Below are 123,790 nucleotides of genomic sequence, written 5' to 3'. Positions count from 1 at the left end.
GCTTTCCTATTAAACTACCCAACAGAAAATTTTTTGACAGAGATAAGCCAGTCAGAGTTAGTATTTTTTTTGGCAGGAAGAAAGCTCTTATTACCCAAGAGAGAAATTCTGATTTAAGGTGAGAGAGAAGCAGATTTTAGTCCTTTCTGCCTCAGAAAAGGGATTTAAACCTCAGTTGGCTCCATTCCAGGCAAGATGGACTCACTAAATGGTTAAGATGGAAGAGAGACTTTAAGCCTCTGGTCTGATGCTTTATAATCTATGAACTATTCTTTATTGAAAAAACAAGGGAAACGTAAATCTCTAGAGAAATATTATTTCAGTAAGATGCACCCCAACTTTGCATCTGAAGTAACTATCTTGACCAGACTTTTTTACTGTTTTCCCCCTTTTTTAAAATTACATTTTTAGACTTGCTCCCTCTGACCCTGGCAAAACACATCACATTAGTTAAGATTAGGTAAATTCAAGATGATTTCAACTTGGATGGGGCACACCTGAGTTTTTTAGTAGATCTCTTGTACATGATTTGACATTTTATATCTGAGCCCTTGACAGTTTACCAAGGACAATGAATTGCTAGAGAATAATAATTTTTAACTTGGTTCTGGTACAGTCCAGCAGTACATTGAATTGTAATTATCATTAGTCTGTTATTTAATTTTTCCCATTTTACATCACCAGGTTTTAGAACAAAATGATTCCTACATTCTGGTCATCAAGGCTACATCTGGTACTCAACAGAGAGATTTCATGTGTGGTTTTTTAACAGCCCATCCTCTTGTCCTATATGACTCCCTCTATATATATATGTCTATGCAACTGGAAAGTTTTCAGTCACATATACTGAATAAATTCAAAAACGTGGTAAACATTGTTAGTGTCCACTGTAATATGACCAGCTGCAAAGAATTTATTTAAACAAGTAAATGCAAATACAGGTGAGAGAAAGAAGTTAAGATTGTAATATTTGCTAGATTGTAATGTGTATAATGTGCAACTGATTAATAAAGGTTTTTCAGATTCCAGCAGATGAATGGCAAAACTCTACCATATTTCATACCTGTATCCCTCAAGGTGGCTGAAAAAACATACTGCAGAGATCTTCGTATCATTTTTAAAAGCTATGACTGCATGACATATTTCAATTTTCTCCTTGACTTGAAGACTACCCCATGTAGACAGTAAGGCTAGTTTATTGTTTCACCATCCTAAAATCCAGTGGGAGGAGATGAAATTCTTTGTTTCCTAATTTAACACATTTATCTTCGTAGCCAGTATCCATTTTCTACAAGTTTACCTGTAAGCTGACAGTAAAAAGTTGTGCAAAAGTAGAATTTTATAAAAATTTATTATTTCAAGCTTTAGATCTGGAAGACATCCAGGGCATAAAGACACCCAGATCATAAGTTTTAGGATGAAACACACTTGGCTTGTGACAGCTCAAGAGCCAAGGTATCTGAAGGCAGAAATATAGAACAACAATAAAAATCATATAAGGGTTTTTTTTTCTTTGAATAAATAGCACAAAATTATTATTAACCCAAAAAATTAAACCCTTGGGTCAAAACTGGAGTTGTATTTTAAAGTCTAAACACTCACAAATTGCATTTATCCTCCCAAAATAAGGCTTTTTCCTTATCAACATTATTTCTAAATTAAATGAAAAATAAACCATTTTTTCAGACTACAGTTTGATTTCCATATCTATTGAATCTCCAAGGTAAAACTGCTTAACAAAAAATTGATTTAGAAGTCCAAAGCTTTCTGAATGTATGAAACTGGGAAGATGACACAACATCAGTCTCACGCCTGAGGTTACCACATCAAGCACAGCCCAAAAGGAAGCTGGCTCCTTACGCCCTGGAATGCTGTAACAAGCAGTATGGAGCAGCAGCAGGACTCACACAAGGCACATACACAAGTCCAGGAAAGATTAATCCATGTCACATCCTTCAAGAATACTTTAATTTTTTCAGATCTCTCTTCTGAAATTTGTAGCAACTGGTGAGTAATCTCCACAGCAGAGCCACAAAACATTTTCAAGTGGAACAAAACTAAACCAAACTCCTCCTTTGTTGAGAATGTTGTGCTAGCTATTTGGTCAAGATTTAACACATTTTCTGTTTATGGTTTCATAAAGCATCCTGCTGTGCATTCCTGCGCACTGCCAGCCTGTGCCACCTTAGCAATCACACCTCACCACAATGCTGGAAATGACCAGGCTGCAGCTCCTATAAAAGCAGAGCCAGGGTAAAGGAACAACAGGACCACTCACTTCCTCTCCTAAAAACAGCAGGTGCTGTGCTAGAAACTGCACTGACACCAAGATGCAACTCTGCAGTTGCTCTGTCTGTATACTGAAGTGCTTGTTTTCTGAATCTGGCAAACAAGGAATTGCCCAGAACTATGCTAAACAGTGCAAGAAATTGAAAATTCTTTCTTTCAAAGGCAAAACATAGAAACACTTTGCCTTAGGACTAAGATGAGGACACTAAAAAACAGACATGCTACTTCCTAACCTAATGATTTCTTTCATGTTACAATCTAAGTTGCTCACATTTTTGGAAAAATTCCAATTACATTTTTTAAGGCAGTAAAATCACTGTGAATCCTCCACTGCCCTTCCCAATTTCCACAAAGAAAAACTGCTGGCAATCAAAAAACTAAAATGGAATTTGAAGCACACCCAAGAGAGAACACACAGCAACAAAGTAAAATAGGGCTAACAAGATACAAACCAACTATTTGTGTCTGGGTTTTTTGGTATGTGTGTGCATCTGCATGGTGTTGCACAAGACACGCTTATGCAGATAAAGAAGTATTTATAGCTAGCCCTGAACTAAATTCTGCAATTACACTGCACATACAGAACTATCACACAGATACTTGGACAGAGACCAATGAAGTTGAAAGGCACTGCTGTCACATTTTATATGCATAATGACAACAGCAACGTGGATCTCAGGATCACACCCCATTTCACAGCACATACCATGGCTGGATTTTGAACAGATCATGTACGATTTTATTAGAACTACCAAAATCAAGAAGAAACACTAGAACAGTCTTATTTAAATAATAAAAAAAAAAGGTCCTGTAAACTCACTTGGAGATTTTAAGAACTAAGTTTTTGTTTGTCACCAGCTAGCTATTAAAACAGATAATTTCAAGACAGAAAACATAGTATATGTACAGATCTGTGCTTCTATCTTTGTTGTAACTGTTGAAGTAATTCTCCAAACAGAACTATGAAGCTCTTGGAAGGATTCTGATCATATGGTCTGCAAGGCTGCGGCTTCTGTATCAAAATCCTTATTTTGATGGCCAAGAGATGGCAATTTATTTAAATGTTGTAATGTACTGGTATAGCAATGAACAGATCAGTGCAGTTGCTATTAGTTGTAAATGCCAAAGGCTTCCAAGTCAAGTCACTCAGGAGAAGCCAAAGCAGAAAGACGAGGTGGAGGTTGGGCACAGAAGTAGCTGCAATAGCACAAGGCCCCTTCTTGCGCGTGAACACACCCACTGGGGTTCACAGAGGTGGAAATAGACAACTTTTACCAGTAAACAAATCAGCAAATAGAACAACAGAGAAGACTGAAGGTTTAAATGAACACAGATGAGGGGGCAACATGACAGAAAATACAATTAAAAGATAAATAAAAAGCAAAGGGTTTCTAAATTGAAAGAATTTACAACTTGACATGGTTCTAAATTGTGCTCCCCTCAACTAAAAACCTGTAGATCTTTAGGGCCCGGTCTGCAGATCCTTCCACTCCATGTATCTACAAGCAGCTTAAAAAACAAACATTTCTTTCTCCCCACCCCACAGTCCAGCAGTAGAAACAGCACCAAGAGATGGGCTAGAGTTCACTTTACTTAAAACCAAATTCTCTCCTAAATTATGCAGCAAAATTTACACATTCTGAGAAAAACTGAAACATAATTAAGGATCTGGAAAAGTAGACATGAAAAAATAAGGGAACTGAGACTAGAACACAAAGGCACTGGCACACAGAACAGACAACATCCAACTTTTAACCACCCCTTTCCACACTCAAAGGAGATGCAGAACCCGAAACATGTCAAATACAAAAGATTTAATCAGATCTTTCTCAGGGAACAGTTAACTTGCAAGTTTGCTTCTACAAAGAATCAAAACCTCCTCAACTTCTCTCACTTTAGGATATGTCATTAAAGTCTATATTCAAAACAGAATTTTTTTTTAAGTAATATGGGCTATAACTCCTCATGCTTTTGATCAAACACTGAGCTTGTACTACTGGATATCAGAAATAAATATCCTTTACAGGGACACTCAGTTTTTTCTACCCTGCTCAGAGCATGCAACTCCAATCTAGAGAGGGCACCGTGAAAGGCCAACTACTCGACCAAGTTCAGTAGTTCTGAATGTTCTGAAATGCTGCATATTACATGCAAACACTAAATGAATCACTTCCTCTAGCCCAGGTATTTCACACCACTCTCCTTTTAATCTTCTTCTCTGAAACCTGCTAGGATTTATTATTGAGACTACCTATATAGCTAATTGCCAAGGCTTAGCTGAAGAGATTTTTTTCTTCCTCGAAGACCTCCACCATCCCCTGCAGTTTCTCCCAATGACACCAACATTAAAGTTTAGCAAGTGAACATTCTCTTTGCAAAAACCTCAGGTCTAATCTCTACTCTGTTCCAGAAGAATCAATTTATCATTTCAGAAGAAGACTGCAGGGTCTTGGAAATAATTTTGAGACCATAATTTTGAGGATAATGTCCATAATGTCTGTCTGTCGTTCCAAAACCAGAAGTTCTGCAACTGTTGAGTTTCTGACTATTTTACGTGTCTTAATGGCAAACACCTTGCAGATGTCTCAATAAAAGTATCTGTAATCCTTCTTTAAAGCCAGTGATTTTTTTGTTGTTTTTGTTGTTGTTCTTGGCTCTCCTACTTAAGAGCCACTTTTGGCCCCTTCTCAGTCTTACAGGTAAACCTGTAGTTCTTCAATCAGTTTAATACAACACTAGTTAGTACTGGCAGGCTTCTCCTAGTCTATATTCTCTCTCTGCCCTGTCCACTTCCCATCTCAAAAACTTTCTTGAAGTGACTGTGTCACTTGTGCTTGCAAATTGAGAGTGCATAATTTCTAGCTGTTCCTGACAGCCCTACTCTTCTGTCAAAACAAGAAATAAGTAAATTTGCTGAATTTCCAGCTCTAGTTATCAACCAAGTGAATGAAATGTCAGATATTCTGCAACTAAGAATAAGATTTAAAGGAATCAGGTGCACTAGTTGCAAAAATGAAGTTGCTAAAGTTAAACAATTAAACACAGTTCATTTTTTCTTATTTAATAAATTATATAAAAAAGTGAAACTTTTTTTTACACATTATTAAAAAACAGTTTCTTATCTAACTTCAGCAATAATACAAGCAAAAATGAAACCGATTTAGATTTTTGGGTGGACATTCCATATCCCATTTAAGTGGAGTCCGGTGTGCACAGCCTCACAAGTACTGATGACTTTTCACTCCCAGGGTTGGTCTTCTTATGTGCTGTTCTGGTTCCACAGATGACCTCACTGTTCATTTGGGGAAAACAAAACCAAAACAAACGAAACAAAAAACAAACCCATGTTGCTTGGTCAACATTGAAAAAAACCAACAAAATGTGGCAAGTTTCAACACCTGTTCAAACCGTTTAGTACTTTTGTATCATCATACAGATGTTCAATTATGTTTGTCACAGCAACAGTAACATGGCATTTTATCTTTAGCCTTGTAGGAAAAAATGAAATCCAACAGTTTATGCACATACACACACAGAGTACACTTGACAAGAACACTTTTATGTGGTTTACATTTCACTTTTATTTAATCCTCAAAACTGCCCATATTGCAGGGATTTTCTTGATGAAATATGGAACTGAGCAATTAATTCTACAAAATTATGGTAAAAACTTGCTCGTTTTTCTACCTTTATTGCTAAGAAACTTTACAGGTGCACAGTTTGTAAAAATAACCCTTTTAAGACTGAATGAATACACATGCTACAGGATTTTAAAAAATGACATTAGCATAGCACCTCCAGATGGGGCAAATGCAGTGCTGAACACAGACAGAATGTTTACGAAGTTAGAACTGCTCATTTATTTTACAGCTTCTAAAGGGAAGAAATTGTTCAGTCCTAAAAGGGTTAAGTAGAAACCCTAATATACTTCTTTTTCTAACAAAGCTGCCACTCAATCCCACAGTACAGTGCTTGAAAACAAAGTCAAAAGTCTGGCACAGGAAAGTATACACATTTGTTCAGTACTCATAAACACAGCTGCTTTTGAAAGAAAGTAAATAATATGGTTAATAATTGAAGAGCATCTTAGTTTCAAGATGGACATCTCTATGGAGTCATTTAATCTACAAGTGGGTAGCTTACTTCCAATAGATAATTTGATTCACTAAGCATTAATATTTTCTACATGGGGAATTCATCAATTTATGTCTTGAATTAAAGTCTTTTCAGGTAACCATTCTGATTTTTTTAAGTCTGTGCAATGAAAACAAGTACAGAATACCATTATTAACATAGTTGTGGGATGCCCTTGGGGCAAATAATTAGAAGAAACATCAGCAGCAGATTATTAAAGACTACGCTAGTGTTGAATTCTGAAACACAGTTCCAAGCAACAGAAAACAAGAAAAGGCATAGCTAAATTAGAGCACTCACTTTGCTTCTTCTTCCTATAGTTGGAACTATAACAACATTCTGAACACAGACTCAATTTCTATGTATACAGAATTAACAGCAGACTTAACAGCTAGACTTGAACAGTTATAAGAGTTTCATACTGAAACATTTTATAAGTAGTTTTATCAAAATCTTGAGATATTGTTAATATCATGAAAATTGTTAACAGCTCACAAGGCCAATACATGTAACAATATCACCCCACAGAAAAAAAGTTCAGGAAGATAATATGTCTGAACAACTGGATGTATTAACAACAGTAAGGACCTGGAAGACCATTTCTGTACTACAGAATAACTACTGGCAACAAGACAGCCACAAGCCAAATGAAAAAATGTGGTTTAAAATGATCTTGTAAGCAGAATAGGCTCTTTTTTCACCCACTTGGCTGTAGTGTGTAGAACAGCAGATATTAGGATAAATCTTTACAAGTCAAGGGATATTATATCTATTGGGCAAAATTACCGCATGTAAAGAAACTGAATATAAAAAGTATTGCATTTATATGTAAAAAAATTTAAAATAATGAGTATAAAAGCACGTGTCAAGTTCTGAAAAGCTATTTTAAATAGTCTTTGAAGATTAAAAGGCTTGTTCTGGTTTGCCTGCTGTGTGTCTATCATGGTTTCTTGAATACCCTCTAAATCTGATATATGTCTTGCTTATTTTAATTCTCAGTCTAATTAGTGATGAAAATCTGTGGCTCTTGAACTAAGCTGTACTGTAAGATATTTATGTGCTTCTAACAAAAACACTGTGAAACGACTCCTGTCACAACACAATAAACCAAAATTTTACAGCACATACAAAGGTAAACAGATTTGCAAGTAAATGCCAGTAAACAGTTTAAAACAGAGATAAGGCCACAAGGAATCCTGCCCTTGGTCACTGAAATGGAGATGAGGTGAGGCAGCATTCACTAGTGCTAGGAACCAGCATTGCGACTATGTCACGGGAACACATCTGCAGTACAGAGTAACGAGTATGAAGGCCTGTGGTAGAATACAAGCACATTTCAGGAGGACAGTGGCACTGATTTTACTATTTGCTAAATATGCTTTATAATCAATTTCTTCCTTTAAACACATTGTTTTCACACATACAACGGAGCACTAAAGCAAACAAGTAGAATGGAGCGTCGGAGTACACAAATACGGCGCAGAGACAATGCTTTACAATGGTGGTGGGTGTTGAAACCGGAATCAGTGGTCAGAAATAAAAACCCTATGAAAATGGTCAACAGGTAAGCTTGTAAGCAATGCACTGTAGGAAACCACAGGTTCACATTTACACAGCAGTTGTGACTTTTGCTTCAGGGTACACAAAAGGCTGAACACACCATGAAATTTTGGCTTTTAAAGAAGAAGATCACGCTGTCAGAACTTGTCCTACAAGTCTATGCCTAGCTCTGTGACTACAAATGAACTACTGGGGTATACGTTCAAATACAAATGAAACAGGCAGGTCTACAAGGAGGGACAAAACATGGTAAAGTCAAAATGAAAAACAAATGCAACAACCAACAAAGTCAAAGTGCAAATGAGCCTTGAATTTATGCTGGAGAGAAGACTTGAATGTTGCACAAGCTGTTGGCGGGGAAAGGGAAACCCACAGGAAACAAGGATGGGAGGAGTTGACATCTTCATAGTGCTTTTATGATTTTCTATTTGCCCATTTCTAAGTAATAAAATTTACTTCTAGTTATTACTGTATGATCACTTCACAATGAAAGCACGTTCTCAATACAAGTGTTACACAAAAGTCTGGCCTAATTTACTGAACAGTATGAAGAAAAACATGCTTGTTGTGATTCTCAAGTGATGAAGGGCATCACCTACCAATCCCATTTGTAGCACATACTTCTCATGGTACTTTAGTTTCATGCCAACAAGACAGAAGACATGCTGCCAAATGAAGTTATTGGAAACATTCCACTTTTGAAATAAAACATTTAACTTACACTTAATACAAATTATGTACAAGATTAGAAAAACCTGAACAGGTCCTGAAACATTTTCAGATGTAATATGACTGAGCAAGGAAGAGGGGGAGTAACCCAGTAACAACCCTTCAAAAACACCAACATATGCCTGTGACATGAACAATCATTAATATGACTGCTTGAGATGCCACTTTTAGGAAAAAAAACTCATGTAATGTTAGAACCTCATGAATTATCACTATAAATACATATTTAAAAAAGAAAAACAGAAATAACTATTAACAATGACTGAAAACAGAGCACTAAAGTTAACATACATTGCATGTATTGCAGGCAAGGCAGAGGCATTTTTTAAAGCTTTTGCACAGACTTCATATAATCTTAAAAAAAATATGCTGGCCTTTACAAGGTTCTACTTGCTGAAATAAAAACAATTTCAGTTCATAAAAAGTCACAAGACTTCAGTTTAAAAAAAGGAACAGTTCCAGCCACAGACCAAAAATATATTTTTTTTTTTTAAAACTGGAAGAGTATGGTAATTAGATTATACAAGCATGGTCAGGCTTGGAACCTGAATATACTTCAGAGCAAAAGCTCAGAGGAAAAAAAAATATAAACTATTTGGTAACAAAAGTGTACTATATGTTGTGATACAAAAAAGGTATGGTGAAAATGTACCTTTTATACTAAAGCTTATACAAGTTCCTTGGTCCATAAAAACTATGTTGTGTTCATGTTTTCTAGTTTGCTCAACATGTATCCCAGCCACATTTTTGTTTCTTGCCCACTAAAAAAACCACAGCTGAAAAATAGATTTTCAATAAAGTTCTTATGTTTCGGATGTTGGTTTTTTCTTTTTTTTATTGTGGCTTCTGTTTTTAAGATCAGCACTTGCAGGTAACAAGGTTGAAATCACATCACCTAAAATGGAAAAGTGTTTTCCCATGCAACCACAAAAATTGTTCAGTTCTCTTGAATGTAGCACGAAAAGTCAGTTAAAGTCCAGACAAACAACAGTAGTTAGGAAACTACAGTTGCCGTAGACGATGTGACATTGGTGGGGTTTGTGCTGACGCTTGTGTAACTTCCCTCACTGTTTGTGTTTGTTTCACTGGAGGCCATGAGGCTTGAGTTGGCTCTGAGGATTGCTCCAGCAGCACTGCAGTGTGGCCGTGGCCCTGGTTCCGGTGTGTATGTAAAGGTAAGGCTGGTGGAGTAAATTATGCCATCGTTACGGACCAAAGTTACTGGAACCTGGACTGGCTGTCGGACCCACCTCCAACCCTCTCGAAACGCAGAAATGTCTGGAACAACACAAAGCATGCTCTCTGCACATCTGAAAAACAGGAGAGTCAACTGAGTACGTGTCTTTAAGTTGAAAGAATTCAATAGAACAGTTCTGTTGGAAGGGGACCTACAAGATTTGACTAGTGCACACACCAACCACTTCAGGCCTGACCAAAAGTTACAATCATATTATTAAGGCCCAATGCCCTTTATTTGGTTAAACACCTTGGGGCATCAACTGCCTTTCTAGGAAGTCTGTTCTAGTGTCTGACTACTTTCTCAGTAAAGAAATGCTGCCCAATGTCCAGTCTAAATCTTCCCTGGTGCAGTTTTAAACCATTCCCATGTGTCCTGGCACATGATAGTAGGAAGCAGAGCTCAGCAGCTCTGTCACTACTTCCCCTCCTCAGGAAGCTGCAGAGAGCAATGAGGTCACCTCTCAGCCTCCTTTTCTCTAAACCAGACAAGCCCAAAGTCCTCAGCTGCAACTCCTTGGGCTTTCCAGCCCTTCACCATCTTTGCCATCCTCCTCTGGACATGTTCTGGTACCTGAACAACATTCTTAAAATGGGAGCCCCAAAGTGCACGCAGGACTTGTGGTGAGGCTGCACCAGTGCTGACTGCAGTGGGATAGACACATCTTTTGACCAGCTGGATGCAGTTTGGCCTCCAGGCTGCCAGGATGCATTGCTAACTCCTCCTGAGCCTCTGGCAACCAGCACTCCCAGACCCCTTTCTGCAGTGCAGAAAAGTGTACACTTAAGTACGTACACAAGTATACACTCTTCAAAGCACCCAGTAAAACAGAAACACCATAGAAGTAATAGAAAATATTGTACCTGTACATGGTTTCAGCTTCCACATCCCCAAACCAGACACGTAAATTTGGAGTGAAGTTCTGTCCTGTAAGTTCCAACATTGCTACATCCCCACCACCATTCAACTGGAAACGGAGCAAAGAGAAAAAGAACAAGAAAATCCCCCCCAAATATGTATTATTAAGAATAAACACTCTCCCCTCAGAAAAAACCCCGACAAACAAAAAAAGCCCCACCAACCAAAAAACTCACAAACAAAACCTTCACATGCAGATAAGAACTTTAAACAGTGCTGTTTTTATTAGCTGGACAAAACTGAAACACAAACAAATCTACACAACTGAAGTATAAAGAAGTAACACATGTAAAAGATACTGCCAATTAATTTGATACTATGAAGCAATTTCCAAGTTTTGATAATGGCTCTTAGAATAGATGTCAATAAGGCTCTGAAAACAGAGAACAAAATCTTTCAGAGAAGCTGTTAGGGGAACTTTAAGTTTTTCCTCTGACAAATGCTGGGGCTTTTTTTTAGTAAGGTTCTTTTTGATCTATACTTGGCAAGAGTCAAAACCAGTTTCTAAATAATCAAACAGAAGTCCTAAGGATATCACTACCATGGTAGTTTGAGAAATAAAATTCTAATTGTATACAACAATATTAGTATTATTCCTATGACAGATAGGCTCATGTATTCTGAAATGCAAGAAAGAAAAATTATCACAGCAAAGTAATTTTTTTATTCATAAAGCTACTAAGACTGTTTTCCTACAGTATTTCACAAGGATACCATGAAGGCATGAGTATGACAAAAATAACAATCTCACAAAAAACCAGTTTATTAAAACAAACTACTAACTTACTTGAAGACTTTCCACAACAGGCACAGGTGTCACTGGAGCATGGACTGGACCCATCCCCTCATAAAATGTGTATTCTGCTTTGTCTGTGCTAATGATTGTCCAAGAAGCTCCATCATTAATCATTTCTTTATTTGGTTCTTTTGGGCATGGAGTGGCCTTGGAGAGAAAGAAAAGTTTAAAATCTGATCTGTTCAGATGTTTGTCAAGTCACAGACCTAAAACAAACACAGCCAGTAACAATGCCTGTCATTTCAAAAACACATTTCCTTATGTTTTCCTCTAAAAATGACCTCGGGAAACCTTCTTCACATTTCAGAAAAACTACTAGAAAACTAGTATTTGTGAGAACACCATAACTCTCACCTAGAACACTGCCACCTCTCTAACCTTATGTTTGAGTTTTATTTTAGTTCAACTTTCAAAGTTTTAATGTTATTCAATAGGAATTAACAAATAAACTACAGCAACTGGAAGTAGCTGCTTTAAAACAGATCTCTTATTAAGGCAAAATATCTAAAAGCTACAGAGTGAAGTGGAATACTTTTCATTAGTTATGAGTTTTATCTGCTCAAGATTTTTTTTTCTTTTTAGAGTTCTTCACCCTCCATAAAATGATGGAAAACACAAGCTTGTATTTCAGCATTTCTGCAAAGACACAGGAAGAAGCTGAAGTGACAGCCTTACAAATTAGAATAATGGAATCACAGAATGGCTTACACTGGAAGGGACCTCAAAGGTCATCTAGTATCTCCCTCTAAATATTACTAAATTAGTATACATAGATAGGTAGATATATAAAAAATACACAGACAATTTTTTATGGCAACAGAAGCCTCTCTGAACAATTTCACCACCTAGCAACCTGTAAGAAAATTGTGTGTAGGTTAAACACAGGAAAAAATGGGAAAAAAAATCTAATAACTAGATCCTCTTTCCCTCCATTAAGCTTTAAGGATATATTGGTAGGTAACCATAACCTTCACTCTTCAAAGTGGCACATAAACTTCAATTAGCATGACTTGTCCACATTAAATGTTAAAAAACAAAGCTGCATTTTCATGTGGACTCTTCATTCTGGTATGATCATGTATAAAGCACTGAAAACAGCTGGCAAGAGAAGTGTGTGACATGGATAATAACTACAGATCTTTCCAAACTCAAGATTCCCAAATGAAACTTCCATCAGAAACATACACAGTTTCTGAACTACTAGCCCAACTTCAAAAGAGGAGTTCTATAGGAACTATTGTACACTATTGTGAAGCATGACACCATTCCTACAGGCTGATTGCAATTCTTGTTGGCATGGAATGATATACTTTGAACCATGACAAATAAAACCATGGATGTGAAAAAATGAACAACCCTCTAAAAGATCCTTCACTGACTTTTTTCACATTTCCTAAGTCCATGATGTGGAAGGCAAATGTCACAGAATTTGTTCTCAAAATCCTGTTACATCAAGAATCATTTCAGTAACATGTTACTCTGTCTGTTACAGTTTAAAAGGTTTCAATTCCTCTTTTAGAGAAGCATTCTTCCTTGTCACTTCCAAATAGGCCTCCAGGGACACTTCTCACCCTTTCTTTCATTTCCTTTTTTAACTAAATTTTCTCAACAGGTGGTACTGGAAGATTAAAATGCCTTAACATCATGCTTAGTACTGATGTACTGTCTGGCTTCAACTGGAGACAGAAATTACAACTTGGGATCCTAGGGTTGCTACTGACAGTTGTCTGAAACCACCTCCTTGATGTGCAGTGGCAGCTGTGAGTGACGTCACAGTGCTGGACACCATCAGAAAACAGGGCTGAGAACAACCTATCTGGTATTATTTTGCCAGTGTGAATCCCTTGTTCACCTAATTCCATAATACTGGGTGCAGTTCTGGTCTCCCCATCTAAAAAAGTCATGGAGAAAAAACATGAGAAGTGACAGAAAGGGCAACTAAAATCACCAAGGAGTGCTGAACTTATGAGAAGAAATGGAGAAGACCGTGCTTTTCCAGTTAGGAGAGAAGAAATTAAGATGTAGATGGCTAAGTGAATGCAGAACTGTTGCTCACTAAATACTGCAAAACTGGAAGTAGGAATCACTCACAAAAAATGTTACATCATTCAAAACAAATACAGCAAACTTTTACTACACAGGGAACAGGAAACCTCTTGAACTTTTTGCCACATATTACTGAAGAAAAAGAACATCTGCACATTCTGAGACTATCAAACCAATGAACACATCTACAAAATGACACTAGAAGACAAGAGTCAGGAATGCAGCCTTTAACACTTGGTACAAGTGTGGATGCTGGCAGAGTACAACCACACTGGACTGGGAAACACAACCAGTTCCACCTGCTTCCTGTAAGCACCAGCTCCTGCTGCTGCTGGCAGACTAGACACAGACATGGACTATGCTGTCATCCAGTAAGGCACAATTTACATCCTCTCTCCATGCTCCAAAACACATGCAAGTCTTCAAAGAGAGATCTGGCTGGTGCTTCAGCAACTGAATTTCAAGGTGCATGCTCACCCGCAGATTCTTTACAGCCTCTTTCCTTCAAGCTTCTGTGGTTTCTATATAAATTTCAGGATTTTGGGGGGTTGTTGCTGTTGTTTTGGTTATTTTGGGGTTGTTTTTTTTTGTTTGTTTGTTTTGTTTTTTGTTTGTTTGTTTTATTTTCTTTTCCCCCAAAGAGTGACCACAGTTTGTCTACATTCCTACTAAAGGATCAGTATACATTCTTTGTCTTCTGATCCAAAATAAAAAACCCAGATAAAACAGGATTTCTCTCCTGACATTGGCAGAAAGAGTTTATCTTCCACTGTGATTTCACCTACCTAAGTATGGTAGCAGTGTGGAATGCAAATTACCAGATTTTATTCAACAAGTATAAGCAGCAAGTATCTACTCCACTAAGTGAATTCAGGATAAGGAGTGTCCTTTTATCTAACTCCTACCCATGCAGAACATTCAGAGTTCTTATCAGACTGGGCTCCATGAGTGCTGCTGAAACTGAGTAGTCGTCCCTGACAGTCCCACAAGCAATTCCAGGATGCTGAACTAAAGCAGCTGTCAGAGAAGCAGGAGTTCTTTCTTCATTCAGCGCTTCCCATACAGTACTCTAAGAATGATTAAATACCAGGCTGATCCTGAGTTACTGTACTTCACATTTTACAGCTTACTCTTCTTAATGACAGTCCATTCTCCTTTACAAGAATATATATATCGACAGATATGTATTTCTGCTGTGAGTAGAAACAACAGTCCCTTCTGAACCACAGGTCATGAATGTTTACTGAAATAGGAACAAAGCTTCTCATGTTCTCTTTCCATTGTCCCAATTCAGGACAGAATTGAAATGACTCTTTACCAAGCCTTCTTGTCCCTTTCCTTAAGGGACATCTTAAACGTTAGCTTCTAATTTCCTGCCTCTACTTTTCTTACACAAGAAGGTACAGCTGTTCTAAGGAAATCCTGAATCTCTCCCAAGCATGGCCATCTTCCTGGAGCACAGCATTATCTCTCAACACCCTTTGTTATTTGAGCTGACCCCAAAATATTTAAAGAAAATTGCAATATTTAGGTACTGAACTGAACTAGGTACTGAACATGGTCCTAGTCTTCAGAGTCACAGAACATACTGAGCTGCAAGTGACCCACAAAGGTCATCAAGTCCAACTCAAGTAAAGACTAAGCATGTTCAGGGACTGAACCCATCACCTTGCTGTTTTCAGCACCATGCTCTGACCAGCTGAGCCCACCTCAGGGTCCTTGTTGGTCTGGCAGGAATTACCATATGGAAGTGTCACAAGCAAGCTAACAGACAAGAGACTAAAACCCAATGTTTTTCTCCACCTGCTGGAGAAAAAAATATTTCTGAGAAAGTTATATTCTTTACATACAAATCAAATTTCTGTGGCTTTTCAAGTTACTGTGGGCAACTGCCACAACAGCTGTCTATGTTTACAGTCCTAGCCAAGAGCAACACATGGCAGCTCTGCTGAGTGCACCAGGAAACAAGACTACTATCAACTGTATCATTTCCTATTTGCCATAACCTAGAAAGTGACACACAAATAAGTGGTGCAGCTCCACTGGCATACGTCAACATGTTAAGCCACAGTATCATGCACAAGTTTATACAGTGTTTCCTTTTTCTCTGTTGGAGAAGCCAGAATTCATTTTCCAGACAGACATGGAAGAAGATTATGAGGAAAGGAAAACAGATTTTGAAAGGCACAGATAACACTTTGTTGCTTTCCATCCTTTCTTTTCAAAACAAAGTATTAGACTCACATTCAAAACCCAGTGCAAAAATGGCATTCATACATATTTTGGGGATACTTGGCTTATCTATTGAAATAAGTTTTGAAAAACTTACTTGAAATTGGATTATTCTCTCCTGGGAAAGGCACAAATACATTCTCTCAGTGTCTTTAAGGTAAAATGCACATTTATGGAGCTGTGATACTGGATCATCTGCATCCAATAATGCCGTTTGTTTATCTACTTTTCGAATTATCTGTGAATGAAAATTGTAAATATATACTTAGAACAACTTCTATACTTTATTACATATATACAATCAGTAAAGGAAGTAAAAAGTATTTTTTTGTAACATTTCCATGCCTCTCATTTTGATATCAATATTAGATTTGTAATTCTTAATGATTTTGAAACAAGAACACAACATGGAAGTGATATTCAGTACTACTTCAGTGTGCTGCATGCATATATATTTTATCTACTTTTGCTGTAGGAGTGGGGGAAAAAATTGAAGTTTCAGGAAAATCTACTTTTGTTTCATTTTCTGGTGTAAAAGAACAGTTATATTGTTATCTTCAATTATTATTAATTACTATTTTTAGTAATAAATATGCTTCTACAGAAGCTTTCAGCCCTGACAGAACGTTTTCACCACAACATTCTGTGGCAAACTGGCTGCTGAAGGAGAAGAATTAAAAAAAGGATTAACTAAATGTATTGAGATGTCCTTAAACACAGTTTTGGAAACAACAATAATAACATTTCTTATCAGTAGTTGGTCATTAAATATTACTTAAAGACAACTGCAAAGAACAACTTACATTTGGCAGTTCAGTGAAAAAATATGTGCTGACTTAATTTAGATCTCTTTTGCCAATTTATTTCTAAAATCAAAAGCTATTCCCTTAGAGAGTGAAAATCTGTAGCTTGTAATTTTAACTCAACTCCTAGAAAGAAGTTTAATGCTTTATGCAACACTACCAGATGCAAAAGTCAAAGTGCCTGAATATTTCTAAGCTGACAAACAGAAACCCAATTGTCCTCTGCAATATCTAATTATAATAGAGAGTATGATTAGCAATATAAATTTAAAGGTGAATTTTTTTCTTCTAAATTCTTTGCATTTGCTTATAAAATACCTGCAAGTTATCTTTTAATTGCATCATCTTCCATCAGTACTGTAAGCAGTATGACAAATGTTCCCCATTGCCAACAAAACAGGAACTTTTAGCCTAATTTGTTTCCATCTGTTTCTACTTACAAATAATGTTTCTGGAATAATAAATGATGGCATCTCATTTTCATCAATAAAAAAGTATTAACATGAAGCCCATAAAAAAGTGACATCCTCTTACTGAGCTTCCTGTGCTTGAACCATATCTGTAGTGTAACCAGTGTAACTGCTTTTACTGTCAACAAAATTTTCATTTTGTACCATATACACTGAGCAGGCTATTATATTTTTCTTTTAGGTAAGTTTGGTATTGGGAGAGAAATTAACATTATAGTCCCAGCAAAATCAGTCTGGAAAGGGGAACAAAAGGTTGACTGCAGGAGGTCTGGTTTTATATTGGTGCATTCTAAAGATTGCTTCTACCTAAACTGGAATTAGCAGAGCCTTGTAATGAGCTCACAAACCACGATTTCACAGAAGATCCCATATGAAGGACTATTGATCATTCATCACATAAAATTCCACTTAGGCTGGCATTAAGTGCATAAAACAGGGAAAAAAATCTACAATTATACTTAACTTTATTTACAAAACCCAGTACTATGTATCCAGAAGTAATATTTTATTTGGTTCACAAAACTTAACCGGTTATTCCAAAGGCAATTCCCACGTTTCAGATTTAAAACAGATAGTATTAATAAATATGAAAAAATGTTTTTTGCAAGCTGCCACTGGTATCTGCAGGAGTACAGAAGTGCTTTTATATTCAAATCAGTCAAGCATTCTTAAAGCTGTGCTGGAACTTAACACACGGACAAGTCCTACTGGCTGAAAGTATTTTATTCATCTATTCAATATCAATATTTGAAGCATTTTGGAACACAGAAATCTACAGTACTGTTTTTAAAATAGACAGATTAACCTATTTTGGTAGTCTTAAATTCTGAAAAATTCCCTGTCTTATTTTACAAGTTGTTCTTTGTTTATAGAAATAATTTGCATTAATTGCAAATTAATATGCTTTAATTAAAATAAATGCCATTTTCCATAAAAAACATGTATTACCTGAAGGCAACACACAAGGCCAAAAACTGTAAACACTGCAAACCCAACTATGGAATTACATTAAGTTGCCATCTATAAATTAATTACAGCATTGGAGAAACGAAACTGTACCAGTCTTGGGAGTGCCATGCCAGTAACTGAACACACAAGTTTGACAGTCTGCCCATAATGAATGTAGCCATCTCTCACTGTGAATTCTTCTCCTTCTGATTCATCATCATCCACTGCATGAAACAGGAATTTTCAGAATTACTTGTTTTAATCACCATTTTTCTTGATACGAGAAACATTTAACACCACACTATTACGTCAAATATTCACTCAGTAACAAAACAAGTGTGCACATGGGCAATTAATACGGAGGAAAAAATGCAGGATGTTTTTTTTTGTGAGGATAAAGGAAAGAAAGTGAAGAAAATACACAGATTTGCTTTTACTTACACAGGTGAATGTAAAATGCTCCCCACTGTTGTGAACTGGCATGGAAATTACCACCTTCTACGTGCAAATATCTGGTGCTAACTGTTTGGGATCGAAGTCTATTAAATAGTGCCACTTTTGTCCCTGATGCAATACATACTGCAAGGAACACATACAGACTTGAGATTATAAAATTACTTCATTATTACATAGAAAAGTACCAAAAAGTCACAAGTAACGTAAAGTAAACTGAAGAACACTTGAAATCAAGACATAATTATCAAATATTGGTTGATTTAGAAAATATTTATATTTGTGACAGACCAAAAATAGGTGTAAAATTATGAGTGCAATAACATACATAGTGGCTGTTCTCCATGGCATGCTAGCTCACAGAATTCTGCCACTTAGCCAAATCAGCCAGTGTTTGCCAGCTGAAAACTGTTTCTGTTCATAATTCTCCAGCAACTAATTATTTAAGCAGAAGCTTTAGTAGCCCTTATGAAGTACTTAAGACCACTTTCAGCAATCATTTGAAGACTATTTGAAATACAAAGACACAGTGTTCTTAAAAATCACAAGCAATTGAAAGGAAGACAGATGTAACTATGTCGAATTATAACCATGCAACTTGTAACGTTCTCAGATCTGAACTTATTTATCATTCAAAAGAGCAAAATGTAAAGTTTGCTCCCCTAAAAAAAAAAAAAAAAGCAACTAAAATTCTGCCATCAGAACGGGCATGTTGTTCTACTTGGTTCATATTTACTATTGAAGAATGCTTGGTTCATATTCACTGTCCATCAAAGCTATCTGTCTGAACACAAATTCAACAGTGCATACTCTGAGCCCACGGGTGTGAACTGCACAGCAACAGATTGCCTTTAGTCATGTGCCAAGCTAGCAGCCCCGAGATCCACATTCCATAGGTGAATGGGTTCCAGCCCAACACAGATGGAAGAGCCTTTTAAAGCACTAGTGAAGAGAGAGAAAAACAAAAAAAAAAAAAGGGCATCTCTTGAGGTGCTCCAGTGGTATGCAGGCAAAAAAAAGGTGGAGGAAAAGCAAAAACCTTCCCAATTATACATTAGCACCAGAGATACTGTTAGTTGAAAAACATGGTAAGCAAATAAATCTGGGTGAAATATCACCATACAGATTTCTTAAATGGCTATTTAAAAGGAACCATGCAAACAAAAATAAGAACAACATGAAAATGGCATGAGACAGTAAGAAGGTGGCTGTGATGTGACAAAGTGCAGTTTGGATAACATGATGCTACTCATTTACCACAATCTGAAAGCAATCTCTTTGATACTGATCAAAACATTCCAAGCACCAGACCATGACAGTTAAAGAGATCCAAAAGCTTAGAAAGCTGAGGTAGAACATTCTTTATACATTTGTCTACATGAATTCATTCCACAATACATGGGGGTTTGGGTGGGCCTTTTATATTAACTAATGAATTAACCATGACAGCATAAAACTCAACACGCTAACCTATCTATATTGAAATATTTTAAAATATACTGATGTGTACAGTTCTGAAATACAGCAAAAAAAGTGAGTTGAAAATTTCAGTGTATTTTCCTTACAGTCAGATCTTAGAATACATAACAAAAAAGTAGTATGAAATAAAATTAATTGACAAATAAAGAAAAACCAGAGAAATACTTACAGTCTGCATTTTTCAGTGACTGTTTCTTTTTAGAGGGTTTGGAGATGACTTTGATCCGTTTACTGAGGAACACACCGATGTCATCACTATTGCCATAGAACATTTTTACTGATAACATGAAGTGCTTTCTCTTGTCGGAGTCTGATATGTATAATGTTTTGGCAGTGCAATAATTCTGTAGGTGAAAACATACTGTGGTTTATTCTTTGAAGCCAACCCAGTTCAAGAAACTATGCATATTTAACTATGAATAAAATAGGAAAATGGATGCAATAGTTTCTAAAACAGATGAGAACCTGTTTTCTCCATCTCTTCCCTATGCATTTCTTTTATGACTACTGCTTAGCTTTGTGAAGTGCTGCAACCAACCTCATTACTCTATGATCATTCCAAAGACCCTTACCAGGACTAGAAGAGATGACTGGAGACCATAACTGTGTCAAAGCCACCCATGAGGGGTCAAGAGCACTACTAAAAATTACATTTGATTAGGGCTGTACAGACCCTACACTGGGCATGCACAAGGGACCGCCTGTGCAGAAAATGTACTGAGCTAGACTTTTCTTGGAAGGATGGGAAATGATTGGGTTTTGAAACACAAGGAAGTTACTTTTGGCTAAGTGTTTATGCTAGGTGACAACAGAATTTTTAAAAAAAATCTCATCAAGAATTTCAATTATTCTTTATTCTTTTCCTATTTCGAATATATAAAGCATTTCTGGTAGACTGTGCTGGAAATACCAGGTAGCTATAAAATACTGCTTAATAAAACAACCAGATAAAATGAATGCTTTTGCTGCTAGTTCCATTCCAACTGTTTAAGTCATCACAAATACCTTAAAAAAATCTTGTAAGCAATTTACACCACTGTGAAAATAACCTACTAATTTTTGAAGATGCTACTTCAACTGTATTTTTAGGCAAAGGGACTTAATGACTACTTCTAGCAGCAGATGTTTTGATATTTCCTTGATAAGATTATCTGCTCATGCAAGCCAAGGAGCAGGACAGAGAATTCAGGCCAGAAACCATATTTTAGTTAGCCACTGATGCCTACCAAATAACATAACAGCATACTGAGTCTGCATCAACAACCTACAAATTAAATGTTATACCTTGCTACGACCCTAGGAGCCAAAATCATCTATTCAATTGTCCTAAATATTTTGAGGGATTTTTTTTCAAACCATTATGCAACACCTAGAAAGAAAATTATCCAAAAATAAGAAAGGGCATTCCTTGAAATATGCATCATGTAGCCATAATATCCTTTGCAGTTAGTTATCTTAGTGGTTTATTACAGTTTTTCTACCTTTCCTTCCAAGTTCAGCTGCTGCATTTCTTGGTCACTGTTTCCTATCCCAATAAAGGCGCAAGGTTGTGACTCCTGCTCAGTGCAACCATCCCGCTCCATTTGCTCTTTTTTTTTCTTCCATCCACTGCCCATGAGATACACACATGGAGGAGGACAAAAGAACCTGAAAACAAAGAACGCATGGAATTACACACAGTTTTCCAGATAAACAAACTGATGTGTACCCAATGCTTTCACATTCACACTTTGCACTTGAGTTTATACAGGCATGCCCTTCATTTCTCTAGAAGGTTTTGTAAAATGCAAATTTAAAAAAAAAAAAAGCAAGGAAAATCAGCAGTAGATGTACTGTCACTGCGAATCTTTCCCGTCCAATATATTTCAGGTAACAATCTGCATCTCTACAAAATACCTTACAAAGAGATTCTGAAAGAAAGGAAAAAAGGCCTCAAAAGTTATTATAGTCTTTTGCAGGTGCCTAACATGATGGAGCAACTAATACTCACACAACAGTTCTACAAACTAATGGACAACTGCTGACTGCAATTCCTAAATGTTGAGCTTTGTCATAAGCAAGAAGGGAGTTTATTCCATCCACACATAAATCCAAATATAGAGTTTTTAAATGGAATAGATAATTTTATATCTTCATCAGTATGTGTAAAAAACAAGGCCTAGTTTCCAGCAGAACTGACTCTAATCAGTCTAGATGCTACTTATAGCAGCAATATGCTCAAAATTAAATTCAGCATTATAATACAATGTATCGGTCTTAAAGTTTCTGCAAATTGTTAAAGCCCAAATCCTGCAAAGGTTTGGTTTTAGTTAGCAAATAAGCTGCTGTGTTTTTATCATCATTTCACTATGATCAAAGATAAAGTGGAATGAGTACATCCAGTTGTGAGGTAGCTAAGGAGGCATGTAAGGGAGGGGAACATGAAAAATTTTCTAATTATTTTATATACCTCATTTTGGAACGTAGTGTTATAACTTGGCACTTCTGCAACCTAACAATGACTCCTACCTTACAGGTGAGGGGTTTCTGGCTTTTTAAAATTTTTCTTCTTTTTTTAAATTTGGCTTGGGACATCTGAATTCCAGGCAGGGGGAGCAGGCTCCACGCTGGGGCAGCAGCCAGTTGTGCTGATGGGCAGGAGCTGTCAGGGGAGGGGAGTATACTGAACTGTGGGCTCCAAGTCATGGAAAATGATCAAAGGACAAAATTATTCTGTTTCTGAAGTGTCTGTGGGAGTCCTGGGCAAGAGAGGTCAGTGCCAGGTAACCGGCTGGACTTGATGATCTGAAAGGTCTTTTTTATCCTAAATGATTCTTATTTCTATTAAACACCATTAATGCTAGCTTTAGTATGAAAAACTAGTGTAAAACTCCTATTTATCTCACCTATTCAACATTGGTTTTTTTCAGCACGATCACATGTATCTACTTAACAGATATAAATTGTTTTTCTAAGTTACAGAATTCTTAATAGATGAAACCAAAGTCCTGTTAGTAATACCATAAAATTAAATACACATATTAAGAATACATATAAATAAATGCAAGTATTTGTAGTATTCCTAGTTGATGGATACAAATAATGTATATTCTCTGTCAGAGAAACAAATCACCAAATATTAAGTCTTACTGCTATTTAATATGTCTAAGTGGTTATGAAAATGAATAAAAATTTACTGTCTGCAGGCAAAAAACTCTTCAAACTTTCTTTCTTGATTTTAAATCTGCAGTCAAAATTTTTCACTTGCATTCATCCTATTTACAACTCAGCAAAGCAGGAGTTATACCTATAGGTATACAGCTGAAAGATTTATGAACCTTTTTCAAAAGTAGCATGGTCCTCATATATAAACTATTCCTGATGAAGAAGTTATACACAGATTAAAAATGAGTCAATCTTTATTAACAGAGCAATGCCTAGGTAAAAAAAAACCTCCACCAAACAAAACCAAAACAAAAATCCAACAAATCCCTTCTATTCCAAATAATATTACACCATAAAGAATATTACACATTTACCTTCTTTCCTTATGTACTCTTTTGTATTTATCTTACTGGTCAGAACACAAGAAAATAAAAACCTACTTTTTTTCACACCCTTTCTCATTTCAGCTTTATTCGAAACCAAGTCCTTTAAACGACTAGAGCCACTAGATGGCAATAAAGACCTGTAAGAAACAAGGTGTAACCCACTGATGAAGAGAAAACAAACCACAACAAAAAGCACTCTTGAAATTAGAATGCAGAGAAACATCTTTGAAAACTTACTGAACAAAGAAACTTTTATAGCCGATAAAATTTTAAGTTGGGTTAAAACTACAAACATGAAGAAAGAGTCTGGACACTCACAATTTTAATGGGTTTTCTTTCTTATGTATCTCCTTCTTTCTCAGCTTTCAGGCATAGACAGTCTTGGATCTTTTTAACTTCATATTTACCCATTCCACGAATTCATGTACAGAAGAAATTAGCTACGAATATTCTATCCAATACAGAAAACGTGAACCAGGTTTGAACTTCAAGAACACTGTATTGAATCAGGTAAACATCAAAGGAGAGAACAACATTCCTTCAATCAACTGAAGCCAATTAATACACAGAAAATGTGGTACTTCAAGTAGAGAAGCTACTCCAACTGAACTTGCTAGGAAGCAAGGGCTCAAAGGGAAATTAAGGTCCGCTCGTATTATTTCTACCTAGTTCTGATGCACTCAGAGCTCTCCTCAAACCACAGGCTTCTGTCCCAAAGGTCTGCTTTTTCAAATCATCCAAATCATCTCTGTGTTCATCTTATAGAAGTCTTTGCCTTCAGGAGAATTCAGATGCTTCTTACTAGCTAGTTATTTTATATCCAGAGTGACTTAAGAAGGGAAGTTTCTCCTTTGTATCTGTTGGTAAATTCCAAGTGTTTGTCAATTACCCACATTGTTCTGAGAATGAAAGTGCTAAGCAATCTTTCTTCATAGGAGATTAAAGAACTAACAACATTGACAAGAACTCAATTTTACAACAAACAAACGAAAAATAGTTAGGTACTACAGTGCTAAGGACAAAGCAGTGGTGCCACGGGGTAAGCCCTGGAAAAAGTTAAGCTCTCAATAAGGGATTTTATCCAGAGGACAGGCACACTCAGTTCAGAGAAAGGAAGCACTTTGTCAGAAATTACAGGAGATCCTGCACTAATAGCTGTAAAGCAAGATGCAGCTACAGCATTGTCAAGCTCATAAGCAGTGAGCATGTTTAACTCCAAACAGCAAAATCAAAATCCCTATCTGGCTCGAAGTCTTTAGATGAACTATGCCTCGGAATCCAAAACACTTCAGTCCTTTAAACTGCTGAATGTTCACATTGCTCAGACTTTGAAGAGAGACGTCTCAGTCAAGGGCAAATATGGAAAACAATACAAGAAGTGCAAGCCAAATACCCACACTCATCAGGACTAAACAGCACCTGAGTCTCTATCAGCTGAATGCCTTTTAAAGGTGACAGTAAACATCAGGCACAAAGTCTTAAATTGAACTAAAGCCCAACCTGAGCTTCTTACCTCCTGGCTTCCTTGTTAAGCTAAAAACCATGAACTTTGTGAAGTGCAAAGCTCGTATGAAGGATTGACTCAAAAAAGTCAACTCCTTTCATTCCTGTTACTTAGAAGTACCAAAATCGCTCAAATTAACCTAGAAAGTCTGCATCCATGTACATGGAATAGTGTTATTATGATGCCTATTTAAAACAGGCCAAGCTACATGAGATCTGCACCACCTACAGTAAGCTTTTAAAAGAGTATTTCACCATCTAGTAACCCTCATCAAAACACCAAAAGGTAGTTATTGCGTTAACCTTTTAATTACCATGTGCAAATAGTTTGCTAATGGCAAGCACTTTCTGTGACTTCCCAACAAGTAAGACTTAAATAAAGACTGGAACAGGAGGTGGAAGTTTGTCTAGGTTTAAATTCTATATTTACTTGAAAGAGATGTCAAATTTAAGAAATAATTCCTTTTGTAACTTGAATTCCTCATTACAAAAGTAATGCAAAGTAAGTTATTCTTTAAGGTCCAAAACTTAACCAGATGATATCTATGCCACAATGAAATCCCATGGAAAACAGGAAATTTGTTTACAAAAATGGGTATAAAATAAGTCTCTTTCTAAGATGTATGCAAACCAACTCTTTTCAGAAATGGTGAATGCAGAAATGATGAAAACTTGACTGTTGACTTGCATAAAGCAGCATTAAAACTTTACTCATTTTGCTTACTCAGAAATATGAAGAAACAAAGGCCACAGTTTGCCATAAAAAAAGCAGAAACAGTTTAAAAACTCAAGAGAAAAACAAAAGAAGAAACAGGAATATAATCATTCATCATTCAGTTTTACTAAGTACCTTAGCACATACATGGATCCAAGGATTTAATAACTGGCACTTTCCTTTATGCTGATAACCACAGGACACCATTACTGATGCTGACAGTCTGGGAACTAGCAGAACAATATTAGAGACAGTCTACACGTTACAGTTTAAGAAAAACTAAAATATTTAAACTGAAAAAATGAAACCTTAGTATGTATAGGACAAGAGGAAACAAGCAGAAACTGATGCACTGAAGTTCCACTTGAACACAAGGATGAACTTCTTTACTGTGCAGATGACTACACATGGAACAGGTTGACCAGAGAGGTTGTGGAGTCTCCCTCACTGCAGACATTCAAGAACCATCTGGATGCGATCCCGTGCCATGTGCTCTAGGTTGGAGCAGATGTCCTGCCATGGTCCCTTCCAACCTGATTGATTTGGTGACTGATTCCATGCCTTCTTTTCATACCCATACCACAACAGCAATCATTTCAGTGCCCTACTATTTGATAACCAACTATTTTCAACATTGATCTTTTATAAAGCTTTCAAGTTTTCTACACTCATTTGACATGCTTCCATTCTTAAACAGATGAATCAGAGATAATCTGCATGAACAAATACACTGTTAGGTCTAGAAACCCACATATGAAGGAGAATCCTATTTGCTTCTACTAGTCATGCAAACAAAAATATCACACAGTGAAGACTGCAAGAGAAGACTGCAGGAAAAGCACCTTTGCTAAAAAGCATTCATTCTCATGCATTCCTGCAGATTCTGTCCCTTAGAAAAGTACCTATAATTGTAACATGTACTGCATTGATTTTTGCAAGGAAATGTCTATCATAAATACAGTCATGACTGACCTATCATTCTTTTTAAACTTATTACAGATGTGATTCAGAAACTTATCTTACTGAGGCTAGCAATTTCCCTTTCATATTATTATGAAATTATTAAAAAAAAACTCGTCTACAAGTATTCGCTGTTGATCACCTCATTTACTCCAACATTAAAATGGAAGGTTTGAAACAAGAGCAATTGTAAGCAATGGAAGAAAAGCCTTGCCCATAGATAGGGAACCTCTTGGTAGAAAATGGCATCACTCCATTGCATGCTATAGGTTTGCAGTACTTGTTACGTAATTAAATCATTCAGAAGGAAGCATTTCATGTTTCTTGACTACAGTGCAATCTGAGGAATTCTGCAAAGGGCTGTGCACCCAACTACACAGTGTAGTTTCCTCAGCTCCCAGCTGTGGACAGACTTCCATACAGCATAAGAAGTTACCTTTTTTCGTTTCCATATGATTTCTGCGCAACTTTCGCATGGAGTATTAGCACTGTTTGGTCACCTCGCTCCTTCAGGTAATTTCGCATTGCTTCCCTAAGAATCAAAACATAATGTAAGCTTTGAAAGTTCTTTTGGTTTTGTTTACAACAAAACGAAGACAACTTTAGGGAAAAAAAACCCAGCACCTGAAATTCCAAAAAGGCCATCATTAACAGGGTCAAGATGTGTTTGCTCACTGTTTCAGACAATTACACAGGAAAAAGAAATAACTATCCTGCACAAAACTAGCAATATAGGGTCTTTGATCATTTACAATTACTACATTTTCCAGAAAAAAAACCCTCTTGTGATGTAAAATTGTACCAATGCCAGTAATTACATGATGTTTAAAGTCCTCTTTCTTTAAGCACCATGCCATACATTAGAACACATTTTATTAGTTAAATATTTTCCTCATGACCTATTTAGTATCTCGTGATAAGAACAAATTATCTAAGCTTTTCACCAACTCAGTGAAGTATTTCTATACACATTTTCTTTTGGTTTTGAAGATACTAAGAAAAAAATTCTTCAGCATATTGTTTCACCTAGTTTTCTGGAGAAAAGATCTACTTTCTGCATACAATCAGGTAAAAAAATACTTAAAAATGTTTTGTTGTTCATCACCACTCTAATTACAGATGTTATATAAATGCTGTAATTACCTCAAACACAGTAACAACAATTCCTTGAGAGAAGCGAAAGAACAATAACAGCCAGTCACTCTTCTGTATAATAATCTAACTGTTCATTAAGCAGCACGCCAAATTCAACACCCTAGGGATCAGCTGTGCCAGAGTGCTGGCAGGAACAACAGTTCCTGAAGGAGCCTTTGTGGGTTGAATGCCCACCAATGGACTCATCTTCAAAGTCGTCTACTAGAGAAATAAATTATTAATTTATCAGGAATTTATACGGAAAGATAAAACCCCACATAAGAAGGCTTTTTTATTTGGTTGTTTGGATTTTTGTCTTTTTTCTGTGAACTGCACCAACTATTGAATTCCCTTAGTACAGATCTGGAAAACCAAACATTTCTAGTGAAAAAAATAATGGAATACAGAATGCAGTATTTTATTGACCAGGCCTTTTCCAAAAGAAATCCCCACACAGTTTCATAGAGAAAAGCAAGTAGATTGAGCCAGGGCTGGGTTGGACAACAACAACTCAGCTTTGGTAATGATGTTTTGCAAATTCTTGTGCTTGTCACGCCTGCAGAAGACATGATTAACGTCTAGTGATTAGTGAGATGATTTTCTGTATAAATATCAGGATATAAGAACAGAGAATTTAATCGCTGTTTTAAATTTGGTCTAACTTGATCTATTTACATTTGACATTGGTAAAACTGATGTTTATCCATGAAAGTACAGCTGGAAGAACTGTTTCAAAGCCCACAGACTTACTAATTTACAGCCATTTTTTAAGAGTACATTTTAAACCCTAAAACATAATTCACTGTGAAATCATTATTATACATTTCATTATGATATATATTAGCTGCATTTAAGTTGTTTAAAAACTTTTAATCTGACAATTTGAAATACTCTATTAAGAGTACTATCATACTAAATTAAGAACATCTGTCGTATTAAAAACTTTTGACTTGACTACTATTAAACTTGACTACTATCAAGCCCAGCAACTCACAAAGAAAACTGCTCGGTGATATCTAATCTTTATTTAGCACTGTATGAGGAAGAAAGTTTGTGTTTTCTATTGGTCTGTTTCTACAGTGGATTTGTACAATCCAAGCTCCTGTGAGAATAACTGGTGTTCCCTCTCCAACCCCTCCCATGGATACCTTATGTAACATTTTTAATTATTCAATGCTAAAATTCTTCATGAAGGTAGTATTACTATAGATCATGTCTAAAACCAACGAGCATAGTATGAACAGAGTAGTGTTGTTCTGCTGGAGATTATTAGTCAAACCAGACAGCCTTTAAAAAAAAAACCCACAGCAATTTTCCAATAATTGAACTATATGCTTTTAAGGGTTTACAGACACATTTTCAACATTACATAAACAAATCAATCTTAAAAATCTGGCTGACAGTTGTTCTGTTTCAGCAGTTTATTCTTCAGAGGAAAGTTAGGTTGCTTGTTTCCAACCTCTATCATCACAGGAAAGGTTTTCAAACAGCTGCTTTGAAGGATGGCTGGCACTTCTCAAATACCCACCCTGTATTCAGGAAAGAGCAATGAGCATACCTAGTAGCTAAAATCCTGCACATGAAATTTACAGTAACTATAGTAAACTCATTTAAAAGTTCTCATTGCATAGTCATTTCTTTTTTTGTTGCTCTTTTTGAAACAGAAGATGCATTCTATTTTTGTTCCTTTTTTTTTAAATAAGATAAATTCTATTAATAACTTCAGGGTTATAGTATAGATGGTACTACTCAAGATGGAAAGCAGCTCATTACTTAAAACACAGTATCTTCAAATATCCCTGAAGACTGCCAGGCCAACAAGAAACCACCATGTTTGTTCAAATACTTGTAAGTCAGTAGGGGTCAATTTTGCATTGAAATGAAGTTTAATGATGACAAGCTAAATTAAAACTCATCCAGAAATGCAGTGAGACAGATATTCACAACACAAAATATAAATGTTCCACCCCCTCCATCATGTGCTTACCATGATAAGGTATCATTTCATTCAAAACAGAGGCTGTCAGGGTGACAAGAGGCTTCCTCTATCATCACACAAAACTATAAAAACAAATGGCACATCCTTTTTTGCTTTCAAGCAAATAGTGGATTTTAAAGCCAGGAGCTAATTATAATCAGCACAGTTTGTGGCACAGAATAATAAATATTTGCATAGACTGTGTTAAAGCAGTTCAAAAAAAGAAGGTGACTTCTTAACAGTTTCTGGTGTAAATATATCCCAGGCAGGCCAGGAGCAAATCAAGCACTGTACTCCAGTCACCCTAAACACTTTCCAGAATGGATTGACTTGACAGTTCTATTTGATACTCTGATTATTTGGGGTTCACCAAAAATTGGTTCAGATCTCTCGTTGACAACACCGTGTTCAATTGTGGCAGCAAAAAGGGTTACATGACCTCACATTTGCCCAAGAAACAAACCAGCTCATTCCTGAGGATTTAAAAATAAGCAGATCCATAACCTACAATAACTGATACATGAAGTCAACACCATTTCTAAAAATGCATTTTGAGTTTCATATTAAAAATAAGCCAGTCTGTTAAAAATTGTAATTCTGGCTGCTGATTGCATATATAATTGAAAAGCTCTGACATTTAAAATTCTAGGGTTAGCAACGCACAAATTTTTAACTTAATTTTTTTGAGAATGAAAAGGGTAACTTCAGAAAATTGTAAAATACTGAGTTTCTTTAATGCTTACCTTGTGAGCCGTTTCGGTTGAGGTCGCTCTCCAAATTTCCTGAAAAAAAGAAGTAGTTGCTAATTTAAAACAAAAGTCTTGAGACATCATTTTACAGTAAGATACTATCCCAATTTCGCAATTTTTGAAATTGTATTAGAATTTTACATATTTTCTTTGTAATTTCCTAGATAAGATCACTATTAAAGTATTAAACGCCTCCTTCATAACAGCTTTTCCCACAACAGCAGAGGCTCTTTTAAATTTGAACAGCAGGTAACTTTCTTTGTTGAAATCACATTTGCTGTCAGATTCACTTCTGGAAAGTTCAGACATCACAAGAATGTAAAGAAGCAGAAGATCTTTGCCATAGAATTGACCAGCAGTGCCATCAACAAGCAGTCACAGTAAACATACAGAAATTAACAGACATATCTGTGCTGACAAATAAGTGAATGCTTTCTACCAGACCAATTCCTCAAAAATCTGTTTTTCCTTCATGACTTCTTTCAAAAAGGATGACAACGTTTTCATACATGCCAGTACAGAATTACAGGAAAAATCTCTCCTATGGAACGCAGCCAAGCTTGATCCATAAATAGCCTGCAATACACGCAACGTTTTTTCGCCATAAAGTGTTTTGAGACAGCTGTACTTCTTTCAGTGCTTCAACACCGTCCTTCAGAGAAAGAATATTCTTTACACTAGGCTAAGACTTTCCACGAAAGTCTTTATTTACATAAGACACCAAATTAACACATGGCAGATACATTTTCATGACCAAAATCACCCTCAGATTAGAACTAAATGGTCAGGTAAAAGATCTGAAAAAAGGAAGGCTGCACCCAGCAATGTACATCTGCTAATCCTGGTGAGGAAGTGCAACCACAAACTAAAACGATGACAAAGACGGAGGAAAAAACCCCCAGGAAACCCACAATGCAAAACCAAAACATAGCAAAAAAAACAGGCTTAGCTTAACACCTTTCTGCCTAAAAATAGAGACATAAGAGACCATGCTTTTACTGCCACTGTTCATAAATATCTCTATGACTTGCCAAGTTCATTTTATAGGTGGGCATAGCTTTCCCTTTATGCTTCCTGGATAGGGAAAAGAACCCTTTCCTACTATTGTCCTACAAGAGTGTTGGAGGCTCCCTAGGACAAGAATTTGATCATTAAGTGATGTGACAAGAAATTCCTCTGTTCGTGCAATGGATCTATCCTGGACTCTACAGCCACTGACAGTGGAATGATTTCATTCATTCCAATTTAATTTCTGTAATCCTAGAAATGTACAAATATGTAACTATTATCATTTATACAGCTGAGCTAAATAGCACTCTCCTGACAGGGCAGTGACAACATTCAGCCAATTTTAAAGTTATTTTTCAAGACTTGAGAAATATGTCTTGTAAAATACTGGTAGTCTACATAGAGGAACTGAATAAATGACATGAAGCCAGATTTTCTTTTCAGCTTAAACAATAAAATAAAAATTTATTTTTCCAACCAGACATAAATTCCCTTCATGTTTTACTTGGTTGTTGTTAGTATACAGTTCACTCCTCTGGCTTGCTTTTAATTTTAAATGAAACAATGAAACCAGAATTCTTGCCGCGAGATTTGTTTTTATGCATTTTAAATTTTGCGGTCTACTGGACACAAACTTAATTTGTATTTTTCTCTGTGGTATGCATCACTGCACAGACATATCTGTAATGCAGAAAAGGTAACTAGAAAACCCAAACAGCTTTGCAGTTTGGCAGAGGAAAAGTTACATCCAAAGCCTTTCTGCTTCTAACACTTACCTTTTCAGGATCTGCCTAGCCATCTCCTGAGCACACCCTGTGCCTCTGATTTTCCCTGGATAATAGTGTGAGTAGGTGTATATCCCAACTCCCCCATACTATCTGTGTAGTTGCTGCTCTGCCCTGAAGACCCAGGATCATCCTATTTGACAGAAGGTCTGTGACTCTCTGACTAGAGAACAGATTACCTTTAAGGAATACTCTACAAACAACATCCCTATAGATTAGCTCCCTGCTTTTGAGCAGAACTACTGTCTTTGTTTCAATCCCTCTGCACATTTCAATTCACCACAAAAAAAAAATTAAGAGGTGCTTATCTTGGAGCAAAGAAGGCATTATGCACACCACACTTACTACTTGTACTGTGGCAAATAGATCCAATCCAAGACGAGGATCTCAGTACACCAGAAACTGCATTAACACAAAAAATCCCCTCATAGACAAAACCTCACACTGCCCTAAGGTAACACACACCCTTGCAGAACTCGAGTGCAGCAGATACATTCCCCTTGCACTTAATTACTAAAAAGAGTTCTATAAACATGACATCTACACTACACAGTTGCAATTACTGAAAGAAATAAATTTTATGTTTTCCTTTAGTCAAATCCTGAACGTACAACACAGGAGAAAAGTACCAAAATCCCCATTCTTCAGAATCAGAGCTAAAGCACTGAGTCACTCTGGAGACCTACAGGGCAAACTGTGATCTGCTGCTCAGTGCAGTTCCTCCCTAACTCATATACCCGCTTTCCACAGCCTCCTCCACACAAGCTGAAGTTATTTATGTCACTGTAATCAACTTGTGAACACATATAAATGCTACCCTTAGCAACATGAACCTTTCAAAGAGATGATGTAAATTGGGTAAACCTTTTATTATTCTTTCAATATACATTATAGAGGTAGAATAGGAGGAAATTGAATCTTGATATTTACTTTAAGCTGTTAACTGTTTCTAAATCAAATTCAGAGACTTTTCCTCAATAATGTTGTCTTGAAAGATGACTGATAGTTATGTACCATAGCCACAATGTCATAGAACAGCCTTTTTCTGCAGTTACAAAATAATTTCAAATATCCCATAAATATTCATTTCTCTAACTCAACATCAATAGTTAAAGAAGTTAGAATTCAAAAATGATCAAGAATGAAATAGGAAACAGAAACATCACCATGTCATCGCATTATTCTGCCACACCCTCACAACTCTGAAAACTTGCAGCAGAGGAAAAAAAGTTATCTCAGAGTAATAAAAGTTAGCATGAAAGTCAGTATGAATAATCAATAGTTTTTGTATCCAATTGGCTCAAACTCCAGCCTTCAGTAAGAGTATGAGAGAGAAGTGACAAACAGATGCAAAGATCTAAGAGACTGATAAAAGATATGCAAAATGTGGAAAGGATATAGTTATTTTCTCCTGTTTCACAAACACAGGAATTGGGAAGTACATCCAACAAAAATTTCAACTTTAGAAATTTTTTTCCTTGCTCTACAAACACAAAACCAAGTTGTAAAACATATTGCTACAGAATATTGTACAGGCTGAAAGCAGAAGTGAGCTCAAAAGACTAAAGAGAAGTCTGATACAGAATTCCATTAGATTCTATTAAGTATAATTACCCATTTTTCACAACCTTGTTCTCAGGAAAACCTAAAGTATGTTCTACCAGCAGCAAAGAAAATAGTATGGGTTTAAAAAAACCCAAACCAGTCTACATTTACCCTGTCTTTTATATTCTTTCCTTACTCATCCATTACTGATGATTAGCAGGCATGGATCAGTACATACACTCCTATGAACCAGATATATTCCAAAGCAGCAACTGCATCCAGGATGCCAGATTTTCAGTCACACTACAAAACTCAAATATACAAACAAGACATTAAAAAAAAAAAAAAAAAAAAAACGCAACACGTGTATTTTGCTTAATGGTTCATCTGGTTTACTTTTTCCATATGTTTGCAAACTGATGTAGAGATGTGTATTGACAATATAACCTGAGGGACAGAAACTATCAGCAACTTCTACACAAAAGACTAACAATCTTTTTAAGTTTTCTGATGTTAAGACAGATGAAAATGCAAGAAACACATTATATCTATGGGTTTGTACTAAATGACATCCACTGCACAAGCTGTGATTGTTGCTATTTCAAACTTTCATATTTGACTGGTACGTTGAAAAACAAGCCAGTTCAGACATTACAAGGTTACCTGTCAGACATGACAGAGACTGCAACACTTTTTTTTTGTATGTTTTCACTGGATTTCACTGTTCTAGAATTTCTTTATCTATTCAGTATTTTTATTTCTCCTTTTTTTTTCATCTTGAAAATATGCAGATTGATGAATAACAAAAATGTACAGGAAACTAAAAATGTATCATAATTCTATTATTGCAGAGGTTATTAGACAAGATAAATATATGCAATTTGAAGTCCTAATTACAGGTTATGTATCATTATATGTGAATGCTCACCAAGTTCCTTTCATTTGCTGGTTTTTATAAATTTTACTATCCAAGACTAAGTGCTCTTTCAGGTGTCCTGTATTGGGATTCTAGACATACAGACACAGAGTCAAGCTGCTTTTTCATTCACATCAGTTCAAGCTGTATTCTGTTAGTACATTCTAACACATTGTACTGGAAACATGAGTGAGAGCATTAGTCACACCATAATCACTTGCTATTGGAGCAACTTGTCCTAATAATTCTTTTCCCAGTCTGTTTTTTTTTTTCCAACCACCAGTTAGTATTCTCTTATTTCCTGTATTTTGTTTTCTGATGCTTTGCATAAATTAATTTCACTTCCATACTTTGCACTGTAGGCACAACTCTTTCTTCAATATCATGTCCCAAATAATTCTTTTCATTAAGCAAGTTGCAGTTTACCATTTAAAATGCTTTTCCCCATTCACAGAAATGTAAGTAAACACAGTCCTTCTCCTTTTCTATCTTTACTGCCCTTCAACTAAGAATGGAAGTTAAGAAGCAAAGTAACACTAATCTTATCAGTACAGTAGATAGTTTTATTCAAACTTTTAAAATTCTCAGGTTAGGTAAACACATGGCACAATATACAGGATAAGTTTCAAATGTCTTCAGATAATACAGAATGTGAAATCCTATTTGGAATTCCTAGCTCAGACACAATATGCACTACAATTTTCTATGGCTGCAGGAATATGAATTTTCACTGTTTTCAGCATCTATCAGTAGTTGTATGCCTTTACTAAACTTGCCAAAATTTTTTTCGCTATATAGTCTTATTTTCTGGACATAAATTATCTGGTTCATTTTTTTTTTTTTTAATTCAATGGTTCTATGTGTCAAATTAACTTTGGATGGAAAAATAAAAAAAAAAAAATTAAAATTACCAAAACAGTTCTGCCATTCGCAAGAAAAAGAATTATAAAAAAATATCTCTACAAAAATCACATGCTATCCTATCTTCAACTCTGACTGAAGATCTATGGTCACTGAACAGCTCTAGCATCCTCCTGCCTGGAATATGAACTGCACATTTTTCCGGTACTGGTCTTCAGCCAAGAACATCATTTTAACAGTCCCTGAGAAAGACCATTCACCTTTATGTGCTGAGCACAGAAGCCTTACAAAAATATTTCCACAACATACAAATAGAGACAAACTTCAGCAATTAGGTATTGTATCTTCACTTGGCCTATGGATTGACACAATTTTTGGCATCTAGTCAGAACAGCATAGATCTTTCTGTAAATGGTCTCCAGAGAAGCAAAATGCAAAAGGGAGTTGTCAAATTCAACTACAGCAGAAACAACAGCTGAGCAGAAAGCAAGCGTGGTGGAGAGGCCAACATGGGGGAGCAGCAGAAACCGTGTGGACTAGGAATGGGAAGACATGAGCTGCAAACTAAGACTTGTTAAATGAAAAACATGGACCTGAGACCACTATGAGAAATGGGGCACCATAAAAATGTGTGGCAAGGCAAAACATTTGTATATTCTGGAGGTAAATTCTAAGTGTAGTAAAAATACACTATAGTTACTGTTTTCTGTGACAATTTTTTTATGACAGAAGTTTCCCATGTATCTTAAAAATTTCAATACTGAAAATAAAAGTAAATACTTTCCTTACCCTGAAGAATCCAAAAGCATAGTATCCAAAACCAGGCTGCCCAGAAAGCTGGTAGATGCCCCATCCTTGGAAACATTCATTGGACAGGGTTCTGAGCAACCTGATCTAGCTGAAGACATCCCTGCTTGTTGCAGGGTATTTGGACTCCATGACCTTTAGAGGTTCCTTTCAAAACAAATATCCATGTGTTGAGATCTCTATTTCCTTTCTGCCACACAAGTATGAAGAGAACATGTGGTGCTTTGTTGCCCATAGGTCACTAAACGATTCAGGTGCGTATTTCCCCCTCACCATCAGATGGGTGAAGAGAAAAACATTAATAAAGAGCAAGAAAACGTAGATCTTGACATCATATAATCATTTAACACAGAAAGCAGAAGTGGAACTAGAGAAAAATAAAGTGAAACAGGCCACTCACCACCACCCATGATCGATACCAAGCCACTTCCTAAGCAAAAGCTGGGTAACCTCTCTAAATCCCACTCCCTGCCAATTTATTGCTGAGCATGACATTATATGGCACGGAATATCTCTTCAGTTTGTTTGGGGCATCTGCCTGGTTGTGTGCCTCCCAGTACCTTGTGCCCCCCTCAGTCATTGTGGGGAGACAGACACCAGGCAGAGTGAAAAAGAGAGAAGGCCTTGATGCTGTGCCAACACTGCTCAGAAAGAGCTGAAATATCGGTGTGTTATCAACACTGTTCTGGTCACCAAGAACATGGCACAGCTGCTAGGAAGAAAATTAACTCTGTCCCAGCCAGACCTAGTACAATGAGAAAAGAAAAGTGCATGCTTTCTGCATGGGAAACAAACGCCAGATTTTAAAAAGGCACAGAGTGCCTGTTCATTGGAAAAGTTTCACCCCCAAATACCTGACTGCAAGATCATCTCCAGCTAGACCTACTCACTTGATGGTGCTTTTGACTGACGTAGCAAAAGCCTAACAGTAAAACGAACAGTAAACTCAACTCTTTATTAGTCCTGTATTTGCTGTAGAACATGTCAGAAGAACTCTTTAATAGGCTACAAGAGATGACTATAATACCTCAGTGTGGACTTTGGAAAAAGTCCCCAGACAAATGTCACAAAGAAACTGGCCTGGATGGAACTTACCTCACACTGTTCAGCTCAATGGTTTCAGTTCCATCTCCCAGAGGACAAATGTCTCAAGATTGTGATAAGTAAGATATAGCAATCACTAATTTAAGGCAGTATAAGACCCAGAGTATTAAACACAGAAATTAAATACAGAATACAGTGATCAAGGAAAGTTTTTACTTCCTTAGAGGAGATCCAAGGGAAACAATGCTTTAAACAGGAGGAGTCTAATAAAAAACCTCCAGATTTTTATATAGTCTTTGGCAATGTCTCAGACTACATTATGAATTCAGAAATAAAGAAAGCAAGAAAATCCACCTTCTGCTCTCCAACGATATGAAGTGACAAAGTCTGGTGAGAGGCTCAAGTTAAGTCCCAACATATCTAATACCTATCAAACAGCTGGTATCCCACAAACCATTACATGTGAGAGGATTGGGGAAGAAGAAATGCATTTCAACTACTCTTAAGTGCATTTCAGCCAGGAGTGCAACAAAAGAAATTCCTGTGCTTCACTTAATTCCAGTTCTAAAAACAGTGTCAACAGTCAGATGCAACCTTTTCCTAGACCTCTTACAATGTTAACTTCTGAACAAACAACAAGTTTGTGGCTTAACAGTCAGACAAAAGCCTTTTAAGGAAAGAAATGAAAATAAGAGAAGTAATTTACAGGAATTTTTTAATCATTCTTCCTCAGCTTTAAAGTAACTGCTATATATCTGGAAAGCTAGAAAGTCTGTCAAGTGTTTGTTCAGCTCTTAGCACCAGATAACCAGACACTCATTGTAACAGGCTCTATTACTTTGTACCATGAGAAATGAAAATACTTCTCAAACAATTAATTTCTATTACTTTGTGATTTGTTACCACAAACTCACTACACGCTCACCAGTATGGGATCTCAAGGGTTTACCTGGCCTACTGAGGTTATCTAAGATCCAGGAAAGTGAAATACTCAGGTTTCCATTCAAAGTTTGAGGATCAATATAAAAGTATTCCTTTTCAGCCACTAACAGAGACATCATCTGAGAAAAGCTGAAAGATGGATTTAAGTACCATGCTAGGACTTTATTTTCTCTTTTTCTTTTATTTGTCTATCCTCTGCCTATTTCCAGCTTCAATTTGCTTACCACGGACAAATTAGTGAATAACTGAAGAAGCACTGAGGAAGGTTCATATTTATGGACTTTTAAAATGCTTGAAATTATCAAAGCTAACATATGCAACAGTGCCCATGTACAGGGCACACTCAGTAATTCTCAGGAGTAATCCCTTGATCTGGCATTTGCTAGAACACTTCCTTCGGATTGAACAGCATAGTACAACTCATATGGAAAGACTCAGCCACTCCACATCAGACTTGTTTTGGTTTTGCAGATTTCTGCATTTAGGATAATATGTTACATCAACTGCAAAAGCAGGTGCACATTTCAAAACACAGGATATTCTGTTAATACAGGTATATTTTTCTGTGCACAGATTTCGGTGAAGACAAAATGTAAATACTGAAAATATTTCTGTGCATTCACCTACACAGCCATAGTCTATTACAAACATTTTAGAACACAACTCAAGAGGGAAATGATCATCTGCAATCAGAAAACATCATCCCATCTGGTGGTTTCACAGACCCAAAGCGGAATTCCTATGTACTGGAAAAAAGAGCCATTTATGATCCAGCATGAGCTGGCATATAAAGACTACCACATTTCACATAGTTGGATCCATAGCACTTTAACATGTTTCCTGTTAGAGATAACTGCTGGATTTGATTTCTGTAAGTGCATCTTATTCCACACTGATATCCTTTTTTTTAAGTGACTCTGAAAATAGCGCACTATTATGATATGTCAATGCTAAAAATGCAGAGCTCAAAAATGTGATGATCTACAGGTTTTACACAAGATTAAAAAGCCAAAACACCTCAAGGACGTAATTTCTAAGAGATTAATGCAAAACACATATAATTGTATATAAGAATTCAGTTAACATGGAAGCAAACACAAGCAATTACCTGTGCTCCAACAGAACCTTTCACACTGACCTTCTCCATGAAGATATTAAATAATTGAACCATATCAATGGCTAAAAAAGCCATCAGAAGGAAAATTTTATCTTCTCCAAAACAAAATGGGTTCAATATACACAAGTCTGATTATGGGAAACAGAAACAGTTGTATTACCAGTAACATCCAGCACTAAACAACCTCCACACTGGAAATACAAACTAAAGAACCAAAATAAACTAGCTAATATTGTGAAAAGAAACAATAGATGATGATGAAATAATTCTTACCCACTCTACACTCCACAGCCTACAGTTCCACACAACCTTCATTCTTCACAACATTTCGCAGGCAACTCCCCCTCCATGTCCCACAAGCTTTTTGGGGTTTTGCCGTCCACTGATTTTTGTAGGTTGTTGTAAGTTAATGCCATACAGTCTGATGTGACCCAGCACACCCTGTATTCCCAACTACCTGCACAGCATCATAGGGTAAGGAGTCTTTAAATCCTTAGACTATTCACACCCTAAATACTCCATTGTCTTGTTCTTCTAAAATATCACACAGCTGAGGTACAGAAACTACTGAAGAAATTACACCTATCTTCCCCTGCTGCTCCCTCTAGACCCAACTATGTCCATAACTGTGATCCTCCCAAGACTGATGAAGTCAACAGACTGACTGACAGCTTCCAGCTCACCCATCCCAGGCTGGTTCATCCTTCAGGATGAACACACACACTAACAGAGTCACACGCAGTCATCAACTCACTCTCACTTTTGCCTGCCAGCAGCACTTTGGCCCTGATTCTCATTAGGGTGTCTACAGTAATAAATATTGCTATAAAGACTTTGTCCTGAAGGTCAGAGTTGAATTAAAAGCTAACTCATTTTAAAAAATATTAAATACAGTTTTCATATTCACATACAAAGAATCAACCTCAGCCAACTTGTTTTGAAACATTATTGACATAAGGTACCCTCTTTCTTATCCATCCTACATAAGGAGACAAAATTAATGAAAATCACACCAATCAAGAACGTCTAACAGACATGAACAATGGATTTCTACTACTCCTAAAGTCCTTTTCTCCTCTGTAAAGAGTCAGTGATGGGTGGTCCAAGTGCACTGTGACTCTTTGGAAGCAGGGGGCACAGCAGCCCCTAAAATCACAAAAAAAGAAAGGTTTTTTTATCAATATACAAAACATTCCCCCTTTTCAACAACAACAACAAAAAAGACCCACCTGCTCCAGGGTGAATGCCACCAACCAAGCACTATCACATCTTTGTACTGCATGATTCTGTACTTAAAGAATTTAACTCCCCCAACACAGGGAGCATGTTATGTGTTTGAAACAAGTCTTCCACTCTACAGCACTGTACACACTTTTGGCACTGTATCAAATAATTCTGACAAAAATACAACAGAAAAAGCTCTGCTTCACTTAGTCACGCCCTCTCACTGCAAGTCACTGGTTCAATTAGAAACTCCCTCTCCCTTTTCTGACCTGCTTTCATCCTCCCACACTGCTCTCATTATTGTCCTCTCTTTTCCAATCCCCATAAAAATCACAGAACCACAGCTGCAATTTAAATAAAAGCTTGCACTGTATCAGTAAGCAGGCTCACTTTTAAACAACTTAGAGAAAGTAAACAAATTCACTTCTTTATAGCAGTCTACCTAGATATGGAAAAAAGCTCTATGCAGTAATCACTACGCTTGTATATGACTCTAACAAAGGTCTTGCCCAAACAGGACATAATTTTAATCAAGACAGCATTCACACAACTTTGCCACACTAAGTGAGGTAAGGAAGTCAGTAATGATAGCTTGTTTAATGAGAAGTGCCAAAACATACACCTGGAGATGTGATTTCCCTGTTTTTGCCTTTAGCTGTAGGTACCTAGAGCAAGGAGCTAGTAATCCAATGACCTCAGGTATACTAAAGAACTTAGATACCATCATCTTAAAGGATAAAGCCACTAAAACGTTGGAGTGGTGTAGAATGTAAGAAACATAGTAAAACATTATATTTTATATTCACATGCTATTATTTCTTTTTTATTAATTGCCTAATAACATTGGCTCAAATGTTTAGTGGAAACTGTAGCTTGGACACACATAGCTTAGCAACTGACCGAGTTATTAGTTTGAAAAATCAGCATGACAACAGAATCCCAGTCCCTACAACACAGTATAATTTGGCTCAGCTACTGTAACTGTATAGGGAACGTGCTGATTAGTTTTATCTTCATCCATTCAAACCAAAAGAGAGTGGACACTTGGAAAAGGGAAAACACCTGTACATTCAGCTCACAAAACTGACTATTAAAGTAATGGTGACACATGAAATCAGTCTGGAGCTTGATTCTCCACAAAACATCCCACAGTCACACTTTCATTGACAATGACTTTGCTCACCTTATGATTACTAGAACTCTTCTTGTCCATCTGATGCAGTAAATTTTCCTTGGGATCTAACTTTGCACATCACCTTTGAATACATACTTCACAAGCAATCTTGACTCTTATTTCCTAAGAAAGTGATTATATACACCTTACTAAACCATAATTTAAGTATCAGCAAGTCCTTAAAAACAAGCAGTTACCTTTTAAAAAATTAAATTTCTAAATATGGCAAGAACAGAGCAATTGAGTACCAAAGTAGTGCTTTTTAGAGTTACTACTGGCCCATAACTGCAAGTAAGATTTAGTCTGAAGAAATTTTTTTAGAAGCATGAGGGAAAAACTACTAAGTATACTGATTATTATCTCTGTTGCCTGATTACTTGGAAAGAAGTCATGAATTAGAAATAAGAGACTTTTTCAACCACTTTCCTGCCAATACAGGAACCCAGCACTATAGTATAGTATATAGGATTTGTTCAACCTTCATTTCAAAGAACAGTTTTTCCTCTGTAAATATAATTTCCATCCTTAACTGGAAGATAAACAGATATTCTGTGCAGAAGATAACTTTTAAAAAAAGTGAATAAAAAGAAGGACAAAAAGTTAAGGTTCATGGTTTTCTCTGAACCACCACCATTCACTGTAATACCAAAAATATATAACAGGAGAAACTGTGAATTATTTTATAAGGAAGTGGTAAGGAACCATATTAAATTTACAAAGGTGAAAGATTCTCAGAAAGCCAGACTAACCTCACTAACCATAAAGGCAAATAGGTATTTCTTTGGAACACCTCTTTAAGAGATAACAGGCTCTTGATGGGTACAGTCATTGGTCAGCTTCAAAATCTCTAACCACCACTCTAACAAAGTAATAGGATAATCACTCTTCCATGTCCTTTTCCTTACCCTATACCCTCATAAACAAAGGAGCTTTATTGCTACAGCAACTGCTTCCTATGATCAGAAAAACAAGGAGAATGGCCTAATCTGTCTCTAAGGGGCTTACTGTCCCTGCTCCAAGCTCCTCAACTCACTTGCCCCGTACCACCTGCAGTGCTCAGACCTTCAAAAGGAGCTAACGCAGTCCATCCATCTGGCACACCACTAATACATGGGGAAGCAGGAGACAGGGAAACCAGTCATGTTGGATGCAGAAAGCTGTTTGGTCACCTCAGCAAACTCAATTTCAGTAGAAACCAAAACAGATTACAGGAGGAGCTAAGCAAGCCTGTAACTCTCATGGGAAAGAACTATAATGCAAGAAAACATGCAGAGGAATCCATTATGGAAAATGACTTGCAAAATGCAAGTCTTAAGCAAAATTAAAAGATCTTACCAAGAGACTAACATCCTCAGTCAAAGTTTAGCTTAGGATACCTATAAGACTCTCACCCCAAGTGCAGTCAGAACTTAATGCAAAATGACAGCTAAGTAAATTGACATCTCTAAGGTTTAAGCAGAGCAACTCTGACAAGTCTTGCTGTGACAGTTTAAGTCACCACTGTCTCAAGTGCCTTTCCCACCTCTCTGCTAGGTCAGGGCAAGCAAACGTGCCTGTATCCCAGCTGCTCCAGTTCACAGTTGGACTGTGGCTTCAGAGGCAGCTGAGCTGATCTGTCATTGCCAAACAGGTCTTGCCTGCCAGCTTCCCCCATCTGCACTGACCTACCCTCAAACATCAGATTCCAGCACTTGTCAGACCTTTCCACAGATAATTCAAATCGGTAATCCAGAAAAAAACCTATCTTTTTGGAGAGGCCAGAGAGGGGAAAGGGGGAAAAGCAGAAAGGGGGAAAGGCTTCCTTGATTCCATCACAAACCCAGCGAATGCCAGCACCACCTCATTGCAATCAACAGGCACATCCAGGAGAATGTGACCACCTACTTTGATAGCAGGGCACTGCTAGAAACATGGTGCACCCCTACCTTCAATTTAGACACTTTTAATTTTATTGTAAATACTGCAAATAATGTTAATAACAACAATAATAGCAAAAAGCCAACAAAAACCAATTCATACACTCCCTCAACTGGTCTTGTTTTAGGAACTGTAAGCTCTGACAGCAGTGCCTAGCCCTCCAAAGCAAGAGCCATTTTTAAATACCTTTACTCACACTTTTCACACTTCTAAAACGCATCTCTGAGAAATGGGGACAATTCCCTATCATCTCCCTCCTCCAGCAACTCAGTCACTTTCAGTCAACTTTTTTTATGCAATGTAATTTTTTTTCTTTTTTTTTTTAAACACAGTGTTATTACAGTATGTACCCTCTCCTTTCATTCCCTTTCTTCCTCCAACTTCTATACAGTGAGCCTTCAAAATGCAATATGGAAGCAGCTCCTTATAGTCAACAAAAGTAAACTGCTACAATTATATAAGCTTATTTCTCTGAACTATGCCTCACCCACTGATCCTAGACTTGTAAAACAATTCAAAAATTGTATCAGCATGCAAGCAGAAAATAGACTATCAGCACCTAAGCAGGCTGCCATGCCAACAGTAACTTCCAAATTGTAAATAAAATTTATTTCCTCAGTAGATTACAATGACACAAAACATGTGCATACATATACCTTTTAACAAAGCTGTATCTGGCACCAACCTGTGTTACAAAATTATAGGCTTTCCTAGATATCAGATGTTTCCTTGCATCACCCAGGAATTACGTGGTTACACTAACATTAACTGGGCGCAGTTGTAAATGAGCTGTCAGTATCCTAGAATTAATCAATCTCAAGTGTATTGTTTCGTAATTAAGCTTATGAATACATCATCCCATGAATATAAAAACAGCAGCAATAAACACATCCCAGAAAAGAATGAGAATTAGAAGGCTCTTTTCTAACTTTCTAGGACAACTAAATCAGTTGGAGGCCTTCTCCACTGTTGGGCTTTTTCCCTGTGATTGTGCTGAAGGTCTCTAACTGGGAAGCATTTAATAAAAGCAAATTAAAGTCACATAACTTGCACAGACAGCAAAATTAAGTAATATTCCATCTACAGTTTACAAACCTGTGTTTTAAGAAAAACAGCTGTTTTGAAGGCTTTGAAAGGCTTTATTTTGAAGGATTTGAAAGCTTTGGATTTTTTGTCACTGTTGTTGAATTAATTTACAGTTAAATTCTAATTTTCTACGATATTAAATTATATTGCAGCTACAGCCCCAGCAATAATTAATACAGCATTCCAACACAGGAAAGACAGAAATTCATATTGCCATTTAAAAAAATGCTTGACTTGAAGGAGAAAGATGAAAATAGGTAAGTACAACGAAAGTTATATTTCTGTTTAAATTTTATAAGCTAGAGACTCCTTCTAATTCTAGCTAGTTCTGACTGTAAAAGTAAAATATTTAGAAACAAATTGCTAGAGAAATATAATCTCCACAATGCCTACCATCAAACATGATAATACTTTTAACAACTGTTATGGTAACTGGGTCAATGATCCCTGTACAAGATAATTAAACAGACACTCCAATAATAAACTTTTACTCCTCCTTATCACAGTACATTTACAATAACCATATGAAAAGATTAGATTACATGGCTGGAATGTCAGCAAGCTAACACCTTATCATCCTTTTTTCTGGTATTACAGTATTACCGGTCTCTTACATAGTCACACATGCTCCTATTGTGCCCTAACAGCTTTTATGCAGCATTTTTCATAAGAAAAAAAATCTGAAGCACACAAATGCAAAGCAATTATTATTGTCCATTTTTTAAAATGGAAATTGTGTGAATCATACTTAATTCAAGGAGGCTTGCTTTTCGGGTTTGTCAAGTTTAAACTCCACACAGATGCAAATTACTGGTAAAACTTCTCCCTGCACCTTAATGGGTACACTATAAACCATGAAGCCAATTTGAAAACAAGAATGTTTTTTTGAGACAAACTTTACTTAATGTAGGTATTCTAAATATTTAAGGAACCAGTAGTTTTTTAAAGAAATGTACCCAACAGCATTTAACTTCTGCATGATCTTGAACCTGTGACTGCCGCTACACGAGTTTCCCAGAATAACGCCTGTGCCGGCACAATTTTTTTGCAAGGATTTTACAGCAAGAAAAGTGTGCCTAAGCACTCTTGTGAAGGCTCCCAATTGCTGAGCTCTGAACCCAACCTCTTTTCAAAACATTGTCTCATCCTTCCAAGAACATTCAGGCCAGAAGGGAATGCAAATTGTCAGAAGTTTCTTGAAGCACCAAACAACCAAATCTGTCGTTTCAGTTAGCAGCTACCAACCCTGTCAAATGTATCTTGACCAGCTAAAAATGATTACCAACACAGGACTACCAAGTATGCAGTATGTGGAACATGCCAGTCTATAGTGAGATCTCCTTCCTGAAATTTCTGCCAACTGCTGCCTCAAATAGGGCAGTCTTAACTCTCCAAAGCAGAAGAAAAAATTTACAAATGCAATCATTAATATTCAACAACCAGAGAGATAACCAGAACTATAGAATCAAAATATGCAGATGGCCACACAGCCAAGATAAATGAAGAAAAGAATCTCATCTGAAAAAAATCAAGGAATAACCTATATTAGACGTTACCACTTAGAATTTACCATTTTAGAGAAACGGTATCTTTTCTTCAAGGCATTAAAGCATTCTGGAAAATATGGCACATTCTGTCCACAGAGCAGACTTAGTGCTGTATTAGTACAATTAATAAATTGATTAGCCACCTTTGCAATAACTTAGGAGCCCATAGATCTGTTTTAACTGAGTTTAAAAAGAAGAAACAAGCTTTTAAAGAAAATTAAGTTGCTATGAGTTTTATAAAAACTGGAAGCTGGATAGACATTGCCAATGTGATCAAAAAAGACAAAGCAGAATTTGGAAATGACTGTTTCACAGCTGATCACTTTGCATATGCTATTTTGCTAGACAGTAAGCTTACACCTTAGAACTACTAGCACTACACTTTGTCCATCAGGGATGAAGGAATTCATGGTATTGTTCCATAAACCTTCCTCACCATACAAGGCACAAGTGTACAGGATACAGAAGTTCTTTAGTCCTACCATTTATAGAACAACTTAAGAGGCCAAAAACCCACAAACCTGTCCCATGACAAGAGAACATACACAAAATGCAGCCTAAACAAATGAAGGAAATTCAGAATACAAGTTTTAAGGTGCTTAAGTTATCTTATATGGTTGTAGGAAAGATTAAATACTGTGAAGACAGCATTCATATTGAATACAGTATGTTATCTACATACTGCTCACTTAGGCATAAGAAATAGAGAAACCATTTGCTCTGTAGTCAGATTGTAAACGAAGTGTCTCCAGAACTTCTAGTGACAGCAACACATTTATGAAACGCAACTTAACTGTCGAGTTATGCACAATTTTAGGGCCTCCGCCTTAAGTGGACTTTTAAACAAAAAAAGCCCATGAGTTGCATACTGAATTTATTTATAACTATAAACCTCTTGGAACAGGTATCAAAGTTATGTTATATTTACTAGCCTGAAAAAAGCCTAATAAAACATTCTGGCAAGTTAAAGATAAACACCAAAGAAGTGTAGCACCATTTTTTTTTTTATTTCCCCAGTGGTTCACAGGTTGTTGTAATAATTTGGTGTGCCAAGTTAGCTATCATATTTGCTACGACAGTTTCTAGCTCTTCAGATAGATGGCATTGCTGTGGGTAGGGGAAGGACTGCTGGACTACTTGTATGACAAGAAAGGTACTGGGAGAAGTGAAACGTGAGCCACAGGTTTGGAAGCCTGAGGTATTTTTCACTTCTGTTTTTTATTTTTCCATACACACAGGAAACTCCCCTTGTGGGGGGAGAAAGAACAACTTCCCTACAGCTAAATAAAAGAACGTGTGTAAAACAGAGAAACCACTCAATGTTTCTGTACCCCAATAAATGAAAACATAGAGGATCAGATAAAAACTTTGACACAGAGATAGCAACTCTGAAATCTCTTCAATGTCTCTGCAGCAGTAGAAAATTCAAGACATTACTGCCTCCACACACATATACATACATCATTATCTACCCTCAGAGAGTTCATTCTGTTGCCCAGCCATCCATCCACTCCTCTCCATTCTCTTTTACTATTACAAAGTGAGGCAAAGATGAGGAAGAAGGACAGAGTGAAGACAATCCACTGAGGCGTGTAAGGCCTTCTGCTCCCACTGCTAGTGGATGCACAGGTTATTCTTATTCAGGCCAAGGCTGCAGCAATCCATTTCTCTATTTCCAGCAGCAGGATTAATGGACAGCTGAAGAAGAGTAAGAACCATACAAGCCTAAATGGTACCTTCCCCTCAACCTTCTCCAGTCTGTGACTATTTTCAGTTCAGTGCAAGGAAATCCCAAGGTAACTTCACATCATCAATATGATCAGCATCAAAGAGTCATCCCACCCCAGAATCAAAATTTAGTTTTAACAGATCAGTAAATCCAGGTTCATGCTGGAGTGACACTGGAAAAGTCTGCAAATCACCCAGCCCAGGAGCAACAGATGCTCACCGCTGACCAAAGTGCTGTGACAGAATGGCACTGCTATCTGAAGGTACACACAGAAACCAGCTGTCAAGTGCGGCATGATAGTACAAATGCTTATTAATAAAATCAGCCACAAACTTTAGGGGAAAGCATAATAAATAAATCTCTACTGGTAATTTTTTTGGGGGGAGGGGAGGACAGCAAAGGAATGGTACTGTGGAGTTTTCTGGATCAAGTTAGTTTTTTGGATTTTTTTAAAAATGAAAGGATTTTCCAGTTTTCCCCAAGAGACTGGCAACCGCAAAGCACAACACCCTTTAGGAAATAAATCTTCATTAACTAAATGAACAGTGCCATGACAGGCACTGTTTTTCAACACAACAGTTTTTCAACTATGATCCCTTTCACTAGTTATAAGACCTGGTTGGCCATGCCAGCACTCCTTAGGACGAACCTGAAGTATACTCAACATTCAGAACACCATTCTTCCCAAAACACAAGGAGTATAGAGAGCTCCAGCTGTCCTGGCTGGTTGTATAACGAAAACCAGAGCTCACCCTTTAAGGTATACTAGAGCCCTGTTAAAAGGGCTCCCTGGACCTCCATGCCACCCAACAGCTTGCAAGCAGCTGGAGTGACAGGTGAATACAGGTTACTTGCAGGAAGGACACTCTGCCAAGACCTAGGGTACTTTGAACTTAGAGTCCTCAAGACGTTTCTAACAGCCACAATTAACTACAACACTGCAGAAAACAGACAGAATAAGCAATCAAAAGGACTGAGATAGCAAGTCAAAAGCAAGTGGACAATGTAATAAACAGCCTCAGGCAGAAAAAATGTAGTGGATTCCATTACAGATTATTTGGCAAAGGAGAAGCTGATAAATGACTCAACTCTTAGGAAAACTGCATGAAGCCACTTTTGGCTTCCAAGAAAGAAATTAAGAAAGCAGCTGAAAAAAAGGAGGACGCCACAGACTGAAAGAGCAATGGTGATCTGGAACAATGCTAAGTGTTTGCTTCCTGTTTCTCCAACTATGGACCAGTCTGAGTTTCAAGATTCCTTTTACCACATGAAAAAATCTTTAACCAAAGCAGCAAGGTTGCATACATTAGCCTTGCTGGCTGGAACAATTATTCAAGTCTGATATCCAAAGGACATGCCTGTTTGACTTTCTAAATTTTGTTCCAAAATGAAGGGGGGAAAATGATTTAGACAAAGGCCTACATTTGTTCAATGAGCAAAAGTAAACTGAGGCTCACTGTTGGAAGAAAAAGTGCATCATTGTTACTATACAGATATTCTGGAAGTAGATGTGTAATCTTTCAAATAATTTTTTTTTTTAAGCAAGAACAGACAAGATCAGGATGTGTATCACTAATAAAAATGCCTTCCATAATAAGAACAACAAGTGTAAGAAAACTTTCCTGATCAAACTGGTAATTTTTAACCTGTGTTAAGACACCCTGGTATGATACCATTTCTGTAGGGTTCTGAAAAGGTATTAAGAAAAGCAAAATCAAATGCTTGCATTCAACCACTGAACCAGGCAGAAAGAACAGTCACTATTTTATGCAGAATGTCACACACGCTCTTTTAACCCATCTTATGTTAGAAGAAGCTGTCTGTATAGCAAATATAAATCCGAGTTGTATAACAAACACTTCTAAGTGTATCTATATACACAGACACACACCCACCACTTTTTGGGCAATGCTTACTTACAGAATTTAACCTGGTCTCAGCTTCACTTTGTTTGCTTTCATGACTTCAAAAACAACCCCTTCTCCCTGTTCTGTTGCTTTAGAAATATACCATGTTAATAAGAACAAAGTGTCCTGCTTCTTCACAGCATTCAACATACACCCTACAAAGCCACTAGCAACACACTGCAGTCTGTATTCAAAGTTCCAGTTTATCCATTCTCTTTGGAGTAGCAAAAGAATAAAAAAATAGTAGTAGCTTCCCATACATGAAGAGGATTGAAACATTTCAACCAATTTCAAAATTCAATTTCAATTCCAAAACAAGCGTGATAAAAGCAAAAAACAAAACTTCTCCAAAATAATCCTTCACTATGTCTTCTTTTCCCTCCCAAAATATATTTCCTGCCTTCACAAAAGTAACACTGGATCCTTCTCTGGCTTTACCAGTATAACTTAAATTTTACGCTTCTCCCTCTGTATCAGTGTTTTGTCTTTTGTTACATGAGACATCTCAGGTTCTTGAATTCTTTAGATTTTATTTTCTCTCCAATCCTCATCAGCTCTTAAGGGGGGAGACAAGTCACAAGTGCTTATTAGACATCCCCTCTCATGATCCAAGACACAAAGCAAAGTTTCAAGTTCTCAAAAGTAAGGAACAGGGTTTGGATTTGATTTAAATCATATATCTGTTAGATTATCACGCTAGGTGAGTAGCAACAGTGACTTCTCTGCTCTGTTAGTGGTGATGCTCTGAGTATACCACAATCCTTAGGGCTAGTAACAGCAAAGTTTAGGGGAAAAAAGGAACAACACTATTGGGAAGCAGTCTGAAAGTACTGCTCTGGACAAACCTAAGTGAACATGGATTCCCCAGGAACAAAGAGAATGGGGCTTACACAGAAACTTCACAAAAACAAACAAACAAAAACAAACAAAAAAAAAAAAAAAACAACAGGGAAAGTATTGTGGTGTGCTACTCCATTAAAAATAATTTAAGAGAGAGAAAAAAAAGGAAATCCAGAAGCAAAACTAATTGAGGGCTGCTCACAAAATCCAGGAGAGGACACAACTGAAAATGAGTAAGCAAAATACAATACCCACTGTTATTTCAGTATGTTTTATATATGTAACAAGAGGAAGCAGAACTGACCAGGTATAAACACGAATCAGAGAAAAGAAATGTCAAGCTGTGGCTATATATGTTTTTCAACTAATGTCGAACCAAAAAAAATACAATATTAGCTAGGAATGCAATTTGTGCAACGGCAGAATAGTATTTTTCTTCTTAAAAATCTAATTTCATTACTGAAAAACTATTCTACAGTCAGGGCCATTAAGTAGGAGAATACGGAACACAACAAAGAAAATACCTGAAGTGTCACCAGCAAAATCTGCTGAGTACTTTCAACACAATATCCACAATTTGAATCCTAATGACAAGAGGAAAACTTTGAGTAAGTGAAGAAGTCTCTTATCTTTACAGATATAATATTCACCACTGCCTAATACCTTCTGGCAAACATAGGTCAGTTCTTTTCAGTTTCATGGTTCAGTTTTTTTCAGAGAACTAGTCAAACTGAAAAAGATAAACTTTTAAATTTAACCTGATGCAATACTACTTTCACAACTATGAAACTGACAAGTGTAACCAGTCTACTGCTAACTCAAAGTGCCGTCCAGCAATATGGTGAGACATTAAGGCAGGAAGGCCAGTTTAGTTTTTCTGATTATTCACTAAGTATTTAACAATCAAAAAAAAGTTAATATTTTTTCCAGAAAAAACAGGAACCCAGAAACATTAGAAAAACAAGGGATATACCTAGAGCTTTTCTTCTTCTATATTTTATTTCCATATGGAAATTCAGGCTATTCAAGGAACGTTCACATAAGGACTGGCTTCATACTCTGTCTTGAGAGGTACTTTGAGCCTATCTTCTGAGGTTACCTTCTGTTTACTGCAGTCTCAAAAGCCACAGGCAGATGCAGCAAGTCAAAAAGAATGACTACTACCCTTACAGCACAAGGGACCCAGTAACAAGAGTTGCCCTATACTTTCTAGGAGTCTTTAACAACCACAATTGACTGTAAAGGCCTGGTCTACTTTTCCTCTGCTACCATCTGAAGTATGATTTATCCACAAGCTAACTGGTAGTAAAACTCAGTAAAACCTTTTTTAAATGTTTCATAACAACTCTTTTGTTTTGCCTGCTAACTGTTGTGAAATACAGGTATTTTACCCATTGCAAAAAAAAAAAAAAAAAAAAAAAAAAAAAAAAGGCAAAAAAAGCAGAAAGTTCTGATGTTTGTTTTGGCATAGTTCTCACATTTGTTTTAACACAGTTCTTGGTATTTTGAGAGTGCTGCTATCTAAACGTAAGCACTGCGAACACTAATCTTATTTATTGTATTATCAAAACTGAACATGAGCCTGGCCAACATCTATATTATTAATTAAAACAGATTATCAGAATAGGTTTTCATGCCTTTCCTGCTTTAGGTGACTCTTGAAGCAAGAAATTTGCTTTAGCTCTAGAGAACTGCCTGGTTTTTTCTCTCTATTTAACACATTCTTCTATCACTCTTACAGACAAAGTAAGAGACACGTTACCTCCATAATCAGCAGCAAAACAATTAACAGAGGAAGGCACTCTTGTAACTTTAGTACTCATACAAAGATCCCTTGAGCTTTTATACTGTGATCAGAATTCCACCTCAGTATCATCTGTGCTGACTAAAACAATTTGTCACAACACATCAGGAGTGCTACAAGCCTCTTTCAAAGAGGAAGCCTTATCCCAAATACTTATTTTGATTAACTGCTCTCTGTGACTTATTAATGAGAAAACTGTAATGCACACATAAACAAACCAAAACCAACATCAACCATACAATAGTAAATTAAAAAAAAACCAACAAACTGAAATGCGAAAGGAAAATTTTAAAAACAAACAAAAACCCCACACACAAACAAAAAAAAAACCAAACAACAAAAAAAAAAAAAAAAAAAAAAAAAAAAAAAAAACAAAAAAAAAAAACACAAGCAAAACCCCAACCAACCACCAAACCAAACCAAACAAACCCCCCAAACCCCCAACAAACTACAACAAACCAACAACATCCCAGAACACAAATGCTGACAGAGAAGTACTGAACAGCAGAAGAAAAGAATTTGGCCAAAAAAATACTTGGACAAAAAGACGTGTCCAAAATAGTTTTGATGTATCCCCATAACTTCTGGAAGATATTATGTCATTGAGGATTTTACTAGTCGTCACTGTGTATCTACTACAAAACTAAGCATGAAAAGAAGCACACACATGCAGAATAATTGCCGTCTCTCACCAAGCCTCTTCTTCTCTGTATTCTGACACTCATCACTGAAACCAGAGCTGGGTGGCAGATTTGGAAAGTAGTAAAATATTTTCAATTTTGAAAATAAGTACCTATACAGAATAATTTCTCCTGCAGTATAAGGACATGGCAACAGCACACTGCAGCACTACCTCATGTTATTACATGGCACATTTATCTACTGGTCGTGCCCTAACCACGGCACCTGTCTCAATTATGTAAGAGCAGCATCTCTAGTGCCCACTCTAATGTCACCCACTATAACCAGAACACATTAATGAATACAGTCACTCAAGTCTTATTTACCATACCTTTCTGTTATGCAGATGAAAAACCTAAGGAAGTCTGATTTCTCCTGACCAGCTTTCATGGCCGCAGTTGGGAGAGACAACATGATGTCACCTGTCAAAACCCAGCAAACAGCCCATAACTACACCAAGTACAGGAACAGAGGCACGAGATAGTAATTCTATTTCTACCTCTCCACAGAATCTGTTTGACCTTGGCAAGTCACTGGGGTTTTGTGCTTGTTTTTTCACGTTCAGGACGTGAGGAGCTTTTACGCAGACGGCTGGAACAACAATAACTGAGTAAGGCTAATTATTATTTCTTCTGCCTAGCCTTAGAACTCTTCCACAATGGCATAAACTCAAGAGTGTGCACAAGCACCTCCAAGACTCTAGCCTTAAATTTGAAGTTCCCTTTATGTAAGATCACCACTGAAAGCAGTAACACGCCTTACCAAGACAATCTCCCCTGTAATCCATAACTAATAAAAGCTTAGTTTCACAAATTCTTCCGCTAAACAAACAAATTTAACCTTATTTTCTACACTGGTAGCTCCCAATCCATAATTTGCAATTTGCAAACACTGCCTGCAAGATCCTTTGCCACTGCTTCCAGACAAAATTACATTACAGAGTAAAAATAAGAGCTGCCAGGAAAAGGAAGTAGGATATTTTCTGGAGAGTATCTTTTATTCTGTGCAGTTTCTATGGTTCGGCAAAAATTAGGGACCAGTATTTTGCATAATTCAATTCCCTCTTCAGGCTTGGAAAATCCTGAATTTCACAGCAGCCTGATCAAGTTTCATTTCAATACCAACTTTTCCTGGTAATCTCCCAAAACACCACACACTAAAAATATGCCACAAGTATGGCTTTGAAAAAAACAAAGTGCAGATGAAATGTTCTACAGACCAAGCAATGTTACCAAGAATAAAAGTAGAAAGACATTTTTTTCTGACACATTCACAAAAATGTCTATATTTGTCTGTACTCATAAAGGAAAAAAAATTTGGTATTCATTCCTCCACTCAAATAACTGTAAGAAATTAGATTAATAACCAAAATACCAACTAGGATCCATTGTAGTATATACCATTTAATCTAACCTACGAGAAGTAGAAAAATTAAATGAAGAACCAGATATGATCTCATGCAGAGCCGTTAAAAATTATTAGTTGCTAATAGAGCTTGTTGCCTGTTTGAGAAAGTGTTCTTGATTTTCAATGCACTGATGAAATACCACTGCATACAAACTAGTCATGCAGTACAACAAAATGGAGATAAACTCTTGCTCCTGAAAAAGAAACAAATGAAGAGAAGTTATACCATAACCACAACCCCTGTAAGGTCTTCATGTTTGCCAAGTGAAGCATGTAAACAATTTTAGAATCATAGACACATAGAACACTCTGAGCTGGAAGGGATCCACCAGGATCATCAAGCTCAATTCCTGGCCCTGTGCAGGACAACCCCAGATACACACCATGTGCCTTGAAAGCATTGTCCAGATGCTTCTTGAACTCTGTCAGGCTTGGTGCTGTGACCACTCCCCTGGGGAACCTTTTCCTCATATCCAATCTAAACCTCTCCTGACATAAATAAAGGCCATTTCTTTGTGTTCTGTCGCTGGTCACCAGAGAAGAGATCAGTGCCTGCCCCTTTGCTTCCCCCTGCGAGAAAACCCCAGGCTGTGATGAGGTCTTCTCCTGGTCTCCTCCAGACTGAATAAGACACTGATCTCAGTCATTCCTCATATGACTTCCCTTCCAGACCCTTCACCGTCCTCACAGAACTCCTCTGGATGCTAAGAGCTTTCCATCCCTCTTACACTGTGGTACCCAGAATCGCCCCCAGCACTCGAGGTGAGGCTGCCCCAGCTCAGAGCAGAGCAGGACAATCCCCTCCCTTGCCATGCTGTGCCTGATGCCCCCCAGGACATGCTCAGCCCTCCTGGCTGCCAGGGCACTGCTGGCTCATGTGCAACTTTCTGCCAACCAGGACCCCCAGGTCCCTTTCCAGCCCCCACTCCCCAGCCTACGCACATCCACAGCTGCCCCATCCCTGGCACTCACCCCCGTTAAATTTCACATCTGGTGACTGCCCAGCCCTCTAACTAGCCAAGATCACTCTGCAGGACCTCTCTTAGTTTAAATAACAATGGAAATACGTACGTCAATTCAACACGAATGTTTCAAGCCTTATCTACATAAAAAGACATCCTCAAAAAAGAGCCTCGCACGCTTCCTGAAGACACGTGCTGTTGAATGAAGTGTTCAGGCTGCTTTAGAGAGAACAAATCATGTCCCAGCAGCATGTCATTCACTAAAAAAATCTTATTAATCAAACAGTAAAACATGATAACAATTATATATTATAATAAAATTTTACAGATCAGTCAAGCTTTTAAAAAAACTAAAAAAATCAGTGTTTATCTTAATTTCTCTTTATTTTATATATAATTTTAATAAATATGTAATATTGGAATATATCATATATATATATATATAATAATCATTTGTCTGTTGTAAGGATTTCAATCTGCAAGCTTAATCAAGAGACTTCTCACACTGTACATACTGAAACTCTAACATTCTTTTCTTTCTTGGTAAAAAATTTACCACCACAAATATGTAGTTTATACATTTACAAGCATAAGAGCAAGAAGATACATGGCCATATGTCACCATCTGGATAACTGAAGTGCAGTTGAAGAGCATGAAGTATTTTTTAGAAAATGAAATTATTTTTAACAGTACAAATAGGCTCTGAAAAATGGCTGTGATGTGACATAGCAAAGGTGACAAGAGTTTCCTCAGATGGTGAAGGTTACTTAATTTTTTTTGGAAAAGGCAGCAACCACAAAATACATACACAAAATATGAGTAAAGAACACCACATAAGTAGAACCCCAGGAAATGAGAAACTAAGTTCAGCCCCTACTTTTCCAAGACTCAGTAAGAATATAGGGATATGGAAACTGCTTCTCTTAATAATTTCTTCTTCAATGAAATGTATTGGCCATTTCCTTTTCTGAATTTTTACATTAAAAAAGATAAACATAATTCTATATGATTTCCTTACTACATATCATCTTAATTGTTAATTAATGCAATTACATTCAAGGTAAGGATGAAGTGTATGACATTATAATGCTATAAGCATTTCCACATAAAAATAATGGAAGTTCACTGAGATCAAGAATATAATTTATAATTATAAAATTCCCTTGAAATACTATACACTTAAAAGGCATATCCACTTCTGTCAACAGAATTAAGATTTCATCTGACAATACAGCTAGTGACATTTACTTTTTTCTCTTTTTCACCTAAACATAAGAAAATAAGTAATTCTATAAAATAAGTAATTCTATAAAAGCCAGCATACGCAATTGCTCAATTTTTAGAAACATTGAAATAACAAATTAAAAAAAAAACCCCAACACTTAAAATACACCTTCCCTGTGAAATGCTCTTGGGAGGCAGTATTTCAGCACATTAGTGCCATATAGTTCAGTTAATAATGTGCTTGCAATTAACATCCAAATAATTTGGGTTTGCAAGTACTACGAACACAGAAAACTGATGTCCTGAAACTGTGCATAAACTACATTCTTCATGCCAAGAGAGATTCTAACAAACTGCATAAGAGAATACTTGTTTGTATTAAATATGTATTTTAAAAACTCAAATGACGACCTATCTTTTCAAGTTTATCTAAAACCAAACATAGCACAGAACAGGTATGCATTGCACCATAACTGTAAACTTCACCAACAATGAATTAGCAACTATAAAACATTTCCTCAAAATCTTTACCTGTGAAGACATCACAAGTCTTTTAAAAAGACTTTATACACACCTACAGGTTACTTGCTCTGCTTTTCACAGTTTTTTTAAACATAGAAATTGGAGTTCAAAACAATGAAAAATAGTCCTAAAATAAATTACTACTGCAAAATAGAAATTTGCAAGTCAGAGAAAAGAAACTCACTCTCATTCACAAACCCATGATCATTATGCAGTTCATAGTATGGAACAATACTTAAAAGAGAACTATTTTAGCAAAGAGATATCAGCAAAGGATATTGCCTTTTAATTGGCTGTAGCAAGCACACACATACTATGCCAAATACAATAGTCTACAGATTATTTCTGGAGAAATCAAGCTATAGAAAGATTATTTTCAAACTTTCTTTGTGCTCTCTATCAACCAGAATAAGTCAAACAACAAAGAGCTACTTAACACAGTGAATAAACAGCAAAAGCAAATAAAATCCAAATTAAGACCTTAACTCCATAAAACTGCTTCTACTGAAAGCAGAAGGTTAAAAGGTTAAAAGGAGTATTTGCCAGCATTTCAGAAGACTCCTTCAAGAATACAGTGCTCACAAGGATTTCCCAATAGTCTGACTTGACAGCTCTTGCTCCTTGATAACGATTTAAATGTTAGTCACACAAAACCATCTACTCATTTGATTGTGAACAAGTTTTTCCCAATCTTTAACACTCATCAGGTGCATATATACAATACAATAGCTGTAGTTATACTACTACTCAAATCTTAATAAGCACTGTTTAAACCTTCAGTGACAGTAAAACTGTAGCCTGAAGAAACTCATCCATGAATTCTAGTCCTATAGTCTACATCATCCTGTTTCCACTCCTTAAGCTTCACTGAAACCATGCTAACATCTCTTGCAGCCTAACCCTATGATGAGGCTCAGAATCAATATGTATTTGTTATCTTCCTTGACCTGTCAAATCACCCAAGACTACCAGCAATGCTTCTTTTCCAGAAATAACTCTCCCTCATTCCCTTGGCGTTGCTGCTCTCATGACTCATCCCTTATCACTGTTCTTTCAGTGTATCCTCCTGAAGGAGCCTCCTCATCCACCTGTATTATTTTATGAATCACTTCCTAGGCTTTGGTCTTGCATCCCTTCCCATCTGTCTTCATTCTATCCAGAACCAGGATTCAAATTCAACCATGAACTACCTGCCATCTATCAGAAATATTTTTTCTACTCCCTATCTCCTGTGCTTGTCCAAGTCAACACCCCAGCCTGAGTCTCTCTTTCCCCACACTGATGCCTCACTATCAGCTCAGCCTCAGCACAGACAGCACGCAGGTCTTATTCACTCCCCCATTCCTTCAGTCTCCTTTCCACCACTGCAAGTCCTCAACTAAGCATTAGCTCTCAAATCTAGGTTCTCTATGGGTTCCAGAAATAACCTGCTGTTGAGATCCTAGCAATGCCCATCACGTCACTAAGATACCCCTCTAGTAGCTGAAATTTTATCATGTGACCACAGAAGTTCACACCTGAAATAGTGAAGCAGTCTTCTTCATTTTTCAAGATGCAGAATTGATCCTTATGAACATTCCTCTCCCGATAGCTTTTTACAGCCAGATCACACAAGTCCTTCCCCATCTCACTTCTTCAGCAGCATCCACTTCACTCTCTACTTCAAGACCCTCATTAGTCAAGGTCCTCATTCTAAAACTACTAATCAGGATGTAGATGAGGTTAAAGTTCTGGTGAACTGTTACATTTTCACCTCTGAACTTCTTTCCTCTTGCCCTTGTGGTTGGGAGAGCTCCATAAAGCAGCACCCTCTTTCAAAAACCTCCTACAAGTTTTTTTCGCATTTCTCATTGAAAACAAAGAAATAAAATGACCAGATGGCTGTCACATCTACACTACTACACTGAAATTCACAGCACTGATGCCAAACATTCTCCTGTACCATCACAGATCTCAGGAGTCTTCCCTCACCCTTAAATCATTAAGCATTCTGGGTCAGGAAACCCTCATAACCACTGAACTCCAGGATGACTAATTCAGACATGGAACTTGAATAGCTTGTTACTTAGAAATGTGACTAAAACAATTTTCTACTGTACAGTGCCTATGGAAAACCAGCATCATACCAGCAATAAGCCTACTCAAAATATTTTTGTCTTTTCCAAGGCTTCTCAACCTGTTTAAAAATAATGCTACATGTATACTGCTATTACAAAGGTTTTAACTGGCAATTGAGTACTTAAGACAATGCCTATTATTTATGATTTCTATCTCTTATATCTGAGGTGGCTTCTACTATCTTAAAGATTGGGTTGTCCCAGGCTAAGAAGACACCATTGCATACTTTTATGTCACTGTAAAATTACAAAATTAAGTTCATGGTGCTAGAGATTTTCTCTGTCATATAGCTTTATTAGACCTAGCAGAGCAGTTTTCAAACTAATAGATGCCTACAGGCATTTCTGCAGTATAACAATTATTTAAAAACAAGTGGTTTGCACTCAAAATATAATTAAAGAAGCATTTTCATTAATTTTGTCATCTTAAAATGATATTTCCCTAAATTGTTCACAACCAAAACCAAAAATACTCCACAAAACCCCAAAAATACTATCCTATAATCCCAGCCATAAATTATCCACTTCTTTTAAACAGTAGTTGTGAATAGTAATTCCTTTTAAGTCACTTGTCTGATGTTTCTGTTTACTTTCTCACTGTATCTGGTTCTGACACTGTGCAGTTTAGCTTGTCACACTGTACATATGCACAAGTTCAATCAAAACCCTCCTTGTGAGGCAGCAGCACGAGTGTGCCACATGCTGCAAACAACAAAGCAGGAACAAACTCTGACTGCCCCCCAAAACTGCTGCAGGAAATTCCTACTATTCCATCCCAAAAATGCATAAACCTATGTACCAAAACTTGAACCAAAGCATATAGCTTTTACAGGAAAAAGAAACAACCTGTTTCATTCGGGTAACACTGACTGCAGAAGAGCCAAAAGCTTTACCTCAAACTTGAGCACTCATGTGATGCCCATTCAAACATAATGCAGGATTTGCAGATCACATTCTTCAGCTATTGCTTTTTAATTTCAAACACCTTTTCTCCCCTGTCCAACTAAGTTTTTACAGAACAGTCCAGAAAGAAAACTCCTTATACTAACTATTTTGAAAAAGAAAAAAAAATCAGCTACTGGAGTATCATCAATTTTTAATCCTAATACACACAGACAACTCAGCATCAGAGCCATTCTCCAAAACCAAGTCATTTAATAAAAAAAAAAAAAATTTAAAAAATCAGGCTCCTTCATGCAATATATCTACAACATTAACAAAAGTCAGCATATTTCATTTTACCTACACTGGAAGTATTTAATAAGAAGAAAACAAAATTATTTTTCCAGAGAATTATTTGACTTATAGGCTCAAACAATAAATGCAGCATAAAATCCTAAACTACAAACAACTATTTCACTCTTGTTAAAAAGGTATTTTTTTCTACTGCTCTGATTATTTGATCACTGTTTCTAAAATAATCCACAGTTGTTCTGTCAACATTTTAACAGACATCTGAAAAGGATAAAACTAATGTCACAAACATGACAACACTTCTGACAATCCTGTAATAACCAATAAACAAAAGGAAATGGAACCCAAATATTCAGATGAGTAAACTAATAGAAACATGGAAAAACTTAATTGCTAACTGGAGCACAGGCTAATAGTTATAGCAAACTTTAAAAGCATTTATTCCCTTCTTTCCAACCTCTAAACTAGTCCAACCTCAAACCAGTACACTCCAGGAATCATAACAAACAAGATTAGCTTCCCTAAAGAACATTTAATTGGGAAATTGCGTATCAGCCACAAGATACCTTCATCAGGAGAGAAATCAACCAAAAGGTTCTATTTATTTTTTGACAAACTAGAGTGAGGAATTGGAAACACTATTGCAGCTAATCAAAACAACAAAATACCATAATGCTACCTTCTTCACGAGAACAAAAGCATCAACCAACAACTCCACCCCACCCCCAAGCAGGCTGTTGCTCTCTAACCACAGAGCCAATGCTGTAGACAATGTAATCCCACAGGGAAGACAGAAGGTCACAGACACACTGTGAAATCTCAAAATAAGATCCACGTTTTAGAAAGACCTAGAAGTACTTTAACAAGACAAAATTTCATTTGGAACAAACAGGTGGAGTACAGAAACAGCCTGTTCTTGTCCTGACTGTCTCTTCCCTCAACACAGAGAGGGAGGTCACACTTGCTCCACGGAGTCCAAAATTAAGGATACGGCACTTGAAATAAGCAGCAGCAATCAAGATGTGGCAAGGATGGCAACGTGCAATGTGACACTGCAGGTGTGATTGCGTACTGTATACCAGCAGTGGGTCTGTTATTATTCATCAGCTGTAGGTGGCTAAGACGGTGTCACTTATTACAGTGACACATGCTGCAGCTGGCTAGCCATGATTAAGTATTACCCAGTGTGGCTGAAAGGGATGGAGACTACCATTCATTATGATCCAGCGTGGCTCAGTGGCGTAGGGAGGCTTCTACCCTTCCCTGCACCGCAGCATTTGAAGGAAGGCAGCTAAAACTCAACAAAGCCCCGGGAATGATGTGCAGAAAGGAGAGAAAGGGAACCTCGGTGGCCCAGGCTGACGGAACGGGTGTCCTGCTAGCAGGGGCGGAGAGCCCGCCCGCGCTCGGCGCGATCGGGAGCGCTCCGCCGCCAAGTGACAGCGCCGGGCCGGGCCCCGGCCGGCCCCGCCGTGCGAGGGGCGCTGGGGCCCCGCGCTCAACTTCCAACCACAGCAGCAAAAGCCTTTGTCCGAGCGCTCCCCGTCCGTGGCCGGGGGAGCCTGGAGGACCCCCGCCTACGGCGGGACGAGCCAGGGCGACCGAGAAGGGAGAACAGCCCGTGCCAGCCCCAGGTCCCCTCCCAGCTGGGCTCCGCCGCTCCCCTGGGAGCCCTCAGAGCGGGACCCGCTCCGAAGCAGCCGGGATGAGCACTGACCCTGCACGGAGTCCCGACCGGCGTGTTCGTGCCGGAGAGAAGGAAAGCAAAGTGAGCGCCCAGACCCGCCGGGACTCCCGCGCCGCGGGGCGGCCGGAGAGCGCGGCCGCTGCCGGGCCGGCACCCGGGGCGCCTCCTCCGTGCGCCCACCCGGCGGGACCCCAGCCCCACGAGGTTTGCGCCGCAGGGCCCGCCCGCGGGCCGTCGGGAGGGCAGTCCCCCGTGCCCTCGAGCGGCGGCCGAGGAGCGAGCGGGCGGGCGCGGCGCGGCCTCGCCCAGGCAGCCCCGGGCGGCGGCGGCTCCGGCGGGCGCCGCGAACGCCCCGCACTCACCCTGTCACAACAGGCGCCATCTTCCACAAACTCTCGCCAAAACTCCTACTCTCGCGAGAGCGCCCCCCTCCCCGCGGCCCAGAGCGCGCGTGCGCGGGCCCGCGAGACACGCGCGGGGCGGGGGGGGGTGGTGGTGCGCACCGCCCACTCAGCGCCCGGGCTTCTCCCCTCAGACACAACAGCCCGGGCGTGGGAACCGCGCCGCTCTCGCGAGAGCCTGGCGCCAGCCGGCATGCGGAGAGCGGCGCAAGTCTCGCGAGAGCGGAGCGCGCTCTGGGGAAACCGAGGGATTCCCTCTGCCCGCTCGCGCGTCCCGCCCCCGCCGGCGCGAGGAGGGGCGGAGGGGGAGGAACCATTCGGGACGCGGAGGGAGGGGCAGGGCGGGGCGGCCTCTAGCGCGCGGGGCTCGCCCACGGCCGCCACTGCCTCCACCCCCCACCCCCGCGGGAAGTGCGCGTGGGGCCGCCCGCCTCGTGCTGCCCGCGGGCCCGGCACGTGCGCGGCCCGGAGACACCCGCGGCGGTGCCGGGGCTGAGGGGCCATTGGCGCGGAGCGGGGCGGCGGGACAGGGCGGAGAGAGCTCTTTGTCTAACGATCCGTAAAAAGAACAGGACGCTGCGATTTGGAGGCAGAACCCTTAGGAAGACCTCTTAGGTTCCTTACGTGGAATTGTTAACATCATTTTGTTTTTAGAAGTCGGTTTTACATTAAAAGCCCTGTTTCATAATTTTGTTTTCATCTGCAGCTGAAGTGCGTAAGATGCGTTTGTTTAGCAAACAGAAGCAGTGGCGTCTGGCAGAGTCCCAGCCAGCGGAGCGAGCCCTGTGGGGCCAGGCGGCTGTGTGGGCACAGGGACAGGCGGTGTCTCACACGGAGCTGCCGGGCCGCGCTCCGACGTCTTGATACGGCAAAAAAAAAAAAAAATTAAAAAAAAAATTCCACAATTTTGCATTCATTTAAGAGCATTATCCCTTCAGGGTGCGGGTCTGGTTGTTCATTAGGAGACCAAGTTTGAAAAACAATCCTTTTACACCAAGATTTCTGTCTGTTTCAACTTCCTCTATGTTTAGTATAACATGTCAGTCTAACTTCAGGACAAATGCTACGTTGATTAAAGATTGCTGAGATTCCAAAACCCACATCTTTTTTATTACGTTAGCTCTGTACCTCTGCTGTCTTCCAAGTTAGGGGAAAAAATAACATTTCAGTAATCCCATGAATAAGATTTCAGATTTCTCGCCCACATATGCGCTTCACTGTTTATGCTAATTCAGTGAATAATGTCTCAGATAAGTAAAATCATGTTTCAAGAGATTCCTTGGTGACAGAGTTTTGTGTACGTGTCACTGTACAAACAGCTATTGTCTCCTGTCATTAAGGGACTTTCCCCATCATGATTTCCCCCTCCTCATTAGATGCAAGAGGACTTTGATTGGCTCCCTTGTACGCACAGTTCTCGGCAAAGGCACAATGCGTACTGGAAATCCTCTGTATTGTTTGCAAAGAGTAACTTATAATCCCTTTGGAAATCTCTTCCTAAAAACATCTCTCTCTTCTCCTAAGGCTAAAAAATGATCTCGGCTCATGCTAACTCCATTTCATTAAGAATAGTTTCTGGATGTTTGCCATGGACTGTCTCTTGATGGTTATTTCATGGGGCCCCTCTTTTAGTGTGTTTTGAATCAAACTGGAAAATCTAAAAATACAGCACACAACAATCTGCAGTATCTGGCCTCTTTTAATAATTTGCAATGAAAGCACTTTGATTAATAACCAGATTAATTGGATACTGGAGCAGGTATATTTTGAAGAATTAATAATCATAGAAACCATTGTAGTCCTTTCCATCACTGACAGCAGTGCATTATAAAACAAATAACCATTGATTTTATTTTCTTAAATTATAAATGATCTGCAGTTCAAAAGGCCAGGAATACTATTGAAATCAAAAACAATAGCTTGAACTTGATGTGAGTAGCTGGTGGAAGAAAAGATAATAAGCACAAAGGTTTTTTTAGTATTGTTTATGCATTGAATTTTCTTCTTGCTGCTAAAAGTTTGTGTTTCACATCGAGTGTGAACAATTCCTGTTGACTTTATTAGAAACTGAAAGCATCCACTACCTCAGGGAACTAGACCTCACCTTCTGGCCTGTAACGAATATAAGCACTTCCAGAGCTGAGGTAGAAAAATTTAAATAGCCAGTTTACACCATTAAAATTTTTATGTTTGCTATGCAAATCAGTAGTTTGACTTTTTGATTTAAGCTCAGCTGAGGTTGTCAAAAGGGTTCTGAATCAGTCCTGTCACTTCAGAGACAATTTGGAGAATCACAGCTTGGAGGCATCTCTGAAGGATGTGATTTCCACAAGTGTTGGGCCTCACCCCTGTTCCAAGCAGATGCCCTGCCAGGTGACTCCAGCTGTGTGCTCAGAATCATTAGTTACCTTTGGAAATGGAAGGCTGTCCATGCAGGAAATCCAGTTTACTCTCTCTTGTGGACTGGGGGACAGGACCACCTGGAACTTGGATTCACCAACATGAGCGTATATGGACAGAGCCACTTAGCCGTGCTTAGTGAATCTCAGAGCTTCATCTTGGGAATCCATATGGTTTCCCTGTCCTCTCAGTCTTGCTTTGTGTGGAAAGAGGAGGAAAGACAAGGAGCCTAGCACCAGCCCACGGAATCGTTAGGGCTCGGGCCCTCTGTGTGGGCAGAGAGGAGGTCTTTTGGCCTGGAGTGTTGTCCCACCATGGTACTGCAGGACAGAAGCAGTGCTCAAGCAGCCCAGCTTTGGAGGAGAAGGACAGGCATGAGCAGGGAGCACGAGATGCAAGCTGTGATAACCAGGCCAAAGCTTTCAACAGCTTGTTTGACCAGTCCAGAGCAAACTTTCTCCAGCTTAGCCTTGGCTCTGGGTTTCCCTTAAGCTCATTCCTTTGGGCACAGCACTAGCTAATTATTATGCTTCTCATTTGGCAACTGCTTCCCACCTTGCTGGTTTGGAGAAAGATGAGAAAACAAAAGACCTGCACACTTTCGTGTAGAAGCAATCCCAAGTTTCTTATGTGCTTAGCACAAGCATATGAGAGAGGGGCAAGGGGACAAGAGACTCCGTCTCAGATCAGCCTGTCTTACAAAAAAACATCTCGCAGTGTGTCCTGTAAAATCCCAGCTATTTGAAAACTCAGTAACCTTAAAAAGCATTGTAGGTAGTGAGACCCGCAGTTATCTGGATCTTCATTATAAGGAGCAGGTTTATCTTGAGATGTTGCAGTTTGTAGGTGGTGTAAATCACACATTCTAGTGGTAGGTACTGTGATACAACCCTGCTGGGATTTCATAAGCACAGGATGTACAGTGTGGTTCAATCGCGTGTCTAGGAAAGCAAATAAACAGACACTTGCCCACAGAACATCCCTTAGATCTGAGCTGCGGTGCGTATGCCAACAAAAGTTATTGCTTAAGCTGTTAGCCAGCCAGCTCAATGTCAGAAGTGTCTGCTCTCTGAAATGGACGCTGATGTTTAACACAGCTCAGAGAATTTGCAACATTGTCTTAAGGATGACAAGGAGAAAGAATAGGCTAGTTAGCAGTCTGCAGCAGGAGCATTGTTAAATAGTTTTTGCTTGTGTGTCATAGTCTCAAAGAGGATGGTAGAGCAAAGAAAAAATCTGAATCTGTGTCGTAATGCGGGTTCAGGTACAAGTATACCTTGGTGTGGGAGTCCCCAGAGGCTACAGTCAGGCTTGGGCCTCACTATGGTGTTGCCTTGAAATCAAGTACAGTCCCTTCCCAGAGTGTTCTTTTAGTGTAAAGACAAGAAGCAAGCAGTATAGGAAACATTAGGAAGGAAGAGGGGGAGGGAAGATGAGCTAACAGTAATAACATGATATGGTTATATAGGTTAACAGTGTGAACAGCTTGATGACTGACTTCTATAACCTCTTATTTTTAAATACTCTTCTAGAATAGCCTGCTAAGACACTTTGCATTGTATTAAATTTTGCTCCTCCTCCTGCCCCAGAATAGTATCTTCACTTATTTTCCATTGGGTGCAATGTTTTCTCAGTTTGCATGTAAACTACCCTGTATCCCTCCTTAGTTTTACCGGGCTCTTCAGAGAGCGCACCTCTGAGCCTCCCTTACACAGCATTCCTCCACTCGTGCACGATGCCTGTCCACCAGTTAAATGTGGCACCAGTCATTCCCTTAGCCCTGCCTCCCATACACAGCCCTCTGCAGTGGTGGCTGGTGCCATCTCTCATCCTCAGGTACCACCAGACATCAGTGAATCATCCGAGGCTGAAGTGCCCTGGGGGCTGGCAGAGCCTGCCCCCACACACCGGGTAGTGCCAGCCCCTGCACCCCAGCATTCGCAGGCAGCAGCAGAGCAGGGGCTCCCCGGCACTGCCTTGGTGCTGCCGGCAGCGGGGCTGCAGTGCTGCCCTGACCTTCTGCCATGGCTAACGTGTGCACGCACCAAAGCAGTTCTAAGATTAAACCACAGGATGCAGATTACAAAGTCATTCATTACAAGGAGTACAGCAGGATAAAGTGTAAGAATCTCCGTGTTTCCAAAATGTACAGGAGAAGATGCAGCTTCTTTTCAGTTTGTCTGATCTCTGTAGGATTGACTGTGAGCTGAAGACACCTAAGGAAGTTATTTGCATCCTATTGAAATCAAGAAAATGGGGAGGATTGAACTAGTTGATTAGGCTGTGAATTATCACAAATAATTAACAAAACAAAAGGAAGAGTTAAAGATTATGTTACTCCAGATGTTTTATTGATTTTATTCATATATAAATACAAATTGATTTTGTAATGCTACAGTTCTGTATTGGTGTGAATCCAGAAGTTTTTTGCAGGAAAACATTTTAACCAGAGATGCTGTTGCAGTTCTGTTGTTTCACTGATGTGTATAAATTCACATCTACACTCAACCCCAAGCCTGTAATTTAGTGACTGAATTAGAGATGATTTTTTCAGCTAGTCTGGTCTCTCATTTCTCTTTGAGAAAATATATGCTGACAGACTTCACCTCTATCTGTAAGTAAAATGTGGTTTTTTGAAAACAAAGAATGAAAACTCATTTGATTCTGCAAAACACAAAAGAAATACACACTCTTAATTATACACATTTTTCTTACTTACAGGGAATATGTAACAGAACAATGCTTAAGGAAATTTCAGACTAACTATAACAAGGTACCAAAAAAAGTTCATCAGCCTACTATAAAAGAAAACCACACGCTGCACATGACCTCTTGATAAAACTATCACTAAAAACCCATTTGCTATTGCAAACCATCCCATTTTACTGTGTATTAGGAAAGTCCTTCCCCAGTGATAACCACACTCTGTGTCAAAGGAAGAAATATGGATAGATATCCTTAACCTATAATTCTACATACAAATACGTGCACACAGGAATTCTGTCTATAGAGAGAGGAGTTACAAACTTAATTGATTCACAGGTGTAAAGCTGGATACCACATAAATGCTCTTTGGAGAATTTAGTGAGAGGTAAACCTCATTCTTGTCCTATATAGAGAAGTTAAACTAATTTTGTGTGTTTAGTGGCTTACAGACTGTCTGTGGCCATGGTCTATAAAGATAATACTTGTTGTGGGGCTGTTTATTTAAATCACTTAGTAAGTTATACAGTCTGGAAACAGAAGATAGTCTAAAGGCATCACCAAAGAACATGTAATCCTAAAAAATATTTAACTTGTAATACTGCCATGTTGATATCTGTTTGGGTTACAAAAGTTCTAGTTGTTGTGGACTTAGTCTAGCTTTCATACTACTGTAATTTTGCTGTTCCATAGACCATTTTCCATAATCCTCCTCCTGTAAATAGACTATTTCTGACTGGAATTATTGAAAATAAATTCCATGAAAATTGCCTGAGAAGATTGCTCAGATCCAGAGTGGCTGACACCTTTTGAATTTTTTCCTCTTAGGGAATTACACATGACCTTTTAATGCTCAAGTTCATTAGTGCTTGGATATCCTATTGATGACCTTCATATAAATGAATGGATGAACAGATAAGTCACAACTGAGGTAATGGTCTTACAGCTGTTATGGAGGTAACTGAAGACATGTCATAGATGATAATTACTTAAAGAATTTCTCTATAATTTTATTTACTGTCATTCTTGGTTCAGGATTCACGCTCTCTTCTTTAATCTTAACAAGTAATGTTTCATTTTTAATGTTCTAGACAGCCATATCTTTTTCTAGAAATGCAGATATCCAGACTTTCTTATTACTCACGGTTTCATTATCAGTTTGTTTTTCTCCTCATTACTGGCACTGACCTTGCCAAGAGCTAAGCACATGCATAATTTTACTAGTGAGATTAGACTCATTAAAGCTAATGGGATTAGTCAAGAAAGTAAACATACTTCTGTTTAAGTGTTTGTTGTTTGAGGTACTGTTGCTAGAATCAAGATGAGGAAAGTCTGGAAGGAATTCAGACTGAACAATAATTTTCATTAAATGTCATACAAAGAGAAATTCAAAGATGTTTCTCTTGACCCAACCCTGATGTGTGATTACTCAGGGTGGTTTTACGCTGGAGGTGAGCAGGGATTTCCTAACATTGCTTTTTCTTCAAAAAGGGGCTTGTCAAGAATTAAGCTGGTCTCAGCAAACTTTACAAGGTCATTTCTCAAGTGTAGGATGAAATATTGAAATTAAAGATAATGAGACATCTCAGCCACCAGCCCAGCAACAGAGGCTGAATGTAACCTGATAGCAGCGTTGTGATGCTGTGCCCTGGGAGACTCTGGTTTCCCCCAGGAATATTTCATTAATCTGGGGATATTGAGAGAGGAAAGCCCAGAAGAGGTTTCCTCTTTCTGCACAGAAATAGGGAGATAACACTGCATTAAACAACCTTTCCTCTTGCAGAAGAATGGTCTCACAGTTAGAACATGGGCTTATAGCTTGGGGGTCTTGTGTGCAAAATCCTCAAGAGGTGTCTATGCCAGTATAAAGTGGGGGAAAAGTCTAAAGGATTTCCTTGCTATTACTGCTATCCTACCTTTGTTCCTCATTTTAAGTGCTGCAAGTCTGCTGTTTTTTGACCTGCCAGCTGAAAGCCTCCCAGAAGCATTATAGCAGCCAGAAATACATTGTTTAGAGTGCCCCTGGTTTTCAGCCCCTTTCTTTGAGAGCCATCTCAGCTAGGGCTGAGAGGGGAGGAGCATGGAGCAGTTGCTCCATCCATCCCAGGGATCTTCCCTTCTGGACCATCAGGACAATTTTATGGAGACTGGTAACACAGGTCAGACATAAAGTGAGTGATTATTAACTCCATCATGCTATAATTTGTCATTTCTGACCTCTGATGAGCTGCCTCATATACAGTGAGTTATAAAAAATTTGGCCTCTCACAGAATCAAATGCAAACTGCTCCGCTGTCATTTCAAAGCTGTAAATCTCCCATGGCCTTGGAGAAAACATCACTTGTGGGCTTTCACCCACTTTTTACCTTCCTTTCAGAACAAACACCTATTCTGGTCTCTGATAAATACAAATTACAAGTAAAATTTATTTAAGCTGCAGACAGGCTATTTGTAGTCTAAAAGTTAAAATTCTCAGTTAATACTGACTCCTGTACCATCTCTTTTTCCGTGCAGAGGTAAAAAAACAGCAAGTCCATCACTGCAAAATCTAATATCAGGGGTGGTAGATATATTTAACTATTATTCACTTTTCTCTAGGAAAGCAATTGATCTATGCCCCAATGTTCACAATTTTATTAACATTGGAAAGAGCCATGTGGGGTTCATGTAGTGTTTAAGCTCCACGAAGTATCAGAGCCCAAGGTTTTCTGATTGCTGGCGGAGGAGGAGGGCTGGAGTGACAGTTAGGGGTGCGCCGGTCCCTACTGTATATACAGCTGTTGCTGCGCAGGGGAGGGAAACGCAGGGTCTGGCTGTCTGTTCCAAACAAAAAGAAATGGCACATGCTATTACTTCCAGATCATTGCAGTCCCTGCACCACCATCTGCTGGGGGTCAGAGCAGTTGTCCGGGTCGGCGTCAGTCATGCACAAACTCAATGCCTTCCACCGAGCTGCGCCCAGCAGTACATATTTACAAGAACAATAAAGCGAACCTGCTCCCTGGACACAGGCACCACAATGCTCCATCACATCGGGAACAAAGGGGCACAACGAAAGTTGATATGCATTACAAAGGAGGTTCTTGGGATCACAGCTTTGTGATTTCAGGCCGTAACACAAATTGAAGGGAAGAAAAACTGTCACCAATAAGCCCAGACCTAGTGATCATTGTATTAGTAATTGACGCAACATTGCTGAAAGGGTGCCTGGGTCTCTGTGTTTCCCCTTTTCCTATTGTTAAAGTCTTCTGTAGAAAACAGTTAAATGGGAAAAGCTTTGATGGTAAATATTGAAAACTTGGATATGTTATTCTGTAACAGCAGCAAGATAATCTCTGCCACTTATCCCAGCTTGTCCATGCAGATCTCTTTCTGGGGCTTATGCCATGTGCTGGAGCGAGATGTGGAGAGCCCTGACTGACGCAAACTGAACAGTTCCTGGAAACTGGATGAGTACAACTGTGTCACTGTGATGTTGAAACCAAATGAGCAGTTTTAGCATCGCTTCAGCCTAACAACAGCTACTGAGTAATTCATTTCTCCTGCTAAAAACGGCTGCTTCACCACCACTGGAGTGACACATCAGGCATTACTGTCAGGCGCTGGAAACCTTTCACTTAGTGCTGCCCTGCACCCTTGGCTGAACATACACATACAGGCCCTGGGGCCTAGAGCTCGACGTACGTTAGCTGGCAGTATGTTAAGGCATAGAGATAAAAAGTACAAGCCTCCTTTTAGGTCTGGGCTAGCTTGCTGCAGAGCTACATCCCGTGTTTTGGTGCTGCATCAAAATGGAATACTCGGTGCATAGGCGTCTGCACTTAGTGAGTTTATTAGTTTGGTCTCAGCATCAGCACTGTTAAATCAGGCAGCAGTGCCAGCATGGGGTGAGAGAAACAGGCAGCAGTTCTGGAAAGCTATGAAAAGGGCAGGTGGAGCTGCACCCAGAACATTTTTCAAGTGAGGCTCATTGCCAAATAACTAGAAACTATGCTGTGCTAGCAAAAACACACGAAGGACTGCTGTAGTTCCTGCCTCACATAGCTACAGTGTCTGTCACAGCCCTACCACATACATAATCTTTGACATTTCATCTGATAATTGGTGGTTTTGGCACAAGTAAACACACTTTTGTTAGGTTCTATCCTCAGTTGCTTTTTTACTAAGCATCACTCGTCATTTTTGCATAAAACCTCTCCAGTCCATGTAATGTTTGACAGCCTTCTTGGATGATTTGCCTGAAACATGATATGGAAGAGGAGACCTCCAGGTAGCTGCACACACATGTCTTCCAGACTCCACCTTCCTGGCCTCACTGGCACCAGGACACCCCAGCTGCCGGAGCCGCAGAGCTGGTTCTGGAGCCTGCGAGGGCATGCAGAGCAGCCTTTGCTTGTTTCCTTGGAGAACCTCACCAGCTCAGTTACATATCTGTACTTGGAGGACACTTTCCCTGAGCCATTCCATACAGAGCTGAACTCCACAAGTTTATACTGCAGTTAGGAAGGCTTTCAGCAGTGGGTCAGAACGAAAGAAATATTTTTTTTTTTACCATCTGGTCCTGTGGAGCTGCATTTGAAGTAAAAGTTGCAGAAGAGTTGTCAATGTATAGCTTAGATTCATTTACATAATAAAATGTATGTTAAGTGTAAATAATTTTGTATCTCCGGTTTTGGGGAGGAAAAGGCAGGGGATGGGAAGCTGGCAGAGTGGGTCTGTGAGGATAATAGTAATAAAATGAAAGGACAGAAAGCCTTCAACCTGTAGGTAATTGATATGTGTGTAATTAGTGTGTGGGCACTGAAAGTCATTTAGTAGTCGAATGGAAGTGATTGTCATGTATGTCTAGTTCACCACAGAGAGGTGCTACATTGTGGAAATCATCTTGTTTCCATGCCTGCTTGCACCCTTCCTGGAGGCTTTATTTGACCAGCCAGTGACTAGATTAGCGTAGGGAATAGTCTGGGTTTCCCAGTCATCCTTCTGGATGCAGTTCAGACTTTGAGGAACTTGTTGTAGCAAAAGGTGCCCCTGCCCATAACAACTAGATGGTCTTTAAGGTCCCTTCTAACCCAAACCATTCTAGGATACTGTAATATTCTTCACATAATGACAGGGAAATTTAGAACTGGTCTCATGTATTCTGCAGGTAGATAAGGGACTTCATTATTCAGGAGGGACTTTACAGGTCTTGGGGTGACTAGCAAATGTAAACCACAAGAATAGATATATTCTGACTAATAAAATAAGTTTTCTGATAAAAGTAAAGTTTTTACTGAATGAGCAATCAAACAACTGTGTTGGTAGTCTTGTCCTATGATTTTTTACCTGTAAACCATGCTCTTGTTTGTGGAATATTGCATTTTCCTCAATCATATGTGGCACACTTAAATGCTGCCCTGGACAAACCGTAGTCCTAATTTCTATGTTGTAAGTCTATCATTGCAGGAAAAAAAGACTTCAGTTTATTTTTCTTAATTGCCCAGATGAAATGAGTCTATACTGTGTCCAGCCTAGTGGGTATCCAGTTATGCATACACCTTAGGAGTCTAATGTTGAAACCCTGCAGCATCCAGGGGCTGAGTGCGAGCTTTTATGTTGGGGTACTTAAGTGGGAGATGAGCTGTTGGGAAAATCTAGTCCAGAATAATAGTTTAACTTTTTATATTGACTCTTTTATTTCATTAACATTACCCTTTATCTCCAAAGTTGTAGATATGTTCTTGTAAAGAGTAATTCTGCAAGTTACTACATCTCTGGGCAACATAAATTGAGCCCACATCAGGCACAACGTGTTGAGTCACACAGCACACAGGGTATGTACACATCATGGCTGTTCATGCCAGCTTTATTCTTTATGCCTCATCACTGACAACTATTGGAGAAAAAGTGATGTTTGGTCAAACTCAAATGGCACAGAGGGAAGGTTTGGCCTTTTTGAACAAATTTAATCTTTCACCTTCAGTTGTGCCAGTTGAATACATTGCATCAAGAGACAGTGATGTTTTTGATCTGGGATTAACTGTTGTAACTTTGGATTTACTGCCTGGTGGAGCCTTGGCCTGATTTTTACCCCCAGCCCACTTATATGCTGACATATAAGTTTAACATATCTTCCTTGAACTAATTTTCAAATCTACTCACCTCTCTTCTTCCTATCTGTTCTCTGAATTCTGTCTGCAGTAATGTCTGCAATTTCTAATGCCTGATGGCCAGGTAAATGACCATTAGGAAATAACCAATTAATAATATACAATCATCTATTTTTATGAAAGCAATGTTTTGGTGATTTACAGGTGGCCTAGGGCATATATATGGTTAATATGGACTTTTGTTGCTTTTGTACTGCATCCCTTCTCACTGCTTACTCTGCCCACTTACAGATTGCATTTTAGCCCCTTGAATTTGCCTAATTGAAGTCTTTGCAGTGGTATTTCCTAAGCATCATATAGGAAGCTCCTCAGACATATTGGAGATGCTTAAAACTTCATGAGGGAGAAAAAGATTTTAATATTTAAATATGTTCCTATTGTTTGTGGTGGGGTTTTTTTGTTTGTTTGTTTGCTTGGGGGTTTTCTGTTGTTATAGAAATCTTCTAAAAGGAATATTCAAAGGGTTGTCTTGCCTTAATAAACTTAGGAAACTTTTGACTTGTCCCTTATGTTGATTACAAATGCAGCTGTTATTACTCTGTTTTTACTTGCACATTTTAAGCCATTGCACTGTGTTAGTGATTGAGTAGCAACAGAACTGTGTTTGCTCAGCTTAAATACTGCTGCAAAAGAAGCGCAAGAGAAAAGTGTCTTTAAGGTTCTACAGAAACTCTGGCTAAGCTGCAGTAGTGAACTGGAAAGAGATGAGGCAGAGAGGGAAATCGCAGAAGTTAAGAAAAAATTGGTAGAAAGGCAAATGGGACGCTGTTGCTTTGGTAAATAGAGAGAGGGGTGGCTGAGCAGACAGCGTCAAATCGCTCCCCATCTCTGTTCTGGCACTTGCAGATCTATTGAAAACAGGCCAGAAGGACATGCTGAATTTGTTACTCCCATGTGCCAGCCTTTTCTGCAGCAGCAAGAGAAACCAATCAGTGCTGCTTCAAAAGCAGCTGGAAACTGAGAAATCCCTGGTCCCCCGCTGCCTGGCAAGCAGCAGTACAGGGTCTTCTCAGTTTCCAGCCACTACAGAGGCTCCATTGACAAAATGTGTGCAGCATTTGAAGGAGCACAATGTGACAATGAAAGAACCTGAGGGAAACAAAACAAGGAAGGGGGAGAAACGAAGAAAGGGGGGAGAAATAAATGGGAATGAGGGAGCAACTGAAGACAGGAGAACAAAAATCAAAAGAAAAATATGCTAATTACTGCAAAAGGGGCAATAAAAATAAATCATCCTTGTCATATTTGACACCTCTCCACTGCTTTGTCAAAGAGTATAGTTGTGACAGGAAGACTAGAGAAAAAGAAGTAAACTTTACTAATGTTTGCTTTCATTGCCTCTCTGAGATACAGACACGCTTAATTTAGTCCCCTACTTTCACAAATACTGTTGTGAAGTACAGAGTGACTGGAAGATGCCAGATACCACACAGGGGTCCACATGGCACTGTGAATGGGACAGCTCCTACCCTCATCCTCTGTTTCTGAGAGAAGCAGAAAGATTTAAAGAGCCCTGTAAGTCAGGAGAATGGTGCCTTACTGTTGCTCAAAACAACCTGGAGAGAAAACAAATGCTGCCCAAAAGAAAGCAAGGCAGCTGGCTCATTTTCTCCTTTCCCTTGTACTTCATTGTGTCGGCTATAAGAATGTGTAGTGGAGTGGAAACCAGAGTATCACCAAGAGCTCAGAGCAAAGCAGCATGGCTGGGTTTTCTTTTATCTGTATCTGCTTGGTCATAAGGTAGGAATCCAAGAGGGGTAGCAAGAGCTCAGGGGATATACCTGTGGTACATTAATCTCCCAGATGTTCCCACTTATGCTGCTTGTTCAGGATGAAGGGAGATCTGGGAGTGCCAGAACCAAAGTTAGTTACAAAGTAATTAAACTGTAAGGGGCTTCCCAAATGTCCTCACATGACTCGTGAAGTTTTTAGTTCATGGGTCCAGCTTGAGCTCCTTCAAATTAAAATCCCCTGAAACATATGCTGGGTAAACAGTGTCTTCAGCGCTAACTTTTTCACTCCAGATAGCTGCTCTTACTTGGAATAACTTGGTACAGTAACATGCAAATATGAATAGTACTTGGGAGAGAGCACTGGCATCTACAGATTTTCTGGGAATTCTTCATACTTTCTGAAAGGTCAGAGAAGTGCACCATAAAAACTGAGACTGAAGAAAAGAACTGTTGCTGTTAGTTTCAAGAGGGAATATCAGCCAGGAACCGAGAAGGGGGTAGATTTTGTATTGCCCAAGTTGAAAGTGAGTAAACTCAATTTATGTGCATTTGCCTTTGAGCGCTGCACTGTCATCATCTTAAATGAGCTTATCTTTTTAAGCAAAGGAAAGATTCTGTCCTGGTGACAAGAGTTTTGCAATTAATAAAGCCTTCTTAAAAAATTCTCATTTACCATTCAGGTTTAAAATAAAATACTTCCATTTGCTCTCTTAGCTCATATTTTCAGTCATGAGTAATAATTCTTGTAAAGTAGTTACTGCTTAGGTTAAAAAAAAAAATCTGTTTCTCCAAAGCAAACTTAATTTGAACATGAACCATGGCCTTTACACAATCCCCAGTACTTAGATCAGTGATGAATTTTTCTTTCTCTGTAGGAGTAGTAGACAGTGTAGAACTGATTTTTTGTGATATTTTTATTAATGAGTTCCTGGGTGTCATAATTTTGAAAGAATCTACAGCTGCTTTAGCAGTTGTAAAATGAGACCACCATCATGTCTGTCTGATCAGGAATCACCCACTGTGTAGTAGGTTAAAGATGAGATGTTTTCTTTTTTTATTTCATTTGTTCAGTTCATGTATAGTAGATCAGAATTGGTACCATATTTTCAAATTTACCATTTCAGATTTTTTCATCTAAGTTAATTTAAAGCAAAGGTATCTTGCTTCATCTCTAAAATCTTAGCTGTATTTTTTATGTCATAGGAGGGGATGATAGCAAGGGCTGTAGAGGAACTACCAGCATGCTAAATAAACACATAGATATGCCTCTCAAAATACTGGGCAAAAACCTATCTAATGCTTTTTGAACTTTTTTCCCTTTTATGTTTGTCTCATGAACTAGCTCTGATTACATTAATGAGTAATTCGTCATAACAGAAACAGATCACCATATTGAAGTAGTTAGTGCTGAGAATCAGTACGTTTGTTATAAATATTGCAAGGATTTGAACTTCAGGCTGCCTTTAACTTGATCCCTTGGACTGGCTCTTCTCGCCATGCAGGCTGTCCAAAAGCTGCCCAAAGGCTCACTGGTTGGTTTGGACTCATAACATCCTTGATGGAGTGCATTTCATGTGCACTGAGCAGAGGGTGAGTTCCCTGCAAAGGGAATTCAGTCCTTCTGTGCAGCAAAACTACTCTGGGAGCTGAGCCAGTGTGCAGTAAATGGGAACAGTCAGCGGGTGGGATTTGTTGCAAAACTGCATTGCTGCTCTCAACCAAAATGGTAAATATAGAGGCAATTGTTTGTATTTTTGTGCTTTTGGGAAGGCACTGCATATTTTTCTCTAGTGTGAAAACCAAGCAATTTTGCATGATAAAATTCAAATGTGTATTTGTATACTTTTTCTGACCAGCACCCTCTGGTAAGTTCTGTGTGTTTGATGATGCAAAGAGAAAGCAAGCTCCACTAAATCATTATGTAAGCAGAGAAATCCTTACATGTGTGCTTTACACGCGACTCAGAAGAGTAGATTTTATTTTATCAAGTGATAAAAATTGTGGCTTTCACATAAAAATTATGAAAAACTGGTCTCCTAGCTTCATTCTCAAAAAAGAGAAAGTGATGGGTTTGCCAAATCAGGAAAACAGACTATGATCAAAGAAGACCCTGCACTACATAGGGTTTCATGAGAATGCATAAAGAGTGAAGAAAAAAAGTCCAAAATCATGTAGTCTTCATTTAAAGCAATGTGCTTGATATCATATAGTACATTGAGGTATTGATCATGAGATCAGAAGTCAGAACTTCTGCATGCTAATTTTGACTTTGTCAGTGAATTCAGCTTTTGTCAATTCATTACTATGCAGTTTCCCACCTGAGAAAGGGAATGTTAATGTTTCAAAGAGCAGAAGAAAAGTTCAATACTCAACAGTTCACCTTTCTGATTTCCAGTTTGTTTATTTGAGTGAATCATTATTTTGCTCTTAAAAGGCTGCTGAATTTCATTTACTATTGCTGGCTAACTTTTTTGCACTAAATGTTTTAATTTTGATTATTCACATTCATCTTTGTAATTTCAGTTCCTTGGCTGGATTGCTAGAGCTCAGACAAGGTTCTTCTGCAGCTGCTGGTATAAGTACAAAATCTAATTTCAGTTAATTCTTGTGTATGTTTTTTGCATTTGTTCTCAAATCAGGCACATTTTGAGTGGATGCATATTTCCAGAATCCACTAGAAAGGAATGTAAAGTGCGTGGTAAAAAGCATTTGACTGTGAAAAAAGGAAAATTCCTCTAGTAGTGTACTCCATTGGCTTTGTGCTAATGCTCTTGAATTTCTTCCACTGGGGTCTGATCCATAAACGGATTTGCTTACTTAAAATAGCAGTTATGTCCTAAAGTTCTTAGTATGTGCTATTAGAACTTCATCTCAGCTTCTGTTTAAGATTAATAGAGTACACCCTTGTTCTCACCACAGATTATACCCACAATCTGCCTTTGAGGCTGCTTTGCTACCTGCCCAAGGGAATGGTGGCACCTGAAATGATAGACACTGCAGCAAATTCAAGCAAATGTGCTGTACTGCCACCAATATGCCTGAGCTCACCAAGAGCCTCCTTATTCTGACCTGGGGGCTCTTTTGCCACCTGTGATTGTGCATTTGCACATATTCAGAGGTATGTCTGTCAATTTGCAGGTTACTGCTGTAAAGACCTGACAGACAGACCAGCTCTGATGCTACAGTTCTGGGGCTCTCCAAAGGGCTTTGTTTGATGTGAGCTCAGGAGCAGGAAAGATTTCTCCTTGTAAAAGGCTGCCATCCTCTTTTGTGCAATATGCAGTTTGATCCATATTCTTCCCAATTATATTTTGAGGATAGTGTCCCAAACTGTACTTTTCCTATCCCCAGATGAGAGGCTAAGTTTGCCCAGAGAGTTGGAAGATGCTGCTTCCCGGGGAGCTGCCAGTCAGCTGTGACTCCAAAGTCCTGGTATGTCACTGCCTAATTAAAACCAGCTTCTAGAATGTCTTTTTCACTCCTGCCTTGAAATATCATTCTAGTTTAGGAAACTTTCAGACACAGCCATGCTCAACTCCTTTCTGAGTGTGGGAGAACGCAAACCTATATTCAGCTTCTGGACATTCTCTGCCTCTGGCTACATTGTCTCCCTTTGTAGTCCTGGTCCTAGAACAACACAAGTGTATTTGTCTTCTCATAAGGAGATACTTTTGTAAAGTTTTCCACTTCAGTTTTGCAAAACCAAAAGTTTCCTGATGGTCTACAGGTAGCTTCAGATCTAGTTTTTAATCTGAACTGGAGGCTCTCTACAAGAATGTTTAGAGATAAGGTCTCAGTTCAGGAGTTTCATCTTCAAGGTGTTTCTGATTTTCTTCTTTTAATGAAACACAAAAGTGTAAAGTATCTCCCCTTCCACCCCAGGTTTACAGCAAGAGCTGTAGGAATTATCACAACTGCATCTCTCAAACCAAGGTTTCTTTAAAACTTTTAAAATTTCATTTTGATTATCCTTTTAAATTTTGATCCCCAAAAGAAAGCTTGCAGAAATCCCTAGTAATTATTAATGGGTCACCTGGTGTATCATGTGACAATACTTCTTACCCTCAACCATTAACCATTACATCCCTATTACAAGTGAGAACACAGAGACAGACAGCTCAGGCTTTAACTTTGGCACAATCCATACAGATTAATTAAAAAACAGGCCCAGTACAAATTATACCAAAACAAAAAAAAGTCCAAAGCATGAAAATAAGCCAAAAAAAGAATTACATCATTTCCTTGTATCTTCCCTAAGGATAAGGAATTGGGGAGTATGAGTCAGTCTCAATAAATGAAATAAAAACAGCCCAGCTTTTAGTGACTTTTTCTTATTCTTACCTTCTGGAGCAGAGCAGGCCATCAAGTACAAGCAGCAGAAATCTGACTGCCTGACAGGTTTTAAAATAGGAGTGAAGGTACACTTGTGAGTAGCTTGGCTTTCTGGTTTGTGACAAGATACAGTGACCAAGATGAGTGGACCTGAATGTGGGGCAGCACAGCGTTGTGGATATCCCATCTCCTGCTGCTTACAGTCAACCACAAAGTCGGTGTGCTCTGCAGCTATTGTGGGTGAGGTCTTTTCAAAGCTCTCTGTAGTGAGGAGAACACACATTACATGTCCTTTTGGATGCTCAAGCCTTTTTTTTATCCCTCTCCTTTCCAGTCTGCAATACAGACCTGCTGTGAGGAGGAAGCAATGCATGACTTATAACTACTTTCTTGGTACAGGAACAGCACATTTTGTCTGTGAATTATCACTTTGGCATATCATTTTGCCATGTACTTGCCTTGCTCTCTGTCCAACATCACAGTTTCAAATATTCTGGCAAATTACTTTTAATAATGAAACATATTTTCCTGCTTAATAGTTCAGTGAGAATTATCTGGAATATTAATAAGCTTTCTGCTGTGCCTAATGGTGTTGTTCACTTCTGCTTAAATAAAGCTCAGGATAACAAAGGATCAACTGTTTGAGCCAGGGGTTCATTTAACATCATCATTCACATTTCCTTTAAAATCAAAGGTATTCACAAAGTCAGTGTCTCTAAGGATTCTTTCACAGACATAATTCTGTGTTGTTTACATTGGTGAAGAAAACAAAAAAAGGCAACACAATAAATTTTTTGGTCACACTCTCCAATGCCTCTGAAGTATTTCAGTGATCAAACCTGATAAGTTTCAGAACTATCCTGGAGTGTCCCAGGTCTGAGTTTACAAGGCAGAAAGTTTGGTTACCCAGCTCAAGTTTCATCGTCCCCCTGATCCTGAAATTTCATTTCAGAGGGAGATTTGAGGTGCACTTTTGCCCATATTTTTAACTTATTTTGTTTGTTTTGGTTTTCATCAGTAATTTCTGATTTCTTCTGTCTTTTTATGTCATGTTCTGTCCCTGCTCCAAATAGGTAGTTTGGTGAGCACAAAGACATTTAAAGGGCTTCAACCAAGTTTAAAATGTGTGTAGAATTGATGGAAGACTTAATATGGGAAAGTGGGAAAGGCTTACCTGGAAGTATACAAATCCTTTTTTTTAAATATTTTTTTTAATCCCCCCCAGATTCATTTGACTGTATCACAATCCTAGTTTTCATGTAAAAATAACTCCCTCTGAAAAGATACTGATGCCCCTACTGGTGCCTGCAGGTACAGTGTGAAACAATACCTGTGAGCAATGCTGATGTGCATCATGAAGTCCAGCAGTGTTCAGTAGCTTCAGGGCTCCCTGACAACTTTATCAAATGACCCCATGTACTAGGATGAGAAAAATATAAAGACCTTATTAAACCCTCCAAAACCTTGGCTTTTGCAGTAATGATCTCTTTGCCTCTGTCAGCCTACGAGGGGCAAATGGGAATGAACCATGGGATGGGTGTGAGAAGCCAAGACCATGCAATGTTCATGTCACGCTGTGCCTTGGGCAGAAGCTTCCAGTCATCTGACCCTGTCCTCAGCATCTGTTTCCCCGAATTGCAAATAGTTCCATTACCATCATGCTGTTTTATGTCCTGCAAATGCAAATTTGCCCTATGACAGAATGAGTCCTATGCCTGATGGAGATTTCGCCATCCCATATTGTGTGTATGCAGGTCCTACGTAAGCCTAAGAGAAACCTTCTGATGTGTACTACTGATTGTTTACATATGTTATCAGAGGGAAGGAAAAAACAGGAAAGGAAAGCTGGCAGCTTATACTGCCAAGAGACCTGGCAGTGGCTATAATCACATTTAGATCATTTCCAGTCAATAGATTTTGTTTTCATTTTTAAAAAACCCTTCCTAGAAAGTTGCTGCACTGTTCTTTTTACTGTGCTACAGTCAGTCCAGAGGAATACCTGCAATGGCTCCTGTCCTTACAACCAGAGCAGGCAACATCAGGAGATGTTTCCACAGAGAAGGTGGAAAATGTGGTAAGAGAATGTGCTTTATACCAGTTCAAAATATGTAGCACTTCTTGGAGCTGTGATTATGGTTCAGTATGACAAAGGTCTTTTAATGATAGTGAAGTCAGGGACTTGTAATGCAAATAGACATCGATGCCAAAAGAAGATAAAGTTTGGAACCTGGGCATATTTCTCATCTTCAGGTCAAGCTCCATAATGGGACTCAAAAATATGAGCAATGGAGGACTGGGACTCCAGTGTCTAGGAATTGCCTGTAGCAGAGGGAATGGTTCCCTTAGACCGCTAAGCCAGAAGAGCTCACTGCTTCTCTGAAACGAAATACTAGAGGGAAGAGACACCAAAGCAAGTTTAATTAATGTCTAACTAAGTTAATGTGTCCTCTTTCAACTATTCTGCACCCATTCACATGTACGTGTGATAATGGAGACTTTTTTAGGGTGAAATAGAGGTCACAACTTACATCAGCATCTTAACTACTACAGTTCCAGCTAGTCCAGGCCCAAGCCTTGGGAGTCCTATAACTATTAATATGAAACTTTTCTCATAGGGTTAAGCATTTGGGGACTGAAGACTGCAGTTTTTGAAAATGCTGACTCGTTTTGCAATAATAGGCTTAATATTGTTACTGCCCGAAGACATACAACATGAGCAAAAATAAAACGTAATCAGCATAAATATTAGCCATTCATATTAGTATCATCCAGAGAGAAAAAAAAAAAAAAAGACGTTCAAAATGCAAGCAGTCACAGAGATAGAGGAGCTCTGGTATGAGTCCATGTGAGAAGATGCAGTGTTATTGGCATCAACATTTCTTCTGACATCTTAGTCATCAGAAGTGCAAAGATGGCAATGAATGCTCCAGAGGAAGTAAGGCAGTGACACAGTCACTTCACATCCAGCATCCGATTCCAGGTGTAAAACCAAAACAGAAGGATTATTGTTGTACACATGTAGAAAAGTGACAAAATCTATCAGCTTTTGACATCTAAGTGAGACACACTGAAGACTAAAGTTAGTACCTTAGTTTCACTAGGTGTTACTTTCCCTTCCCTAGAGAAGGGAAGACCAAACAGCACCTATCAGATGTAGCTTACAGGTTACACCATACACTCCTTCCCTCTGCCCTCCACTTGGAAATCATATGTCATAGGATCATGTCAGAGGTTCTAGCTGTTAGGTTACATATTCCAGTACAAAAATGCAAGGCATAAGAAGTGGTCAATGACACAAAGAAAAACAAAGTAATACTTGTCAGTTGAGATATCAAAGGAAAACCACAGCTGAAAAGGAAAACCAAAGATGCTGTGCAGTCAGAACTTGGTGGAAGCTATCATCTTCTGCTGTGTTTTCCTTGTGAGAGGGAGAAAGATGCTGTCTCCTAAAGGCTGGCAAAGGTAGGGCATTGGTGTGCAAAACTTTTGTACTCCAGACCAACAGAAGTGGAAAAGAAAACAAGCTTGAAATAAATAGACTTTCATGTCCAAATCTCCATCCAAAAGACCTAATCCTAGTCTGAGCTACTTCAGATAGCAGCAGTAATTGGTGCCAGAATTCCCAAACCTGCCCCTGTCTGTGAACTTTGTACAGTTTTGGGAGTAGGGTAAAAGTCTGGATGAGTTAATCCTGGTTGAGGTTGCCCTGGTCCCCCAAGGCAGTCCGACTTGGAACATTTTTGAGTTTAGCTCTTTTGAAGGAGCTGTCTGACTTCTTTCCAGGAGAAGAGTGAAAGTGGACCAACACTGTATTTGCAGAAAAACCTTCATCCACCTTGATTTCACACTCATGACTCCTGCAAATATCAGATAGACTGTGGCTCAGAGCCAGCACATGGTAGTGGCAGCAACAACTTCTTTCCACTGGTTTCTTTAATTGACCATTTCCCTTACAGATTTGAAAAGAGATGAATCAAAACTAATTGCTTGCTTAAGAAGTAATACTGACTTATTCGTTGTGGCACTGGGCACAGGCACTTGAATGGTCTGGAAAATATGAAAAGAATTGGCTGGGGAACAAAAACAGCTGATACGTGGTAATGGCAGAAACAGAAGTAGAAGCTACATAATAAAGGTAAATTCCTATTGAATGCCTCTCTGTCTTGCTTTAAAGAAATACAGAGAAGCACTCAAGATGTGCAGATAACTAGGCAGTGTTTCTCACTGCAGTGTTTAAGAAAGAAGGAAGTGCTTCAAGGGTTAGTTCCTGACTATATGGAATATTGCTGGACTGAAGGCAGTCGGCTGGACTTCATCCTGATAGTCCCCCAACCACTTTATTGCAAAAATGTACTGTAATCAGTAAGAAGCAGTCACAGTATTTCCCCACCACTTTAATGCTTTATAGGCAGATAAAGCGGAAGAGGGGGAGGTTCATGATGCATGTAAATGATGAACTTAGTCCATATTTTAAAGAAAGTATCTTGTGGAAAGAGAGAAAAAAACAAACTATGGTTGCATGTGAACTTCAGCTTTCCTCCTGCCTATTGATTATTTGTTCTATTTGTTAGGGCAAGGTTGCTTGCACAGTTCTTCATATGTTGCACCAAAGGAATAGATGAGTCACTAAACAGTGGGTGCTACATTCTGTAATGTCTTTGCATCTGCTTCCACTGCTACATAACCAGCTGGAGAGAGACTTTAGAAGCACCAATCCTTCTTCACAGGCTGATCACTAGATTGATGAAGACAGAATTTACAGAGGTAGGAAATTAGAAGCAGTGGAGTATTATACCTTCAGAGAAACTTACACTGGCTACTTTCAGAGACAAAGAATATTATTGCCTTGGCCTTCAAGCAATATCCACAAGAATGCAGTTTTAATGTCTGCTTTCTTTTTCTGCCAGTCTGGGTCTTAAATTGAATCACTGTGTTTCAGTGTGATGTTTTGTAATGTTTTTGATGCACATATTTTATTGTGACAGTGTACAGATATAACTGTATCATCTTAAAAAAACTAGACACTTTGTGCTTCAACTTACTTTGCAGTTTAGTTTCAGGAGTACAAGCATTCTCAGTTTGTGTTCAGTTCCCACGATGGACTGCTTTACTTGGGTCCTTTGAACAGTGACATGGAAAAAGAATTAAATATAGTTGTAGAAAAGTCAAAGGCAAAATGACCCATTAAGGTTTCTGGTTAAGGCAAGTTCTTACACTGTTGTCCTTCTATTAGTTCACTTCCAGCTGACACATGATATATAAATAGTTGTTAGTGTGTGATTAGAAAGAAAATCTCAGTCTTGGCCATAGCAAGATAATTAATATGAGTAGGGAGAGTTTTTATTTTATTTTTTAGCATTAAAAGTCATAGGATTGATGGCATCACAGCAAATTACTTTTCTGGAATTTTAGAGAAATTTACTAACTCTGTGAAATTATGATACAGTCTGAAGCATTTATATTTTCCTCTTACATAATGCATCCCTATGGCCAGGATGGAAGAATTCATTCAGAGGTCAGCTAGTAAGTTTTTTTAAACAAGAAAGATAGAAAACTTTTCTATAAACTTTTTCTACTCTGCTCTTGTGAAACCTGGTCTGGAGTATCCAGCTGGAGCATCCAGCTCTGGGACTCTAACACAAAGACATTGTCCTGTTGAAGCAAGCCCAGAGGAGGCCATGAAGATGATCAGAGGTGTGGAGCACCTTTCCTAAGAAAACAGACTGAGAGAGCTGCGGTTGTTCAGCCTGAAGAGAAGGCTCTGGAGACACCACATAGCACCTTCCAGTAACTGAAGAGGGCTTACAAAAAATCTGGAGAAGGACTCCCTGCAAGGGCATGTAGTGGTAGGTCAAGGGGTAATGCCTTTCTATACTGAAAGAGGTAGGTTTGGATTAGATATCAGGAAGAAATTTGATACTGTGAGAGTGGTGAGTGAGCACTAGACCAGGCTGCCCAGAGAAGCTGTGGATGCCCCATCCCTGGAAGTGTTCAAGGCCAGGTTGGTTGGGGCTTTGAGCAGCTCTGGTGTAGGGGAAGTTGTCCATGCCAATGGCAGAGGGGTTGGAATTTGATTATCTTTAAGGTCCCTTCCAATTCAAATTATTCTGTGATTCTGTGAAATCTGTCAGACCTGAAGTGCTCTTTCCTGGTCTTGGTGGGCTGCAGAGGCATGGTTTTGAAGTTTCTATCAAGGAGCCAGTGGCCCTAGAGCCCACAGTTCCAAAACAGCTCACTGCCCAAGCTGTCCCTGGGGCCAGGGGGTATTTGGGATCCTGCTCCAGCAAAGAGGAAGGAACCCTTTAAAGCTCTGACTTTTAACTTTGTTTTGGCCTCCATCTTTATAGCAGTCAGCTTGCAGCCCCAGCTGAAGCCAAAATTTGCCTGCCTGCCAGGCATCCTACCAAAGAAGGGGCTGCACTGCTAATTCAGGTTGACCTGGGCTGAGGGTGCCAGGGTTTCCAGTCCATGGGGCTTTAAGGATTACACCACCATTTAAAGATACACCTCAATCCAGTTTTAGAAGGCTCCAAAGTTGACATGTGCCTGAGCATCTAGCATCGCCTTGGTTTCAGTGCTGGTTTGTCTACCTCCTGCAGTTAGCAGTGTATAGGTTTGGATGGTTCTGTGGTGCTATGGTTACCAAACAAGGAAGTCCTTGCAACCATTGTGCTGGTCATATGAGTAGGAAAGATAGAGTACAGCATCACTCTACCATATCTCTCTGCAGGGCTTCTGAAAAGAATTAAAAATAGCTTCCTGCTTTACCAGGAAACTTCCTGTTATTTATATAGTCCTCTCTGCCACCTAAGGCAAGGTGTGAAATGAAATGTATTTAAATGAAAAAAATGTGTCAAGTATTATACTCCTGTGAAGTTGAACAAATTCTCATTTCTATTGCTTTGTTCTCATGGGTACTAAGAGTGGCATGAACAGAAAAGCAAAATGAGCAGGACTTTGGATTACTGTTCTCTGCTAGAAATTCTTGTTCCTATATTAAAATAAATTTTGGAGCGGAGGAAGAGGAAGAGTCTCTTATGGAGTGTACCTTCATCACACTGCATGTGCTTTCAGCTGTCTATTTTGCCTCCAGCCAAGTGCTCAGTAATAGGGCCTTTAACCTTGCAGCTAAACAAGAAGTGTTAGACTATTATTATATTATTGCTTCTGATTGTTAAGGTAGAAAGAGCAGTGTGGTATGGCAGAATGGTATTTGGCACTGTGAGACAGTGGGCCTGAAAATTAGGAGACTGTGTTATTCTTTACTATTTTAGTTTTCTTGGCAAGTGTGTCCATCCCTGTATGGTTAGTAGGATAAAGGCTATTAGAGAATGTTTGGAGTAGCAGGACAGAAACTTTAGTGTAGGTTCTACTGCTGCAAACAATTTTTCTTGGTACCAACTGCATCTGAATGTACAAAGGTACAAGCATGGGAATAGGAAATCTGGCTCCACAGTCAAACTGTTATTTTACTGGTGCAGATCCAAGGAATCCAGAACTCCAGAAAACAGCAATTAGCAGGTATCTGTCCTGTGGCTTTTATTTGGGGAGTAAAGATATGAACACAAACCAAGATATTTTTCTTGGTCTGTATTACCACCATAAGAGTTTTGTTCATTGCAAACAGCTGTGTACAAGTCCTTATCAATTTAAGTGATAAACAAGAAGAGTACCAAAGTCTTGCACAAGTGTGTGTTTCCTGATAAACTGTGTCCTGTCTTCTCTTCCTTGGCAACAATTGATGGAACAGATCTTTCCAACTTACCAAGGTGCAGTAGGCTTTTCTGCTGAACATTTTTATTGTCCCTCCCTAACTGTTTTGGCTTTTGAGGTAAAAGTGGTTTAATTTTTCAGATCTGCTAGGATTTGGCCTGCATGTTTTGTTTTCCTTTTCCTGTGTTATTCCAGAGTGTTCCCTTCTTGCTTACTTATTGATTGGTAGCCAGATAGTGACACTCAATATGACTTTTTTGCTGTGTTTTTTTTAGGAATGTTTTTTCCATGGTAGAAAAACCAAAGGCAGTGAAATTGAGTTTAAAAGTTTAGTATTCACAAGCATTGGTTTTGCTCAGAATAACTTTCAATTTTCTTTCTTCAAAATACAAACAGCCAGAACTATTTTAACAACAATGGTGTCATAACCAGTACCAGATTTTTTAATTGATGTCCAGCCTGCTTTTAATTGTCTGAGTGTTATAAAAGTGAATTCAAAAGTTTTGAATTAACAGTGTTTAAAAATCTGTGCAAATCTGGAACTCATAAGACTTGTACTGAATGTTTGTTCTAGAAAGTTAAGGCCATGTCAAAATACATTCATTTGTGGCCATTGCAGCCTTGATTTTGGCCTGAATTGACTTTGTACAGAACTGAAGAAATCATGTATGATGGTAAGAGACAAACCAAGCCCAGAACTCAAGAGGATGGACATCAATGCTAGATGTGATGCGGGAAATAGAGATGCCTGATAATGTAAGAGCAGTGAGGAAACTGTAACCATATTGCTATAAAACAACACATAAACAAAGGCACCAAATGGATGGGGTTGGTGCACTTTTGAGAATTGTGCATGAATAAAGTATTGCTCATTTGGCTTGCACAAGGGCTGGAAAAAAACCCGTATGAATTTGTGCAGCCACCTGCCTAAAGTCAAGTGAAAGTTATTGTGCAGCTAGGCAGACAGAAAGGAAGATTACTGAAAGTATTAAAATTAAGCAATTCAGCTTTCCTATTCAGCTACAGATATAAGGCATAAAGTGAAAGAATAATCAGGGAGAATTTGAACCTAGTAATCATTAGATCAATAAAAAGGAATTTGTTTAGGACAACTGGGAACTTAAGAATGTTAAAGCAAGCACAAAAGTGATGTTTTGGCCAGGAATGTCTGGAAAGGGAAAATAATTTTTTTTCTAGTGTCAGCAGAAAACTTTGTCTAAATGTCAGCAGCAAGAAGAAAATGTGAAATCATCAGCAAAAAGAAACATTTATCATTCCTGAACTTCCATGTCACCTATGGCAATTTCTGGGAACAAATTTTTCTGCAGGAAATAGTATGAATATTTACTGGTAATTAATTAATTTCAAATATTTTTAAACATCCCCCTCAAAACAAAATACGTCCTTGGATGTCCACTCCAGAATGGTCTCCTGTATCTGAGAGAAGAAGAAGTGTGAACAATAACACCTACTTTTAAGCAAGATCCAGAAAGATTTTCAAAAAAAAACCACCAATGATGAGAGGAGGGTGGGGTTTTCTGGTTTTGCTGTTTGGACATAGCTGAACCTAAAATGCTCAAAAAATGAACCCAATGTAGTCTTGTAAGTCACAGTGACAATCCTTCCTGTGAAACATTTATGTAGGGTTCAGTTAAAAAAAGTGAATCAAGAAGAGGTAAACAAACTCCTAGCAGGCTATTAGCAGATAAACATGAAATTCCTCCCCTGTGAGTGTAGCAGTGCTCTGGTATGTACCCAGTCCAGCCCTGCTTCCCAGTGCTCCCAGTGGCTCATAGCACCTTGCATCTGTAAGGACTGGAAAAAGACAGCAGCAGCTCCTCTCCTTCAAGCATCCAAAACTTTCAGACGAACCCGCACAGTGCAAACCACGGAGTGTGCAAGGCAGCTGAAGCAGCCACAGCAGAGGCTGAGTGCCCCTGCCAGAGGCTGAGTGCCACTACCAGAGGCTGAGTGCCACTACCAGAGGCTGAGTGCCACTACCAGCCCATCTGGCTGCAGGAGCCCCTCCTGCTGTGGAATGCCCCTTCTGACCAGTCCAGAGTGGGAGCCTGTGCTCCCCTCTGCCCCTTCCCTCTGAAAGTTTGGTGCTGCTGCTGTATCCAAGGTGCTGCTGGGGGCTCTTCAGGGTACTACACCCTCATCCTCACTGGTAGGATCAGGCAGAGCTCTGGGCTGAGGTTGATGGAAAGCTCATATGATGTTGGGCAGAGCTCTGGCTCTGCTGGCAGGATGGAGGAAGGGGTCTTACGTTTGCTTGCTCTAAACCCAAGACAAGTTACTCCTAATAAAGAAAAGATGATTGGCCTGCAGGTAAAGACTAGGGGTAGGTAGGTATTTTTCTGCTTACCAGGGTCTGAGTGGAATGCTCATTTTGGAGATACAAAAATAGTTAGGTTGACAAAGGTGTTTCTTTGAGAAAATGTTTGAGGTATTTTGTAAATCGTGACATTAACTGCCTGAAATATATATCCTGCCACAGAGTCTGTGCTGGAATTGTGATGAAACCCAAAACCATGACCACAAGAAGGCACGTCTGGAAGAACTAAGACCTATCTTTCTCAGAGTGTTCATCAATAAATAGCATGAATTCATATTTTTTTCTGCATAGAAGAAGACCTGAAGGACTCTCAGAATACCTAAAAAAGACAATAACCTTTTTGCATTTTTGTACCAAATTCACACTCTCTAATAAGCTGAGTTTTTAATTTACAGCCTGATTACCAGATACTGGATTACATCCACCATGATCTTTTTTAGGGAGACCACTTAAAAAAACCTAAGTGAAACTAATGCAATTTGCATCAGTTTTGTCATGACCAGAGCCATGCCTGTTTACAAAACCAGGAGTTTTAAGTAAGAAAATAGCACAAAAGGGGATTTAAGCCACCGCTCTCGGTTGTGCCACAAGATAAAGTAGGTGGAGGCACAAAGAGGAGCTGCTAGAGTGCTTTAGAGACTGGGTTGGGCCACTGAAATAGTAGAAGTGGGGAGATGGCAGCACTAGCTCCACCCAGTGCAATGAACAACTGGAATTCTTAGCAAATAGCCACATGTGGTGTTTTTTAGGAGTTACCACTGGAAATTATAATCAGCTTCAACCACTTCACCCTCAAGCTAGGAAACCAAAAATCCTAAAGGAAAAAGCAAAGCAGCAGCCTCAGAATATCATATAAGCCTGTTAAAAATCAGCCTACACTATGTCTCCAAGAATTTAAAGACCATGAAAATCAACAAATTTCACTATTCAATATCTAAGCAAGAGGCTTCACCATTACCTAATGGCTGGCCAAAGCTAGATAGTAGTATGCAGTAATATCTAAATAACACCTTGACAGTGCTATTAGAACACAGATTATTACTGAAAACTTTGAAATATGAAGGCCTCATTTGCTGAGGTTACTGAAGTTTAGTTGAAGACTTGGCTTTTTACCCTATGGTGTACCTGTCTATTATCTAAAGATCTTACAGGGTGTCTCACAAAATGAAGCCCAGATTCTGGAATATAACCCTTTACTGGAATTGTTAAAATCTTTTCTTAAGAGAAATAAACATTTGCATTTCCTGTTCTGGGTTTATGTAGTTCTGGACATATTATTACCATGGAAAATTTGGGAATATTTGACAGGTTTTGTTAAAGAAATATCTTAAGGAAAAGGTTAAATAAATCCCATGCCTATGCAATATTTCAATGTATTTATAATTATAAAACCTACATTCATGGTGTTCTGAGCCCAGCACAATTTTTATTTTGAAGGACTGGAAGACCAGACATTTTATCAACAAACCGGAGAACCTCCAAATTTCCGTTAATCATACTGCATAATTATTTTTCCTTAGTCTCAAACTAAATTTCAGGGATGCAGAAAAATTCAAAGTACCATTTTTTAGTATAATATTTCTAAAATACCTTTTTGTGTATATATATCTCACACATATGCACATGTGCATATACTCACGTTCTCTTTGCTGTCATTTCACCATTAGGTCCTATATAAAAACTGCAGAGGTTCTTTGGATAGTTTCTGATGGCTCAGAATACCCACTGAGACTGAAAACAAGCCAGAGTTTCTGGAAACCTAAATCCTTTCATTTTAATAGTTTTGCAAATCCTTGGCATTTTGCTTTGAACTTTAACCAAGAAAAGTTATATCTTATAAACAATGGCATTTGTTGATTGGATGAAGGACTAGATCAATATTGATTTTGGCAACTTGTTTTGGCTGGGTTTGCATGAAGAAATATGCTGGTTGTGGTGTTAAAAAGTTATGTCAGTTCCTCAACATGTGCCTCTTTTTCTTGGAGCATTGCCTGAAAAATAGTTTCCAAAGTTACTTCCAGAAGTTAACCTAGAGGCTATCTATTATTGTGAGCTAACAACAGCCTTCTGCTGAGCTATCAGCATGTATGAAATAAAACCATTCAAGAAGGCAGATTAAAGACAGATTAAAAAATTGTATTTCTGTTTCACAGAAGTGCTAAAGCATAGAAACCCCATTTTTATTTCCAATGAATCTGATCTACATTATTCTTGCAATTTAAAAGGAGCTCTAAAGTAAAAACCTAGAGTAATAGCAACAGGATTTTAGGCACTCTGAGAATTACCTAGTTGACACACAGCAAAATAAGAGCCATAGGATGCACATGAATCAGTTCTGATTCAAGGGTAGCACCAGGAATGAACAAAAACGTATCTGAGAAAATGTGCCATTTTAATTTCAAAGTTTCCACTGAGACAGAATCCACTGCTAACTGATCAATTATCACCACAGCTAAAATTTTCGTCTGGTTTTGAATTCAGTTTTTCTAGTTTCAGCTTCCAACTCTTTGAGCCTCTGATACGAATGCTACAGCAAAGAGTCACCTTGAAAGTGTCTATCTATTTATACATCTATCCATCTACCTACCCATCTTCCATTTCCTGTAGATGCTGTTAGTTCACATATCTTTCTCCTCTCGTGGTGCTCAGCCCTCTGATGTATTTCCAAAAAGCAATCACATCACATCCCAGGCTTTTTTTTTGCTATGATAAACAAGACAAGCTCCTTCATGCCTGCTCTACCAGAGCAATTTTCTTTCATCCAGGTGCCTGCTTTACTCATGCACAAGTTTGAATTCTCAAACGTGAGTGAACAAATTTTCCAGATGGTATCTTACTAATACTCTTGACAAATAGCACTAATATTTTCCCAATTTTAAGAAAAACCTTTCCTCACCTGATTCATTGTCTCTTTTTGCATTCAGGTTGCCTTGTTCCTCTGACTGCATCCTGTGGCTGACCAGCCTTTTCATTTGTGGGGTTTTTTACTGTGCCCTCATGAGGAATGCCACTTTACATCAGGAATTTATGTTCTTTGACCCAGAGGATGGAGTTCATCTCCTCTGTCTTTTGGGACTTTTGGAATATAATCTAGTCTGTCCTGAGAGGAGTCCAAGACAGGTGGGATAAAGGAACAGTAAAAAAGCTCCTATTTCTATGTGTTGAATACAAATGCTTTGAGAACTGCTATACTGTGTAGTATTTAATTAGCAGGTTATGTGAATACAGTGTTGCATTCCCCATGCCCTAGAAAAGAACAAAACCACTTACTGGACATTTCTATATTTTCTGAATTATTTCCTTATTTCTCATTTTCATTTAATAAAGACTAAATACATTGTCTGTTGTTCTCTCTGGTCATTACTTTTGGTCCTTCATTTTATATATATTTAAAATTATAATTAATGTATCTGTATTGTCTGTATTGCCTCCCCAGAACCAAGGATTTTCTCTTAATTTTTAACATCCAAATGAATTGTTTCTTAAGGTAATACAAAAGAGACAAAACTTTACTCTGCATTGACATACATTCAGATAAGCAGAGTAAAATAATGCATCACTAGAGCTGCTGTTATCAAGTTCCTTTAAGGATTTTGTGATAGCATTTTCCTGTAAGTTCCTTCATTATTCCAGAATCCTTTATAGTGTACACTCAGTTAAATGTATCTTATGCACTGCCAAACCTAATAATTTCAAGAAAAGGAGAGAAAATATTCTACAAGTAAGTGACTGGTTTTTTTCACTTTACAGGAAAAATGTCAGTCATTTCAGACTTTTTTTAAGTCCAGCTGTTGCTGAAGTCATTCAGAGTCTGCTGTCTGAAGTTCGATCAATGCTAGTTTTGATGGCAGGATCTGTTATCAGTTTGAAGTGGCATATGATAGAAGGTTCTTTAGCATTTTATTCTAAGTTTGGCCAGAGAGATGAACTTGTCTGACCATTTTTACCTGAAACAGTGCTTCTAAATTATGATGAGAACAGAAATAATCTCCTTATTGCTCCAGAATTTGTCAGACACCTGTAGGAACAAGCCATACCATGGGATTTTTGTGTCTCTGACTCGATGTTACCAAATTCAACTATCAGAGCACCCAAAAGTGGAAAGAAAAAACAAGTTCTTTCTCCAAGGGCAAAAATTAAATGTTTCCCTTTTTAGACCTTACTTCTTTAGCTGCTGTTTGCTCAATCCTGATGCATGTTTAAAAAAAAAATATTTTCCAGGTCCAGTCCATGATACTAAAATCAATCCAGACTTCTTAACCCCCAGGAATTCACAGGTGACTTGTCAGCTATGTAGAATTTTGTCTGGCCTCTTCTCTAATGCACAGTGCATTTGATGCACTCCTTGCCACTGAGGCCAGAGCAGGGCTTTGGCCAGAGCCCATCTTGCTGGAGGCAGTGCCTGAACTGCACTCAGCAGAAGCAACAGTTCCTTCCACAGTCTCAGCTGGACCAGAGTGGTGGGAAAAGCTTTCTTTTCTGTTGGACTGTTAGGGGAGGCCTCAGATCATATCTAGGTCTTGTACTTGTGTCTATTGGGTCAGAAAGCCCTTTATCATCAAATTCTTCTTCAATAAGCACAACTTGCAGACTCTCTCCTAACTATTGCATGCCTAATACATAGGTTGAGCTCCTTTGAGTCTTTGTATATCCTCCAGGTCTTCAACCATTGCTTTGGATGCTCTTTGAGTTCCCTCCAAATTTTTTGAGATCAGTCTTGAAAGGTAAAAACAACAACTGCCAGGTTGTAGAAGCTGTTGAAGCAATGCCAGCTACAGAAACTCCCAGCCAGCTCAATTATTTGTCTTCTCAGGTTGGTGTTTTACATACTGAATTCTACCACTTAGCTCCATCCTCCTGCTAAAAGGCCAAAATAATCAATGAGATTATCATTCAACCTAAAGACCTTCATCAAAGGCTCACAAATATGAGACATTGTTTTCCCAGCCATGCTGAAGACCTGTTGACCAGCACACACACGTGCCAGGTCACAGTTCAGAGATGTTCACGTGCTCCCTGTCTCCCCACCCAGCTCCTTGGAGAGACTCATGGGCAGGTGGGAGCCAACACACACTTCAGCCACATGCTTGAAGTGAAGAACTAGAAAACAGCTATGTTGAAGTGCTTCACAGCAGGTACCTCCTGTACAATGTAAACATATCCACAGAGACATTCAGACTCTCTTTAGAGGCCCAAAACTGTACCATAAGTCTCACAGAGCAAAAAAAAAAAAAGCTAGAAATAGAGAGTAAATACATAGTCTTTTCACCTTTCAACTGGAGATTTCTCAAAACTAGGCATGAAGGGCAGGGAAAATGTAAAATTACATAGTTTTGCTTTTTAAAAGCACTAGGCTGGAGTTGTTAAATTAACAATTGTTATATAAAGACCTCTTTAGAAAATGTATTGCTAAAAGAGCTATTACAAAGTGGATCAGAAGCAGAGAAAGTGCAAAGCTGTTAAAGAGTATGTTTAAATAGTATGATAAGCACTTGCAAGACTTTTGTTGGATCTGGTTTGCAGTATCAGCTTGCAATGATCTTGCAGTGCTTTGACCTCCTGAGAACAGAACTGACAGTCTCCTGCTTCATCCCCATTCCTCTGTACCCCTCTGGCTTTTGGGCTGAACTTTGTTTTTTTAGCTTGAAGTTGAAAAAGGAACTTATTCAGCTCTTTCATCTGAAATTCAGCAGCTACCTAAAGAGCAGACTTCCTGATTCATGTATGGAGCAGGTCATATTCCTCTTTCACTATGACTGTCAGGTCTGTCATATAACCTCCACAAACCCACTGCAGGAGAAATTCAGACACATTTTAGAGAAGTAGTTTGCTTTAGCTAAATATAAAAGGGCAAGGACTTGCTTTCAAAGACTGAAATTTTGCTTTAAAAGTGATCTTACTAAGAGAAGGAAAATGAGTCAGCGGCATGTGGAACATATATTATGTGTGAGACATCTTACCCAAGCAAGGGGAGAGAGGATACAGACAGAGGTTTTGCCTGCACTTGCAACAATCTTCAGAAGCTTTTTCCCCCCTTGATTTGCAGGACTGCATATTGCTTTGTTCATATACAGAACCAGTCATTATGTGTATCCAACCTCCTGAATTAGCAAGCAACTCAATTACATCCTCCTGTCTGGTGTCACTACTTTGAGTGGCACTGCCAGTACAATCTAGCAGTAGAAACATATTAAATGGTCCAGTTCATCTGAGCTTCAAGATAGGTCCTAACATATCCTACCTTAGACCATGCTGTGGTAGCAGCAGAAAAAGGAAGTGGCTGGAAAGCTTCTGACCAGTCAGCTTTCCACTGCATTTGAGGCGTTCTGTAACTCCCAGAGCCCCGGGACCAGCTCTGTGATAACCTGTCTCTCCCATTCCTCATCATCCCTCTGAACTGTTGTGCTTTCCAAGCAAGGATGTGACTAATAGGAGGGAAACAGGATAAAAGCAGGACTGGGGATAAAATTATGATATCACATGGCCATTTGGCACTGATCAGGTTCAAAAATCACGAAGTTGTCAGAAAGAGATCTGAGATACTAGACAGGTCTAGTAACCTTTACAAGAAACACCCACATGCTCTTCCATCTTCTAACATTTTCTCCTTTACGTGTGTGCATGACAGGAGGAAGCTATTACTGCTTTCGTTTTTCACATGCAGAACTGGGACTCACTGCTTTTAACTAAGCAGCCCAGTGCAGGGACACACAAATCAACCCAGCTCAATCATGTGGCAGCAAAACAGGCACTGCGAAAAGAAAAGCCATGCTTGCTTAGCTAGTCAGCCCTGCTGGAAAGCAACCTATGCCTTGCTAATGAGATTATCCTGGTTCCAGAAACCAGGATTTCTCATTAAGGGACTCTCAGTATCTGAAATTTGGCTTTAGAAATTGTCTTGGTATGCAAAGGTTTAGAGCTGGCTTGGTCATCGCTGCATGGAAAGGTACCCAGAGGAACTGAAAGGATCATCCAAAAAAGCAGTGAAGACTTTCAGAGGAAGCTGGGGCAGAGAAAGCAAGTGTGGCCACAAGTGTTTGCCAAACTAACCCCCAAACCAATGAAATGTCTGCTGCTCTGCCAGTGGCTATGGAGACTCTCACTCACTTGAAAAAGCTTTGACTTGGGCTCCTGGGTATGTCAATGGCTCCACTGAAATTATACTACTGTTTTCATAAGCTATTTATTTCCTGTTAATACCTTGGAAAATTTTTTAGAAGAGACATAAATGAAGACAGTATTGCAACTTGGCAAGTTCACTTCAAAATTCATTAGTGCTTTTTTTCTACTTTCCTTTGCAGAGCTGTGGTGCCTGTCATCAATAGTCAAGGGGAGAGCTGAGGGCTCTTTTGTTTGATTCTGATTCTACAGAGGAAAATCCTACTGGCTTCAGTGCTTTGACCCTTGAAAATTATTGAATTTCCCCTAGGAAACTGCAACTTTAAAATATTCTGTTCTGATACATTTTTAAGTCTGCCCAGATGTAAAATGTTTACATGAACTAAAACATGTAAAGTTGAGTACCTGAGACAGAAAAATTTCCTAATTAAAGAAGATATATTCTGTATTAGTCTTTCCTATCTATTGTGATTCAATCCATATGATCAATCTATTTTCCTTCTGTCATGGATTGCAGAGATCATTAGGCTGTGGTGATTTAACATAATGCTGTGCTGTGTTTGTACAGAAACACTGCACAAGGGAGATTCCAAAGGGATTTTAGCAACTCTCTTCTAACACAGGATTTTTGAATAACACTACTTGGCCTTAGGCAAAAGAATTTCCTTTTGGCATTTTCTTTTCTCCAATGAAAACACAAAAAGTGGAAGTTAGATAGTACTGTTGTTAGAGCTTTGTTGCAATGAGAGAAAAAGTTGTGCTCACAACAGCATGGATACAGCAGCTGAGAGACAGCTCCTCTGCTAGACCTTCATTTGATCAGCTTCTTTCCTAGATTTAGGTCTCCATGGAGCTGATCCATCTCTTGGACCATACCTAGCACATTCCACTTCCTTTTCTTAGAATCCTCTGCATCACTGGGAGTTTGAGAGGACAGAGAGCAAGTAATGAGTTTGGTGTTGAGATTCTTTGTGTTTTAAATGTCAGTTACTCAAGAAATGCTTGGAAATTTTAACGTTTGCTCTGTGTGGATTTCTAATGGAAATAAAAAGATGAAGACAGAATCTGTCAAAAAATCCATAAGCAGGAAAAGCTGCCTATACTTGTCCTTGGCTGCAAGCTGAATGGAGTAGGAAGCACCAGAACACAGCATGTCTGTTTCGTGCACTCACTAGAGCCAGTGAAAAGTGTTAATATTTTCATAGAAAACATTTCAAAATAATCTCCCTTCTGCAACAGCTTTTGGATTCTCAAGTTTTTTCTGGTATGTGTTTTTTTCTCTTGCTGTCCTTCCATTTCACCTTTACTGGTGCAAGAGAAGAGAAGAGAAAAGGTGGCAAGTAATCTAGCTAACTAGATACATAGGTAGGCATCTTGCAGTGACAGGGCTGTAAATATGACTTAGGTTAACCAGTCCTGTTGAACTGAAGTGTAGTTTTCAGGTTTCCTCCCACAGACTCTCACATGCCAGACTGTGCTTTGGTCCCTGTGACTGACATGCTGTGCCAAAGGCACTCACACATCTGTGCACAGGCAGCTGATGGTACAGTGTGGCATGAATTGCTGCCCAGCCAAAAGAATGTGTTCCTGCTCCATTGCAGACACAGAACAGACTTGTCTCTAAACAGGCTGTTTATTCTTTTGACTTGCATTTGTCACCTGTATATGTTGAATTGTAACTTAGTCTTGTTTCCATTTACTTCTCCTTTGTGCTGTGCATGAGCAAAGCAGCAGTAGGTCCTTGAACAGTTCCCAATTTTCATTAACAGTTCTCAAGTTTCTGTTCCTAAGAAACTATGTCTACTTACTTAGGGTTTAGAGAATTGGCTTACTCTTTTCCTTTAATCATTTCATGCAGTATTCTGATTGCATAAGGTAAGAAAGTTGTAGAGCCTTTCTCTTCCTCTGTAAGATTTAAAATAGAGCTACTATTTCAAGTCACCCCTCCTGAGGGCAAGGCTTTCTGTTTTTAAAAACTGTCTCTTACTTTTAGATTCTTTTTAGAGTTCAGCATTAGATAACTCACAAATTCAAACTGAAGTCACACAAGAGTTTTTTCTTTTTCTTCTTTATACTGCCAAATAGATGCTTTCTTGCATCAGGATTGTCCTTTGCACCTTGAAGGGGTAATATGCACTAGAGAGTGGCTATTTTAATTTCATAATTTTTGTTACTGAAATAAAACCAGCATTCAACTTTGATAAACTTGAGGCAACTCTGAAAAAATTAGTTTCTTAACAGAAGACTTCCTAGTGTATGTTTGGACTACCATTTAAATGGCCAATAAAATTTTGGCCATAAGCCCACTTCCCTCCTTCTCCCTCCCCTCCTTCTTCTGGTGCTGCAATTTACAGAAGCAGAAAGAGGAAATCTGCTGATGACGTTTTTCCAACTGAAGAACAATTTTTGCTTAGTGTTCCCTGTATGTTCTGTGCATAACGTTCTCATCTCTACTCCTTTTTTTACATGATGGCAGAAAGAACTGGTTCCTGCAAGCCTTGGTGTGCCCATGCTTGCTTTTTCTGCAGAGAGAAGAGCAACATGGAGGCTGAGGACGCAATTGCACAGTTTTTAGCCAGGGTTCCAGGTAGTTCCTAGTGCCCAGGATGAGCCCTGTTGTACCACATACTCACTTTTGTGAGCACTGGATACACTGCTGAGGGCATTGTCTGAAAACTGATTCTGTTGGGACTATTGTCTGAATATATCCTTAAGTTATTTCTGCTTCTCACAAATCTTTAAGGAGACAGGCACATAGCACAGGGACACTTCCACACTGACACCACTTCCATCAGATAGCCTCAAGATATTTTTCAAGGCATATTTGAGAGAGGAATAGGCCTTTAAGAACTGACAGACCACTATCCCAGAAGCTGTAAGATTGCTGGCATATCAGCATTCAGCGGCCCTTCCTGATAGTAGACAGTATTAGATGTTTTAGAAAACAATGAAAAACACTTTGTAAAATAATAGTTTATTTCTTTTTCAGGGAAACTAATAGTGACTAAGTAGTTGGACCAAAATCACTAATCCAAAACTGACAAGATATATTGTATGGACACATCAATGTCAAAATAACAAAAGTCTCCCTCTCCCTGTTATATAAAAGACTTTTTAGAGTCAGGAAAGATTATGGACAAAAGGGCTTTAAATGCTTGCGGAGTGAAATGTTGGTGAAATTACATTTTTAAAAATGGAGAAATATTCCAGCACTGGTGAGCAATAAATTTGGCTTATTTGGCAAACAACAAAAGAATAATCCTGTTTTGTTTATTGCACTTCTGTGTCGATAAGTTGATTCCAAGAAGGCTGAAAGGAGTGAGATGTACCTTTGTAGCACAAAATTCCCACTATATGTGGGCACTTGGGGGTTCTTTAGGGCATTATTGAACCTTAATTCTCTTAATGCTAAGAGATGATGTGGGCAGACAGAGTTGATGGGGAGGATCCAAAAGATAACACCATTTCTGCTAGTTTCTGTTCACTTCTGAATGATATGTCAGGCTCAGGTTACTGTTCCCAGGCTCTCCCTGCTATCTCTTTTTTCTTCTTTAATTCAGTTAATCTTTCTCTATTCTTGCCATCTGTTTAGTTAGTCTGTCCTAAACTGTTTCCTTTGCAGCACTGCTGCAATCCTGCAACCAGCAAGATAACCAAGAGCTGCCTTTGGCAGCTCAACACCAGTGTAAATTTGCCAGGTCTTAGAGTGGCTGATAAAGCTTTCTGATACACTTTTTCTTTGTCTAGCAGCAAGCTTGAAGGAAGCAGAATAAGAAAAACACTCTGTTTCTGTTTTGCTGTCCTATTCTCCCTCTCTTCATAGGATTGGGGTTTTTTTTTGTCGTGTTGTCCTCAAGAAACTAGGAGTCAGTTTTAAGTAAGAGTCAAAAAATTAATCTCTTTTCTGTTCTACCAAAGGGACAGTTAACACCATAAAAATTCAGGAAAAGGGAGTAAAGGAATGTTCACGAGAACTTGCTGCAACTAAATGGAAAGGAAAAAAGAAGGAGGGTTAACTCCATTTCCTTCTTTGCCCAGGTCTCCAAAAATGTCCAAGTGATTATTAGTGGTACTGTTTGCCACCACGTCATAAAAGAGGAGATCATGTTAACACCTGTGAATCTCTATGCCCAAATGCTTCATTGAAAAGAACTCAGAGCAAATGTCCCTCCTCTGCTGCTGCCTTTTTCATCGACTGCCTGTTATTGCTGCAACCAGTGCACATGGCAGAATGCATGCTTCTGCCCCAATATGATATTTAAAAAGGCAGTTAAATGCTCTGGCATCTTCACAAGAAAATTTCTCACCCTCAGATTGTCCATGATGAAGCGGACAGAACTTCTCAGCCACTTAGTGGCATTTTATGGCAATGGAAATTTGGCATTAATACCTGTTTCAAATACGTTCCCTTGAGTCTGTTTCCTTTTAGCGAACACTTCATTTTACTTACTTTTTCATCGAGTTCTGCTGATGACAAAACGAAGCAAGGAAGGCTGACTGGAAAATTGGAATTCTGTTCCATTAAACTGCTTCTAGTTTCAAAATTTGTTTCTGTATTCATGCGAATGCAATCCGCGACCTTTCCACTGAAAACAAAGCTCTACTCTGTGACAAAGCCCCCAGAGAAGGTTCACTGTGGCTGCACTCCCCAGGAAAGGACGAGACTCCTCTGGAGAGCTTTCACTAACCAGACTGGGGTTGGAAACTTGGTTTTCCATAGCTGGGAGAAAGCCAAGGCCTTTCTCTTAGCTTGTCTCTCCTTCCCTCTATATATCATCTGGAGAAGCTATTTTGCCAAATTTTGGTGAACTGACATTTCAGTGTTTGACTGCTGCAACAAAATGACATTTTTGGACAAAAAAAGAACTGTCAAAAGATTCTTAATGTTTTATAGTTGTGTGCCCAAAAAACGTTCTCTCTACTATTCATTACTGTATAATCTTTTGAGAAAAAAAGCAGCCCTCTAAACTTTTCTCTCATCAGTTGCACTGAAAACAGCACTCCAGTCTTGGTGCTTAAGAATCAAGGCTTTTATGCCACAACTTTGATGACAACACAAATGTAGAAAAATAAATTGTCAGCATAACATTTAAGAAAACTGAACTCTACAAGAGGCCCAACTCGTGAACAAACTCATGAACTTTTTTCTGAATCCTTTTTAATTTTTTTTCTGCAGTAATACTTGCAGAATACTTGAGCTTCATATGCATAATTTAGCATGGAAAAAAATGTGAACAAATGAGCTGTAGGTGACCCTTGGGGCAGAGACAGTAAAATGAGATCTTATTGTGTTGAACTGGCAATATGGCCTGTCCACTCTGAGAGGAGAAAATGTACCCTCAAGTGTACTGTGACATGCTTTAATCAGCAAAAAATGGAACTGCCACTGAAAACATGGATCTCACACTTGATGCACTGTATCCTTCTCTTTCCCACCTTCTGTTTTCTGTATGACCCCTTCCTACACATACACCAGGACAGCTTTAGCTCTTCTTCTCCCTTGATCTTTTTCATCACATGTGATAGGCAAAATGGATGGATCAGAACTGGGAATGAATAAACTGCTGGAGATGGAAGAACAATATTTTTTATTGCAATGGTGATGTCATTTTAAGCAGAATTACAGCATTTGCTGCTACCTGGTAGTTTCTTCAGGTAAGGTCATCAGGAGCCATGAATTTTGCTATAACATTTGGGTTATGGGGAGGTCTGTTTTTATGACAATTGTCTCTCTGTGTTTTCACTACAACAAAAATGAAGCATATTTGGACCATCCTGAGAACACCCATCTTCCTGAAATGGAGCAGATGGCCCTGAACTCTTTAATAGATGCTTGGCTGGGCTGTATTATATCAAAGGTAGCCTCTGGCACACACACCACAGAATGGGATGTGCAGCACAACACTGGATTTCACTCTCCCATCAGAATTCAGACAATCCACATACCTATTATTTCTTCAGCTATTAGGAGTGGGATTTACATGCTTAAATTTCTCAGATTTAAAAAAAATGGACTATTTTATTGACTAAACAGTATCATTCCTCTAAAAAAACACACAAGACATAAATAAAGACATAAGTGCAGATGAACTGTTAAGTAATTTGCAATAGTTTGAAATACTTATATTCATACCATGCTTGTAGACTTTTTTCACTGGAATATATTTTTCCCTCGTTAACAAAGATGCTATTCCATTTAAGTCAATTGGGGCTTCTCTGGTGTATCCTAGAACAGAACTGGAGCCAAGATATGTATCTTACTCAGTTCATTAGACTCTCCAAAGCCGTAGATTAAATAAGCAAGTATGTCACTAAATCTGTTCAGCATTAAAATGATACAAAATGTGTTTTTCTTCTTCCAACTAAATAGTTTTCTTCAAATTTGAACCAGATGGAAACACAGTGAGTTATCTGAGATGAGCTCATCTGGACTTCTGAGTGGAATGTCCGACATTTGGTCACACATCTTGAGATGTTAGTTAGGGTCTGAATGGGGAAATTTTGATCATCTTGTGTTTACTCTTGTGGATAGGCTCATTAGCTTCAATGGGCAAGAAGAAAAACACATGACACATGCACAGGCAGAATAAGACCATGCAGGACATGGTTCTGTATAAAATCTCTCAAACGTGGCTCATATTCCAAAGAAAATTGTCCCTGGAAAGTCCAGAAAACACAATAAATAAAAGCTCAGCATCAAAATCAGTTAAGAAATGTGGGACAGTTCTTATTTTTCTATGTCTTCCATTAAACCTGCTTTTGATATATTTGTCTGGAGGATTAATATTTCAGGGGGCACACTGACTTGTAAGCTTTCTGTGAAACCAGGCATACTGTTGCCATTTGACTAATTTAAAAAAGCAGGCATGTATATAATTTCTTGTAATAGTAATTTAAAAAAAACCAAAAACAAACAAACAAACTATGAGGGAGTTTATACATGTAGAGCAGCAGATATTAAATCCCCTTGGTTTCAGGATTAAAGACAAAGATTTCCAATGAGAGCTCACTCCCACATGGCAAGACCACCAGGAAACTCCATGTGTTTCAGCTGTAGAGTCACTTTCTGTTGCCAGGTACAGCAAGTGCTGCAGTCAAACAGCTCCTGTGTTGAAGAAGTACCTGTCCTTTATTAGCCCAGTCAGGCTAATCTTGCCTCACTGAACTCAGGGGAGTTCTGCTGTTGCCTTCACTGAGGCAGGAATTTTACTTTTAGAACCTGAATATTAAATGCATTGAGCTCCCACATTTTCAGCAAAGAAAATGACACCCAAAAGTACCTCCTCTATATGATTATGCACATTCAATTTTTAGACAGTGTGTGATGGCTGCTTCGGGCTAATTTACCAGGCTTCCTGGTAAGATGAATTAGCATAGGTGGAATTCATCTCTGTGAGAATTAAGCTGCTTCTAATATTTAGACTGAACAGGTTTGGTTTTTTACACTGCATTGAACCGGGGCCAGCATACTTTTAATGTGCAACTCTCCTGACTCCCATGAGCAAGCTGGAAGAGTCTGTTCTGTGGCAATGAAGAAAATCTGTATACCTGAGAGAGATTAAGCAGCCATCTGCCTGAAAGTTTTTCCAAACTATACTATAGACTTTTGGTTTTGTTTTTTATTTTTTAAACACTTTGTATCATAGTCCTAATCAGAATGGCCTGAATTTATGTTCCTATGACTCCACTGCAGTTCAATAATTATTGTGTATTTATTCTTTCCCTCTTTTGGAAGGAAGATAGTGAAAAGATCTGCATTTAAATAAACTTCAGGCTCACAAGATAGCTTTCTATCCTGAAGAATTCAGAGTTTTTATGGTTTGGGGTTTTTTTAAAATCAAAATCAGATACACAAAATCTGATTTGTATTGGCTAAATTCCAATGTATTTCTCTTGCCTGATGCTTCCCTCTGGTTAGCCCTGCATCTTCAGCTGTGTGTAGCCTAGAGGAATCACCAGCCATGGGGATGTTAGTTGAAATTAACTGAATAAATCTGGGCCCTGGTGCCTTCATTTTATGCCTTTCTTTTTTGATATCCCCAAAGTGTTTGACAGAGACTTAAAAGTTTGTGGGCCAAGATTTAGATTATTACTTGAACAGCAAAAGATGAACAGACTATTCTGAAATATAAACAAATTTGCACAGCAACTCAAAGCTGAATTTATCCAGCAGAAATGTCTTGGTAGGACTTTACGGACACCAGGAAGAAAGAAAAATAGCAGGATGAAAAAAAAAAAAATCATACTTACTTACTGGAGCTGTGGACATTCTCAGGATAATTAGTTACATATGTTTTGGTTGTGCCCTAGGGTAAAATAAGTTCTGGGATGAGGTAATAAATAAATTAAATGTGGTTTTGGAAATAGTTATCCCTCACTACCCAAAATGTCTACTGCTAAAAGAATTTGGAGGCAGCCAACTTTGGAAATCTGAAAGGACCACAGACACAATTTTTATAAGGGCAACAGTACTGTAAAGAAGACACCACAAAAACTGAAGTCAGCACAATTTTGAATGCTGCTGATTGATGCACTGAGCTAATCTAATTGATAGATTTTGGAAAGATTTGTTTGAATAAGCTAGGTAATTTAGAAATGAGCTATATAATGTAGCCCCACTTAAAGTCATCAATTATTATAGCAGCAGCTGAAATACTAGCTACATGTTTTGATCACATGGATGAATTTTATAAACACAGAATTGCTTTCTGCAGCCACCACCCTTCTTTTTTTTCCTCCATTTTTTAGAGTAGAAAATGTAAATACAGCTTGGTATCCCTTATCGTGTGGTATGTTCATTTACTACTGTTATTCAGCCTTGCTTGCAGTACTTTGAGAGAAACCTTTTTTTAACTGTGTCCTGCCTCTGTGATAATATAGAGAACCTGCTTGACCCAGCCAATCTGAGAAGATATATTTTAAGTCCTTGACTAATCACTAGGCTTTTACTTAGGGCTAATATCCATTTTCAGTGGAAAAGACAGATTTGAAGGACTTGACAACATGCTGTAGTTTTATTTGGTCTTGTAGAAGCAAGAAACAAGTAAATTTGCTAGTCTCCTGAGGTTTTGGTAAACTGCAGAATTACCTTCTCACAACACGTATGATTAGCCTCAGAACTTTTTCATCAACTTTCCAGAGGACTTCATAGAACACTCACTATTTAAAATGTATGCTTTTGTTGGACAAAAAATATTAATACCTAGTCTAGAGTATCAAACTCATTTCTACATATCTTTGCTTCAGTTATCCATTTTAGGTCTTTCCATTCCTCCTCCATTAGATGCAGGATGATTCTGGGGTGGCAGCTCCAAAGTAAGGACTCTCCCAGTAGAAAATAAGAATCAGCAAGTCCTGGATCTGGTGTATCCTTGCAGTGCCTATTTAGCATTTTATTAAACCAATGGACAAATCAAGGCCTGTCAGTTTGCCACTCCTGCCCCTCTTGCCAGATTAAGCCTCAACCAGTTTACCTCAGCCCAGTCACAGGTAATGAAAAATACAGATTACTCCAACATCCAAAAGATTTTAGTCAGGGACTAGACTTAGGTCTCTTTCTTCTTAGTCAAGAGGTCACTAGTCTTTGAGTTCTTCCATCTGTAAATTTTAAGAACGTCTCATAAAAGATAAGAAGAAAAATTAACTTCCAATTCTGTCTTTGCTGTTCTGCTTTTTCCACTTAGAATGCAGGTGTAGGTTTTCTGAGGTGCACAGTACCCCCATCAGGCATCCCCTCCTGAGGCAGTGACACAGCAACTGAAACAGCAGAGGAAACCAATGGCAAGGTGTCCTAAAACTTAATTGACCTTGGGTTGAGGCATGTAAATGAAAAGACAAGGAGAAAACTGAACCCAAAACCTGATTAACATGTTTTGAAGGAGCTTTAGGAGGGACTGCCACCTGGAGAACTCAATATGCTTGAACATTGTGGTCTTACAGCTGCCACAGAAAGGGTGTGTCAGGGGATCCACACAAATACCAAAGTGGCCTGTGTCATTATAGAAGCATTTTCATATAATATCAAAGATACATGCTAAATCTAGAAAAGCTGTATGAGCAACTGTATTTTCTCAACTGAATTTAGCAACACAATCTGTCTAAAGCCATTGCAAATTATCTTTTAAAAGCAATAATTTTCTCTTCTATCAGCGTATTTCTGAAACACATTCAAAGGTGTTAGAGAAACATGAGGTAGAGGTAATCTGGACTCTGTGCACCAGTGGGTGTTCACAAACACACGTTAACCACAGTTGGGAACTGGAATTGAGTTAGAGTTAAGCAATTTTCTACAGGATTGCATTTTACAATGGTAGGAAGGAAATAATTTTAATCACATCAGTAAAATGAGTATCATTCATTTACTTCTTTCCATAATGATGTGTCAGTGTTTGTAGACCTTGTTGTGAAATCCTGTGCTCTGAGCAGCAGCAATTTTTGTAATAACTGATAGAACTTAAGGATCAGGATTCAAAGATAAATCAGGCTTCATAGATGCTAGATAGAGGGCTATGCATTGCATCATTAATAATATATTAAAAGTTGATAATTATCTTGATTTTATACAATAAGAAATGTTGGGCTGTAGCACAACTCATACTGATTTTTTTTTTTTTTTTTGCAAGCTGAGAGCTGCTGCTGTAGTTGCACCACCAGACTGCCATTCAAGAGATGTAGGGAGAGCCACATGTTTCCTGTGTGACTTCTTATGAATTGCTTAATCTCTATTTCTTAACTCCTCATCCACGAAACAGAATTATTCCCTTGTAGCGCAGGAATGTCTATTAAAACACATGTATTAATGAGCAGGTACAGTGGCAATAAAAACTGTAAAATGGCCATTAGGAAAATGTCAGAATGAAAGATCTCTGTATTAATACTTGTAATTTATTCCTAACTTCAGGCCCCTCCACATTTTCTGCAGACCTCTGCTAATACCCCATGGGTAAAATTATTCATTTTCTGCTTAATTCCCAAGAGAACACTACAAAAACACTTTGTTTGTCTAGATAGTCTTTTATCAGAATAATTTTTTTACTATTTCTTTCAACATGTTATGGATGCAAATGAAATGAACAAAAACCATCAAAGTACAGGACCATCAACGACTATTTATCTAAGAAATGAAGTATCATATAAGGAAATAATCCCACAACATTTTGTACCCTTCAAGAATCTTTGCCAGTGATAAATATATTGCTGAAAATTTGATTTGTCCAATGTGAAATTCAGATATGTTAGAGATTAAATTGTTGGTCACTTAATAGGTAGGAAACCTGTAAATGGATTATAGCAATGCCTACTTTAGGACTTTCCATTAAAAATGCTCTGATTGAGCCCTGAGTGTATTGGAGCAACACTTTCCATGATAGATAAAGAAAATGGAGAGGCGAAGAGTGAGGAATGATGTAAGATTGCACAATTGCTCCGCATGGAGCGAATCTGCCCTAGCACTGAGGAACCATTTGAGGAAGCTGGGAAATGGAGAAGGGTGTGGCTGGTGAAACCCTGTCTCTCAGAGCCATAACCACATGTTTAAAATAGCATTGGAAAAATACTCTCTGGCCCATCTTTGTTGTTTTTGAGGGCAGTAAACTTTCTACACGAGTCCTTTAAAACAAGCATGCTCGCACAAGGGGGACTAGGAGCCATCAGTGGCATAAATCATGTCCTTAATTTCCACACTCCTCTCAGTTCTAGATAAGAAGGAGATCCCAAAGGCAAGACTCCATGTAGTTATTGTCTAGCTGAAGTATCCCTGATGCACAGTGACAGAAAATATTTATTGTTAATTCTACAGAAAATAAAAGAACAGAGAACAGGGGAAATCATTATTTACAATTAAAATGTATGCATGGGCTTATGCATCATGAGTATTAATAGGTCATAGTCAGGAGCAATATAGCATTCTGGCACAATAAGCTTCCCCTTAAGAAAATACTTCATTTAAGCAGGGCAAGAGATTTTTCAATGCTAAAGAAATAACAAAGAAACCCATGCAGCTAAAGGCAGTAACTTTACTAAAGGTCTCTTTCTAACCAGTTACTTAAAGAAAGAGGAAGTAGACATGGAGCTACCACAATCACAGCTACCATATGATTTTGACAAAATGCTTCAGGAGACAGTAAAATGACAGAATGAAAACAAAAGACATTCTCTTTTGTGATCTATCTCAAATGAAGTCTGAAGTCCTTTATGTCACTTCATGCCACCCCTATTTCAAAATGGCCCTTTCAGAAGGCCCTTTCCAGAGGATGGCAGTCCCACATGTAGGATACTGAATCAGTTTCTGAGTAGCCATGCAAGAATGTGTAGCAGCTTCTTTTTTTTAAATTTTGATTTAAACTGAGATGTGATTCCAAGGCTTATACCCTGGCATGATACTGGGATTTGAGATTTTCATTGTAAGTAGTCAGTGCAGTTGTTTGATCAGTTGCTAAGACAAATGGAGTCCTGAATAAACAGGTACAAGCACGTCAAACAACAAAAAATATTGTCATGCTTCGTCTCAGTGTTGCAGATTCTTCTGTATCAAATACAGACTTTATGTATTTGTCAAGGTCACACAATCACAGAATGTTTGAGGTTGGAAGGAATCTCCAGAGGTCATCTGGTCCAACCCACCTGCTCAAGTCTGGGCCAGTTTTCCAGGACCATGTCCAGATGGTGTTCAAATATCTCCAAGGATCGAGACTCCACAACCTCAGGGCAAACTGTGCCAGTGAAACACATGTTTCCTGACATTCAGAGGGTTTGTGCCAGCTGTCTCTAGTCCTGCCAGTAGGCAGCATTGAAAAGAGCCTGGTGTCATACTCTTAGCATCCTCCCATCATGTATTTATATACAGTGACGAGAACTCTACATGTCTTGTCTTCAGGCTGAGCAGTCCCAGCTCTCTTAGCTTTTCCTCATAAGATACATGCTCCAGTCCCTACATCAAATCCATAGTCTTTCACTGGACTCTCTCCAGTAGCAGTTTTACAATAAGCCTCCTAATAATTGGTCAAGCTGAGGAAGAACTGTGTGTCTTTCTTGCTTTCTGAGAAAAATGCATTGGCCAACATCAACATTGTCTAAGAAAGAGTCACAATTTTGTTCACATAACATATGGTACTCTCTCAGTCTCCTGCCTTCCAGATTTGTGCATTCTGGGATCATTTGAAGAGGAAATCTGAGTGTCCTGGGTACAAAAGAAAAAGAGGGGTGGAGTTTTCTAGCACTGTTAAATTCCACACCACCCATGTCATGGTGTGGGCAGTGGGGTTTCAGCAGAAAATGCTGAGCTCCTGGAAGTGGGAAGTGGAGTCTGTCTTACCTCGGTGGTGGGGAAGGATAGACTGGTCCCTTGAGCACACACAAGCTGTAAGTGCTGCTGAAGCCATGGAGGGGTGGCTGCTGCTGCTGCTGCCCTGGGGAAGGGAACCCCCGCACCAGGACTGCCACTGCAGCCGGCACAGCCTCCACTTCCCAGCAGCACGACTCCTGTCCAGACTAAACAGCTGCCCAAGTACTGCCCAGTTTTTTCAAGTAATTGTTCTTATCTCAACTCAGAATCTCTGCTTTTAGTGTCCCTCTCACCAGGAGAGGTTGGGGGAAGAAACCATCTTAAGTGGGGTTTAATTTTCCACTGGGCTTTTTAAACTAGCACTGAGATAATTTCAGAGCTGAATGGACTTCATTGTAATCAAATAAGCTTTTTTGAACTTCAAATATTTTGGAAAACCTTATTTGGCTGATTGACTTTGCTCTCAGCTGAGGGACAGGTATCCTGTGCAGTAGCAGGGGTAGGTCCCAGTTTTGCTCTCCTGTGCAGGGTTGAGATGCCTGCCTACAGCACCATGCCAGGCACCTGCAGAGAGGCTCCTTCCCATCCTGCCCTTCCCACTGGCAGCACAAACCCCTGCAGTTCTGCGGCTCACTGCGCAGGGTTTACAGGCACCATAAGAGTGCAGCTGTTTGAGATCTGCTCTGCTGTCAGATATCCACTCCCTTTGGCCTCTGGGAAAGGCTAGCAGGTCAGATCCAGCCTCTTCCTCTGCCTGTCCTGGGCCATATGTCTACAATACAGGGGAGTGCAGCATGGCCCAGGGAAGAGTTGAGCTAGTGGGGCCAGGTCTGCGCAGTTACTACTTTGATCCCCAAAGCAGTTCTGCATCTGCATACTGTTGGGATGAAAATGTTAATGCAGCTTTCAGTTGAAGATGTGAAAGACTGCAGTAAGATCCTTGAAAAAAATGTAAAATTTCCTTCACATGAGGTTTATAATGACAAGTTAAAAATTACCTGTCAGGAATGTGTACAGATACCTCATCCTGCATCTGTGCTGGGCAGTTTGAGGTGCAAGTTATTTCCACCCAGCCATTTCTACAATACCTAGGTAACAGCTTCTTTTCTCCACTGGAAATCAGTTCTTAGGTTGAAATACTCCTGATACATCTTCCTTATTGCACATACATAGGCCAGTTGAAGGTGGATGAAACCACTTCCAGTGCTAGAGCTTCTAGTCACTTCTGACTTCCCAGGGAGTAGCATCATGCTCCCAGGCTCACAGAATCCCAGCCCACTAACCCCACCTTGCTGAGGTTGCTTGAGCCTACACTCTCCTTCTACAGAGAATCACCATAAAGAGACCATTTCACCTCCCTTGCACCTCTTCTACATTTGCCTTGATTTATTGATTACATATCAAAGTTCAGAAAGGAAATATTTCATACTACTTTGCAGTCTTCTCATGTCATCTTGTAAGTTTCTATGCATATTGATCTGTAATTACAGAAAACACAGGTTTTTTTGGGGACTTCACAAGTAATTCTAGACTTATAATCAGATATAAATATTTCAGAAGGGAGAGTCTACCAGATAATCCAGAATACTTCAAAGACTGATTGCAAATATTTTTTTGTTTAAATTGATCTAACTTTAGATTAGTTAGAATTGTTGATAATAAACAGTGAATGTTGAATGTTGCTGCCATTTACTTCATTTAACTGTGCCCACAGAGATATTTTTTTAAAAAAGATCTCACAGGAATAATTACATTCTCTCACTGTAAAAGGACTTCTTCTTGTTTCTTCTTGCTATGTACACCTACTGCCAGTTCAGGCATTCAGCTGTGAAACCCTTCTTGGTGTGACACTGCCAATTCTCAACCGCTGTCATACAAACTGTGTGACAAAGGCTGCCATTCAGATCTCTAGAATGCTGCCTTTTTTATTAATTGACTGTAATATAACAATTACTACTACGTACTATTGGAGTAATCCCAGTGTGTATTGTGGTAGTAACCTTTCTGATATGCGAACAGAAATAAATTCATATCACAGTCTGAATGGGTTACAGCATCTCCCTATGATCCTCTGGTCAGGACGCAAACCCTGTGGCAATTACATCTGTATCTCACACTCATTCCTGCTGTGCTGACTTGGACCAATCTTCAAACATTTGCATCCTTCAGTTTCGTCATTTGTGAAATGACACTTTTGTAGACCTTCGTAATATTTGTGAAAAGCTTTGAAATAAGGTTTAGAAGACACTACCAAACCCCACAGTTAAGACCTTCATTTGTTTCATGTGTTTTACCTAGGATCCATGTGAGCAGAGATCTGATAGACTCATGCCCAGGATAGCTGAACTCAGGGAAATCCAAGCCCATTCTGCTCATATTCCTACCTGGCCAGCTGTGGGGCAGCTGTGGTCTGCAAGCTCAGCAACCATGTCCAAGCTGAGATACCCTGCATTAGCATGGGCCAGGGCTTTCAGGTTGGAGCCTGGTCATTTCGGGTAGATCAAAGGACACTTGGGCTGTCTAAACCAGCACAAAGACACCTGGAAATATTCATAGAATCATAGAATAATGGCATATTCTGAGTTGGAATTAACCCAACAAGGATCATTGAGTCCAACTCTTAGCCCTGCAGAGGACAGCCCCAAGAATTACACCATATGCCTGAGACCATTGTCCAAATGCTTCTTGGAGTCTGGCTGGTTCTGTGACCACTTCCCTGGGGAGCCTGTTCCAGTGCCCAGCCACCTTTTGGGGGAAGAACCTTTTCCTGATACATAACATAAACCTCTCCTGACAATTTCAGCCCACTCCCTTGGATTCTGGCGCTGGCCACCAGAGAGAAGAGATCAGTGTCTGCCCCTACACTTCCCCTTGTAAGGAAGTTGTTGACTGCTATGTCTCCCCTCAGACTCCTCTTCCCCAGGCTGAACAGACCAAGTGACCTCAGCCACTTCTCATATATTCAGTGTATTCCCCATCTCCAGGCAGGTATGGTTATTGTTAAACCACTCAGTGTAATAATTTTGCATCTCACAAATAGTAGGTCCCTATATTTCCTTATTCACAAATTCACTTCCCCACAGTCCTAGTTAGATAGGTCACTGCATCAGAATGGGTTTATGGATTCTCAGCAGAGAAGACAAAAATGCATTTTGCTTCCCTTTGGATGAGAGGTCAGACTGTTGTCGGAGAGGAGGGCAAAAGGCAGAGGTATGGCAAAGACTGAGCGGAGAGCCCTCATTATTGGTCCTGACATTGGAAAAGGCCCTAAGCTCAACTCTGCGCTCCTGCTCATCCCTGCCAGAGACCACAGTGACAAGCCAAGGAGCAAGACCTCCAACAGACTGAGGAAGCCGCAGAGCCTTTTTTGCTGTCCCCAGACATCTGCCACCCGTGACAAGGCTCTGCTTTGCCCGTGCTGGCCCCTGGCCCTGACTGAAGCCCTCTGCAAACAAAGCTGTCTCAGGATGTGGGCCCTGGAGCACGGGCAGCCATGGCTGTGGAGGAAGGAGCTGCTGCTCCCCTTGTGAACCTTTGGCCCTGACAGGAATTAATGCCAGCTCCATCTGAGAAGGGCTTTAGAAAATCTGTGCGAGCAGTTAGGGGATGAACCGCCTCCAAGGAAACTTTCTCCCTAACCCTTATTAGTAGTTAGAGGTTGGCCACAAAGCAAGTAGCTTTACATTCTCAGACTTACAGACACCATTATGATGGACGTCCCGACAGGAGCCAATTCAAACCAGATACGCGGCGCTCTGCTCGGCGATGTGGGTGCGCGGGTTTGCGTGAGGCACCAGCGCCGCAGCTCTGCACGCCACTGACATGGCTTTATCTTTTCTAAGCACTGCTCTTTAAGAGATTAAAAAAGAATTTTTTTAATCTGAAGCCAAAATTTTGACAAGACTTCAAATTGCCCTTAAACCAAATCCAGACAATCTACAAACATTTGAAAATGAAATCTGTTATGAAAAGCAATTAATTTTTAGGGTTTTAAACATATTGTTATTGACATTTCATGCAGTAGGGTAGAAATGCTGTCTAAAAGGATGTGTAATGTACAATGCTGTCAATATTCTATGAGCTGGTTCTCATGTTTTATTTTATAAGTGGACAGCTGTGTCTAAATCAAGGGAGAAACCCTTTACAGATTGGGAAGCCTTCTGTTTGTACTGTGACACATTTTTTACAGAGTATTTCAACAGAATTTCCATTCCACAGGAAGTTTCAAACTGTTTTCATTCTGAAGGAGAGCAATTTGCAAAGTGACAATATTTTCCATGACAGGGAAATCCCAGCTTTTAACTCATTTCTGTCCCAAGGCAAAGAACTGTGTGGGTTCCCTCTCACTTTCAGCCCCAATGTCATTTCTCGCATTACTTACTGCTGCTCTTCAGCACAGGATTTGTGTCTCCAAAGTTAGCAGGTATGATTCTGAGTAGAGGATTAGGAAGATTTCATAAAATGAGCATGCCTATTTTTGGAGGTGTCTCTCTTTAGATGAGAATCACACTCTACAGCCAAAGTCAGAGTCCTAGATTTAATATTCTGTGTAACCAAGCCCTGCATTTTCCAAGTCATAAGAGTTATTATGACCTGGTCTTAAAGGGAGTTGGGTCCTGAGCTGTGCAACTAATTCTCACATCCTTTTATTTGCATGAACAGCTTCATCTGTAATCATACTTGCACCACATGCAAACTCTTGTTTGCAATTCACATAAATTATTAATTCACAACTTAAGCTGCACATTTCCTCTATTAGTCACATTTCTTGGAGGCTTCTCATTACTATAGCATATGGAAGTCTTCTTTCCCTATGGTGCTGTGCAGTGATTAATTGTGGGAATCAAAAGATATGTAAAAGATATAATTTAGGACCAAACTCAACATAGAAATTTCCCTAGTGCAAACCTTGTCAAGCAAGCAGTAGAGCTGCCGAAAGTTTACATTGCTACAAGCTTTTTCAGTGTTTGGAGACAATGTATTTTCATCTGGTCCAATGCTGAATGGACAACAGGAGTTTGAGAACTGTCTGTAGGGACTAATGACTAACAGAGAGGAGCTAATGGCTCAAACACAGTTGAGGGCCATTAATTGTGGGCAGTCATTAATTCTCAGACAACACCCAGTGTCAGAGTTGCTACTCTTATGAATAGTTGTTTAAAATCTGGTCTATGAATTAGGGTTAGGTAGTTATAGTCAGCACATATGGGGCATTTCCAGAAAATTAATGCTTTGTATGTTGGGCAGATTGCTTATGTCAGCTCTCTCCATGGCTCTCATTTGCTAATACATTTTGAATGATGAATTGTGGTTTATGTTTTTATGCACTCCCAGTATTTAAGTTACATCTATTGATTTTCAGAAGCTTCTCTGTGTGTGTGTGTGTGTGTGTGTGTGTGCTTGCCTTTTAAGAGGATGTACTGCAGAAGAGAAACTCCATGTTGATATATCTGACATGACTTGTAACAAGCAAAGGAAAGAATTTTGGTGAATCACAAATGAAACCGAAAACCTCCCAGCATGTCTCAGATTATGTGAATATACAAGAAAAGGGCAAAGGAAGGTGGAGCAAGCTGCTGCCAACAGCCATATCAGCAAGGTATTTCAAAGTCAGTTGCAAACATGCAAACACATTCCTGTTGGAAACACTGCAGATTGCTCCAGGATGGGAACAGGACTGGTAAGAAAGGGCAAGTTCAAAGAACTACAAGGAGCTCAGGAAAATTATGTTGGCCTCCAATTTAAACCTTGCCAATGATGACCTATATAATGTTTTTATGGTTTGTATGAAATGAAGATGTAGTTTCAGTTCCATTCTCAGTAAAGGCCTATTTGCATCCCCTAAGTCATCATCAGAGAAGATGTTAATATGACTTCCTTACTGGGGAAGCCAAGACCTAAGGGACTATGGAAAATGAAGCTTCCTTTTCCTATTAGAGTTGTTTGCTCCAGGTTGAGTTGGAAAGATATTGGTAGTGAAACAGGAAAAATATTCCTGTCCTATGTATGTCTCCCAGGTGTTTCAGCATGCTTACTTAACAGCTTTCGTGACTGCAAGATCCATTTTTAATGGGCATTTTAAGAAAAGAAAAATCAATTGGTTTTTTGAATATGACTACTAAAGCCAGCAAGCAGACATATAAAAAAGAGAGCACATGAACATCTGCAGATGTAATCCAGGCAGCCAAAAGACTAGGGTGAGCTTACTCTTCCAGAGCTCAAAGCCTGCCAGAGGACACCCTCTCCTCTCTTCTCCTTCTCTTCTTCTTTCCTTCTCCTTCTCCTCATCTGGCAGATCTGTTTATTTTCCCTACAATTCCATAGATTCTGATGGTTTTCCTCACATAAGAAAATAAAACTCAAGTTACTGGTAGGAGACTTAGAAGGCTTACTGACATCAAGTTACTCTAAAACAAACCAGACTCCAGTATAACCTTATTAGTAATTTTGTTTCATATAGTGTTTTCTCTGAGGGCAGAACATTTTAGAAGCTTTAGATTGTTCTGTAGGGGAAACTTTTATCTTCTCCACATGGAAAACAGAAGGGTCAAGGAAAGAGGTAGGGAAAGAGTTTAATTGTCAGGTAAAATTAGGTACTTAACTCTCCCTTATAAAACATAGAGACAACCATGCAAATCTGAAAGTTGTGTATTTCCATGACAGGGAAACTGCCTCATCTGCAGATGCAGTCGTGTATTTTATGCACACCTGTTTGACTGCACAACAGCTCAGATTCTTCATCTGACCACTGCAATGAACTTTTCACAAGCAGGTCCCTGTGCGTAGGTACATTTTTTGATAATGTGGCCTCTAAGTCTTTCTTCAGAATAGTTTTATGGTTTCCATGAACTTTGCTCAAAAATGTGCCAAAAGACTTCCAAGTAACAAACATGCTTTTGCAATTTACTGAAACTTTCCCCTTGTGTTCCAGAGAAGCAACCTCCCCATTAGTCACCAGAGAGACACATGAGCCAAGGAGGAAGGAAAGGGAATCAGCTCGTAAAAACAGTCAATTCCCTTCTTTAGTGTCTACACTTGGTCATTAAATAAAAAAAAGAAGTGAAATCCAAACTTTTTTTTTTTCCAAATGGGTCATTACTTCAGTGCAGATTGAATAGATGAGGACTATTTGCATCTTGATTTTGATCAGGAATTTTTGTAATCAGTTGCTTTTTTCTGCACTTCATACACAAGTGAGGGCTATTGTGCATTTGAGGTACTCTGCATCCTTCCAAAGGAATGCAGTCTCCCAAGTATATCTTTTTACGCTTCTTTAAATGACCAGTGAACTATATTACCCAATAAGCAAGGGGGTTGGAGTATGTTTGCCAGATACTAATTTTACTTAGAAAAAACCTGAGTCAAGGCCAAGGCACAAAGTTCATATCTAAATCAAATTCATTTTCCTCTAAAGATAGAATGTGTTGCAGTTTGAGGTTTCCAACTGACTCCTTTTAAAAATGGACATTTAAATACTTGCAGTGTTGAGCCTGCTTGAGTTCTAGGCTTGGTTCAGTTGGGAACTGCTAATGTAGATTTTGCAAGCTGTGTCACATGGAAGGACAAGCAAAGGAGATTATAATGTCTCTTCCGGCCTTAAGAATATGGCAGTCAAGTGGAAGTGGAATTTTCAAAGCAAACTGTCAGTTGATGGGTGATGAAATGCTAATTCCTGTTCATTTCCCACTACAATGCATTCAAAGCCCCAGAGTAACATTCAAACCTTACTTCCTGCAAGACAGTGCTGTACTTAGTAACACACTGTGTAGTATGAGTTGTACACTTGTAACCCACAAATCCCCCTGCAATTTTTCAAGCATAGTCAGTGATAGGTAGCAAAACCCAAGCACATGGCTCCTTTTTCTTGAGTTTTTCTCTGAAACCTCTCTCTACAAAATCACTTGAAAGATTTTGGCAGGGGCAGAGAGAGGGGGTTAGCTCCTGGATGCTCACAATATTGAACTGTAGAAATCCATAAAATAATCAGTGTTACATTGTCAGAGCACGTACTTTCCACGCATCCTGGCCAGAGCGAATTCTGAAAGGCTTTCTGGTGCCAAAGTAGTTGAATTAAATTTAAAAATAGCTAAATTTAGCCATCCCTCCAGATCTCAGTTTCTGAGTATCATCTGGCTGCAAATGGAGGTCCACAAGGACTCTCAATCATGGGTCAAGTTTTTGTAAATCAGCTGAGGCCCTGGAAATACCTGGCTGCACACTTTTAGTTTGGCCAAATGCAGGGTAGTTTGGCTTAGTTTAGCCATCTTTCCCTGCAGGCAAAGTTGCACCAAATTGCTTTACATTTTCTGTGGGCTCAAAGCATTCACACTGGATTTACCACATTTCAGCTGACAGATGGCAACTTATTAAACATCAGTATGCTGATGAATATTTTGAGCCCACAAGATTTCTGAGACTTTGAAAAGAGGTAATTCCTCAAGTATGCTACACAACTTCCACCTACACTGCTCACTATATGTTTGCAAATGCTTTGTGGGTATGAGGTACCATATTTGCAAAACCAAGCAGACGTGGCACTTCAGTGCCTCTCTCCTCCCTCCTGCTTTAACAAATTATCATCCTATTGAAACAAGCAAGCTGTTTGGCACAGTTGTAAGTGTGGTTACATAACAAAGCCAAAAAAAGCAGCTCCCACAAATCCAAACCACAGATTAAGTCCCGTTTTAGAAGATAATATGTACAGTAGTGACAATGAGAATTAATGCCATAAGAAGGAACAACTCTCTGGCTTCATTACTCACAATAATTATGTTTAAAGGCTCATATGTAAACATTTCAAAATACGATAAAAATAGAGTATAATAGTCTGGATGGCATTTTCCATTTATATCTTTTCCCCACACCTATAAGCTCACACTGGAGGTAAACAAACTAGTTTGTACTGGGCATTCTTTCATTCACCTAAAAGCTGTCTCTGGAAGCAGTACTTAACAGCATTTTGTGTTTACATACACACAAAAAAAAAGATAGAATAAGGAAAAGGAAAAAAGGCTGTAGGCTTCAGAACCAGTGTGTCTTGAACTTCTTCTGGAATGGTCTAAAAAGTGCACTTACAGATTCTTAAGTAGCCTTTGCTGGCCCAGATTACCACTGGGTTCCTTTCTCAGGCACACATATTTTAGAGAGAGATGCACAGCCATGTTCCTCTACGTGTGGGTACTGAGTAACAAGGGTTTGGAGATTTTTGGTAGGTAAAACATTATTTTTCTCACTTCATTTGGGAAATGCTTCTCATTACCTTTTCCAGCAGTTTGAAATGAGTCATGAAAGAACTGCTTGGCTGTCAGATAAGCTGAATATATGGGGCTCCTGAAATGTGTATCCTCAAGTGGAACTTGACAATCACCTAGAGGTCCTTCGCTGTTTACATTTGTTTTGTAATTTATTTCTTTTTTTTGCAATGTCATTGTTAATGAGGCCAAGAATGAAAACTAAAAGATGTGTGCTTTGTTCCTAGGAATTAGAACAAGAACAACATGTCTTTGGCTACACTTGAATGGAACAGTAGTTGAGAATATAATCAGAGAAAAGAACAAGAACTTTCTGAGGCTGTAAACTATGATATACACAGGCTTAATAAAGTGTCACATGTATCTTAAGATTCTGGCCCTATTATGTGCATTTATTTCTTAGTCCCAGTGGTTGATGCAGGAAAAAATCTGCAGCTACCATTTTATTAAATACTTGGTAGCTCTGGAATTGATTATGAATGACAACAAAGAGAAATGAGTTTCAGATATTCCAGAAATAGAGTCAGAGTTCTCATTTAAAACAAAACAAAACAAAAAACCCACTCAACAAATAAAGCAACCCATTCCCCCAACCCTAAAACTAAATTGTAGTATATGGAGCACAAGAACTAATTCCTCATTATTACACTAACATCTGTCTTAGATATGTAGGGAGCTTGAGTGGTGAATAAGGACTAAACATCTGTGTCCAGGACAATTTCTAATAATTTTTGAGTCTACACAACTCTTTGTCTCTGAGAACAAGTTACAGAATGAACCAATAGAGGGTAGCTGCATAGCTATTTGAAACCAGAATCTTCTAATGGACCAGAGACAAAAAAGAGAGTAGTATCTGTAAGGTTTTCACTGAAAATGGCCAAACAGAGAAAGTACACTGGCTGAACAAGGTACATGCCCATGCAGATCTTATGCATGGGACAGGACACTTTGGAGTTGCTGATGGGAGTGAAACCAACATACCACTTTTCTGGTTTGATTAGGGTGCTACCAAGCCAAAGTTTCACTACTGCTTTCTCAGTCCTTTGGAGTTTTCTCACCAAACAGGTCTGCTTCAGAAAAGAATCTCATCACTGGAAAGTTCACTCACAGAGTACAAACAATGTACAAGCCCAATGACTTGATGTCAATTGTCATCAACATGTAAATTCCAGCCTGCCTACGCTGATAGGTAATTCACTATTGTTCAGAGGTGGCTCAAGACCAATGAATCAGAGAGACAGAAATCATTCTTTTAAAAGTGTTGCACAGTTAAAATCAGAATAGGAAGTTCACTACAGAAAACAGCTCATCAAGCCAGGCAGTTTAATTACAGAGTTAGACTGAAGCCTGGAACCTGTGAAGAATCATCAAGATACAGGACCGGTAAGACCAAGTAAATCCACATAGGGAATAAATGTTTCATCTTTCAACAGATACCATTATCTGTTTCATCCCATCCCGTATCCACATGGCAAATCTTAAGAAAAGTGCTAAAAAAATAGAACCAAAAAAAAAAAAAGAAAAAAAAAAAAAAAATCAGTTTTGTGGCTTTCTGTATTGGTAACAATGCAGAAGAAGTTTTCTGCCAAAGATGGAAATAGTCAGTGCCTCAGTCAGAGAGATTCACCTGTCAAGCTCTTTGAAAAGTAAGTAGTTTTTCCACTCCTCAGGAAGGAAACATTATCCCTGTAGATGTCTGCAATTGCCATCTCATTTCTGGGCAAAATGATTAAAAACACAGTAATCAGAAAATGCCAGCAGTACACAAGTGCCAGCTTTCTGGAGACCTCACAGGCAGGGTTCACATCAGGACACAGAATGGAGACTGTCTTTATTACCACTCTGGCCATCACTAATATAGAAAAAAACCTGATACTCCCATATAGAGCCACATGTAGGACTGCAATAAGCCATGAAAATGCTGGATTCAGGAAAAGGTGACCCTGCTCCTGGTACCTGCAATGTTTGAAGCAGAGCTCAGAATTATGTGTAGTTGTATCTTCTGTCCAGCCCTTCACCTGCAGGGTCACACATACTTTTTTTGTTACTCTCTGGTGGATACTCCAAGGTGACAGAGGCATAGCTGATAACATTGCAAGGACTCATTCTCAACTGTTACAGCTATCACTATTATTGAAAAGACAAAACACCAACAGGAATTCAGCTCTTTGATAAAGTATGGCTGACTGGCTCATGCTGAACTCCAAGACTGAGTCAGTGTTTTTCAGACTGGGAAAAATACTTTAAGGGCCTGAAAATACTCCTGAAACTTTAAGAGCTATCACAGCCATATGGCAAAACAGGGTACTGACTGATGCCCTCATAGGTATGGATGGCTGGAAAGCTCTTCCCTCCTTTGGTCTGCTGGAAAACTTGTTCCTTACTACTTGGTGAAGACCAACCCATACCTTGGTCAGATCAAAAGTCAGGCAGCTCCATTTGCTGTAGCAAAACAAATACAACTTTTAAGCACTGACACACTTCCTCTGTCCTCTTTCTCATGGACTCAGACCCCTGTGTCAAGACGTCCTTCCAACAGCTGTGGAAACTGGTTTGAATACTGGAAGCTGGTTTAAAACTTGCTCCTAACTTCTAAAGCAGTTGATGGACTGAACTTCGGAAACTAAAATTAATTCTGATCAACAAGCCTCTGCAGCTGCTTTATCCTCTGGGCCAATGAAATCAATGCATCAAAACCTTCCTCTCCTCATGGATCTCATCTCAAATAAAACCCAAAGGAATTTACAGCCCTGCAAAGGACTCTACCCCAAGCACTTAGAGTTTTCTAATGAGTATGGCAATGTACCATGACATTTACTAGGTACTTTGATAATTTTTAGAGATAGCATTTGCACATCATGGCAACAGACAGTGATTCTGATCCCATAAACAGCCAAGCTCAATATTGAGGAGGAATGAAAACAGGAATATAGGCAGTCAGGCAAAGGTGCTAACAAGAACAACAGAATAAATATGGGAGAAGCTGAAGGAAAAGGAAAGCTTTTTTTACTCTTTTGGAAAGAAGGTGGGAAAGAACAGAAAGGCAGAAGCACAAGCTTCTGAAGATGGGTTTCTCAGCTGAGTGTCCTAAGTACTGCTCAATTTTGCAGCAGATATAATGAAATTTTCTGTTTCCACTAGGAAACTTGGATAGTTCGTATCACTTTTAACATAGACCATCATAACAATAAAAATAGAAGGGCAACAGCCTGTGTATCTGGGCCAGAGTGAATGGGACATTTTTCTGCCATTCTGGTGGCACAGAATGGCTGGAATGGACCTTGAATATGTCTCCATGATTTAACAACCTGGAATCCAAACCTTTCCCCTTTTCCTTCTATTTTTTTTTTTTTTTAAACAGTTCCCCAGCAGTTCTCAAGAGGTACTCCTCCTGCACTGTGTAGTAATCACCATTTCTGTGCTCCTAAGAATTAAGCACTGACTTCATTGCATGGAAAGTCTTTTAAAAAATGTGGAGGTGTGCGTGTGGGGAAGTAATTTCAAGAGATATTCCAAGCCCCTCCTCCCTGGCTCCAAAGAGTAATTACTCATCTGGAAAAAGAAACAACACTGCTATTTCAGTGTGGCTTAGGACCTTGGGCCTGGTTTCATGTTTCAGATTAATGCTTTCTCTGCCTTTTGGAGATTCAAAATG

At 38.9% G+C, this 123,790-nt stretch overlaps 1 protein-coding gene across 4 annotated transcripts; it reads right to left on the bottom strand.

Annotated features, from left to right (window-relative positions):
- Window positions 1–3,116: 3,116 nt before the first annotated feature.
- RBPJ (recombination signal binding protein for immunoglobulin kappa J region) lies at window positions 3,117–63,132 on the bottom strand. 4 transcript variants are annotated; one of them, XM_041475575.1, is made up of 11 exons: window positions 63,074–63,132; window positions 30,658–30,696; window positions 27,239–27,334; window positions 21,576–21,741; window positions 20,264–20,438; window positions 18,604–18,741; window positions 18,274–18,386; window positions 16,039–16,179; window positions 11,655–11,810; window positions 10,813–10,916; window positions 3,117–10,022 (listed from the first exon to the last, which is right to left on the bottom strand). In XM_041475575.1, exons 1-11 carry the CDS (start codon window positions 63,091–63,093, stop codon window positions 9,707–9,709), a joined length of 1,464 nt encoding a protein of 487 aa, XP_041331509.1. In that variant the 5' UTR covers window positions 63,094–63,132; the 3' UTR covers window positions 3,117–9,706. The 4 variants fall into 4 exon arrangements, with proteins under 4 accessions (XP_041331509.1, XP_041331592.1, XP_041331345.1 ...); XM_041475658.1 differs by lacking the exon at window positions 63,074–63,132 and adding an exon at window positions 62,742–62,860; XM_041475411.1 differs by lacking the exon at window positions 63,074–63,132 and adding an exon at window positions 53,929–53,995.
- Between the last annotated feature and the right edge of the window lie 60,658 nt (window positions 63,133–123,790).

This window comes from Pyrgilauda ruficollis, unplaced genomic scaffold (assembly GCF_017590135.1).
Source record: "Pyrgilauda ruficollis isolate IOZ18807 unplaced genomic scaffold, ASM1759013v1 scaffold1, whole genome shotgun sequence".
NCBI lineage: Eukaryota > Metazoa > Chordata > Aves > Passeriformes > Passeridae > Pyrgilauda > Pyrgilauda ruficollis.
Note: the sequence above shows the minus strand (reverse complement) of the source record. Positions and strands in the feature narration are given on the sequence as shown.

Coding starts and splice junctions, on each gene's coding strand:
- RBPJ (XM_041475411.1), bottom strand. CDS start 53,987: ATGAAAGCTGGTCAGGAGAAATCAGACTTCCTTAGGTTTTTCATCTGC. Junction 30,697..53,928: donor TTCATCTGCATAACAGAAAG/GTATGGTAAATA, acceptor TCTTTTTTTCAG/GAAATTTGGAGAGCGACCTC. Junction 10,023..10,812: donor GAAGCTGAAACCATGTACAG/GTACAATATTTT, acceptor CCTGTTTTTCAG/ATGTGCAGAGAGCATGCTTT.